General features: G+C 59.3%; 2 protein-coding genes across 2 annotated transcripts in view; one reads left to right on the forward strand and one right to left on the reverse strand.

The window, feature by feature from the left end:
• Positions 1–16,422: 16,422 nt before the first annotated feature.
• Positions 16,423–101,530, reverse strand: CACNA1I (calcium voltage-gated channel subunit alpha1 I; the record flags this gene model as incomplete). Its single annotated transcript, XM_079775494.1, has 36 exons — positions 16,423–17,019; positions 17,876–18,075; positions 19,594–19,759; positions 20,316–20,438; positions 20,825–20,968; positions 21,197–21,514; positions 21,993–22,114; positions 22,973–23,051; positions 27,125–27,195; positions 27,989–28,122; positions 28,748–28,857; positions 30,457–30,608; positions 31,195–31,387; positions 33,098–33,187; positions 34,940–35,065; positions 36,352–36,478; positions 36,815–36,999; positions 37,480–37,548; positions 37,817–37,940; positions 38,563–38,663; positions 38,936–39,421; positions 40,008–40,207; positions 41,062–41,155; positions 41,636–41,791; positions 42,559–42,676; positions 42,961–43,146; positions 43,738–43,889; positions 50,432–50,853; positions 52,271–52,583; positions 55,453–55,545; positions 56,426–56,741; positions 58,393–58,552; positions 67,301–67,398; positions 81,856–81,989; positions 83,530–83,641; positions 101,274–101,530. 36 exons carry the CDS (start codon positions 101,528–101,530, stop codon positions 16,423–16,425), a joined length of 6,528 nt encoding a protein of 2,175 aa, XP_079631620.1.
• A 39,340-nt stretch (positions 101,531–140,870) lies between these two features.
• RPS19BP1 (ribosomal protein S19 binding protein 1) overlaps positions 140,871–141,325 on the forward strand; it is a 3,992-nt gene continuing 3,537 nt past the window's right edge. Inside the window, exons 1-2 of the mRNA XM_079773690.1 lie at positions 140,871–140,992; positions 141,154–141,294. Coding sequence (XP_079629816.1) covers positions 140,941–140,992; positions 141,154–141,294 — 193 coding nt within the window. The 5' untranslated portion in view covers positions 140,871–140,940. The remainder of the gene's footprint in view (positions 140,993–141,153; positions 141,295–141,325) is intronic.

Genomic DNA, 141,325 nt, shown 5'->3' on the forward strand with positions numbered 1-141,325 from the left:
GCAGGAAGCGCGGTTGCAGGCGGACTGTGAAGTCCACGATTTCCGGCCTCATCGGCACCGAGCTGGAGGCAGGGTCAGAGGAAGAAAAATGAGACCAGCTTCCGGGTGAGGGGTCATGCGAGGCTGGAACCTGGGACAGAGCTCCGACTCGGGCTCTCTCTACGGCTGCCACGGTGGGAGGGAGGGTCTGGGGACCCCTCCCCGGAGACAGGACTCTGAAGGTCGTCCCACCCTCACGCTCTCCGGGACCACTTTCAGGTAAGAAGGGATCGACGGTCGTCCCTTCTTCCCTGAATTTAAATAAAACGTGGCCATTTCCTGAGTGCCTCTGCGAAGCCAAGTTCAAGGACACCAAGATGGAGATGACCTTGTCTGTGACCTTGAGGGGCAGACCAGAGAGAGGTCCCCCCTGTTGCCATAGAAGGGACTGTCCTAGAGGCAGCTGTGCTGTGCGGGGGTGGGGTGGGGTGACTGATCCTGTCAGGGATGGGGAAGTGACACGCAGGCCCTGGAAGGTGTCACAAAAGAGATGCCATTTGCCCTGGGTCTTCAAGGCTGAGCTCGCCAGGTGGAGAAGTGGGGGGCAGAGGGCACAGGCCGTGCATCCCTGAGCAGCCTGTCTGCAGGGCGGGGCCAGCTGTGAGTGACAGGAGCTGTCCTGCAAACAGGCAGGCGCCCCATCTGCAAGGCCCGGAGAGGTGAGCAGCATGGGCAGCTGGAGTTTCAATGAAGGCAGCGGGGAGCCCGGAAATGACCGCCTCCCCTGCCACGGGGCGTGTCCGACGCCTGATGGACAGACCCAGGGCGGGAGGAGAGGACGTTAGGGCAGCGCTGGGAAGGATGGGCGCTCGTCAACCTCTCCCCGCCCACCAGGGCAGAGGGCGGCACCGGGACGGAGGTTGTCACTGAGCCTTCTTGGGAACAGATGTGTCCCCCAAGGCCCTCAGCAGCACATGTGTGAACAGCCGACGCGGGCAGGCCTGGACTGAGGCTCGGCGCTCCTTACTGCCGGGAAGTGCCCCCCGGCGGCACCGTGGGAGCTGGGAGGCTCAGATGGAGCAGAAAGGCTGGCTGGCAGCCCGCCTCCAGGAGGCTCTCGGGGGTCACTGCAGGGCGCAGAGCGTTCTCTCCGGACCAGCCTACGGAGGAGGCGGAGATGTCATCAGAGGCTCACTCCTCTGACACCAGGGTTTCCTTCCCAAGCGCCAAGCGGTAGGAAACAGGCTCTCCCCCTGGCCCTCTGGTTACTGTGTGACCTCAGGCAAGCCCCTCCCCCTCTCTGAGCCTGGTTTCTGTAAGGAATTTGCCACTTTCCGTAATAACGATACGACCTCCATCCTCAAGGTTGGCCGCAGAGGGACACTTGGGGTGAGGGGGGAGGGGGGAGAGGGTAGCTCTCCGCAGTTCACCTGGGGGCGGCTCCCTGATCTACGTTTTTGTCTGTAACAGAGATGCCTGTATGTACATCCAAAGAGAGCTTGTTCCAGCCCCGTGGGAAAGGGGACTCCCTCCTCCCAGGAGACCACGGTGGGCACCCCAGGTGGGACCGGGCTAACGGCCTCTGTCCGGGACTCCGCAGACGCTGAGAGGCCTGAGACGTGCAGCAGCGAAGGCAAAGTCTCCGGAGAGCGGAAACCGAGCTGCCTGCACTGAGGTTGGAGCTGGCCTGCAGAGAGGGGCAGGCGCTGAGGGCAAGCGCCCCAGAGGGAGGCGGGAGGGAGGTCCCCCTGGATCCTGGCGACAAGCTCTCCTTATTTAAACCACCTCCGGAGAGGTGTGCAAACAACCAACTCCAGCCAAGCCTCTGTCCTGGGCTCTGCACCCTCAGCACCCACTGTGCACCTACAGCCACCTTCCAGGGCACCCGCCACCCCGCCTCCCCACGCGGCACCAGGGGCACCGCCAAACCTTTGAAATCAGGACACTGACCCCCCAGAGGGTCGGTTCAACTCCGTCTTCCCTGCGGGCCCACTTGTTACCACCGGCCTGTGGCTGCTTCCCACACGGACTCAAACCCTGCGTCCCCGCCCCTCAAGTTTCCTCCAAGCTCCTGTCTTGACCTCTGACCCGGGCGTGCACCTGCCCGAGATCCCTGTCGTGTCCATGGAGAGGCTTGAGCTGCAGGAGGAGCGTTTCTGAGAAATGGAAGGAGCACAGCCACAAAGATGGGCAAGAGCGCTTGACAGGCCCTCGCTGTCAGCACACGTCTCGGTGGGTCTGTGGCCCGGGGCTGTGAGCACAGCTTCCCCCCCCCCCCCCCGCCACCACCCCCAGTCCTTTTCTGGTCCCTTGAGGCTGCGGGGTAATGAGGAGAAGGCGAGGAGACCCGCCGCCTCGCTCCAGAATGCGTGAGGTTTATTGTCCATCTGCGGCTCCGTGGGGTGGGAACCGGCGTCAGCGTGTCTCGGGGGGCACATTGCGGCTAAGGCTTATATAAGTTGGGAAATAAAAGCTTTCACCCAATGTGACATTTCACAACCCCGCAAAGCCCGGGGAATCAGGGAGGGGAGGGCACTCGGGCCGAGGGACCGGCTTGGGAGGGGACGCTGGGAGAAGTGGGGTGGGAGGGGGGACTGCAGCTGCCTTGGGTTTTCGAGGCAGGAAACTGGAGAGAAGGCTGGGGGCGTGGGCAGAGGGCAGCTGACGTGAGGGGGAGGGAGGGGGAGGGAGGGAGAGGAAAGAAGGGAGGGAGAGGGAGCCTTATTTATCCTGAAAGCTCTGGGGAGCTGCCCGAGGTGAGAGGCTGGTGCATTCCGATTCATTTGCACTTAAAGTGGATCCTACGGAGGGTGGGGGAGGGGAGGCTGGGTGCCGGGGAGGGGTGAGGAGGCGAGTCCGCCCGTTGGGTGGTCAGTGGTCTGGGCGCAGAGGAAGGTTGGGAGGCCAGGCTCCGGGCTGCCCTTGGGCTCAGGGCCTGGTCACAGAGAGCTGAGCAGGTGCCAGCGCCCAGAGGCAGTGACGCGGGGGAGGCCGCAGGCTGGGGAGGGGGCGGGGGCGGCCCAGGCAGGCCATTACCCTCGGAGCCCGGGAGGAGCGGCCCCACGGTTGCTAAACCTGGTCACTAACTGAAGAGCAGTAGCACCTTCTCTAATGATGGCCAGTGCGGCCCCGGAGGCCGCGCTCTGAAGGCAGGGGGCCGCCTGGAGCTCCAGGCAACGGCAGTTCCATTAACATATGACAGTTGGAGCCAGAACCGTCTCCCCTCCCGAGGCGGAGAGAGGCCTCACCGTTTTATGCAGCTGCTACGGGAGCTGCTCCTGCCCCTTGTTTATGAGCCGCTCCAGACGTTTCTCCGGGAAAAGCGGGCATCTGGGCGGAGAGATGACTCCTGTGTAACAGGCTCAGCGTGGAGACAGGACCCACACGGAGACGCTCACGCCTCCCATTGAAATCGGGGCAAGTCTGAGCCCCGGGCACCTGGCCGGCCGGCCCCGCCCAGCTGGCAGAGGCTGGCACCCCCGAGCCCATCAGGGGCCCCAAGCAGCCAGCCTCTCTCCCCAGGCTGCCGGGCCGGTGAGAAGGGGCGCTGGGTGAGAGCGGGCCGGGGCCCCCCCAGAATCCTCAGGGTTACTGAAGGCAGGAAGATGCTTGCCGTCCAGCGGTGAGGACGCTGTGGGCCCCACACTGGCCTCAGCCCCGAGGCCGAGGCGGCCCGTCCACCAGCACCTCCTCCCCTTCCCAGAGGCTGGAGGGCCAGGGGCCTGGTCTCTGATGGGGGGTGTTGATGGGGCTCTCCAGGCCACCCCACCCAGGGCAGGGCCTCTTTGGGCTTGGGCGGGAACCTCTGTGAATGTCAGAAGTTTCAGTGCCGTTTCCAAGCTCCAGACAAGGTAACCAGGACAGACTCCACCCTCTCCCTTACAGACGTGGGTCCTGGTCCATCTCTCAGGCCAGTGCGAATCTTGTCTGGACGCGTGGGGCTTGCATGAAGAGGGCGTCCCTGTTTTATAGGCCCGCGGCCTCAGCAGGTCCCAGGCACCCGGCCCAGGCTGGCCCTCAGAAGGCAGAGCGTGTACGAGGGCCGGGCTGGGCAAGTAGCTCCTGGGCCCTGGGGGTACCAGGCCTGCCTCCTTCTGGGAGGGGCTGGGAGCGATGAAGCACTAACAGCAGAGCCAGACATGTGCCCTCAGGCGGGCGAGGTGAAAGGAAATCAGGGTTTGAACCGTATCTGCACTTCACAACCGCCTGGGACCTCCGGTGGGCAGGATGCTGCGCCTCCCCTGCCCTCCCCGCCCCCCCCCCCGCCCTCGCCTCTCATTTGCAAAGTGGGGAGAACCAGTGTCTTCCTCCCCAGGCTGCAGTGAAGCCGTGCAGGGGGGAGCCCCCCCCCGGCACCCACAGCCTGTGCCCCCCAGTTCTGGGCCCTGAGTCAGAGCGGGAGTCAGGCTGCTTCTTGCAGCCAGGGAGCCACCGGGGCCGGCGCCGTCCCATTACTCAGCGCTGGGCCCTGCCTGCCACCTGGACCCACGTTACTGTGAGGCCCGGTCATTAGTGGAGGAACGCTCCAAATGCCCGCTCGGGGTAGGGGTGCGTGCGTTGGGGTGCCGCAGTCCCCGGCGGCCCTGGAGATGCTTTCGAGAGCACCGCGGTGGCGAGGTGAGCCTTCCTGAGCTTTCCTCGCAGGGACCCGGAGCAGAAAGCTGGGCTCTGGAATTAACCGGCTTGGTATTCAAATCCCCACGCCGCTATGCACCCGCTGTGTGACCTGGGCCCCCCACAGTGGGTGCTGGTGCCTAGACACCGCCCCCCACCCCCCCCCCCCAGGAAAAGGACAGACACCAAGAACAAACGCCTGCCCCGAGGACAGCAGAGGCCCGAGCTCTGCCTCTCTCCCCTTTGGGACCCCACCCCTCCTGGGTGCTCCTGGCCTCGGGCAGCCCACAGAGGCCTGGCTGTAACTCGCCCGTGTTCAGGGAGGATGCAGGCGGTCTGGCCGCCCAGGGATTGGGGGGCCCAGGAGAGGAGGGCCATGGCGAAAGTGGCTTCAGAGAAATGGTCTCCGCTGATGCGGATTATCCCCGCAGGCCCGGGCTCTCCCAGGTGCGCCTGCCACACCCGGTGCAGCCAGAGCCCATCAATCAAGGCAGCAGGCCCGCCCCTTCCCGCCAGAGCCGGCTTCCAGCCACCACAGGCTTCCCTGACATCCCTCCTGACACTCGGCTCAGTTTCAACCCATTGCTCCTTGTTACTCCCCTGAGCTGCTCTGGATAAAGCTCGCCTCCTCCACGCCCGGCCTCAGAGGTTTGCAAGGAGACTCATTTCCTGGCTCAGGGACAGGCCATCCGTCTTCTTAATCCGTCCTCACAAGCCAGCCACCCGGGGCTCCCGGGCGCCCACTGCCCCCTCCGGCCCTGAGTGCTCTGGGCACCTCTCGGGCAGCACAGACCTGCAGCACCGCCCTCCCTCCCCCTGGCGGGGGGTAGGGTGGGGGGAGGGGGCACAGGGCTCCACAGGAGCCCCTCCTGTCAGCAGGGCCGTCTCCTGGAACGGAGCGTCTTAAGCTCGCTGGGCTCAATTGCCCGTGGTATCCCGCTTAATCCTGCCGCCAGGAGACGGACAGCTTCAAGGGAGAGGAGGAGCGAGGACTTTTTGGGACCCTACACCAATCCTGAAGGGACCTGGCCTTCAGTGTGGGGTTTGGAGGAGGAAGGGAAGCTAGAAGAAGCACCCTGGGGCTCGTTTTTTAGAAAAAGTCCCCGGGCTGCAGCCCCTGGGGAGCCCTGCTTGTCCCAAGCAAAGGGCAGCAGGATGGGCCCGCCCAGCGCCAGGCCTGACGCACAGGGGGCGCCCGAGAAGGCCTGCTGAGAGGTGGAGGAGACCTGCTGACTCCGGTGAAGAGAAAGCGTGCGTGCGTGCGTGCGTGCGTGTGTGTGTGTGTGTGTGTGTGTGTCTGTGTGTGTGTGTCTGTGTGTGTGTCTGTGTGTGTGTGTGTGTGTCTGTGTGTGTGTGCGCACGAGCACGCGCAGGGCCCAGAGGTATCTCTGACTTCCACCGCCACTCAAAGACCTACTGGACGCAATATATACCCTTGAAGGCTTAGAAAGTCAGTCATTCAACTAAAAGTGACTTAGCATCTGCTCCGCTCTGAGCAGGCGGTGGTGAGAAGGCGGAGACGATGAAAACACAGTCCCTGCTTGATGCGGTGTGCGTGCTGGAAGGCCTCCTGGAGGAGCGGTCAGCCCGCACAGACGGAGAGACGTGGGGTCCTTAGGCTAACGCGATGGTTCTCCGATGGTTCCCGTGGTGCTGGGGGGCCAGCAGCCGCTGGGGACTTGGAAATGCAGACTCTCCGGCTGCGTGGACTCAGGAGCGGGGCTCAGCGCCCGGGACTAACGAGCCCTCCCGGTGCTCTGCTGGAGAACCTCCGGGCCGGGGCCTGGGGAGACCGGCCCGAGGAACCAACATCCTGGAAATCCTCTCCTTTGGCCAAGAGTTCGGGCTTCCCAGGCTCCCGTCCAGGTGTTCGATCACCCTACAGGTGGACAGTGCGCACCTGGGCACAGGCAAAGCAGAAAACAGTTTTTCAAGGAATTTCATATTTGATGTTTTTCCAAAAAGCATCAAAATAGGCATCATGGAAAATACCAGAACCTCGCTGAACATTGTATCGTTTAGCCCCCAGATGAGACAGTATTAGAATTGCGCTATCACGTCAGCGTACGCGTAGGCTTCCCCGCACCTCGGCCGTCTTGGCCCCTGGGCCGTCCTTCCTTCTGGATCACCGCCCTTTAGAAGCGGCTCCGTGAGGGGCGCTGGCACCTGCAAGGTCCGGGCTTTGTCTGGAGACATCTCCATCTTGTTCTTGAGAAACGTTTTCACTTGGTATCGATTCTAGGTGGACAAGTCATTTATTTGTTACTACTTGATGATATTGCATCCCGGCTCCTGGCCTGGGAGTTTGCTCTCCATCGACTTGCCATTCCCGTGAGGGTCCTTCTCTCTCTTCCCTCCGGCTTCTTGTAAAATCTCCTCTTCTGTGCACTGAGATGGGTCCCCGTGTGGGTGGCTTTCTTTATCCCTTGCGAAGGATCAATTGTGTGCCCTGATCTGAAATTCATGACCCTTATCCATTCTGGGAAAGCCTCAGCCATCGCCTCTTTGAATAATGACTCTATTCTCCGTTCTCTCTTCTCCCGCTGGAACTCCAAATAGATGTGCATTTTCCTCCTCACTCCCACCTTCTCTTCTCGTCGTTTAAGCTCCGTTTCTCATTTTCTGTGTCTCCTTCCCCGGCCCTGCTGTGTGCCTTCTGCTAATCGCTTCAGCCGCATCTTCTGGGTCCGTCATTCCCTCCTGAACTGTGTGTGTCTGCGGCTGACCCCCCAGTGAGTTTCATGCTTCAGTGATTACAATTTCCACTTCCAGGGGCTCTGCTTGCTTCTTTTCCATCTCTCTCTCATATCGTCTTTCTTCCCTCATCCATGGTCTCAATTCTTCTCTCTTTAGAAACCTCTTTAACTCGTTTTTATTCCAGTGCTGCTCATGCAAACACCTGAAATCGCGGGGGCTAGTTGTGCGTGGGTGGTCTGCCGACCGACTCGCCATGGCGGCTTCCTCCTGTGTTTGGCCGTTTGAGGCTGTGGGGCTGCTGGTCTTGGAGGGACGCTGGGAGCACCCAGACCAGGGTGTGCCCCGGCCACGTGCCCCAGTGTACCAGCCCGACATCGCTTCAGGTTGATTTCTTGGCTTGGGGTTTTCTGGACCCCACATTTGGACCTCAGCTTACAAGTGTGGGTCTCAAGCACAAGCCAAGGGCAGCTTAAGCCAGTGGTCGGCAAACCGAGGCTCGTGAGCCACATGCGGCTCTGTTGACTAATGAGTTTGCCGACCACTGGCTTAAGCAAACATCCTGCACTGCAGCGGCCGGGGCCAAGGATGCCTCGCTCTCTCTTCGCTGGAGTGCTGGGATTTATAAGCCACCCCTATGCTCGGGCACCACTTTGAAGGTCCCAGCTGCCATGGGGTCTCATGTCCTACGCCCAGTCTTTTATGGGCTCAGGATAAAATGACGTCTTCCGTTCCTGCATCGTGTTAAACCCCAAGGTTCCAGGTGCCCGGGATGGGCCGCCGCTTCGGTGCAGCTGCGGTCAGCATGTGCTTCCTGGTCTGGTGGCCTTGTTTCTCGGGAATTTCCCATGATTCCCTGCAAACTTAGCTGGCCATTGAATGAAGATGTTTGTGATAACTGATCCTACATGTTTAAGTGTTTTGTAACAGGAGTGTCTCCTCCGTTACCCCCGCTGCCCCCAGAAGATCTGACTGCAGCATAATAGCTCTTGCTGGCCCCCAAACCACTTCTCCTTCCTTTGGGGTTCACATTCCCAGCCCCACTCCCCTCACCACCACCCCCCAACACACACACAGCTAAGAGTGCTCACGTGACTGCGTTCTGTCCAGTGGGACCTGTTTGAGGTCAGCCCATTGAAACCTCCCCCACGATCCACAGGATGAAGATGGAGGAGCCACTGGGTGGGTGCGCCCGGATCCCTCGTGGCTGCTGGGAGGAGAACTACCTTCGGTTTCAGACTTTCCACGAGCAGGACAAAGGCCGCTGGGATGTGGGGTTTCCCTGCTGTGGCAGCAAGCGCTGTTCGATAGTACACCACCACCACCACCACCACCACCACCCCTCCGCCCCGTGCGGCCCTAATCAGTCCGCATACAGCTGTTCCGCCGTTGGGTATCACACACAGAACCTTTGCAGGGCTCCGGCTCTCAGGAGGCGGGACCACGGGCCCAGAGCAGAGGGGCTCGCTGGCATTGCAAATGGGAAGATGGTCCGAGAGAGATCCTCCTTCCCTTCCCCGCCCGGTCAGCACCCTGGGCCAGGCCCTGGGCCGGCCGAGTCCCCAGCCCACTCGGACGTGGCCCGCTCTCAAGGAGCTCCTGGGGAGTGAGGGCAGGTGGGGCTGGGGCAGCAGCCGGAGGGGCCCCAGCACGTGGCCCAGAGCTGGCCAGGGCGCAGAGCATCACGTCAGCCCACGGCGTGCCGGCCACACTCCCCCGTTTCCTGCGGCCTGGACCGGCCCCTGAACTTGAGGGGCCTATTTTGGTCACCGCACTGCACTCTGGATTCCAGAAAACAATCGCTCCTCCTTTACACCTCCGTCGCCTGGTTACCCCGCTTATAGCAGAGGAGCACGCTCTCCACCGTCCTCTCTTCCTGTTCCTCCCGGGTCGGAACTGGGCTTCGAATGCGCGTTTCCGGGCGCGGGTGCTCTCACCCGAGGAAGCCATGCCTGGGTCCCATCGGCACGGTCAGGGGCAGGACTGGGGCCTAAACTGAGTGGCCTTTTTCCTGGCGAAGAGAAGGGCTGGGCGAGGCCCTGGGGGCCTGAGGGGCTATGATGGGTAGGCCCTCTATGCCCAGTCACTGCCGAGGGGGACCCGGCTACGTGGGAGTGAGGTCCCCAGAAACCCCCGGCCGGGCATCTGGGCAGCAGGCCTGGAGGAGAGGAGGCCGGCCTCTAAGGAAGGACAGGCCCGGAGCGACAGTGCCTCCGTGCTGCGAGGTCACCCCACCTACTGTGCCTGCTTTGGAGGGGAGCGGGGCCGCCTAGGCCTCCACAGCCTCTCCCTGCGACAGTAGCGGAGCTGCACAGACACAGCCCTGGAGAAGGGCAGCCACTGTCCCCGACTTCACCCACGGGCAGGTTGCCTCTCTGCTTCAGAGATCGGGAAACTGAGGCACAGAAGGGAACAGCACCCCCAGGCCGTCACAGCTCACCCCTCTGAGCACTCATACCTGGGAAAATCCCAACTTTGCAGCTTTCTTGATGCATGACATGGCTGGATCGACTCACGTATGCCTCAGTTTCCCCACCTGTAAATTAGGAACCCTCATCGCTCCCTTGTGTGCTGGCCTTAAGGGTGAAATGAGGTAACACGTGTGCAAAAGCCTCATCAGATGCTTAGCACATAATAAACCTTGATTACAATTATCAGGCCACAGTGCTATTATTCTAATCTTCTCCCATTAAGCACTCTGCATCTGCAAAATAGGTGATTTTGCAACACTTCATTATGAAAATTTCAAACACACGGCAAAGTTGAATTTGTAGTGAATACCCATAGACGGTAAGGGCGGACTTCTACCATTCACATTTCATAACACTTGCTTTATCAATATCCACCCATCAATCCATCTTATTTTTTGACTTCAGTCCACTTTCCCCTAAACAATTTAGTGTTTACTTTTTTGCATATAAAACTTATATATAACGAAGTGCACAAATCTTGAAAGTCAGCTGTTGAATTTTGACAAATGCTTACGCCTGTGTAACACAAGCCCCTATCAGATTAAAGGACATTGCCTTCCTTCCAGAACGTTCCCTCGGGCCTCTTTCGCTCAGTCCTGCCCCTGCTCCCAGGAGGCAAGCACTCTTCTGATGGTTTCCCATCATGCACTCGTCTCACTAATCTTGCCTGTTGTAGAATTTATCTACTACAGGACGTGATTTCATAACACGGTCCAGTCTGTACTTGTATCAGTTACCCGTGGCTGTGTAACACATCACCCCAAAATCCGGCAACTTAAAACAACAACTCTTGGGATTCCACCGTTTCTGTGGGTTGGGACCAGACGTGGCTTAACTGCATCCTCTGGCTTGAGGGGTCTCGAGTCTGCAGTTGACGTGTTGGCTGGGCCCGCAGCTCCTCTCCAGGCTCGGCCGAGGGAGACCGGCTAGTGTGGGCGGCATCAGTTGCCCTGGGCTTGTTGCCCTGAGGGCCTCCTCCCTCAGGGCAGGAGGCATCTTCAACTCCATGTGACATGGCTGCCGGTTTCCAACAGAGCAAGTGAGTGAGAGGAATTGGGGTGGCCAGGTAAACGGGCAGAGTGTGTGCCCGCCTGTGCTGCTGGTGGCCTGGGCAAGTCACCGCCCTACATAGGCTTGCCAGATTTAGCAAATAAAAATGTGAATTTCAGACGAACCATGGGTAACTTTTTAGTGCATGTCCCAAACATGACATGTGACATACTTACACTAAAAATGTGTTTGTGGTTTATCTGAAATGCACATTTAACATCGTGTCCTATTTTAGCTGGCAGCTCTACTCTGAGGGGTCGCAATGCCTTTGCATGACTGTCTCCCTCTGGTCCTTTAGGTCCCAGCTCAAATGACCCCTCCCCCCGTGAGGTCTTCCCTGAGCACCCTGTGAAAGGACCTCCCCCCTCCTCCCCTGAGTCATGCACCTGCCCCATTGCCTTCCGGGGACTCCCAGGCTCTGATGTGTCTGGAACCCACGTGTCTGTTTGCTGTTTATTACCTGTCTGCTGCTCTGAGATACAGGTTCATGAGCTGAGGCACCTGTTGCTGCTGTATCCTCAGCACCTAGCATAGGCCCAGCACATAGTAGGCGCTCAACAAATGTTTATTGAAAAGTGAAAGGGATGCCTCCCTGGGGAGCGCGGGAGGATGTGGGTGACCTGGGGGCACTGAGCACTTGCTGGTTTTGCCTACCCCACCTGCTCCCACTGGTAGCTTGCCCATCTCCTGTGAGGTTCAGGGACAGAGCTGAGCCCAGCCCCTCCCCACAGGACCAACCAGCCTCTGGTCCACAGATTCCCACGATAGCCCAGTTACCATGGCAACAGCAACCGGAGTTCACGGTGCTGGGAACAGGAGGACGCCTCTCTCCTGGAATGCCACCCCTGAGTCAGAATCTAATTTTCGTCACAGCCATAAAAGTAGTTTTGCATAATCGTACATATATTAATACCGAACACGCCAGTGTTTATTTGGTTAAAATTCATGAATTCAGGTTTAAATAAAAAGTGCTGGTGGCTCAAGTTTTTCATTTTCTTTAAATGTTCCTGGGTGGTGTTTTTTTTTTAAAGTCAGTCACTCCCGTTGGCAGCAACTTGCTTTTAATCCCATTATTAACGGGTGAGGGAGACCAGACAAAGCAGGTTGCACCCAGGGGCGGTGACTGCAGCGGGAGAGCTGGACGCTCACTCCCCCACCCTGGAGGGGCAGTGTGGGCACCCGTCACCCCAGCACCTCCTTCCTGTGTGACCTGCGAGCAGCGCCCCCTCTCTAGGCCTCCATTCTCTCGCGTAGATAAAGGGGGGAGAGGCTCCATTGGTCTTGAAAATCCCTTTGGCTTCCAAAACACAGACCCCTCGCCGACTTGTGTTGAGGCTCAGCCCTGCACTAGGCTCTGGGCTGGGACGAGGGACCCTTGGGCTCTAGGACTCAGTCAGGAGACAGGCAAAGCCATGGGGAGCTGGGAAGGCTGCCTGGAGGAAGTGGCATTTGAGCTGAGACCTGAAGGGACCATGAAGCACTAGCCAGGGGAAAGGGAGAAAGGGAGCAGGGGAGGCGAGAGTGGGCCTGGTAGACAGGACACGGGGGCCAGGCTCAGGCCTTCGGGGCCAAGGAGGTATTCAAACAGGCTTGGGACAGAGGGAGTGAACCCGGTGCCCCTACACAGGGAAGGGGCTGCCGCCGCCAGGCCTGGGCCCCCGAGGTCAGGCCGGGCCATCAGAGCGTGGCTGATTCCATGGACTTGGCCTGACCGTGAGGGGAGAAGCTCTCGTTCACGTGGGGACTGGTGTGGGGACTGGTGGGCAGGCTGAAGCCGGGGCTGCCGGTGGCACAGGGGAGGAGGGAGCGAGCACAGAAGGAAGCAGAGCTAAGAGGCAGGGAAGGGCTGTGCCCTGAGTGACAGCTGGAGCCCTGGACCCAACTGTACCTGAAGCCAGACCACCTCGGGGCCCTTTAGCTACGAAGTCACGTCCTTCTTGTTTCTTTCTTTCTTCCCTCCCTTCCTTTTCTCGCTCTGGCCCTTTCCTTTATTCTTAAGCTCCTTTGAGTTTGTTTTTTATTTTATTTTTTTTATTTTTTGTCATTTGCAGCCGAGAGTCCTGATAATATCCATAATACGAATCCAGGAAACAGTGCCAAATAGAGTAGGTTATGATTCCCGTGTGACCCATCACCCAGGTCCAGCATCTTAACTACCGAACCAGAGCGTGAGAGCCAGGCCCTGCCTCCTCCCCAGCCCAGCAGACCCTGACCCATCCCCCCGGCATGAGGGGTCCCTGCCATGGGGCACTTCTCCAGGTCCCAGACACCCCAGGCCCCAGCCCGGGCTTGATGGAGGACCCCACCTCCGGGAAACCCCCCAGCTCCACACCCACCTGCCGAAAGAGCAGCACGGACGCAGAGGCATTCTGAAATAGGCTGCTGGGTTTTATTCAGAACAACGCTGGCGGCAACTGCCACGTGGTTTCTCTGTGCCCAGGCCATCTGGGCCAGCGGGGACCAGCGCCATCAGCAACTGGGAGGGAGGTTCATTCACACCATAGAAACTGTACAGCGACTGGGAGTGCAGTAGTCACAGCAGCAGAGCCAGGCTGAGGGCTTCCCGGAGGAGGTGGCCTCTGCCTCCTCCTCAGGCCCCAGCTCCACCCGGCCCCACCGGAAACACTGATTATTGCACAAAGACAAAAAGAGTATGTGTAGCGGCTTCTAAGACCCCAAGCCCTTACACAATGCAGCAAAGGGGGCCCTGGAGACAAGGCTCCAGGGAGAGGACCTGAAGGGGAGACGGCAGACGGACGGGCACTGTGCATACTGCGTCGTTTGGGGTGCTGCCTGGTGCAGGAGGGCGGGCGACGGGAAGAGGCTTTGGCGGGGGGGGACCACCCCCCTGGCTGGTCGTGGGTCCGTCTGTGCAGACACCAGGTGCCTGCCAGCCCCCACTCTGCAGAGCCTGCACACAGACAGCGTGGGGAGCTCCACCCGCGTCTCCGCTCGCCCCAGGGCCAGGCCTGTGGGGATGAGGGTAAGTTTGTGCTTTTGTGACGGACTGGCCGTAGGATCAGGAAGGGCCCAGGGGCCACACCTAACCCTCCCCGCTGCAGCTCGTCCTGGCCAGCCCATCGCAGCTCCTGTCCCCCAGGCCTGGGAACAGCACTGGGCCGCCAGGAACCAGACCGGCTCCCAGGACTCCCCAGGCGAAGAGCCGCTCCTCTAGGCTCAGCGAGTCCCACCCCGGCGCACGCTCTGCTCTCTGGGGCCACTTCCCTGGTGTGGGCCACCGTGCCTATGAAACGGGGTGACGCCTGCGCCCAGAAAGTAGAAGCTGCTGACCAGTGTCCATGCCGTCCCCTGGAGCCCAAGCCAACTCACCCACTTCACCCAGACAGGAGCCCACTGCCCTCCTCCAGGCTCCGGCACACGGGTCCCTCGAGGAACATGCTGAGTAATGTGTGTGCTGCTCCCTCTAACTTCGACTGCTGGGACACCCCCCCTTCTCATACCCCCGCCCCCAGTGTGGGTGGGGAGGGCGCGCAGAGCCAGACAGGCCTACCTCCCCCTCTCCTGCCCCATAATGAACCGATCAGCACAGCAAGGGAGGCGGCCCCAGGTGCTCTGGAGCAGCAGCTTCCGTCTTGTGCCCGGCCTCCCCCTCCAGGGATGGGCCACCCAGGGGCAGGACAAGACCAAGAGGGAGAGCCCGGCTAGCCCCCCACCCAGGAGGCTGCCGTCCTGTACCCTCACCGAGGCCAACCATCCACACGTTGGGTAAGGAGAGAGCGCTCCGGCGGTGCAGGGCCCAATCCAGGTCTGCCTGCCTTGCCGGCCCGGCTCCACGGCACCGACAGAGCCCTCGGCCGGGCTCTGCCTTCCTTCCCACCCTCCTAGAACTCAGGCCAATTTTTCACACTCCAGGTACTCGGGTGCCGGCCCCCGGGGCGCCCCAGCGTCTTTGCTGCCAGGGCCCTGAGGGATTCGGAGCTGGCCGCTCAGCCTCCCCAGGCCTCAGTTTCCTCACCTGTAGAGTAGGCCTGGCCACCTTCCCCACCCCCACCACCAGCTACCAAGGGAAGGGCTTTGCAGGCTTCTAAGCTTACGTCGCTCATTACCTCCTTCCTTGGCTACAGTGCCCCCGCCCCTGGGGTCCCTGTGCCAGTCTGGGAGACACCCAGAGCCTGTCCAAGCAGCTACCCCCCACCCACCACCTGCCAGCCCGGCCTGAAGCCACGTTCTTCAAGGTCAGGGTTTGGGAACAAGGACAGGCCCCCTAGGCAGGGCCCAGCCACAGCATCTGAGATTTCAGAGGGGAAAGGCCCGGTTATTGCTGAAGTGCAGCGTGTCCCACCCCCGACGGCCACCACCTTCCCAATCTTCTTTAGACTGACCTGTCTACTCACTTTTATTAAAAGCTTAGCCTTGACCTAAGCAATATGTCTGTGACGTCCAGGGCTCAGCGACTGCTGTCTTCCTAATAAACACTGAACTAAATGCATAACTGTTCACAGAAAAATGCCCGTCTGCAAACCGCGCGAGAAGCACTGCTGTCGTGAAACCTGCTCTGCAGCTTTGGGAAGGCGGGAAAGTGAAACAGGGGTGTGTGTGTGTGGGGGGGGGGGGGGCGGGGGGCTGGCTCCAGGTGACAGGGTGTGAAGGGCGGGGGGGGGGGGGGGTCCCAGGGCCCAGGCAGGTTTCCACGCCTGCTCCCACCGGGAGGGTAAAAGGCCACGGCCAGCACCGGCCAGGGGCACCCTTGGACCTCGCCAGCATCTCAGGGGCTGTCCTGTCTCCTGCTGCCTCCACTCCTGCCCTCGGCTTCCCGGGGGCAAGGCCATAGCAGACCCCCACCCCGGGAAGTGCCCACTGGGGCAGGGGCCTCACCCGGGTCACAGCCCCCGGCCAGCCTCAGAGTTGTTCGCCACCCTCACCCCAGCCCTAAGAAAATACAACTATCACCCCTGATTTTTCTAAAGAAACACATCTAACTGGTTGACTAAGAGTCTGTGGACTCTGGGTGGGTGCCTACAAGACTGTTGACACAACTAGACAGTCAGGAACAACAAGACAGACACCCCACTACGTCGGGGGGGGGGGGGGGGAAGGGGCGGGATCTTAGCAGCATTTCTTCTTTAAAGGAAAAAAAACGCACCCTGAATGACATCGCTTTTTCTGAGCCTGTCTCCTGGGCTCTGGGGCCCTCAGAGGCCTGAGGGCCCTCTCCACGCTACTCCAAACCCAGGGGAGACCCCAAAAAGTAGGGGTGCTGGTGCCCCAGCAGGACCACCTGCCCAGGGCGGGTCCGGCCTGGGTCCTAAGCATCAGGCCAAAAGCTCTGTCTGGGCCCCAGCCCGCACTTCAGCACTTTCTGGAAGTCATATGCTCTCAGTAAAAAAAATAAATATATATATATGTCTGTCTCTCTATATATGTGCATATATATATATACATGTATCTGCATGGGAAGGACCGCGGCCAGGCCGCGTGCGGGCTTTGCCTGGGCCTCAGCCCACCCAGACCCGACTCCATGGCGCTGGGTGGCCGGGCGCCGGGTGGCGGCGCTGGGGGCCCCGCGGAGTCCAGGCTGTGGACCGAGTATTGCTGTCTGCCCCTGGCTCCTGAGGTAACGAGGTGACGGGAGGGCGGCTGGGCCCTGCGGCCCTCATCTCTTCCTCTTGCTGGCGGCGTCTGCGGGCTGCGGCTCTCCGGGGGGCTGGGCCGGGCCCCGCGGGTCCTTGCTGTGATCCGCGGCCCAGGAGGGGCTCCGGGCCAGGCCGAGGGGCCCGGGGGCTCGGGGGCGGCCGGGGCCGGCAGCCAGGCTGCTGGTGCTGCTGAACCTCCGCGCGGGCGGGAGCCCCGAGGGCGCGGGCGGCGGGCAGAAGAGCGAGGTGAGCGAGAGGCTGCTGAGGGTCTCCGAGTGCTCGCTGCCCCCGCCCCCGCCGCCCGCGCCCCGGCCCGCGCCCTCCTCGTCCGAGGGGTCCATGGAGTCGTGGTGGGTGCAGCCCGGGCTGGTGGAGCCCCCGCTGCTGTGGCTGCGCTGGTGCGCCCCCAGCCCGCGCCGGCTGAACAGGCCCCGGCCCCGCAGGCTCAGGCGGCGGGTGGCGGGGGACAGGCCGGCCCGCGGGCCCGGGGCGGGGGCGGGCGGCCCCAGGGCGCGCCGGGGGCTGTCGCTCAGGGTCAGGCTGTCCTCCAGCGTGGTCTGCAGGCTGCCCGCTGAGCTGCTGCGGCTGGCCTCCAGCGACGTGTCGCTCCCGGTGGCCTGCGGGAGGCACGGGGGATGGGGACCGGCCGGTGTGCCCCCACCCCGCTCCTCCAGCAGCCTGCCCACCTCAGGGACAGGCACAGCCCTTTGACCCTCAGGAACTGCCTTCCCCACCAGCTCTCCCCACCTGCTCTCTGGGCCCCAGCGGCAGCCGGAAGTGGCCTGCTCAAACCCAGTCAGACCCTGGCCTGAGGGTCCCACCACCGCCCCCCCCACCCCGCCCCCACTCTGCTCACATGCTGCCTGGAAAGCCCATCCCAGATCCCACCCCCCCACCCCCCCACCCCACCCCCCACCCCCGTGCTCCCACCTCAGGGCCCTCCCAGCCCCTCCACCTGACTCCCAGGCCCCTGCTCCCGCCATAGACCCCTCTCCTGTGCAATGTTTTCCCCAGTGCGTGTCGCTACCAAAGAGACTACGCTTTATCCACTGATCTTGGCATTCTGTCTCCCCTCCCGCACCTCCGAACACACACATTAAACCCGATGTAAGCCCAGGGCAGGGACTCCGAATCCTGTAGCTGCTACAGCCTGGAGCCTGCACGCAGCGGGGCACGTAGCTGGGCTGACAGCTACTGAGTGAACAAGTGCCTGGAGGAGCCCTGGGCCCAGCCCTGCCTCCACCACACTGTGCCGTCGGCCAGCCCCTGCCTCTCCGAGCCCTGAGCCCTGGTCCGCCCCCCACAGTGGTTTCGGGGCTGCAGGGCCCTCCGCGTGCCCGGGTGTGGCCCTGCCAATCCAATGCAGGTGGCCCCCAGGCCAAACCTCCCATCCCCCACCTGCCCCTCCACCTCCAGCCGGGAACTCAGATGTCCCCCAGGAGGGGGGCTCCCGGAGCCAGGGCGGTGCCTTACCTGCCGGAGGAGGGTGCAGTTGACACTCGGTGACCGCAGGGATGCCCAGGAGCCCTGCAGGGCGATCTTGGGGAGGGCCCCGGCCCCGGCGCCCTTCTCCGGCCCCTTCTGGCTGGAGGACACGGCGGGGTGGAAGAACTCGGCTGGCATGGGCAGGAGCGGGCTGGAGGCCTCTGGGGAGAAGGGGCTCGAAGGTGCGGCTGGGGAGGGAGGAGAGGGCGCTGGGGAGCAGGCTCAGGCGGGCGGGCCCCTGAGGGTGGGCTGGGGGGGCCGGGGCTGTGTGACTCTGGGCAAATCTCCCTCTCTGAGCCTCAGTGTCCCCACGGTGAGCGCAAGAGAGACGCAGTGAGCCTGCCCATGTGATTCCTGGGAGGACAGGCACAGGCCAGGGCACAGCTTTTGGAGCCAAGTGGACTCAAGGACCCCGCGCTCCTGCCTCTGAAAGGGGGACCCGCTGCTCCCCTGAGGGGTGGAGAGGAGGTTGTAAGAATCAAGGCAGCTGTGCGGTTCCCAGCCCAGTCCCAGGAGCACAGCAGAGGTTGTGAGCGCCACGCCCAGGCCTGGCCGGACCCCGAGGCGCGTCAGGCCCTGGGGCCCCTCTAGGACAGCAGGCAGGTGGGCACGGCACTGCATGGGCTGAGCAGACAGATGCTGCTGGGCCTGCCTGGTCTGCTCCGCTGGAGGCGGGAGAGGGGCCAGGACAGGGGGAAGGGAACATGCGGGCGGGGGCGGGGGGCTGGCCAGTGGCCTCTGCCCACAGCCCCCTCCGTCAGTGCCTTCTAGGGCGAGGGGGGGACGAATGAACTGGGGAATATGTAACCAAGGCGACCGGACAGGTTGAACATCCCCAGGTGCAGGGACTTCTATTCTACGTCATCTTATTAGTGAAGGAAAACGCAAACAAGGGGTTAACTAAAGGGGGGTGAGAATGGCTCTTGGGTGCTGTGCCCTGACTTGTGGTTCAGGAAGTCTGGGGTCTTAGCACCTAAGCCACCATGCCCAGCCCAGAAGCCACTGGTTTTAGGATGCGTCCTCGGGAACGCCACCCCACCCCCAGCTCCTGGGAGGTTTCCATGCCAGGCCTCCCGGAAGAGTACTGAGGTGAGCTCGGGGTCTTGGGGGCCCCTCTTCTGCTGAGCGGGTCTCTCTGTCCCCCTCCTCAGCTCAGGCTGTGAGCCCAGGGTCCTGTCCCCCTCCAAGACGACTCGAGGTGACAGTGGGCCCTAGTGATGGACAGGCCAGTTCCGTCCTCTGTCCTGGTGCCCACAGCTAAGCCTGGAGCCCACGGCACAAACACGGGATGCCAAGGGAGGGCCAACGGGTACATGTCAGGACCTTTTACAAAAGGGCTGCCTCCCGCCTGGGCCTCAACCAGGAACCGAACCCACAACCCAGCTAGGTACGTGCCCTGACCGGAATCGAACCCGCAACCTTTCGGCGTATGGGGTGACACTCCAACCAGCTGAGCCACCTGGTCGGGGCTTGGATATAATTTTTATCTCATCTCTAAGCAGCAGCTGGCCCTGGATCTTTTACCATTGTTGTATCAGACCTGAGGTTCCTAGCTTTTATTGTCAGTTATTTATCTAGTTCTCTCTCCACTCAATAGAATAAATAGTCTGGGGCAGGGGGTACTGAGGAAAAAACTCAACCAGCTGCCTCTGAGGCGGCCACCGAGAGCAGGGCTGCGGGGAGCTGGTGGGGCGCCGACCCCTCACCTTGGCTGCCCTCATGTTTCAGCCAGGACCGGACGGGGCTGAACGGGACCGCCTCCATCTCGCACAGGAGGTTCTCCGGACCCGCGGAGACGGCCGTGTTGGACAAAGGGAAGAAGCATTCGCCCAGGTCCCCCACGCGAATGGGCTCGGCCGGGTCTGGCTCGCCCTGCGGGAGACGGAGGCAGACGGTTAGGACGGGGAGGAGGAGCAGGGCCAGGCCCGCCGCACTGCCTTCCTGCCTTCCTGCCTCTGCCCCACGGGCTCTGCCGGGGCCGCTCTCTACGCCTGGATGGCCCTCTCCTCGCCCTGTCCACCTGGCGACAATCTGCATTTTCCAAACCCAGGGGGAAGGGCTCCACCCCCAGGAAGCCCTCTGATGTCCCAGGCAGGTCACAGTTCACTGCCCTCTTGACACTGAGGTCCCTGAGGGCAGCGGAGGGTCCATTACTTGGATAAAAAGTATCCGAGGCAACAAGGAGCAGCCGGGGCCGCTGGATGCTGTGCGTGGGGTCCTGGCTGAACTGGTTGCTGTGTGACTTCAGGTAAATCTCTCCCCCTCTCTGAGCCCCACTGCCCTCATCTGACCAACAAGAGCCGAGGGCCTGGTCCACAGCAGGCGCTGCTCAGAGCGGGCACTGGGGAGAAGCAGTGTCCTGGCGGAGCCGGCGGGGGCCAGCCGGCCAGGACAGACTCGCTGTCCGGGAGCCCGCAGGCCTGCTCACCTTGCTGTCCTTAGGGCGAAGCGGGCAGGCTGTGGGGTCCTCGAGACTGAGGTCATCGCCCAGCAGGATGGACGAGGACTTGTCTGAGTTCAGGGAGAAGGCTTCTGTCTCGGCCAGCTGCACCTGCAGGGAGAGGCGGCGGCCTCAGGTCCCTCACGGGGCGGGGACTGGCAGGGCTGGTCCCCCAGAAGGACACAGGACGGTGGTCAGAGAGGTTCAGAGGTCTGGTGAGCATGGATGGCATGCCCACCTGGGGAGGGGGCCCAGCCTAGGCGGGGGTGGGGGTGGGGGTGGGGGTGGGGATGGGGAGACACAGTGGCTCACAGCCAGTGAAGTGCCAGGCCCGGGCGGGGCCAAGGGCAGGGGAGTTGCCGGGAGCCGGGAGCTCCTAAGCTGGTCCACTGGCTGGTCCACAGACCGAGTGTCCCTGGAGGCTGGCCGTCGTGCGTCAGGGCAGCGTCTGCCCAGAGCTGGGCTCCCCCGGCCAGCCCACCGCAGGCCCGGCTCACCTCCTGCTTGTCATGGCAGCTCCGGCAGCCGGCCGGGGAGGCGTAGTGGTGGAAGACGGACCCCGACAGGTTGTCGATGATGGTCAGCTCCCCCTCCAAGGAGTCCTTGATGATTAAAGAGACGCTGTCCAGCCACAGGTTCTCCTAGGCGGACAGGACGGGTGGGGACAGGTGGGATTATCACTGGTGGGGCCTGTGGGGTGGGCGGGGCACAGCGGCCCTCCGTCCTCTGCACCTGTGGCCTGGGCCCGACCCCTCGTCACAGGGTCACTCAGAGCTGAGCAGGGGGTCCCCAAAAGACGGAAGTCTCTGCCCACGGCCACCTCTGGCAGCCCCAAGATGCCGCCCTCGGCGACCCCAGCCCCTGCCCACCTGGGCCGGAGAGTAGCAGTGTGGGCACAGGTGGCCTTCGGGGTCTCCCCCTCCGCCGGGCCCCCCTGGCCCTCCGCCGGGCGGCCGCGGGCCGGGCCCCAGGCCCTGGGCCATCTCGAGCTCCAGCTCGGCGTCCATCTCGGCGTCCTCCTGGGCCTCCTTGTTGCTGTCGTCCAGGTGCTTCATGAGTACGGCCACCACCACATTGATGAGCACGAACTGGGCCGTGAGCACGAAGCTGACGAAGTACAGCGGCGACACGAACTGCAGGCTGCTCAGGCAGCTGCGCTCGTCGTGCGTGCAGTCCCGCAGCGTGTCCTGCGGGCGGGCAGGCGGCAGTGAGGACCAGGGTCTCGGCTCAGGCCTCACCTCTGTCTTCCGGGAGCCCTCCCCGCCCACCCCAGGCTGGAGCCAGATGGTCTCTGTGGGGTGATGGACAGGGCAGCAAATGCCAGGGCCCGGGCATAAGGAGGAGCAGTGACTGCAGCCCCTGCCCCGGGCTCTGGGCCCGCAGTCCCCTCTGGCCCTGGGGGGGGGGGGGGTCATGTCCCCTAACACCTGAGCCCTGATCTGAGCATGTAGGGGCGGACGGAGAGCCCCTCTGGCCTCACCTGCACCTCACTGGGCTTCTGGGCCCCAGGCAGGGCCCCCGGATGCTCGGGGCCTTGCCCTCCCCTCCCATGTACAATGGGGCTGGGCAGGCAGGGGGGCGAGAGTCCTATCGGCCGGGACTGTCACCAGCACCCTTGCTCTCGAACGCAGCCCGAGTTCCCCCTGCCCAGCCCGCCCACAGTACCTTCATGATCCCGTTCCAGTTGTCGCCAGTGGAGACCTGGAAGAGCGTGAGGAAGGCCATGCCGAAGTTCTCGAAGGTGGCGTGCCGGCTCATGCCTTCGCACGGGTTGTCCTCGTTGCAGACTGAAAGGAAAGGCGGTCAGCTGGCCCGCTGCGGAGCCCGCCCGGCCTCCCCTCAGAATTCCCACTACAACCCTCGGAGGTGCGTGCGCACCGTGCCCTGCCCACAGATGGAGAGACTGAGGCTCAGGGAGGTGGCACACAGGCTGGGGCTCAGGCTCAGGTGAGCCTGGCTCCTCCCCCAACTCAAGTCTCAGTTCCAGAGGGAGAGGATGGGGTGGGCGCGGGCCGGCCCCCAGGGGAGCCCTGCTTTCTGGAGCTGGCCCTGTGTTGCCCTGGCTGTCCTGCTTGTAGGGGTGGCCCTGGCCCAGGATGGGCACTGGCTAGTGGGCTCGGAGGGGGCATCTCCAGAGGTCAGACAGCTTGGGGCTCGAAGTGGGCATCCGCGCATAGGCCTGGGGTGTGCACGCGGACCCAGGCCAGCGCTCTCTAAAGCTCCTACTCACACGGGAAGGGGGTGTGGATGGCCGAGGGCCTCCCATCCATCCCCCCATGGCGTGCTATTGGGGCATCGCCCCAATGCAAAGACCCTGATGTGCCCGGCTGGCGCAGCTCAGTGGTTGAGTATGGACCTATAAACCAGGAGGTCATGGTTCGATTCCTGGTCAGGGCACATGCTCAGGTTGTGGGCTCAACCCCAGTATGGGACGTGCAGGAAGCAGCCGATCCATGATTCTCTCTCATCACTGATGTTTCTCTCTCTCTCACCCTCTCCCTTCTCTATGAAATCAATAAAATTATATATTTTTAAAAGGACCCTGATGTGACAGTCTCAGGGGGCTCTCAGGCCTCCCCACAAAGGCCCTTATCCAGACCCGGTCCACCCCGCCCCCCCCCCCCCCCCGGGCCGGCTCCACTCACCCAGCTTCCCGAAGAGCTCCACTCCCAGGGCGGCGTAGATGAAGAAGAGCAGCATGAAGAGGAGGCCCAGGTTGCCCACCTGTGGAGACAGCAGGTGGACTGGACTGGGCCCAGGTCGGGGGCTGGGCGGGGGGGGGGGGGGCTGCAAGGCCAGGGAAGGGTTGGGGTGAGGGCCAGCAGGCTCCAGTTAAAGGGCCAGCCTGAGGGTCAGGCTCTGTGTCCATGGCTGCCACCCCCACATGACCTCCTGGAGGGCAGGTGCCCAGCGCAGGGCACAGATGATGATAAAATGCTTGTGAAGCCTTCACTGTCAGCAGCCGGATCCAAGCATTTCATATTCATTAGTTCACGTATCCACACGCTGGTCCATAAACTCTCTTTCACCCCCATTCTTCAGATCGAGAAGGAAACATACTGAGAGGTGAAATACCTTGCCCAGGGTCACGTCGCTAATACTAGAGTGGGCCGGAGATTCAAAGCCAGCCCACTGGCCCCAGGGTCCATGAACACAATCGCTACTCCATATACCTGTGTGTGGTTAGTGCCATCCCCTGGGTGAATACAGAGAGGAGGGGAAGGGTGTCTCAGCAATAATGCCTCCTCCTCCACGAAGCCTGCCTAGATTTCCTCCGGGCATACTGGGATGCAGTCTAACAGTGTGAGTGTAACTGATGTGTCCCTGCCAGTGTCTCCCCGCTCTGGGAAGCTCTTGAGAGCAGGAACATGACTAGATTAAGTCACATCTGCTTCCTCAGCCCAGTACGGAGCGTAGCCACGGAGAGGAGTGGACTTGGGAATCATGCAGAACTGTGGGCCCCAGAAGCGTCCTGCATGCCCAGCCACCCCTGTCCCACAGCTCCTGTGGGAAGAACATGTCCCAGATTCCAAACCTGTTTCAAATCTATCTGTATGCTAGAGACCGCTTTTAACTACGGATACGATAAGGCTCAAACACATTCTCACCCTAGAAATGAACTATCTCCTAGACCGCTCAGAAGGCCTGCATGGATAAGTCCGGAAGACGTTTGCATTAATTGCTGAAAAGTAAACCGCGTTAATCACAGCCTCCTAATGCTTTTTTGCTCCAGAGGAGGGTTCCCTTCCGAGCTGCTCTACAATCACCCCAACAGTGTCTGACTAATTAAATGATGCTCATTCATTAATGAAACGAGCACACACTGAGCACCTGTGAGGCAACGTGTGAGGCCCTGGCAGTGGGGATGGTGCGGGAGTGGCCTGGGCCCTGGGCTCAGCTCCCCGCCTCTGCAGCCCCAGTCAGGAGATTTGTGAGCCAGCGTCCACCTCAGCCTTTATCAGTCCTTCCCTCCTCCCTCAGCCTCTTCCAGCGCTTGTATGGCTGCAGCCACCTCCTCGCCCACCTCCCTGCCTCCAGCCTCTCCCTCCAGTCCATCTTCCTCGGAGTTGCCAGAGCAACCTTCTAAAAGGGTGAGGCCATGCCTGGCCAGCGTGGCTCAGTGATTGAGTGTCAACCTAAGAACCAGGAGGTCACGGTTCGATTACCGGTCAGGGCACATGCCTGGGTTGCAGGCTCCATCCACAGTGTGGGGCCTGCAGAAGGTAGCCGATCAATGATTCTCTCTCATCATTGATGTTTCTAGCTCTCTCCCTCTCCACTCCTCTCTGAAAGCCATAAAAAATATATTTTAAAAAATAAAAATAGCCAAAACCGGTTTGGCTCAGTGGATAGAGCGTCGGCCTGCGGACTGAAAGGTCCCAGGTTCGATTCCGGTCAAGGGCATGTACCTTGGTTGCGGGCACATCCCCAGTAGGGGTTGTGCAAGAGGCAGCTGATCGATGTTTCTCTATCATCGATGTTTCTAGCTCTCTATCCCTCTCTCTTCCTCTCTGTAAAAAATCAATAAAATATATTTTAAAATAAAAATAAAAACAAAAATAAATAAAAGGGCAAGGCTTCCCTTATCTAGAACCCCCTGTGGTGCCCACTGCCCGAGTTTGCTGTCCTGGCATCAAAGGCCTGACCTAGCCCTGCAGGCCCGCTCCCAGCCTGACCTGCTCGCTGACTCCAGCCTCAGGAGACAGACCCCATCTGCATATTCTGTTCCCGCTGCAGGAACGACCCTCTCTCTGTCTTTGACTGGCAAATGCTTCCTCCCCACCCCTCAGAGCCCAGGTCACCAGCCACCTCCCCTGAGGAGCCTTCCCTGATGCCTCTTCCCTCTGCGTAGGAGGCAAGGGGCTAAAGTTTCATTCTTACAGCACTTTACAGAGAACCAGGGCAATGTCCAGGGCCAGCTAATAGATTTGGAGGGTGAGCCTGCGGCCATGCCACGTGGTAGCTGGCACTTGCGTCTCTTAAAGTGCTGATATGATTGTGATTACTATTGAGCCAGGGACCACCTGGGCATCTTCATGTGCCCTGTGCCAACTCAGGGTTGGTCTGGGGAACCACCCAAGGATACCCAGGGGTCAGAACAAGGGAGTTGGGGCGGGAGGGAAGAAGGCCAATCTAGCTGGGGGCACACAGCACCCATCCCCATTCCTGGCAGACTCTCATGCAGCATTTCCTATGACCCTGGTCCCATTCCTTTCCTATAGGCAAGGAAACCAAGGCAGGAGACGTTGGGTCGCATGCCCAGGGTCTCACAGGGGACGAAGCTTTGATCCCAGGCAGGGTGATCTGAGTCTGGGCTCCACCCACTTCCTGCCCGCACACCCTGCAAGCCCAGCACTCACCCCGTCTTCCATGTGGCAAATCTTGGGAAGAGATTCAGTGTTTGGAAAAAACACATCTCTTTGCATGAATGTCCCTGCTTTCAATCCAGACCTGGTGAGAGTCATGTCGCTTTCCCTTTGCAACTGGGCTGCTGGGAAGCTCACACCAAACTGGAGAACGGGACTCGCTAACATGCTTAGCCCGGGTCACTGCGAGCATTAGCGGTGCTCCCGCCTTCCCTGAGCTGCTCATCTTCTATCCTCACTGCAGTGTGCTGTATCTGTGCCTTTTATTTTAAGACTAGAGGCCCAGCGCACGATTCAATCGTGCGGGTAGGGTCCCTAGGCCTAGCCTCCTGCGATCAGGGCCATCTTCTGCCTGTTCGCCAGTCCCCAGGCCCAATGCTGCCTCCGCCGCCGCCACTGAGCTGCCAGGCTGTTGGGATCACCAGCTCATCCCCAGCCGCTGCCGCTGTTGCTGGGGCTTGAGGCGCTGACGAAGGGGAGCACGGCAGGGGATCCGGGTGCGGACAACCGGCTCCCCGCCTCCGATGGCAGCGGAGCTGGGTGTCCAGGGTGTCCGAGGCAGCCCCCCTCAGCGGCCGCCAATCCAGCCGTTGAGAGGCGGGGGGGGGGGGGGGGCGGGAGTCCCACGCCTCTCAATGGCTGGATATGCCACCCCGAGTCCCGGCCCCCAGCCTCCCACCACCCAATCGTGGGCGTAGCGGAGTGATGGTTATTTGCATATTGCCTTTTTATTATGAAGGATGCCTGAGGTTCCTTAAGACTAGATGAGTCATAACGAATAAACGAGTGTGCACGAGGCGCACCTCAGAGCAGAGACCACCCTGGGGCGGCAGGGGAGGGAAGGGGAGCCGTAAGTAGTCAGGACAGCAGGGGAGGGAGAGACTGGAATCTCAGACTTCCCAGGAGAATGAAAGATGACCCCTCTGTGGCCCTGACCCTATCTCCCTCCCACTGACCAATGGGATCATTTCCTAGGATCAGTACCCATGTCAGGGTCTCATGCTGTCCCCTTCTAGAATCTCAAAACAGAACCTCTCTGTCCACAAGGTCAAGTCCGAAGTCCTCTGACCCCTTCCCTGATGTCCCGTCTGTGTCAGGGCCCCTTCCTCCTCCCCAGCACAGGGGAGGCCCCTTGCCACACTGCCCTGCCGCCTCTGCCTCCCTGCCAGCCTGCTGACTCCTCAGGGCAGAATGTGGGTCCCCAGGGCCCGGTAAAGAGCGGGGTTGGCGAGTGCTTGGTGACATCAGCCAGAAAGAGGCAAGACACCTGCTCCGTCTCTCACAGTCCCAGCTCAAACTGCTTCTTTGGAGACAAGGTTCTGTGCTGGCTCTGGGCAGATTCTGGGAGAAGGGAAGACAGGGCTCGCCCCCCAGGGCCCAGCATGGCACCAACAACAGGCAGGAGGGGCCGCCGGGGGACGCAGCTCTTACCTGGGGCAGAGCTTGCACCACCGTGTCCAGCAGGGCCCGCATCCCCGTGGCCATCTTCAACAGCTTCAGCACTGCGGGGAGAGCCAGCCCGCCACTCAGCCCAGGCCCGGGGTCGGGCTGTGCACGTGTGCAAATGCCGCAAGCACGTGGGTGAGTGGGGGTGTGCGAAAACTTGTGGCACCAGGTGTAGACATCGGTGTAAAAAAGACCGAAAGGAGGGCCCGCCCAGTGGGAACCAAGGGATAGAAGTGTATGAGGGGGAAAGCATGAGAGGGACTCCCTAGTTCACCGCGACGAGGAGAAATGACCACCAAGTGAGTGCCCACACGCTTCCTGCGGCTACAGAGGGCTCCGGCGTTACCCTGAGCTCTGCACAGCCACCCCCACCTCGGGACCTGGAGCCACAGCAGGTGCAGGGGCGGGTGAGAGGCACCGGGGTGAACACGGAGGAGGAGGTTTTTGAAAGAAGCGTGGGAACAGCCTTGGGCGGCAGGGGGTCTGGGAGAAGAAAGGGGAGTTTAAGGGGCGTTGAGGCCCGTGTCCCAGTTGGTGTTGGAGAAGTGAAAAGAGAACTGCGGGTGAGGAAGTTCAACCTGAGGCTGGGCCGCGTGGGTCGTGGTGTGAGGAGGGGGTGCCGTGTGCTGTACGGGACGGCCTGCGGACGTGGGCCCCTGAGCGTGTGTTGGGTGTCAGCTCCTCCTGGCTTCTGCTCTTGCTGCTCAGCAGGAAGCCCATCGTGCCCAGTCCCCTCCCCCATCGTGCCCAGTCCCCTCCCCCATCGTGCCCAGTCCCCTCCCCCATTGTGCCCAGTCCCCTCCCCCATTGTGCCCACACTCCCCTCCCCCACCGGCCCCCTGTCCTCACCCCGGGCGATACGCAGAACCCGCATGATGCGGATGATGGTGGGGTTGATGGGCAGAGCCGCGTTGATCTCGATCTCCTCCAGCGTGATGCCCATGACCGACAGCAGCACGATGGCCAGGTCCAGCTGGTTCCACCTGCTCAGGGGACACAGGAGGGCAGGAGTGGGAAGCAAAGTGAGAGTCACCTAGTTCAGACATACCTCAGTTCGGAGGAGGTCCCAGCTCTCCACCCTCCTGCCGTGGCTGGCAGGGATGTGTGGCCACCCTTCCGACTAGCCCTCCAGACCCCACCGGGTCAGCTCCCTCTCTGCCCTTAGCCTCCAAATCCTCAAGCAAGAGGCTCACCAGGCCAAATAAATACCTTTGGCCTCCTGCAGGGGAGAAGAAATGGACTCTGACTTCTGGCTGTAAATCCTGAGCCCCTGTTCCCTCGGTGTGGCCTAGGGCTAGTCTAGCAAGCCCTCTGAACCCTATTTGTTCCCTCTGAAAAAGGAGGAGGTGTGCCCTGCTCTGCCCGTGGGGTGTGGAGGACCCATGGGAGCTGTGATGAGGAGACTTGGTAGAATGCCCTGCACCCACCAGGTAGTGCTGTATCGACTTCCTGTTCAGGGCTGCAGGCAGCACCCGGGGCCCCTGGTCATCAGTGCCCAGACACTATTAGTTCCGCTCCTCTGGCTGCTCCAGGCTTCCCCGGGGATCAGGCCTGCTTCCCCATCCTGCAGCCCCTTCAGTGCTGCCATGGCCCGGCCCCGCCACTCACCGGTCCTTGAAGAAGCGCCGCAGACCAAATGCCACCAGCTTCAGCACAGCCTCCAGCACAAAGACAGTGGTGAAAAAGTAGTTGCAGTACTTGAGGGCTATCTCCAGGGACTGTGGGGGGTGGGGGGGGGAGGGCAAAGAGAAGCATGATCCAGGCCCCAGGACCTGCCCCTCCCCCATCTTCCTCTAGTCAGAAAGTCTCTGACTTTTAAGAGGAGAATTTAATCCATTCACCTTTAGTGCAATGACCTATGTGTCTACTTTTATTCCTTCCATCTTACATAATGTGCACGATTTCTTTCACTGCTTGTTTCCTTTTCCTTCTTTCTGCTGGCTTGGTCCAGGTACCCCTCTTTGGAAGCAGTGTTGGTTAATAGTTAGGGGTCATGTTTAAGAACCAGACTGCCTAGATTTGAATCCTGGCTCAGCACTTACTCCTTGTTCACTATGACTTTGGGCAGCTTACTTGACCTCTGGGAGTTAGTTTTTCAATCTGGGGATTGATAACAGTACCTTACTTCAGAAAGTTGCTGTGAAAATTAAATGAGCTAATAGCCCCATGCCAGACAGGATTATATATTTAAACTAGAGGCCCTATGCACAAAGATTCATGCAAGAATGGGCCTTCCTTCCCCTGGCTGCCTATACCACCTTGACTCTGGCCCGGAGCCGCCTTCCCGCCTTCCCATGCTACCCAGAGGCCCGGAGCTGCTGCGGCAGTGTGGAACGCCTACGTCGTTGCCATGGTGATGACACAAGTGTCCCACCTCACCCCCGGCCACTCAGTGCCTGTGTATGCAAATCAACCCGCCATCTTTGTTGGGTTAATTTGCATACTCACTCCTGATTGGCTGGTGGGCATCATGAATGTACGGTCAATTTGCATCTTTCTCTTTTATTAGTGCAGATACTTGGTAAATGTGAGCTATTATTATTCCATTTCTTTGTGTTAATTTGGAAGTTCCTTTCTGCCAATGGTTGCCTTCCTTTCCCCTGCATGCATAACATTCCTCTCCTATCATTTAAAATAAGATACTCACTCCTCACCTGGAGGCTCTGCTCCCCTCTTCTTCCCCCATCTCTGATAAGAAGCTTTTGGGATGCACTTGTCCCTACAAGCCCCTCACACGCCCCTCATGTACACTGCCTGCAACTAGCTAGGAGCTGGTCACCCTCTCCCACCTCTGTGTTTGCCCCCAACAGTCCTGCTACCTGAAATGCCCTCCCTCCCCAGGCTCCATATGCCCAGGCAGCAGTGGGGGCCACCTGGCAGTCCTTGAATACAAATCAAAGTCCTGGCTCCACTGCTTTCTGGCTGACTAATTGGGGCAACATGTTTTCTCTCTCTGAGACTCAGTTTGTTTGTCTACAAAATCTGGAGAAAGTCCCCTCCTCCACCTTAAGGTTGCTATGAGGATGAGAGAGTTAAAATTGGTAGCATGCCTTGCAGAAAGTCATATCAAACACACCCTGGCTACTGTTACCTGTATTCAAGGTGGGGCCCAATGTCACCTTCCCACCCACCAGGAATCGGAGACCTTTCCCTCTGGCCCTTCTCTCTGTCACCTGTCCTACCAGGACGAGAGCTTCCTGGGCATAGGGCCCAGCATGGGCAACTCAGATGCTGCCCCACCCTGTCCCAGGGGCAGGGTCCTGCTGAGGGCCTCTCCCCATGAAACCTCGGCCCCGGGGGGCAGGACTGGGGCTCACCATTGGCTGGTTGTAGTGTTCCAGGGACATGGTGACCACATTGAGGCAGATGACGAAGGTGATGAAGATGTCCAGGTAGTGGCTGGTGCACATGGAGTGGATGAGCAGCCGGGTGGGACAGTAGGTGGCATAGTAGGGCAGCCGCTGGGCCTCTGCCAGGGGTGGCACAGGGGTGTGGCACAGGCCACAGAGGGTGGCCAAGGCGGGCACAGAACATGTGGAGGGAGAGGCCGAGGGGAGAGAGGAAGCAAGGGGGAGAGGTGTCAGTCCACCCAGGCCCTGGGAGTCAGACTTAGGTCCCTCCACCCAGCCACGGGGCCACAGGGGAAACGGGTCAGATGTGGGGGTAAGTGGCAAAGAGAGCAGGACACCGACTCTCTCCATCCACCCCAAAAGTGCCCATGGCAGGGACTCTGGTCTGCTAGGGGAGAACAGGGGGCCCCCAGCTCAGGGTCAGGCTCTGCCTTTGCCCTCTGCCTGGACGGAGACACCTGGTTGGCACTGGTGTCACCATGTGACTCCAGGTGGACACGGATAGGGCTCAGGTCACCTGGACAGGCAGACGCTGGGCAAGGGGCAGGGCCAGGGCACAGGGCCGGACCCTCTGTCCCTTCCAGCTCCGAAGGCCAGAGGCTGGTGTCGGACTCAGGCCTCGGCCCCGCCCCCGGGAGGATCAGCGGCGAGGGCAGAGGAGGCCCGGGGCTGGGGAGTCCCCACCCTTAGGAGTCACCCACTCACTCCGGCGCTTCTTTTCCAGGCGCCGCAGCCGCTTCTCCTCGCGCCGCCGCGCCTCCTCGGCCTCCTGGTGCTGCCGGCACTTGTGGAAGTTCTCCACCACGACGCCCACGAACATGTTGAGCACGAAGAAGCTGACGATGAGCAGGAAGGAGATGAAGTAGAGCAGCATCCAGGGGTTGTGGTTGGGCACGGGCTGCAGGGAGCCAGAGGGGCTGAGGCAGGCTGACCGGGCACCCCAGGGCCTGCTGTGGGGGAGGGGGCGCCCGACCATGCTGAGCCTCAGTGCAGTTTAGATACTAACAGAGCCGGCCTCCTAGGGGGCCGTGCGGTTTGGAGGAGGAGGCAGAGGAAGTGCCCACCCTGGCCTGGCACAAGTAAGGTGCTCAGCAAAGACAGCCCCGCCCCTTCCCTGCTCCAGCTGCTGCCTCCTGGACACACGTCCACCCGTCTCCTTCCTTTCACCCACCCACCATCCACCCACTTATTAATCTGTCCACCCACCCATCCATCCATCCACCCATCATCCACCCACCCATCCATCCATCCACCCATCATCCACCCACCCATCCATTCATCCACCCACCATCCACTCATCTATTCATCCACCCATCCATCCACTTATTCATCCACCCATCCATCCACCCATCCATCTATCCACCCATCCACCCACCCATCCATCTATTCATCTACCCATCCACCCACCCACCCATCCACCCACCCATCCATTCATCCACCCATCTATTCATTCACCCATCCATCCACTTATTCATCTATCCATCCACCCATACATCCATCCACCCACCCATCCATCTACCCATCTATTTATCCATCCATCCACCCATCCACCCATCCACTTATTCATCTATTCATCCACCTATCCATCCACCCATCCATTCATCCATCCATCCATCCACCCACCCTTCATTTATTCATCCATCCAGCTAGCCATCTACCCACTTATTCATTTGTCTACCCATCATCCATCCACCTATCCATCCATCCAACCATCCATCCACCCACTTATTCATCCTTCCAGAAATAACGCAGCCAGCAGGGGGAAAACATATCCCTTGTAGAGTCCGTGTGTATGCATGTGTGTGTGTGTGTGTGTGTGTGTGTGTGTGTGTGTGTGTGATGTGTGTGTGTGTGTGTGTGTGTGTGCGCGTGCGTGTGCGTGGTTGGGGTGGTGGACAGACGAAGAAGTACAGGAAGATGCCCCCAAGTGCTCTCATTCCCTCCTCTGCCCCTGAAGGGACCCCTACTCTCGGGGGAATCTCAAGAGCAAGAGCTCAGACTTCTGATCAGGCCCAACCTCCTCCCTGATCCCTTCCACCCCCTTCATTCTCAAATCCATCCCCACCCAGCAGCCCACAAGAAGCTCCCACAGGCAAACCCGATGCTGTCACTCCCTTGCTCTAACACCTTCTCTGGCTCCCACTGCCCTCAGCTGAACGCCAGCCCTTGCCATGCCGGGACCACCCAGTCCTGCTTGCCTCCTCCACACCTCCTGCCATTCTCCTCTCACTTTCTATTCCAGAACCTCTTCTCACGACTCCCTGAATGTGTCACTCTCTTGCCTCAGGCCTGCACCTACTGTCCTCGTCAGCTGGCTCAGCCTCTCTCCACCCACAAGGCCCTGCACCCCTCCAGGCCAGAACCACCTTGAAGGGCTGCCCCTACAGAGCAAGGGGCTTTGTTGAAGCAAATGGAACAATGACTTTCACTCCCCATGGGGTGGCCCTGCTGGTGGAGGATTCAGGCCAGGCTGGTGAGGGGTGGGCCTCCCTGACAGTGGGAGACACTGGGGCTGTGGGTCTTGCTGACACCAGTTTCAGATCACTGGGCCCCAAAACCGCCGCGTCCCTTCCCTGCTGCCCCGCTGCCCCAGCCCAGCCACGCCCACCTGCTGGTCCACAGCGACAGCATCCAGCCCGTTGTACATGATGTTCACCCAGCCATCCTTGGAGGCCAGGACAAAGAGGGACATCAGGGCCTGGCAGACATGGGGAGGGGAGGGGACAGAGGTGACGGGTTCACAAAGGGTCCCGGACCAGCAGAGACTGCCCGGCAGTCACACACCTCCGGACACTCCTCTCCCCCACCCCGCCTCCCCCCTGCTCCACCCGGTGCTTCCACCACACCGTTCATCTATTGAAGCCCAGGGCCTGGGCCAGGAAATGAGGCTCTGGGATGGGTCTCCTGACGGCACTGGCCCTCCTTCCTATCCGTACAGGTGCAGGCCCGTCCTCTTCCCTTCCAGCTGGGCGTGATGCCAGGGGCTGCCCGGAAAGGGCTCCGGCACGGGGCGGGCGGGGCGGGGGACACAGAGGAAGCCTTCCTGGCCGGGGAGGCACATGAAGCTCACAGGCCGGGGCAAACATCCCTGAAGCCCTTGATCAGAGGCCCGAAGTGCAGAGAGCCCGAGACGGAGTCACAGGCCTGCTATCCCTGTCCATTTATGGGGGGGACACGGACGCACAGAGACACTGGGGCTTGCTGAGGGCACACAGCTGGGAAAGAGCCTAGAAAGGCGTCAAGGCTCTGGGCCACCCTCCCACCCCCTTGGGCTCTGCGTGCTGACAGCACCATGCTCAGGGCCCAGGGCATCGGCCTGGCATTGAGCATGCTCAGAATGGAAGGGCTGGATGCCCCATGGGGGCTGCAGCCGGGGCCTGGCGCTGGGGTCAGGGGTCAGGAGCAAGCTCAATGAAAGCCCCCACGGGCTTTCCCTCAGCTTAGTGGAACATCTTTTTTAACACACCTGTTTTTCCAACAGTGAGTTGTTAATAATTTGAAAAGGCACTGCTTCCGGGGAATCTGGAGGAGCTGGGGGAGCGACTGTGCCCCAGTTCCTAACCCCCTTCCCTGGCCACTCACTGCCCCTCCCTCTGTGGCCGCGTGGCCCATCTCCCGGGGGACATGGGGAGTGGGATCTCTGGTCATGTGGGGTGAGACTCCAGTGGGAACCCACTGGAGGATCCTAGCTGAGGGGCGGGGCCTGGGCCCTGGGCCACTTAGACCTGGATCCTGCCCCTTCCCTGTGTGACCTGGGGAAGGCACGCCCCGTCTGGTCATACCCAGCACCGGGGTTGGCCTTCAAGAAATAGAAGCATTTGGGGGTCTTTGTAGGCAGCCAGCTGGAGGCTCTCATCTGGGGCACTACACAGAAGGCCAGGCCTGGCAGGCCCCCGGGAGAGGAGACAGCAGCGAGGCCGGAAGTGGGCAGGGCCTGCCTGTGAGTGGAGAGAGCAGAGGAGATGGGCAAGGACACTCACCCCGGGCCAGGGGCTGGGTGCACTTTAATCTCCCACAGCCTGCCTGGTGCGCTGGAACATTCCCATTTTACAGGTAAGGAAACTGAGGCTCAGAGAGGCCACACCTACAGTAAGTGGCAGAGCCGGGATTCACACCCACATCTGGCTGACTTTCAAACTCCTGTCAGGGTCCCAAGGGCGGGGGTGGGAGCCAGGAACCAGTGTCCGCTGAGGCACCTCTGAAGCGCCAGGCACGTGCGGGACACTGCACTCAGAACCTCTAATCCTCACGCCACCTGGTAAGGTGGTGCTACTCCTACCCATTTTACAGAGGAGGAAACTGAGGCTTACAGGGGAGAAGTCACAGGGTCAGTCTGGTAGGGCACTGTAATCCTGGAGGCTGGTCTATAATCCCAGGCTGTTGGCATTGGAGAACCGTCACTCCCCGCCCTGGGGTGACAGGTGAGGAGGGGGTAGGCGCGGGAGCTCACCTGGCCCAGGTTGTCGAAGTTGTACTTGTGATGGACCCAGCGGTAGTTGGCGGCCATGCAGTCGGAACGGTTGGTGATGTTGCGGGTGTCCACACCGAGACAGTGGTAGAACTTGCCCTTGAAGAGCTGCGGGGAGGGACACAGGGTGAGCGACCGACCTGCCAACGCTCCCGGGGGTGGGGATGGGGGTGGGTGCCCATCAGAAGAGGGACTGCTCCTCAGGAGACACCTCCTCTGTGCACAGCCCGGGCCAAGCACTCAACCACACCATCGCCCCAAGTCCCCCCACGGGAAGGGGCGCTGCTCTCATCCCATCTCACAGATGAGGAAACGGAGGCCCAGGGGCGGCAGGGAATTTCCTCAAAGTCACTTGAGGTTTAGGAAGTAGCAGAGTCAAGGTTCACACCCTGGATTGTCTGATTCCTGGGCTTTGCACAGACCCGAGATCAGACCCCGGTTCCTGCGCTGGAGATCCGGGCAGGGACCCCACGGGAGAAGATGCCTGCATATCCCCAGGGGAGAGAGAGAGAGAGAGAGACCCTCTCTCTCACCAGGGACACAAGCCTCCTCCATGTCAACCGCCTGGAAGGGGTAGGGCCATTGTCCACTCCCAGCTCCTCCTGCCCAGGTGGCTCCACTGTGGCTCTCTCAGCAACCCCAAAGAATGCCTGTGCCCAGGGCCCCTCACCAGCTACAGCCCCAATGCAGGACCAGGTGAGGAGCCGGGCCTCGGGGCTCAGACGCTCAAGAAACAGGAAGGGTCTCAGTAGCCGCTCAGACCCCAGAGGACCCAGGTCACTCGGGCCATCCCCGTCACACACTTTATGACCCACCCCCCTCGCGCCCTGAGGCCCATCTTATTCCTGGGCGGGGCTCCACACCCAAACCCAAGCCAGCTCAAGGCCCTCCTGTGTCAGAGGCCGCCCATGGCCCCAATCCCGGAGACGCCAAGCCCCAGCTCCTTCACTGCCATCCCAAGTCCTTCCCCACTGACCCAGCCCACCATCGGCTCATCTCTACGCCAGTCAGAGCTCCCGGCTCACCTCCACATGTGCCCATCCTCCCCTGAATCACACCCCACCCCACCCCCCGACCTGTCCAAATCACCTCTCCTTCAAGGCCCAGTGCAAAGGGCACCTCCTTCAGGGTGCTTCCCCCACTGTCCCCAGCCCAGCCCCCTGTTCCTGTGTAGCTTGGACCCCTGTGATCCAATTTACCCAGCCTGCCTTGCACGCAACCATTTTGGCCCTGTCTGTCTCCCTCCTGGACTGGAAACTCGCTGCTGACAGGGACGTGCCTGCTCCACCAGGGCCCCCTGAGCCCCCAGGGTCGGAGGAGCTGAGTGGGCGTGAGGAGCCTCTATTCCCACCTTCGAGCCGACCCCACTGCCTGCCCCGCCGGGCACCCCTCACCTGTACCCCCAAGATGCCGAAGATGATGAAGAAGGCACAGCAGATGAGGACAATGTTGCCGATGGGCTTAAGGGAGGAGATGAGTGTCTCTACCACCAGCTTCAGGCCCGGGGCCCGGCTGATGACCCTGCAGGCAGGGAGGGACCGAGGGCACTGTTAGGCCTCAGCCCGGCAGGAGGCAGCCCAGTCCTCCCAGAGTCACCAGGGCGGTGGCCCCGGCTCCATCCAGATCTGTAGGCACAGCAGGGCACTGCGCAGGACTACCTTCATCCCCGGTCTTCCAGTGTGACAGTGTGTACACACACACACACACACACACACACACACACACACTCAGCCTGGTGCCTGGCCCTGCTCAGCTAGTGCTGGGCACATGCTAGCAGAGGACTAGTGGGCAGGGAGGGCAGGAGCGAGTGGTCCACGTAGAGCCCAGGCCCGTCCCCAAACACGGAGGGCTCCTCACCGCAAGGGTCGTAGGGTGCGCAAGAGCCGCAGGACCCGGAGGACCCCCAAGATCTTGGCTCCACCGGCCGAGGCCAGGGAAACCACGATGTCGATGATGGACACGAAGACCAGAAAGCCGTCCAGCACGTTCCAGCTGCTGCGCAGGTACGCCTGCTCCCCGAAGTACAGGCCCAGCGAGACCACCTGGGGCGGGGCAACGGGCCAGGTCATCTGACTCGGCCAGAGAGACGGGCTGAGGGAGAGTCAGGCAGGTGGGGTGGAGCGGCAGGGGTCACCCGCCCCAGAAGGTGGGTGGTAGGCAGGACCTGGAAGGTCTGGCCACTAAAAGCAGCCCCAGTTTGCTCTGGTCTGCTCTCCCCTCACATCTGCAAACCCAATTCCAAGCCGTGAGCTCTGGGAAGTGGCCCCCGCCTCCAGCAGGTACCCCCATTGCACTGTAGACATTTCCCTGCATTCGCCTCTCTGGCCGGTTGTGACGTCCTGGAGAGCAGGATGTGGCTGACCCCTCCCCGCCCCCCACTCGGGTCACACTAGCCCAGCGCTGGTACCAAGCGGGGTGGTGCTCTGGGCCCCTATGGAATGTTGCTGACCAGCAGGTGAGTGACAGCTGGGGGAGGGCGGGCCACGGGGGTGGGAGAGGTCCCAGGTGAAGACGGGGGCTACCTTGAGCGTCATCTCGCCCACGAAGATGGCTGTGAAGATGTAGTTGGACACGGTGAGGAATATGCGTTCCTGAAAGAGCAGGAGATACCATGGGCCTGGGGCTCCCAGGACTGCCCGGTCCCCTCTGCCTCTGGCCAGCGGGCATCCAGGGGAGGCCACTTCACAGTCCAAGGAGATGCCCCTCCCAGACAAGCTCCCTGCCACACCTTCCTCCGCAGTATCGATAGCCACCTTGCTGACGCTCCTAGCCCCCCGGCCCTGCACCCTGCCCCATAGCAGCCCCATGGCCCGCCCCTCGGCCTGGCCCCGGCCCTGCCCCAAGGCCCCGGCCACTCACGGTGCTGCCGGCCTCAATCTGGGGCCGCTCCAGGGCGATGGTGATGCAGTTGAGAAAGATGAAGGCCAGGACGACGTAGTCAAAGAGCTTGTGGGCGATGATGGTCTGGCACAGGACCCGGAACCTGAGCAGAGCGGGCGGGGGCCGTGAGTGTCGGTTTGCCCCTCACCCCAGCGGGAGGACGGCAAAGGGCTGAGGCCTAGGGATGGGGAAGCTGACGCTTCTTTTCTCCGGCCACACAACAAGTGGCCATTTACATCTGCTCAGGGCGCCCACCTGCAGCCGCCTCCCGACCACACACCCAGGGCAACTCCCTCAGCCTCAGGGTGAAGGGCACCCTCCTTGCCCTGGCACGAGAGGCTTTCCAAACACTCGCCCGAATCCCTCGCCCTGCCCTCCTCCATGCGGACACACCTTGCCTGATACCCCAAGCTTCTGCCCAGACCTTCCCTCGGTCTGCTCCCTCCACCTGGTCCAGCCTCCACCTCTCCACAACCCTGCTCCATCTACAAGTGCCACACAGGCCTCCTCCTGCAGGAAGCCCACCCTGGTGCCAGCACAGGGCTGGCCTGGACGAAAGTCCCCATCCAAACACTCCGCCTGCCCCGGGCCCCTCTACACAGGGGCAGAGGGCCCTCTGAGGAACAGGGCACCACCCTCCATGGCCCCACCTGCTCTGTAGGAATCTCTCCCTCCCAGACCTTTCACCCCCTAGTCCACCCTCCCCCAAGCCTGGCCCGGCCCACCTGTTCTCAGGGGAGAAGAGGTAGACAGACCAGTCCTCGCGGATCTCGCACCAGTCAGGTTTGTACACGTCAATCATCTTGCGCACCCGGAAACAGAGAGTCTGGCAAGGAGAGGAGGGGTGTGGACTGGTCAGCGCTGCCCAGAGCTGCCCATCTCGGCCCTCTCCAGCCATCCAGCAAACTGGGGTCTCCGGGTGACCTCTGAACTCTCCCAGCAAGATCAGAACCCACACCCTCTCCCAGGGGTGGGCCCAACTCAGCTGTGGGCACCTCCCGCTCACCCGCCTGAAGCCCTGACCCCGCCCCTCAGCCCCTCCTCTTTCTGTCCTGTGGACCTTCTCCTGGCCCTGACCCCTCAGCCCCGCCAACTCACGTAGTCGACCTCCTCTTCATCCTCCCCGTGGTCCCGGCGGTCACCCATCTGCGTGAAGACCTCCTTGGCGATGTGGGGCATCCTGCCATTGCAGTCCTCGTGCCCGGGGCCCAGGCCGGCTGCCCTCCATGCCGCCCGGGGATGGGTGCCCACAGGGGGTCCCAGCTCGGCCAGGTCCACCGAGTCTCGGGTGTCCAGGGACAGTGTCCGGCGGTGGTGGTGGTGGTGGTGGTGGAGGTGGTGGCGGTGGGTCGAGTGGGGCCCGTGATGCGCATGGTAGACGTGCGGGGTGTGCAGGGGCACGGCCCGTGGCGGCCCTTCGTCCCGGGCGCCCTCGCAGGCCCGGGCCCCGCTGCGCTCCCCGGACAGCAGGGACTCGTGCTCCGCAGACGGCGGCTTGTGCTTGAGGCTGTTCCAGCTGGAGCGGCGGCTGGCCCAGGCCCCGCTGCGGCCCCACGGCCCATAGTAGGAGCTCCTGGAGCTGGACTGGGAGAAGCCGGGGCGCTGGTCAGCCCCACGTTGTGACTGAGGCCCTAAAAGGGCCACTGGCCTGGGGCACCTGACAGAACCAGCTGGACTCCAGAAGCCCTCTCCCCACCCAGCCTCGCACTCCCCCGCACCCATGGCCGTGCGGGCGTGTCCACAGTGTGCCTTCATCTCCTCCTGCCACCTCATTTCCTTTGAGGAAGGCACAGCAGGTTAGGGCCATTTTCCTCTTTACAGGCAAGGAAACTGAGGCTCAGAGAGGGCTGCACCTTCCTGGTGGGATCTGCCTGCCCCCCCCCAAGCTCAGCTCTTTACCCTACACATTGGCGCCAAGATAAAATCCCATTCTCCACACCAGACTCACTGGCCCCACCCCATTCATTCATTCATTCATTCATTCATTCATTCCTTGCTATTTGGTCCCACTCTGGCACTGGGAACTCAGAAATGCAAGAGAGATAATCCCTGCCTGGTCTGGCTGAACACTCGGTGCCCTAGGCCTGGGTACCAGTTTGAAGGTGCTTCTCCCCAGGGTCCCTCAGCACACCCGCAGGGAGCAGCCATCAGAGACCCCCACAGGACTCACCAGGGAGCGCTGGTCGTAGCTCACCCTCCCCAGTGACATGACACTGCTCTTGCGGGAGCCCAGGGCCACCAGCATAGGGTCCGGCTGCAGCGACAGGCGGGCAGGTGCCGCAGGCCCAGCGGGGCCCAGATGTCCACACAGAGGAAGACTGAGGTCCAGGTGCCCATTGGGAGTCAGAGGAATCGGGTAAAGCTTGGGATCTGGAGGGGTGAGATGGACACAGAGGAAAGGGCAGACAGAAAGCCATGAGACACAGAAACAGACATGGACGATAAACTGAAATGGAGAGTTTTTCTGGGGAGACCTCCTCCACCAGGAAGTCTTCCAGGTTGGACCCACCACATGTGCCTCCCCTCTGCCCCGCCTACAGGGCTCTCAGCTTATTTTTGTTTGTTTGTTTTTATTTTAATTTTCTCAGCTTTATTTTGGGTAAGTGAAACCCTTGCCTTCTGTGTTCAGGGCAGCCATTGAGCTTCACCCAGCATGAGCCCTCCCTGCCACGCCCGCTGTGGAAAGCAAGGCAGAGGCCATCCAGCCCGGCTACCAAGGACATGGCGTGGGCTGGGGCGGTTTGCTCCAAGCTGCCCAGGGTGCCAAACAGGACCAAAACCCAGGCATCCTGAGGCCCAAAGCTCTTCTCAACAGGCCACTGACTTTAAAAATATATATATTTTTATTGATTTCAGAGAGGAAGGGAGGAGAGAGAGAGAGAGAAAAACATCAATGATGAGAGAGAATCATTGATTGGCTGCCTCCTGCATGCCCCCTACTGGGGATCGAGTCCGCAACCCGGGCATGTGCCCTTATCCGGAATCGAACCCAGGACCCTTCAGTTCACAGGCCAACACTCTATCCACTGAGCCAAACCGGCTAGGGCTGGCCACCGACTTTTTGAGATTTAGCATTTCTTTCCATTATGAATGTAAACAACAAACCACAGAAATTAGCAGTCACAGAGCCTGGGTTTGAGGGGAAACCTGGGCTGTGCCCCTGGCCCACCTGGATCTCTGGGGAGGGGTCCTGGCCCCCCAGGTGACAGGAGAGGCCTGTTTACCTCCGATGCTGTCCAGGCCCTCCTGCAGCTTGTCAAACTCCTCCGTGTTGGATAGACTCTGGTCCTCGTCCGAGTAGGAGCGATTGGCGTCACCCTGGGAGACCGACCCTCACACTGGAACGCATGTCAGCTCAACCCTTCCCTCCCTCGTGAACCTTTTAATGGCCCCCCCCCACCCCCGTTTTACAAATGCGGAAATTGAGGCTCAGGAAAGGGAAGTGAGAAGCTAATGAGGGCCTAGCCCACAAACCCACGTCTGCCTGACTGCAACTTCCCCAAAGCCTCCGAGGATGGAGGAGGCAGGATCCAGAACCCTGGTCCTGGAGACTTTAGAATCTCAGAGATGGAGAGGCCTATTCTTACACCCCGGGGGAGACACAGGGACCCTCGATGCTGCCTCCATTTGCATGCTTCCTGTGATGGGAGGCTCACTACCTCACTGATGACCCCCCCTCTTCTGGAGACTCGCCTGCTAGATGTTTGAATTGCAGCCCTCCCCCGTCCAGACCCCCTCCCCTCACCCAGTCTCCTGCAGGCCCCAGGGAGGTGCTTCCTCCACCAGGGTCACAGTCACCTCCGCCTGGAAGCCCTCCACCAGGATGGCCACCAGCAGGTTGAAGAGCACGTAGTTGCCGAAGGTCATGAGGGCAACAAAGTAGAGGGAGGCCCAGGGGGAGGTGGAGGCCATGCCGTTGTAGAGGACGACGTTCCAGTCCTCCTGGGTGAGGATCTGGCGGGGGGAGGAGCACGCAGCTCAGTACAAGAACATCCTCAGCCCCAGCCCAGCCCAAGGGCAGGGGGAGCCCGCTGGGTGGGGTAGCTACAGGCACACGGCAGCCCATGCACCCCTGCAACCTCCTCTCACAGGGGCTCGGGCACACCCAGGGACCTCGAGTATCACCGCTCTAGCTGGGGCGTGCCCACCTGGCAGAGCCTCAGACCCCGCCCCCCGCCCCCCGCCACACACACACACACACACACACACACACACACACTGCTCACCTGTGCTCCCAGCTTGCCCACACCCGCAAGCCTGTATCGCACACTCCTGCCCTGACATTCACTCCCCACTGAGCAGGGCTCCCTCCCAGCTGCTCCCACAACCCCCTCCTCCATCCCGCTCAGGCGACCCACCTGCCCCCCCAGCACAAGCCCACCCCCCTCCTCCCTGCTCCTCCGCCCCTGAGCTGTGTATACACACTCATTCAACCATGTCCACGTTCCAGGGAGGAACAGTCTGAGGGAAGACGCTTAACGTGCCCAAAGTCTCAGGGTGGGAGCGGAGGGGGCAGGGATGGGCACTGGGCGGGCAGCCCAGCTCCCAGAGCCTGTCCTAAGCCTGCCGGGCCACACCCCCCAAACCGGCCCACGAAGCCAGAGTGGAGGGACCTCCCTGTCAGGCCCCCCTCTTCTCTGGATTCCCCGAGGCTGGCGGCACCAACAAGAAGCGATCCTGGGTGAAACCGCGCCCCCTGTCACATATGGACACGTGCTCACCTGGAACACCGTGACGATGGCCCACAGCAGGGAGTCGAAGTTCTTCCTGTCGGGGATGGTGTCTCCCGTGTCCGTGCGGAGGCTGAATTTGCAGCCAAAGATGTGCATCCCGAGAATGCTGGGGGGGGAGGGAGGTGGCTCAGGGACTCACACACACCCAGCTCTTGCCCATCCACCTGTGTCATTCCCTAACCAGCCCAGTAAGATGGGTGGGAGCCACGTGGGTCCCATTTTACAGAAGTGAACACTGAGACTCAGAGGGGAAGTGCACGCCCAGAGCCACCAGGGATTAAGGGATGGTGGCAGGATTCACACCCAGGTCCAGGGTGTGGCCCGAGAGCTCAACCAGCCACACGCCTACCTTAGCCAGGGCAGGTGAGGGCCCCAGGGTGGCAGGCTCACCTGAAGATGAAGATGAAGAGCATGAGCAGCATGCAGAAGGTGGCCACGTTGTCCATGGTCTTCATGAGCACCACGAGCTGGCGCCGCAGCGCCGGCATGAAGCGCACCAACTTCAGCACCCGCAGCAGCCGGAAGGTCCGCAGCACCGACAGCCCGCCGTCCGCCTGCCCCACGATCTCCCAGATGCTGCACAGGGAGGCGTCACGCAGGGGCGGGGAGGCAGGAGGAGAGCAGGGCAAAGGAAGAGATGGAGAGTTCCATTCATTCATTCATTCATTCATTCGTCCAACCAACAGTATGTCAAGGTCATTGCTGCTCCAGGCACCCTAAGTTGAGGGCTGTTAACCTGGATTCCATGGACCCTCCCCCAAGATGTCTAGGGACAGAATTCAGGGGTCCACCAAGGTCGCTGAGCTGTTTTTGAGATTTAACTTTCTTTTGAGTATGAATGGAAACAACAAAATACAGAGAATTAGCAGCTCCCGTGGCCTCGCGGTTAATGGGAAAAGCTGTTGTTACATCCCATGACGGTGGGTGCGGATATTTTCGAGTAGAGTTTATGCTCCTCCCTTCTCTGGGATGATGGGAGTCCCAGAGCCGCTGCTAGATCTCACCACTCAATGCGTTAATCCGGTAGCACGTATATGGCTAAATCACACATTTTTAAATATTTCTGGTAACCGTCTTGCAGTGTAATTGGCTTCATTCACAGGCTGGGCCAACCCCTCTTCCCTCCTGTGCCCCCGGGCCCACAGCCTGGGGAGGAGGGGCGGGCACCTGATGATGACGATGATGCTGTCGAAGATGTTGTAGGGGTTGCGCAGGTAATCGAAGAGCCCGAAGGCGGCCAGCTTCAGGAGCATCTCCAGGGCGAACATGCTGGTGAAGACCACGTTGCAGATCTCCAGGACGTTGGTCAGCTCCTCGGGCTGTGGGCGTTGGGCAGGGACAGGAACCCCGTCAGGCAGAAGGCAGCCGTGGGTCCCCTATGGAAGCCCACTGGCTCTCAGACTCCCCCCACCCCACCCCTCCAGGAGCGGGCAAGGCCTGGCTCTGCCACCCGAGCTCGTGGCTTGGAAAGACAGTGTCCTCGCTGGTGCTCCATCTCCCCTTTACGCCATGGCCTTGAAGACTTGGCAGTTCTGCTGCCCGGATCCCGAGAGGCCCACGGAGCGGGTGGGACCCTCGGGGCTGACCTCCCACAGATTTGGAAATGGTGCTCTAGCCGCACATGGAGAGAGGCACTACGATGCCCACTGTACAGAGGAAGAAACGGGCTCAGAAGCTGGTCTGAGGCCACACAATGCAGAGCGGAAAACGGAAGGCAGCTCGTTTTGCAGACGAGGAAGCAGGTTGAGAGAAGGCCAGTGTCTGCTCACCACAGAGCCTGGCTGCTCCCGCCTGAATCACAGACAAGGGAAGGACCGTTTGATAGGCCTGAGCACGCCCATGCTGAGCTGCACACCCAGCACAACCACCGATGCCTCAGGCAACCTGGAGGCCACACAGGAGGCGGCCCCATGTCACAGGTGAGGAGACGGAGGCTCGGAGGCTCGGGAAGTGATGGGACTTGCTCGGCATCACCCAGCAAGGATGTGGCCGAGCCAGGCACTGCACCAAGTGGGACTCCAAACTGCTCTCCTGTTACACACAGACCCCACCTGACTCACCCATCCCCTCCTCCACGCATCCCTCCTGCACTCGCGCACGCACACATTCCACAGGTCCGAGAGCTGCCCAGGTGCTGGCCTGTGCCGCCCCGGTGGCCAGTGGAGTGAGTCGGGACACTCTTCCTGCCCTGGGAAGTGCGGGTTCTTGTGGCAAAGCCCCGACACGCAAGTTAACTAACAAACCAGCCAGCAGGGGCGAACCCAGGAGCAATGAGGGTGGTTTGGGGAACGGTGATCCTGGAATCAGGAGCCGCTTCCTGGAGGAAGGGACACTCAGCTGAGGCCTCAGAGCTGAGAGGAGCGGGTGGCAGGGACAAGAGAAGGCATCCAGGCCAAAGGACCAGCCAGGGTCAGGGCCGGGGGGTGCGGGGCTGCCAGCCACCAGCACCGCCCGCCCCAGCCCAGCCCCTCTACCTGGCAACTAGACACCTAAGAGGCCTGACTTTAATTTCATTTGGGTTAAAAAAAGGGAAAAAAGAGAAACCAACAATCTGCTTCCCGCCTGGTGCCGGGGAAATATAATAAAACCGCCAGCTCCGTTCCGGCCCCGATGAAAGGAGAAAGCCCCACTCCCGTCTGTAATTACGTGTGACTCACAAAATGGTCCCGGGAGGGGAGTGGGACCCTGCGCGGGGCCCTCGGTGGGGAGGGCGGGGGCCCGGCATCAGGGCTAAGTCGGGGCCCAGATGCTGCTCGGAGCCACCAATTTCCCCGCGGGCCAAACGACACTCGACATTCGGAGATGAAAAATGTGGACGCTGACAGCCCATAATTGCACATCACCCCGCTCTGAGCCCCACGCGCGCTCCGCCCGCAATTGATGGCAGAGCCGCCGCTCCCCGAAAGGTCACCCCCTCGCTCCCCGACTCCCTGGCAACAGCTGTTTCTCCAGTCAAGTGCACACCTGTTAATCTGTCCCTAACGCACCATCCATCACTCCTGCAAGCCTTTCTCTGGGAGAGACAGTGAGTGGGAGAGACAGACAGACCAACAGACGAACGTAGACACAGTGAGTGAGACCAGTTGGGGTGTGTGAGAGAGACGGGCAGAGAGAGATGGACAGACAGACAAACAGAGGCATGGGGAGTGAGAGGCAAAGGCAGGGTGTGGAGAGACACACAGAAAAACACAGATCACAACATAATGGACCAGGATCCTGATACAGTGGGAGTCAGCGAGAGAGCAGGCAGGACAGACAGACAGGCCGTGGAGAAGCGGCCGAGATGGCAAAGACCCGCCCAGTGGAGGAAGAGGTGCCAAGGGGAGGAAGAACCAGGTTAAGCCAGAGGCAGGAGGGGAGAGGGCAGGTGCGGAGGGACTGCAAGCTGGAGGGGAGTCCGGAAGCAGGAGAGGGGGCAGGGGCGGGGCCAGCTCATCCCGGCCGCAGAGGCAGATAAAGGACCGGCTGGGCAGGAGCCTAAACTGCCCCCAGGAGCCCTGGGGCCCAGGCCATCCCCATGACAGTAATGGCAGCTGGTATTAGCGCCTCCCACACGCCAGGCGGTGCTAAGCACTTTCCATGAATTATCTCATCTAAGCCTCAAGCGTTACCCTATGGTGCCCCCATTTTACAGACAGGAAACCTGAGGCTCAGAGAGGAGAGGTGACGGCTCAGGGCCACGGCCAGCCAGTAGTGGAATCGGATCTCAAACCCAGGTCTCCCCCCTGGGCCCACACCCTCCCTGGGCCCACACCCCTTCACCTGCCCCACTTTCCTGACTTGAGGGTCCAGCTCAGCACAGACATGTCACTGCCCTGCTTACAAGCCTTCCACGGTTCCCCACCGCCCTAAGTGTAAAGCGTCTCAAAACCCTCCAGGGCGGGCAGCTCCCCACCTCCTGGGCTGTCTGCCGCCCCGTGTGCGCATCCTCCCGAGGACTCTGGGTTCTCTGGTGGAGCCCCTGCCCCTGGTCCCTGCTCCTGCGCCTCTTCGGCCTCGCTGATAGACCCTAGTCACCCTTCAGGCTCCATCTCCAGTATCACTGACTGAGAAGCCTTCCCTGACTGCGGCCCTGTTGGTGCCGCCCTCCCCCAAGCCACCACAGAGCTGGACTGTTGGGCACTAAGCCACCCCATCCTCATCTTCCCAGGGTCACCCCAGACCTGGGTCGGCAGTGACGTGGGGGCTGCTGAAGGGAGAATAAAACCTGCTTTGACCCACCCGCTGAGCTGGAGGCCTCGCATGCAGTCCCCCGGGAGCTGGGGCCAGTGGACACCCCCAAGCTGGGTCACCCCTGCCCGGGAGGCTCCCTGTACGCCTGCCCTGCTGCCCACTCAGCCCCACCCTCTGTTTCCTGTTGTCCAGCTTGCTGACCATCCTCCAACCCCAGGACAGTCTAGCCCAGCTCAGGAGGGGTCCCTGGCCTAGACAGGTGACTGCCGGGGGAGGGAGAAGTGGGTGTCTCCCCATCCCTCCTCCTGTCTCCTTAGTGGAACCTCCAATGCAAGCTCAGAACCCCAGCACCAGCTCTAACAGTTGCTCACCGTCACCTGGGCAAGCCATCCCCCCTCTCTGAGCCTCAGTTTCCCCATCGGCCCAGTGGGGATAAGACGCCCACTCTGCCTACCGCCCAGGGCTGCCGTGAGGGTCACCCGGGGAAGAGATGTGACCAATCCTGACAGCAGGTGACGATGGAGGCTCTGGTGCCCACGCTGACCCCACCCACATGCTTGTCACCCAGCCTCCGTTATGGAGAGTCTGGGCCCACCCTCCTCCCAGGATGGTAGCGGGGAGGGAAGGGTAGACTTCGGCACCATCTGACCGCCTCGTGGGTCACAAGAGCCCCCTGCCTGGCTGACACTCCCTGTCACCTGACCCTCTCCCAGGCCGGTCCCTGAGCGGAGCAGCATCCGTGGCCACAAGGAACCTGGGATGCTCCCTGGTGACCTGGGCAGCAGTGGCCACCTGAAGGCCACGGGTACCTGTGATCGCACCTCTCATTTGAGTGCTGTGACCAGAGCGGCGGCAGCCCCCCACTTCACAGATGGGGCAGGGAAGGAGTGCCCAGGCTCTGCGCCCCCTCACCACCTGCCTCCGTGGCGGCCACACCAAGGTCCCTGCCAGCAGAGTGGGCAGCCGCAGTGTGGCGGCACCCCAAGGATGCCTCCCCTCAAGGTCAGACCCCTGCAGGAGAGGGGCTGTGCTCACCTGCCTTCTCCCCTTCCCTCCCGCCCTGCCTCCCTCAGGCCCTGGGCCACCTCTCTCTGCAGGCGCCACTCAGACAGGGCGGCTCAAAATAAACACAGGGCGGACCGCTTCCCACTGAGCGATGTCTGGGAGCCGGGGAAGAGGGAGCAAAAATACCCCGCGCGGAGCTCTGCCGAACAATGGCTGCCACTCGGAGCTGCTTTAAAAAGAGCATTTTAAGAATGTTCCCTCCCCCTCACTTTTCCTTTCATTCATTTTTGAGGTTCCAGACAGCCGATGGTAAACTCGCCCCAAAAGTGGTGGTGTGAGGCTCCGAGAAAAGATTCAGAAACGATTCCTAGCTCGCGAGCACCTACTATGTGCCGGGCTTCCTAACGCAATTCACCCTCCCAGCCACTCTGTGAGGAGGTTGTGAGGACTCTGCACCACGCAGGCTCCGGGCCTGCCACGTAGTAGGTGCTCAGTTAATGGGAGCTGATCCCCATGAGGGAAAGGGGAGAAACCGAGGCACACCCTATGGGGGGGCAGGTGACTTGCCAGTGAGGACAGCTTCTCCCGGCCTGATGGGGGCCCATGGGGTGCCTTCCGTGCCAGGAAGAAGAGGCTCCACCATATCCGAGGCCAGAAAGCTTGCTCAGGCAGGATATGGCCGAGGCGGAAGTTCGGGCAGGGACCCTGGGCCGGCCTGAGGCTGGAGCCCGACAGGTAGAGGGAGAGATTGAACCCAGAGCACAGAGCGGCCCCAGCTGCTGTGTTGCCCTGGAGGGGACCCCTGAGAAGACAGGGACCATATTATACTGGCAAGGAGGCCCCTGAAGAACAACCCTGACTGTAGCATACGCCAACTTCCACGGTGTAAACACTTCCTCCGTGGCCCATTTCAAGCTACCAGCTGTTTCTAACGATGGCCTTGCAAAATTCCTGCGTGAGAAAATTGCTCTTGCAAGTCGGTTCCAGCAAGCCACTGGTGGGACAGTGCCCAGGCTGGGTGACAGGCCCCCTGGGTGCCGCCCCACTAGCACCAGCACCCAGGGCTCCTGTTCCCTGTGGGGCCTCCCCCAGACATGCTGGCCCCCCGCAGGCCTGAGCCAGGCCAAGGCCACAAGGCTGGACCCCAGGCCAGGGGTCCGACTGCCTTCTCCCCAGCTTTCCCCTGCAGAGCCTTCTCCGGCCTCCCGAGACCTCTCTAATGAAGCCAGATCGGCTGGCAGCCCAGCAGCTCTGCACCGAGTGTCACGGCAGCCCCGGGGGCCGCATTTAAGTAAATGGAACGGGGCCTGCGCTTGGCAAACTAATGAAGAGGGAAATGGGAGTGTGGCCCACCGCAGGGTGCAGCGGGCGGGCGGGGCCTCCGCAGAAGGAGGGCAGCAGGGAAGCCACGGTGGCATCCAAGTTCTAACCCTGCGGGACTGGCAGGGGACCTGGGCCCAGTGACATTCCTCCCTGGGCCCAGCTGTCAAATGCCCTCCCAGGGCGGGGGTCACCTATGGGCTGGGGGTCACTGGGAGCCAGAAATAGATGCTTTTCCAAATGGAGCCCGGGCTGGAGTGGTCATCCGCTGGCACTATGGACCGGGGGCATCTGGGCTACCCCCCCCACCCCTCCATCCTGTGTCCCTACACAGTTTCCTCAAGCCCCCCGTGTCCCTGCCACCTCGTGGGAGCCATCTCCCTTCCAGGCGCTGTCCCCGCTTGGGGACCCCTCCTCTGAACTCCTCTCACCTCTGAACCCCAGCTGTACCCGATGGCCTGGGACACACCCTGTGGCCAAGGAGGGAGACGGGTGAGAGCCCCCACAGGGCAAGCACAGGCCACCCTCAGTGCCGGGGGCTGGGGGGCTGGGTGGTGGGGCACCAGACACAGGAGGACGCCGTCAGCTGCGCGTATGTTGTGGGCAGAGCACGAGGAGCGGTGACTGTCAGGGGACAGGTCTGTGCTTTGTGCCAAGGGCGAGGGGAGCTGCAGAAGGTGTGGGCAGGGGAGAGCCCAGCCTCAGAAACCTCACCCCAGCTGCCCCGGGAGGATGACAGGAGGGCTCACATGGAGAAGCCATGAATGGGAGTCAGATTTGCAGGGACTAATAGGGGGCGTGGCCCTAGCTGGTTTGGCTCAGTGGATAGAGCGTCAGTCTGCAGACTGAAGGGTCCCAGGTTTGAGTCCAGTCAAGGGCACATGCCTAGGTTGTGGGTTCGACCCCCAATAGGGGGTGTGCAGGAGGCAGCCGATCAATGATTCCCTCTCATCATTGATGTTTCTATCTCTCTCCCCCTCTTCCTTCCACTCTGAAATCAATAAAAAAATGTTAAAAAAAAAAACAAAAAAAACAGGGGGTGTGCTGTGAGTGTGTGCCTTGACGTCCCTGCTGAGCTGCTGAAGAGGAGAGGACCCGATCTCCCTTTCTCCCCCCAAGCAGATGAGCCCCAAAACTGCTGCAATCGGGCACTCATTCACCCACTCACACCCTGAGCTCCTGCCTCTGTGCTTGGCTCTGGGCTGGGCACCCAGGCCACATGGCTGAACTGGATCCAGCCCCGGTCAGGAGGGAGACAGACATACGTGGGTGTTCGACACACCCAGCTGCATGGGGCTGTCCTGGGTGGCCCGCCCCCCACCCCCGCAGCGCCCAGCCCGGCCCTGGCACCCGCCCCACTGGCCTGCTCGTGGTGCTCGATGCCCATGCTGACGGTGTTGACCAGGATGGCCATCATGATGCCCCGGTTGAAGTACTTGCTGTCCACGATGCCTCGCAGCTTGGCGCGCATCTCCCGCCACACGTCCCCGCAGAGCCGGGCGGCCCCATCCGCCTGCTCCTCCTCGTCCTCCTTCCCCAGCCCCGAAGAGGCCCCGTCCTCGCTGCTCCGGGCCCCGTCCCCATCGGCCTCGTCCTCTCCCTCGCCGGAGCCCCCCAAGCCCGAGCCCTCCTGGCCCGAGTCGGTACTGCCCAGGCCCGAGGCACGGTGGCCCCCTTTGTGCTGGCAGCGGGGGCAGCCGGTGGGGTCGGAGGCCAGCATGGCAGAGATGGGCTGCATCAGCATGGGGGGCGTCGGGTCCAGGGGGCTGTGTCCCGGGCACAGCTCTGAAAAGCAAACAGAGGGCAGGGTGGGTGCCTGAGGCCACACTCAAGACTATCAGAGGAGGCAGCACTGAGCTCACCAGCCCCCCCCATACCCCCCTACCCCGGGACATAGCTGCGAGTGAGCTCCAGGCTTCTGTGCCCACGGGGTCTGCCTGGAGCGTTCCTGAGGAAATGGTTTCGCCTTCTGGGCTTTGCTGGTCCCTGTGCAAAAGCATAAGCCGGGAGCACCCACCACGTGGGGCTGCGGGTTCTCGATCGGCTAGTTTGCATGATGTGCCTAGAACAGTGCCTGGGGCACACGTACGTGTTAACTGTCCTGCGGCATCACTGCCTGGCCTGTGGCTGTGCGCTGAGCAGACCCTCCCCAGACCCCAGGCCCTCCTGCCACCCTGGCTGCTGGCTTGGGGTTTGGGAAATGGCCGAAGGGCTTCTCAAAGAGGCAGCAGGGGCCGGCGGTGGGTGCCCTCGGAGGAAGCCAGGTGGCCTCGGCGTTCCTCGGCTTCCTGTCCGCACATGGGAGGGAAGGAGACAGGAGCCCTGGGCAGGGGGCAAGCCCTCGGGCCCCAGGCCCTCCCTCCACACAAGCCAAGAGTCAGGCTGGCTCCGGGGAAGGAGGCAGGACAGGCCGCTGGGCCACGGGTGAGGGTCGGAGCTGCCCAGGGAGGGGCTGGGACCTGGGTCGTGTGATCTGTAAAGCATTTCTAAGAGGAGCCGGAGAGGCTCTCTGGGTGGTTGGGTTTCTTCTTCGTGTTTGTCTATATTTTCCTAAAATAAACATGTTTTGCTTGTGTAAGGGAAAGAAAAACATGTAATGCCGACTTTCACTTCCACACTTGCCTCAAATATCTCCCAACGCCCTGGACAAGGGTCTCCCCGGGAGCCGGGCCAGGTGTCAGAAGCCCAGGGGTCAGTCCCCCCTCAGCTGGCGGACAGGGCAAAGCCCTCCTCCTCCCCCCATCTCCCCTGCCCACATGGACTCTGGGCTGGGCTCCCTGACACTGTGTCCCAGGGGAGGGGCGGGCACAGAGGCCCAGGGCAAGAGCACCTCTCTCCAGGAGTCCCCTGGGACCTCCCTCTGCGCAGGTTCCCTGGAGAGGGGGGTGGGCAGCAGCAGGAATCCCCTGGAAGTAAACACCCTGCCCCATGTCACCCAAGAATGCTGGTGCCAGCCTCGCCCAGAACCCAGCTCCTCCTCATCCGAGTGCTGGGCCCGCCCTCGGCCACCTGGAGCCCCCAAGACCACACCTGGACATGTGGTGGCCAGGCCGGTGGCTCCGAGCATGAATTCTCCGCCCGCCTCCTAAGAATCTCAGATGCCCGGAACGTGAGACCCAGTGCACATGGTCTCACCCTCACTTTTCAGGGCGACACTGAGGCCCACGTGGGGCACGGAGGCCAGGGAGGCAGGGCCACTTACTGAAGTGCCTGGGCTCCTTGGCGTGGGGCGCGGGCTTGGCGGGGGCGGGGCCCCCCGGGCCCAGGGCCTGGCGCCGGCTCCGCAGGGCCTGGTAGAAGCCCAGGGCACGGCGCCTGGCCTTGCGCAGGATGTGGCAGACGTACTGGAAGATCTCCTCGTAGCAGTCGCCCGGCTCGGCGTAGCTGGCCACCGTGCTGGAGGACAGGTAGCGCTGCCGCTGCTCCAGCATCAGCCGGTGCTCCCGCTGCTTGGTCTCCGAGAACTGGGTCGCTATGACAACGAGGCACAGGTTGATCATGAAGAAGGAGCCCACCTGTGACCAACGGGAGGAGAGGACAGGGACAGAGGGGACAGAGGGCGGGGAGAGGCAGAAGTGAGGGTGGGCGAGAGGGCGTCAGAGATGGAGACAGACAGGGACCCAGAGATGGAGGCGAGTGAGGAGGCAGGGCAAGAGCAGACAGGGAGACAGGAGGAGGGGCAGATACGGGGCAGAACCGGGAAAGGACAGAGTGGGAGGCAGACAACCAGGGACAGCAGGTGCACAGAGAGCAAGAACAAGGAGAGACACCAAGAAAGAGAAAGACAGAGAGAGAGAGAGAGAGAGAGAGAGAGAGAGAGAGAGAGAGAGAGAGGCTCAGAGAGGATGAGGATGGGGACAGAGGGCACGGGAGACGCAGACGCGGTGACGGGCAGCGGAGCGGGGAGGCAGAGGAAGGGTGGAGGGCCCGGAGAGACGGAGAGGCACAGCACAGGCAGGGACAGAAAAGAGCGCTGAGGCCTTGCTCCAAGAGGGCGTCCGGGCCGCAGGCGGCCGTGGCCCAGGCAGCTCCCCGGGCTCCATTGGGACCTGCTCCAAACCCGCTCCCCTTGGACCCCAGCTCTGGCCTCGCTGCCCTCCCACCCGGGACTCAGCACTGAGGCCCACACCAGCCCTGCCCTCTCTGACCTTGCCTTTGGCCCCAGCTGGGCACCTGGACAAGAGCAGAGCAGCATCCCTGAGGTTTCGCTGGTGTGGCTTTCTCTGGGCTTGGAGGGGTGCCGGGGGGAGCTGCCCAGTTGGTGCTAGGAATCCTTAAATCCCAGCTCCAGGGGCCCCCCCTGCTCTGGTTTCCAGAGGGTGGGCCCCTCCCTGGCATTTACTAAGCCTTTGCGTGGGCTCAGGCCCTTCCAGTGAGGGGGTGGGTGGTGGCTTTTCATCCTCCTCCAGGCCGCCCACCAGGAGTTCCTGCAGGCTGAACCCGTCACTGATTCACCCTTCCCGCCTCTCCCCTACAGCATGGCTGGGGAGCTGGGGTTCTGGGGCCGTGAGGTGAGAGCTTCCAGGCCGAGAGGACTCTGGGAAATTCCCAGGTAAGAACATTCCCCACGCGTTCACATTTCCTGGGGTCCTGCTCTGTACCAGCCTGTGTGAGGAGTTCAGATCCTGCCCTCTGGGAGCTCATACCTGCCAGCCTTCTACCCAGCCTGCCCCTGCAGTTGCTGCCCCTGGACCTCCATTTCCCCATCTGTAAAATGGGAGGCTCAGCAAGACCAGCTTAGAACTTCTGTAATCAGAGGGAGCCCTGGGGATCTGGGTCTGAGGACTCCTCACGGGCACGGAGGGCACCTCGCCTCTCCGGGGTGCCGGCTCCTCTGCGGAGCAAGCAGGCGGCACTGCATGGCCAGGGTTGAGGGGGTAAGTGACCACAAGTCCCTCAGGCTCTCCCTGGGCTGGCACTGCTCCCCACTTCACTGTGAGCTCAGGAGTGAGGGGGCCTGCTCTGGGTCACTCAGTAGTTACCGACCCCAGAATCGGCCCCTAACTCCATCAGGAGGAGCAGCCAGAGCGTCCCTCAGCCCCCCCTGGAATCCGAGGCTTCTCTGGCAATCCCAGTGGGTCACTGCCCCCCGCCCCCCGCAGGAGGGTCTGCCTGCCTCAGGGCCTCTGTGAACGCCCCTGCCCAGAAAGCTGCCCTCTGGCCGTCACACCCCCCCACCCCACCCCCACCCCCGTTTCCTGAGCCTTTAAGGCTCAATGCTGGTGTCACCGCCTCCAGGAGGCCTCCCACTCCCCCACCCTCCTCAGAGCCGGCCTGAAGCCTTCTCGGGTGCCCCACCATCATGGCTCCTTAGATGCTGTCTGCTGTGCCCATCTTCCCCATGGGACCAGGAGCTCCTCCCGGCAGGGCCTGTCTGACCCCCGGCTCAGCCCCAGCTCTCTGCCCAGGGCCGCGTGCAGTGCCGGCCTCCCTGAATGTGCTGGGGAGAGACTGAGCCAACCGGGGGATGAACGGCTCTGAACAGCGCCTGCTCCTGCCTCCTTTTCCCCTGGGGGCCTCCTGTGGTCCAAGGCCCCACCCTCCCCAGGTAGGCACGGAGCACAGCCAACAGCAGGTGTGTCTCGGGTCACCTGTCAGCTTGTCCTGAACCCCCAGGTCAAGGTCCCAGCAGCCCAGGACGGGGTGCTGCCCCAGAGGGTCAGTGTGCCCTCTCCCACCCCAGGAGGTCAGAGGAGCCAGCTCACAGCAGAGGGAGCCGGCGGCCACTCCCCCGGGACTGAATCACCTTGACATTTGGGGACGGTGTGGGGACGGTGGCTGCAGCTGCAGTCAGACACGACACGGTGGATGCGCTTCTCTGGGGAGACTATGGGGGGAGGCAGGTGGGGCTGGCCTGGAAGAGGGGTGAGGCGATGGAGTGCCTCCTCCGTCTCCAGGTCCCCCCACAAGGCAGGGCTGCCTGCGACGGGGGGACCCTCCCAGAGTCTCGGGGAGCTCCGCCAGGTCACGGCAGGCTCGGTCCCCTCACCAGAGCCTGCCTGGGAAGCAGCCCGGGACAAGAGGGATAAGCTGGAGCCGGAGAGCTTCCACCCTGGGCTGCACCGGCTCAGGTCAATGGAAAGCATGTGTTCCCAGGGACGACGAGGCAGAGAACAGGAGCGGGAGCAGGGGGTGGACTCGGTGCCAGAGTGAGAAATGAAGACAATCGGAGGTGATGGATGCTTCCAGTGCCGCCCCTGACAGCTCCCTTCAATCACCCGCTGCTGAGCTGCATTTAAAAAATGGCTCCCCCTCCCCCGTTCTCTCCCACCCAGTCTTCCTGGCTCGGAGGAGCCCCCCGGGGACTCCCAAAGACCCCCAGCCTGGCCCCTGGTCTGTGGGTCCTTGAGCTTGCCCGGAGCGCCCCGGCTCTCTGACACTTACTATGATAAGCAGGATAAAATAGATGAAGTTGTAGAAGGAGTGGGCATCCATCACGTAGTACATGATCTCCACCCAGCCTTCCAGAGTGATCACCTGCAGCCAGGACAGAGCAGAGGGGAGAGCGAGCCTGAGCCAGGCTGATTCTCAGGAAGGGCAGGCAGCAGAGGCAGCGCCCCGGACAGAGTCCCCACTGTGTGCCAGGATGCTTGACACACATTACCTCTCATCCAGGGCCGCCATCGTCATCCTCATTATACAGGTGAGAAACTGAGGTTCAGAGAGGTTAGGGCACTTGCTCAAGATCACACAGCCAAGGAGTAGAACAGAGACTGGGTCCGATCCCTGTCGCTCCAGAGCCCACCCCCTTTCCAGTCTACCACACCCTGGAAGCAGGTGCCCCTGGGCAGCCCGCCCGCCCTCTCCAGCTGGAGGGTCCCAGGATGCAGCGCTGGGCTGTGGTCACATCACACCCGGAAGCTCTGAATTCTGGGGTCCTGCCGCTCCCCTGAGCAAAGTAAGCAGAGCAGCCCCTCACCTCAGTAAGGCCCGCCTCCTCCTCAGGGGCTTCACGCCACCACTCCTGCTCCTGCCCCTTCTTCCTTCTGAGGACGGCAGGGAGGTGACCTTACTGAGCACTCCCCGCACATGGGGCTGACCACTCTGCTCACATCACCCGGCCCATTTTTCTCAGCCACTCAAGGTGGGGAGCTGTTACCCATTTTAGAGATGTGAAAACTGAGGCACAGAGACATCAAGCAATATACCCAAGGTCCCACCGCCCTTTCTTTGAACCTCAGTTGCTGTCTATAATGTGGGCATGACCGTGCCTATTGTGCCAGCAAGCCAGGCAGATTTCAATGAAACGAGTGGCTAATGCCTAGCACAGAGCCCTGGCTGCCAGGTGAAGCCGCTCAGTCCACCCACCCCACCCATCCCCAGCCCCCAGGCCCCAGCATCGGGGCTGGTGTCTCACCTGGAAGATGACGATCCAGGCATAGCCGATGTTGTCAAAGTTGATGGCCCCCTTGTGGGGGTTGGCGCTGCCCGTGCGGCACACGTTGTAGTAGCGGTTCCAGTTGACACAGAGCCCGCTGGCGTTGAGGTCCTGGCGCCCCGCCCCGAAGTCGTAGACATCGTCCTTGGACAGGCAGCACTCGCGGCCCTGCTCCCTGAGCGGAGGGATCTCGTGGCACCCCATGATGCCGTTGTCCCCCGAGAGGGAGCAGATGAAGGGCATCTCGTCGTCCTCCTCCGGCTGGTAGTAGGGGGGCAGGGCCACATCCCCTTGTCTGTCCACAGGTGATGGTGGGCAAAAGAGGAGAAGGGGAGGGGTCACTGCTATTTCCTCAGGCCTTTGCACATGCTGTTCCCTCTGCCTGGGAAACCTTTCCCCACCTGTGCCATGGCCACAAAACACCCCCTTCCCCCCAACCACTGTGGTCAGTTCCAGGGTCACCCACCCCCCAGGAGGCTTCCCTGAGGGAGCCTTCCCAGGATCAAGCAGGACTGATCCTGGGCCCCCTGTGGCCAGACTGTACCCTGCACACGCCTCCATCGTTGCTCCTGGGACACATGCACTCAACTCCCCTGGGAGGCTGGGCTCTTTTAGGACAAAGACTGGGTCTCAGTATCTCTAGTCCCCACACTATTTGCTCAGCACAGAGTAGGTGCTCAATAAACAGATGCTGAGATTTACTGACCCACCCTTCCCATTTATGGGCCTTGGACTGGCCACTTCCCCTCCCTGGATTTCCATGTCCTTATCTGTAAAACAGAGATAACACCCCTGCCCTGCCTCCTGCTGGGTTCATCTGTGGTTCATCAGAATTCCAATCAAAATCTCAACAGGATTTTGTCTGTGGAACCTGGCCAGATAGTTCTAGGATTTAACTGGATGAGAACAGTCAGAACAATTTTTTAAAACAAAAAATGTGAGTGGAGTGCAGCCCTGCAAGACAGCAATATACAAACTATGCATGCAGTGATATTGTAACCAGAACAGAAAGAACCATGGAACTTCACAGGGCACAGGGGAAAGCCCATGTTTAAAAGACAACTTAGTATGTTACAGAGATGCCTTTTCAGATCCATGGGAAATGGAAGGACAAAACAATAAATGGTGTTGGGACAATTGCTATCCATTTGGAAATTAATAAAGATAGATCCCTACCTCACACCATAAACACAATAAAGCAAGCTGGAGGAAAAAAAAAATGTTACTAAGAAAATCCTGCCCTGGCTGGTGTGGCTCCGTTGGTTGGAGTGTCACCTCGTTTACCACAGGTACATGGGCTTGATTCCCAGCCAGGGCACATACCCCAGCAGTTGTGGGCTCGATCCCAGGTCGGGGCCTATGCGGGAGGCAACCGATCAATGTTTCTCTCACACATTGACGTTTCTCTCTCTCTCCCTCTCCCTTCCTCTCTCTCTAAAATAAATTTGAAAATTTCTTTTTCAAATAAAAGAAAATCTTAAGCTTCATCTGCAAGATTTTTCAAATTGTCACAAATCTCCAAAGAATTTCCAATCTATTTCTCAAAAACCCCCTGTGTGTAAGTGGGCCCGTGCAGTTCAAACACGTGCTGTTCAAGGGTCACCTACAGTTTGCTGCTTCCCCTCTGTTGGCCCTGATGCCCAGTGACCAAGTGAAAACTGTGTATGGAGTAAGTCACCAGGAGCTGAATGAGCTTCTCGGGCCTAGTTTAGACGGGACTTGGTGATACCAGCTTTGAGAGCTCAGAGGCCTTCGCTGCTCATTTTGGCCATTCAGAGGAAGCCCACCACCAACTCACCTTGGCACATCCGTGGACCTCTCTGCACCCCTGGGAATGAGGATTGGGAACGGGTGCTCAGTGGGGAGACCTTCCTGGCCCTGAAACACTCAGCACGGCGGGCGCCCCGGTAAAGCTGCCGGGAGCCCCGGGGCGGGCCCTCACTCACATGGTGAAGTTCTCCTCCAGGAAGCAGCGGTTGCGCAGCAGGCCCGCCCAGAGCTGCACGCCGATGATGCCGAAGATGAAGAAGACGAAGAAGCAGAGCAGCAGCACGTTCCCCAGCATGGGCAGCGTGTCCAGCAGCAGGTTCACCAGGATGCGCATGCCTGCAGGGGAGGGCGGAGGGCGGTCAGACAGGGAGCGGGGGCGGGGGGGGGGGGCGGGGGGGGCCGAGGAGGAGCCGGGAGAGCAGGGTGCGAGGAACAGACCGAGGGGCAGTGGGAGGAGGGGTGGAGCCACACGGCCCAGACCTTCTCCTTGGTATCTGCCCCTCCGCCCGGGGGCCGTGGAAACGGCTCTGGGCCCCACCGCACGTCCTCTAGATTGTGGGTGAACAAGTAGGCATTTATGGAGCGCCTTCTATGTGCCAAGCACTCTTCTGGGTAGTGCACAAATATGGCCTCCTTCAGGCTTCACGGCAACCCTGGGAGGTTGGTAATTTACCCCTATTTTATAGAAGAGGCACCTAGAGATTCCAAGCCTAGCACTCCTTCCGGTACCCAGGGCCTGGGACCAGGGCTGGCTCATCTCACTATGCCCAGGACCCTCCCAGGACGGGCACAGCAGGTGCCCAATGAGTGTGGCCTGAATGCCCTTCATCTCCAGGGCAGTCAGCGGTCCCCTGCGCAGGCCAGGACACACCAGGACCAGCCAGAACCACCCTGCTGGCCCAGCCCACTGCATGATGGGACCAGGCAGAACCACCTCCAGAAGAGACATGGCCAGCGAGGGACTCAGATCGGGCCTGATGTCCTGAGAAATAGCTGCAACGAGCCAGCCAAGCCAGCAGCAAAAGGAGGAGAAAACGGGGAAATGGGAATGGAGACAGGAGTCCCCAGGGAGGGCGACCAGGTGACCTGAGGCGGGTGTCAGGCAGGCGTGGGGGAGGCAGTCAGTCACATCCTGGAGGGGCTGACGTCCTGAAACCCAAGAGGTGGGAGAGAAAGCCTGTGATTTAGAGAGAGCCTGGTTCAAATCCTGCCCTGCTGGGCTGTGGGGCCTTGAACCAATCCCGTTCCCTCAAGGAGGATAAGGACTCTCAGCAAAGGGGCCCAAGAAGACAGCCACCACCCTGCAAAGGTCTCCTGCTCAAGGGCCCCACCCAACTTTCAGCAAACCCTGGGGCTCCCACACCCGCGCCCCCCCCCCCCCAGTGAAAATGGAGAACACAGCAGCTTCCAGCCCCACCCCACACACTTACTTCTCACATCTGTCTCCCCATTCTTCCCTTCTGCCCCCTCCTTCCTGGGCTGACCCATCCATACCCTCCATGCCTTTTCTCTCTCCACAGGCTCATCTCCCCCACCCGCAGACACCCCCTACCTGTGAAACTGACCTGCTCTCCCTAGAGAGATCACATGGCCTGGGCCTGGCCAATCAGCATCTTCTGTTCCCCCACCCCAGGGGTTGGTCCAGGATGGGCATGTGACCCCAGCCAGAACCAATGAGAGTCAGCCCTGAGCCTTCTGCTGGAACTCCAGGGGGAAATGCTCTCTTTCTGCAGAGGAGGAGTGGGGCCTTGAACTGCCAAGGCCATCTAGCCTCCCGAGGGCAGTGCCCGCCGGGGTGGAAGCCAGCCCAAGGAGAACAGAGCCCGTGGCAGAGAGGGGGCGGTTCCTGACAACAGCCACTCTCTAGACCACAAATCTGGACCTGTCACCACCAGGCATGGAAATCCCAGGCCCCCATCACCCATGGAAGCTGTGGGGGAGGTCCCTGGAGGGTGGCTCATGGATCTTATGAAATCGCTGTAAAAGGTGAAGGTACGATGCCAGGAATTTTTCCGGGAGAAGGTTCACACACAAGTGTCTGTGGCCTCAAAGAGAGTCAGAAGTGGATCCTGTGAGATCCAAAACTGCCTACCTCTCTAGATTCATCTCTCTCTCTCTCTCTCTCTCTCTCTCTCTCTCTCTCTCTCTCTCCCTCTCTCTCACCAATCTGCACCCTATGCAATACCAAATTATTTGAAGTTCCCTAAACATACCATGGGATTTCACACCTCCATGCTTTCACTCATGTTTTCTCTCTCTTTCTTCCGTCTCTCCTTTGCCTGGAAAGCCCCTGTTTGGCCACCACGGCCCAGCTGAAGCTCTCCTTTCTCTCTGAGAAGCCTTCCCACAGCATTTCCCATTCCATCCCAAGTCGAGTTCCCCCCTCTCCCTCCTGCTCGGGGCAGCCCCAGCACCTCTGACCTGGCCGGGGCTGCCACGTACAGTGTGCAGGGTACATACCGCCCAGCCAGGAAGTCCCAGCAACACCCGGCCTTCTTTTAGCCCTAGGGACCTTCCCAGCCCTCCCACCGGGCTGTCAGCTCCTGGGGGCAGGGCTGTGTCTGAGTCACCTCGGTGCTCCCAGAACCCAGCAGGTCCAGGCCCAGAACAGAGGCTCAGCCAACATCTGTGGAATGACTGCTTGTGAATGCGTGAAGTGGAAGTCACGGGGAGAGTGGGAGATTGGAGAGGAAAGGAGGGAGAGAGGGTGATAAGGAGAACAGTGGCCCCGCCCGGAGGTTTATGTATTCCAGGGGTGATGCTGAGGTGGTTATTAACAACGGTAATTACTTGGGATTTGCATCATGAGCTCTACGTGGAGTGGTTTCCAATCAATAATTAACACCTAGCCCCATGCTCCCTCCCCACAAAATTCCGTCAGCCTCCTCTCGGGAAAGGCAGTGGGGGCTCAAATACCCCAACTCCCTGCATCCACCCCCGCAAAGGGCAGCCCGGGGGTGCTGGGAGGAGGGAAGCATCAAAATAGAACAAGCGCCCTACAACCCATCTGAATGTCACGTGAGCCATCACAGGCTTCCTGGTGTCCCGCCATTCATTCATCCAGCAAACACCAATATCGCTGCGTGCCAGGTGCCGCGCTGGCCACATGCGGGTCCAAGGATGAACAAGTCCCATGTCACCCCTCAGAACTTGCCGTCTAGCAGCAGGGGGACAGGGGACCACAGTGTTGGGGGGGAAGGACCATGCCCAGCTCTGGGCGCATTCCAGGAGGGGCAGACATGCGCTGGGCCCTCCACCTGGCGGGAGCTTGTGGCAAAGGCACAGAGGTGTGACCGTTCAGAGCACACAGGTTGTGCCTGGGGGGTCTCAGGAGCATGGGGCTCTGCGCCAGGTGACTGGTGGGGGAGGCCAGTCGGCAGATTCCTAAGCAGGCCGAGCTCCGGATGGGCTCTGGGGTTAAACAAGGGGCAAGCCCGGAGGCCAGGACGAGGACGAGGCCGGAGGCGAGCGCAGAGGGCCGGGCAGCGGCTGCGAGAAGGGGCCGGATCAGCAAAGCCTCTGGGAAGCAGCTCAGGACAATCCCTGCCTGGCCGCTCCCCCGGGCCCGGCCTTTTTGCTCAATTAATTACATTTCCCTTGTTCTCCAGGATATTAAAATTCTGAAAGGCTCCTGAAAACCTGCCCGGCTGACTTCCCTGAATGGCAACCGGATCCCTCCTCTCTCCCTCCTCCCTCGACTGAGCCGGGCCCCAGCTCACTGTCCTCCCTGGGGCCCAGGGAGTCCCAGGGCCATGGAGCCAAGGCATAATTAGCTAATTAGGGACCAAGAACGAATCCATCATTTCCGTGTGAGGGACAGCAAGCCATGGAATTAGGAACTCCAGGAGGACCCGTGAGACGCTGGCTAATCCTCCTTTATGCCCACAGTCAAGGAATTAGCCCAGGCACTGGGCACAGGAGATGGAGGCAGAGAGAGGAGAAACAAAAGACAGAGACAGAGAAACATGGAGACAGAACAGAGATAGAGAAAAAGAGACACAGAGACAGAAACACAGAGGCTGCCTTCAAGACCTGCCACCATCTGCTTCAGACCACTCATCTCCCTCCACATCGTCCCCTAGCCAAGTCCTCCTCCTCCAGGCAGTCTTCTGTGATTCCCACCCCCAGTTAGCCATGAAGCCCTCCTGGAGCTTACTTGTTTCTGCTCTCCTAGTGACTTTTCTGGCCTTTAGCCTAGCGTGGGAGCCAGGTGGGCCTTGATGGGGGGCAGTCTGCAGGCAACCCCATGAGTGTGGTTGAGGGCTCTGCCTCCTCCAGCCAAGAAGGGAGAGAGCATGGAGTGTCATATGGGTGGCACCAGGGCAGAGACTGTCTCTGGATGGCACTTATTTTACTTTTAAATACTTTTTATTGATTTCAGAGAGGAAGGGAGAGGGAGAAAGGAATAGAAACATCAGTGGTGAGAAAGAATCATTGATCAGCTACCTCCTGCATGCCTCACGCTGGGGATCGAGCCCGCAACCTGGGCATGTGCCCTGACCGGGAATTGAACCGTGACCTCCTCGTTCCTAGGTTGACACTCAACCGCTGAGCCACACCAGCCGGGCTGGATGGCATTTAAAGTCAGGAGCTAGGAGGATTCGGATGACAGATGGGCAAACTGCCAGAGCCACTCAACCACTTCACCCCTTTCCACCCGGGACCCCTAGACAGGCCCCTCTGTTCTAAGCGAAGCTGGGCAGCCGCCAGGCAGGGGGACCCCTTGGTGGCAGACGGGGACCTGGGAGGAGGTGGCGGGTGTGCTTCCTGGCTGGCACCGCCCCCGGAGGTCCCGGTGCTCTCCGCAGATCGGCACGGCCCCTCTGCCAGGCCCACGCAGCAGAAACAGCTGGACTCGCAACCGCCTCTGCCGGGGGCACAGCCCGCAACCAAGAGGGGGGCAGTCAGGCCGAGGGCAAGGCAGCCAAGGCTACAGCCTGGCCACGGGGCTCCCCTCTCCCTCTCTGGTGTAGCCAGGTGAGTGGAGGGTGCTGAGTGACCAGGAAAGGCCGCATGCTGCTCCTGCCGCTGCCAACGCCAACCAATGGTGGGTGCCCAGGAGGTCAGGCCAGGCAGCATACAACCCAGCCTGAGGACACAGCTGCTGTCCCGGCCCAGCTGGGGGCGACGATGAGCTGATGGGGGGCCTCAGAGCCCACACTTCACCCTTGCACCCTCATCCCAGGAGAGGCCTTGGGTTCCTCCCCAAGGTCATCACGCTCAGGCCCTAGGGTGTGGGTCTGGCCCCTGTCCCTCTGAAGGTCCCCACAGCCACTGTGGCACAAGATCTACTCATTCTTCAAACGCCCTACCCCACCCACAGTACGTGGGCCCTCCCCCTGCGCCCCCGCTGCCTCCCTTAGAACACGTGTCCCGCTGGCCCACAGCTCCTGCTCACACGTCTGCCTGCGGAGAAGGGCGGGGGCCTACATGCTAAAAGGAGAGAAAGGGGGTCATGAAGAGGAGCAACACGCTCGGGGTTGTGCGAGCACGGGTTCCAGGCCTAGCTCTGCTCCTGGCCAGCTGTGGGGCCTCCGTCTCCCCATCTGTAAAGGGGCCAATGTCCTAGGCTGTCGTGACGATGAAATAACCTCACCCACGTGAAGCACCGCGGCCGTTTCTTGTAAGCACCCGATACATTTTAGCCACTTATCGTTAGCAGTACTTTTCTGGAAGATTCAGAAAGTCACTCCCGCTCTGCCCGCCTGCAGTCCCTCTGTCAGGGCCACACTCTCCCAGGCCGCTCCTCCTCTGCCTTTGCTGTGGGGTTGTCTGCCAGGAGCAGCCTCCACCCTCTGTGCGCCTGGGGAGCGTCCTCCAGAACCCAGTTCCACAAAGACGTTCCGAGTCCGTCCGCCGCCCTCCCCGCTCAATGCTCCCAGCACCTCTTCGTAACAACAGCACTGATGAACCACTCACTGCATGCAAGGCTCCGCTAAGCTCTTTACCCACATTAGGGCCTTGCACCCTTTCAAACCCACATGGAAACTGGTATTACCACCCCATTTTATCGTAGGACATGGAGGCCCAGAGAGGAGCGCGGCTTGCTTGCAGCCAGTGGAGGGACTGTCAGTGCAGAGCAAACCTCCAGCTCCTGGGCCTGCAGCTGGGGCCGGACAGCGGCCTTCCCCCACCCCACTCCCGCCCCCCGGCTCGTCAGCTCTGCTGCCCTGCCCATGGGCCTGCCCTGGGAGCTCGCTCTCCACCTCGGCACAGCCCACCCCAGGCCCAGCCCAGAGGCCTCGGCATGGAGATGAGTTGTTGCTGATCCAGGGATTGTGGCTGGATGGGGACCCTGTGTGGGCAGTGACCCAAGCAAGCTCAGCATCCCCCCCAGCTGCCCCTGAGCTCCCCAGACCTCTGTACCCCCACCACCACCACCACCACCACAGCCTGGGCCGGGGTGTGCAGGGGCCAGGTGTACATGCGGGCCAGCAGCTCAGACTCAGCAGGCTCAGGCCTTCGTAGTGACTGCCCTACTTTCTCACTGGAGGAAAAAAAACTTTCATTTTTCAATGGCTTGGCCAGTAGCTTTGGGAGGCACTGCACACGCTTACGGGGTGTGTAGGCCAGGCAAGGCAGGAGTCACCGGGTGCCAGAAGGGGGCACTTTTATTTTTTATTTTTTTTTAATATATATTTTTTTATTTCAGAGAGGAAGGGAGAGGGAAAGATAGAAACATCAAAGATGAGAGAGAATCATAGATCAGCTGCCTGCTGCACACCCCACACTGGGGACTGAGCCCACAACTGGGGCATGTGCCCTGACCAGGAATCAAACCGTGACCTCCTGGTTCATAGGTCAAAGCTCAACCACTGAGCTACGCCGGCCGGGCAAAGGGGGCACTTTTAGAGATAATCCAGCCCCATCGTGCCAAGGCCCAGAAAGGGCTAGTGACTTATGAAAGGTCACACAGCAAAGAACCAGAACCCAGCCTCTTGACTCAAAGTCTAGTGTTCCCTTTTCTCGTCCCGTCTCCTTTCCTTCACCCATCAGTGGGTGAGTGGCCGGGACAGAGACCTGCACGGGTGGGGTGGAGGGACACACTTTGCAGAGAGCACCATGACTTCCTGGTCCCCGACCCCTCCTGGACAACGTTTAAAACCACGCATCTAATCGAACCCTTCCCCCTGCTTTGTGCAAGGGGGGAAACCGAGGCCCAGGGACACTCGGGGACGTCCCAGGCCACGCAGCACGCTCCTGGCAGAGCTGAAAACCACACCTTGCATTCCTGACAGCCCCACTGAGTCTTCCTGTGGGTCTTGTTCTTAAACCACTTTTTAAACGGCAGGCAGCCTCCCCGCTCCCCACAGCTTTGTAACTCATAACCTATCATTTGACTTTGCCCTTTCCCAGCTCTCCGGCCTGCCATCTAGTGGCGAACATGAAAGCTACGGGCTGCTGTCGAGAAGATGAGTCTGGGGTGAAAGTCGCCCTAGAGGAGGCAACCCATCATCAGGCCTCTCTAGGAAGCACTTGAGGGAGCCTGTGTCCCCGTCACACATTCCCTGGTGACTCTGCAGAGGGCGTGGCGCCGGGTACACAGCTGCCCCTCCTGCACGGGGGAGCTGGATCGGTGGACCTGCTCCAACCGCCTGAGGCTCCTGTCAATTAAGTTACTCAAGAATATGACTTTACCTCAAGTCCCCTCTCCAGGGGAGCCAGGGGAAGTTTCTAGGTCGGGGGAGGGAGTGCATTGGTTATACTGTGGGTCCCAGAGTGTGTGGGCTCCCAGCACGCCCCACGCCAGTTCTGAGAGAAGACCCATTTGTGAATCGGCTGAGGCGGAGCCGGCTCAGGGCGGACACAGGCACTCCATCTCTCCACCCGGAGCCTCCAGGGCCCCTGTTAGCAGAGGGAGGCCCCTGAGGAAGGACCCGAGCCCTCTGCCCGCCTGGTCCCTGCAGCCTCCAAAACAGGAGCCTCCAGGAAGGAGCCCACCCACTCTGCCCTTCTCGGGAGAACCAGGCAGGCTGGCGGGAGGGACTGGAAAGTGACCTCCCACCTGAGCTGGTGTGGCTCAGTGGATAGAGCGTCGGCCTGCAGACTGAAGGGTCCCAGGTTTGATTCCGGCCAAGGGCACATGACCAGGTTGCAGGCTTGATCCTCAGTAGGGGCGTGCAGGAGGCAGCCAATCAATGATTCTCTCTCATCATTGATGTTTCTATCTCTCTCTCCCTCTCCCTTCTGCTCTGAAATCAATAAAAATATATTTTAAAAAAAGAAAGTGACCTCCACAGCCAGGAGCCATCTAATGAGCTCCCACACAGAGGGAGAGGGAGGGAGGGGGACACACGTGCCCCATGTGTGTTCGTGTCACATGTGCACACACCCCTATGTGCACATCCCTCACATGTGCACACTCACATTTGCACACCCCACACACATGCACACACCTTTACCTCTATATACCCTCACATGTGCACACATACCTTTACATGTGTGTGCACACCCACATGTGCACACACCTTTACCTGTATATACCCCTCACATGTGCACACATACCTTTACATGTGTGTGCACACCCATTCACATGTGCACACCCCTCACATGTGCACACACCCTTCATATGTGCATGCACGCCCACATGTGTGCACAGCCTCACATCTATACACGCACCCACATGTGCAAACACACTCTCACATGTGCACACACCTCTCACGTGTGCACACACCCACCCACATGTGCACACCCTTCACATGTGGGTGGTAATGAAGCTTAAGTTCGAAGTCACTTAGCACAAGCGAGGGAGCCTGGGGACCCCTCCTTGGTGAAAAGCTGCAGAAGGTCCTCCCTCACACTACGCAGCTCTTTCCACACCTGGCCCGCTGTGGCCGCCAGCTCCCCCGAGGAACCTTGTTCCTGAAAGCCAGACTCCCCAGCGCACAGCAATCCAAGTTGTTTTGGGCTCAGGCACCGGGGCCACCCTCCAGCATCTTCAGGCCCAATCCTGGCCCATGAGCCCTGTGGGAGCAGGACCGACATCTGTCCGGTCACTGAGGGGTCCCCTGCCCAGCACAAGCCTGGCACTGAAAGGGTGAATGGGGTCTCTATGGGCCAGGGGTGGGGGGGGCGCCAACTCACTGGGCACACGGTTGATGGCTTTGAGGGGCCTCAGGACACGCACGGTGCGGATGGCCGACAGGTTGATGTTCTGAAGGTCCAGCGAGTACTCCACCATCCTGTGGAGAGAGGGGAAGGTGAGGATGGTGCAGGGGGGCCAGGCGGGGCCACGGGCCAGACCAGAGGCCCCTGGCCACCCACACCCACCCATGTGTGCCCACGCCTGCCTGGGAAGGGTGAGTAGGAAGAGGAGGCCAGGATCCAGGCTGTGCCCAGTCCACTGTGTGGCCCCGAGCTCTCCCCTCCTCTGAGGGGATGGGGGGCTGGTGACACCACCCTCCAGGCTGCCCTGAGGGTCAGGAGTTGTTGGGGACAGAGGGATGGAGGGGCCGAGACCTGGGTCCCCACTGGGGCCGGCAGTGGGCCGGTGGCTCCCGCCCCCACTTCCTGAGCAGCCTCTGGCGCAGGGAGGGTCAGCGCAGTCCTCAGAGGGCGGACCGGGTGCAGGGGTCCCTGGGCTGGCCGATGGCAGCTGGACGTCGGTCCTCATCTCTGTCCACCGACACCTTCTTTACACTTAGGCTCCGTGCAGCTGCCCTGACATCCACACGGAGCCAGGCCAGTGCAGGGGGACGTGAGCCCCAGAATGACTCAGACCCGGCCCTGCCCTCAGCAGCTCCCACTCGACAGGGGAGGGACTCAAACCGGAGCCCTCCCCACGGCCCTGGATTTCTTCCTCTGGGCCTCACAGACAGGCCGGCCCTCCCCCTGCAGCTCCGTGGCCGCAGAACTCGGTCCCCTCTGTGGTTCCCTGCCCTTCCACCAGATCCTACCTGCCCCCACCCCCACTGACCCAGCGCCTGCACCCCAGCCTGACCCTGAGGCCCCACTCGCCAAAGCCTTTCCCCCAAACCCCCGCCCCCACCCAGGGCTCCAGCACGGCTGCCGGCTCCACCTGTCACCACCGTCATCAGCGGGAAATGAAGGCTTTTTCCACGCACCATGCAAACCTGTCCGATTGTTGTAAAGCCGCCACCCCCTCCCGCTGCTTGAAGAGTAATTGAGTGAAAGCTTCCTTTGCCTGAAATGCCTCATCCATCCCCCAGCTTTCTAGGGCACAGGCTCTGGCTCTGCTCTCTCTCTCTCTCTCTCTCTCTCTCTCTCTCTCTCTCCCCCTCCCTCCCTCCCTCTGCCTCCCCCTTACACACACACACAATCACACACCTGCACACAACCATCTGTGCACACACACTCACCCCTTACACACCCTCATCCACACACACTCCTTTCAGAGCCCCAATTCAGATGAGGGGGCGTGACCGAAACAAGGTGCCAGCGGCCTAGAACTGGAGACAGGGACCTGAGGGATCGGAGCAGAAGGGAGGCAGGGAGGGAGGGGTGCCGGGGCAGCAGCCCTGCAGAGAGGGGGAGGGGTGGGGGGAAGGGGCAGGGAATGAGGGCAGAGGATGATCTGAGAGGGGGCATGGGGAGCGCGGAGCTGTATGAGGATTCCGCGCGTGGGTGAGGCAAACTGTCGTTTTCATATTTTGTAGAAAGAGCTCTCCAGGCAGCGAGGAGAGATGTGTGATGGAGGCGCTGCGGGGTGGCACACATGGGCACACAAACAGGCGCTCTGACACACACACACACACACACACACACACACACACACACACACAGGCTTAGGAGAGCCACCCCATCACCCCATCGCAGGCTCAGCTCCTGCCAGCCCCTCCCCCGCCCCCCCCCCCAGGAATGCAGCTCTCTGCCTCCTGCCCAGGCTCTCTCCCTCCTGCCAAGGGGGCAGCCCCAGGCCCTGGGAGAGCGAAGGGGGGCGCAGGGTGGGGGGGGGGGCAGGCTGTGATGCCTCACTGGGTGTGCTGGAGGTGGGGGTTCCCAGCCCCTGCCAGGTTGAGCCCACCTGGCTCTATGTCCCAGAAGCCCCAGAGCTCACCTGCTGAGGTCCAGCAGGTGCCAGACCAGGATCGGTTCCCATCCCCGTGAAGTCTCACAGTGGAAATGAATAGCTGCCTCACCGAGGATGGTGAGCCAGAAAAAGCAAATGGCTTTGGAAGGCCTGCTGCCTGCCAAGCCCTGCTCGCATCCTCACCCCGCGTGCACCTGTGTGAGCTCCCACACTGCCTGGATCCCACCTCCACCCTCTCCATGCTCCCCTGGACCAGGGCGGGCCACGGCCACAGCCACCAGGGCACGGCTGTGGGAGCCCTCAGGACAACGCTGCCCGGTCTGACTCCCCGTCCCTCCTCACAGAGCCCAGGTCCATGGCCACTCAAGAAGCCGCCCCCCTCTTCACCCCGACCTGATGCCCCAGATCTTCAATGTGGGAACACACCTTCTGCAAAAGCCCCAAGACCTCATCCATTGCAGCCCTCAAGGTCCCCACTGAAAAGCTCCCCAGAAAAATTTCTTGGAGAATTTAGTGTCAAGATCTTAGCTCTGTTTGAGCTTCCTGGCTGTCAAGTCAAAAAGGGACATGTGATGAGTTACTGAGTTCTGAGCAGCATGAAAGATCTTATGGATTCATCCAGGGAATCCATTAGCCTAAACATGCCTCCCAGGTCCTAATTCTCTCCTTCCTCTTCCATGAACCTTATGGGGGTGTTTGCTGCAGCTGCCTCTCCTTCCTGGGGAAATGAGTCTAGGTGTAAACGCATTCAGTGATAAAGGGCACATAGTAGGTGCACAATGAAAACTCCAGAAATTCCATTCTTCTCTGAGAGGAAGAGGATACACTGGACAGGGTGGGGAGGGAGGGGGGGAACATGCCGCTGGGAGGCGAGGCCTGTGGGTTTTACTCTCTGCCCTGGGAAGCACAGTGTCCTGATGAGACTCCATGCACCAACGTGGGACAGTCTGCCCACAGCTCCACCACCCCTGCCCGAGTCCGGCAGCCCTCCCTCTCCTGCCGGCCGCAGCAGCCTCCCGGCTAGCCTCCTGCCTCCTCCCCAACAGCCCGCCTTCCGCAGGAGAAAACCTCCTAAAACTAAAATCTGGCTGTGTCACTCCCCAAGTTAAACCTTCAATGTCTCCCCACTGCTCTCAGATCAAAGACCCAGCCCCTGGCCTCGGCCTTCAAGGCCCTCTAGTCTGCCTCAGCCCCCTTCCCCAACCCTGCTCCTACCCCAGGCACCCCAGGCACCATGCCAGGCCCAGGAGCTCCCAGACACACCCTTCTCTCCCCGTCCTCTGCACAATGCCCTTTCTCCTCACTCATCCTTCCTTCCAGACCGCCTCCTCCACGAAGCCCTGCGTGCGCCCTCCCTGCACCCCAGGCTGAACTCGCCCCTCTCTGCTCCGGCTCCTTCCACCCTGGCCAGTCTGGGTTCCCCAAGCAGCCCTGAGCCAAGGACTTGGGAGCAGCAGTTTCCCTGGGAGGGGATCCCAGGAAGCACAGTGAGGGAGGGGGAGGGGGGAGAGCCGGTTAGGGGCTGTTCACCAGCAGGGGACCGCTGAGGGCAATGAGGGTGCCATCCCAGTGACACCCCCTCCCCCGCCCCCCGAGAGACCATGTGGTCCCCGTGAGGGCAGGGGCTGCAGATTATCCAAAAACTGGCCGAGTCCTGGCCACGCCCTCTGTCCTCCTCAGACACGGCACCCGCACCAGCCCCGCTGATACGGTAGGCACCCGGGGAACCTAGGAGCGTGAGCCACACCTGTGACAGGTGCTCTCCTACCCTCCTCTACCGCCGTCCTCCTCCCACCCTGAATGACAGCTGTAGGAGTGCCCAACCCCAACAGGAGCAGGTGAAGGGGGCCGCTGTGGGTGAAGAAGCACCGGGCTGGCTCCCCTCAGCCCCCCGTGAAGGCATCACTTGCAGGAGTGAGAAATTAGTTCCTAATTGCACAGTTTCATTATCACACGGCTTCAGTGCTAAAAGTCTAAAAAAATCAACAAACCCCCCCACTCCACCGTGCCAGCTCCGAGCGCCTAATTAGGTGAGTAATTTTGCTGTAAAGTGAGCACTTCTGTCCTGACATCGCCCCAGGGGGAGAGTGGCTCCCCCACCACCACCACCACCAGTTCCCAGGTGTCATCTGGGGAGAGGGACTCGGTGCAGCCAGGCTGGGTGGGGCTGCAGGGCGGACAGTCACTCTTGGGGCACAGTGAGCCCCACTTAGTCCCGCTGAGGAGCCTCCTTCCCCCACTCCCCGTTCCCCTGGATCCCAGGAGAGGCCCAGAGACCCCGGCGAGCCAACCCGGGACGCCATCCCCCGGCCACCAGGACTGACTTGGGATGGGCATATGACCCCAGGTAGGCCCAGCCCTGGAGCCAGCACTGCAGGGAAGAGGTGCCCGCCCTGGCTAAGCCACCGCCTGGACACCCGGAGGCGCTAATGGCCATCTTGCCTCTGCGGTGGCCTGAGAATCTTGCCAACACAAAGGAAGGCCGAGGCCAGAGCGGCAGAGCGGCAGGATCCTGACCATATGGTCCGACCACTCCCTGCAGCTGTACCCGAATCCCGGATCCGCCCTCTGTACTTCCCGTCCTGTGAGCCAGTCCATTCCCTCTGGGACGTGGGGCCCGTGTGCCCCGGCTTTCTGTCACAGCAACCCGGAGTCCTGGCTGACTCCCAGGTCTCTGAGCACTCGCTCTGTGCACCGCTTCCCGAGGTGGGACCAGGAGCCACTGCGGGTGAGGACGCCGAGGCTCAGAAAGCACCCAGGTCACATGCCAGGGAGTGGGAGATCCAGGGGCTCTGTGTGACACCCCCCAACACACACCTCATCAGCCATCAGGCCAGGCCGCCTTCTGGCTCCTGAGCACCCCCCCAGATGGCCAGTAAGCACAGCACAGATGGCAGCACACGGGATGGGGCCGGCATGGGGCAGTGTGTCCCAGTGGTTAGAGCCTGGGTTCCCATCCCAGCTCTGCTGCTAGTGCACCGCGTGACCTCGGGCAAGTCACCAAACTGACCTCATGGGGGGTGTGGGGAGGACGAACGTGTTCCTTCATGGATTCAGCGCTTAGAACCGAGCCTGACACAAGTCAGAGCCAAACAGTGTCAGCTGGTGTAAGTCACAGCCTCGTCTGCGGCCTTGGGTCCCGCCTGCCCACGAATCACAGGATGCCTGCCTCAACCCTTCCCTGGACCCACCTCCTGCCAGAGAGAGCCAGAGCCAGGCAGCAGGCCTCTGGGAGCTCCCTGGCACAACCCCAGCACTGCCCACCACTCGCCCTGCATCCAAGGGACACCCAGACATCTCCATCTCCCGGAGTGTGCCATGCTGTTTCCAGCCTATACACCTTGGCATCTGCCAGGCCTTCTCCCTGGAGTGCCCTTCCCATATTTCCAGATCCCACCCATCTGGAAAGTGTTCCTTTCCAGCTCTACCCCGGGTAGAGCTGGGCTCTCCTGACTGTGCCCCCGCCCCCCCCCCCCCCGTGTCTCTATTGGGGCACCCCTGGCTCTGAGGCCTGCTCTGTCACCGCCCTGAGCTCACTGTCCCCGCTGGGTCCCCAGTGCCCAGCCCAGGGCTCCGCACACCAGCTTGTCAAACAAATGACTTGAAGGCCTGGGTTGGGGAAGAAAATGCTTGGAGCTAACAAGAAACATCAATGACTGAGATTTAACGTCTTTCCAGGAAACACCCCTCCCTGGAGATGATCTCTGTGTGTTGCTGATAAAAATAGGGTGTTTCCTCAATCTTTCCAAGGGGCCCACGGGGGCTTTCCTAAAATGTAGTTTAAGATGGAGCTCAGGGAAAGGAAGCTGAGACGCTGGAAAGAGCGGATCGTCTGTCAGGAGGCAGCCCTGTGCTGACTCAGGCGTGTAACTAGACCACCAGCCCACGCCACCCTCGCCGTACCTAGCACTCAGCAGGTGTTCAGTGGAGGGAGGACAAAATGGAGAGTGAAAATCAGAGGGCAATGACATTAACTTTGGCCAGTACTTATTTATGGATCCATTTCACCCATCTATCCTCACACGAATCCTACGAGACCAGAGAAGAGGGGTTAGTGACTGATTAAAAAAAAATGATGCTGAAACCAACTCAGGTCAAGTTCAGAGTAAAGGGGGGATTAGGGGTTACAAAGTGGAAGGAAGGGCTGCATAGACAAACCCGAGCTGGCGGGAACCTCAGCAGCAGGAGACCCTGGACCCTCTCACGAGGCTCCCCTCAGGTGACCATGCTCCCGTGCCTGTACCTCTGGGTAGAGTTGCCAGATAAAACATGGCTGATCAGTTAGGTTTGAACTTCAGATAAATGACAAGCTGTGATTTTTTAGACTATGTCCCCAGTATGTCCCCAATACTGGTGTACCCCCTATCTACCGCCCATACCATTTAGCTTCATTTTGTCGGAGGAGTCTTGGCACCACCACAAGGTAGAGAGCGTCTGAGCTCTATCTACCAAAGCTTGGGGGAAATGTCCCTCTCCGGGGACCCTCCTCCCTCGGGGCTGGCGAGGCCGCCCAGGTCCTCCAGGGCAGATCTAGGAGAATGTTTTGGCCTCTGAACTCGTCAAACCCCACATCGGAGATCGGCCTCCTGCAGGCGCTGTGACCTGGGGCAGGCTGCTCACCTCTCGGAGGCTCCAATTCCTCTCCACAAAATGGGATTACCCACCCCAAATCCTCAGGACGGAGAGGACGTAAGAGCGCCCGCCCCGTTAGCAAACACCAGTTAAAGGATGTGGTTTCTGCCTGCCGGGGGTCCTTTCTCTGCTCTCAGGGTAAGAGCCCTGGATTTGCCAAGACGACCCTCCCCAGTCCAGGCCACGTGGAGTGGATGCGCCTGACCTCCGACCCACTGACCCACTGTTGTGGGGGGGGATCAAGGTCTGACCAAAGTGCTGCCTCCAGGCTGCGGTGATTGGCTCAGAGATGAGCACATGACCCACACCAGCCACTCCAAGCCAAGCAGAGTCAATTCCACACTCGCTGGGAGCGGCTGGGGAAGGAGAGAGGGTTTTGTGTTGAACCTGAGGGAGTGGGCTGTGAACCCCACGACTGCCCACCGCTTCCCACGGAGAAAAGCTGCCAGAGATGGAGATCGGCGCGGAGGAATGAGCAGTCGTGGGAGGGGAGGACACACTGTCTGGTGATGCATTTCAGGATCCTGGATCAAGCAGGCCCTGAAGTCAGAGACCCCTCGGCGTTGGGTTTGGCGGACTCCCATCCCGTATAACCGAGAGAGCCCTGCCTGATTCGTGAGTGACTGGTGGCTGGCGTGTCAACCTGTGGCCTGAGAATGTCTGGTGACTAACCCCCCTCCCTCAAGGCATCTAGCATCCTGTTCCCATAGAAACGGACCTGAGCAGTGATCACCACTCTCTCTCCCACTCAACTCCATATGCAAAGGAAGAATCATCTGCACCAAGGTTCCCACTGGAACCTTCCCAATGGTCAGTTCAGCTCAAACACAGTGGCCCCAGATACCCTCCCCCCAGCTCTGCGATGCCTGGACACGACAGATAGGAAACAAACATGTCATGGAGCCTCCTTCTCCAGGCTGGCCAGGGGGAGGCTGTGGGGACTCCAGGAGGATGCCTCAGCCTCGGCCCTGCCCTCGGAGCACCCGGTCCCTGGGGCAGACAAACCTGTAGAACCCAGGATAAATAAGTGTGTGAAGTCAGTGTCATGAACTGAAGGGTGCCGGGACCTGCTGACACACAGAATGTTCCCTGACCCACAGGGTAATGCACGGAGGGAGGCTGGCTACAGCGGCTTCTGGAAACAGCCCCAGGGACGACCCTCCGATGCCCATAACCACAGCCAGGTCTGCTGGCAGACACAGCCCTCTGTGGAGCTTGCACCGGTCGGTATTTGACTTGAGATTTTTCAACACACCCTGCTTAGTCAGAGCGCTGAAGGTTCGGACCAGAGCTTGGAGACAGGGGAGGGCCACAGCTTTGGTCTAAAGCAGACAAAGAAACGAAGGCCCTGGGAGAGGAATGTAGCAGACTCTGAGAGTTGCCCACCCAATGTGCATTCTCTTCTTCTAATCTTGCCTGGCCCCAGAGAACAGTTCTTGGTTGATTTGGCCAAATTCAATGGTTTTTCCTAGCTTCCCTTGCAGCTAAGGATGGCCACAAGAACCAGTTCTGGCCACGTGTGCTGGGATGGGGGAAAGACCTAGGAAAGAAAACGTCATTTTCCTGATCCAACCGGACAGGTGTGGCTGGCAGGTCCCTATCTCCCTGTCTCCCTGCCTTCGATGCAGACATGATGCCCACGGCTTCAGCAGCCACCTTGTGACCATGAAGAAAGACCTAAAAAAATCACAAGAACATCCCAGAGCCATCACCAGTAACCACTGACCTCAAAACTTCATGTTATATCAGAGAAAACACTCCAGAATTTGCTCGAGCCACTGTTGGTTGGATGTTATGGTTACTTGCAGCCAAATGTATCCCTGACACATGCACCCTGGGAGTTACACAGAACCAGGACTCGATGCCAGCCCATGGAGCCAAGCTCTCTGCATTCAACTCCTGCTGTGCCCCTTACCAGCCCGTGGCCTTGAGCAAGTCACTCCGTGTCCCTGTGCCTCTGTGAAATGGAACTTCCCAGAGTCCCTCCCACACAGAGGTAGTTGAAAGATTAGGCCAGATAATGCACAGCATCAGTGCACAGTAAGTACTCGGCAATCAGTAGATGCTCTTACTTTTATCACACCCCTGAATGATGCCTAAGAGGATTCAATTCCCTTTGCTTTTTAAAGTCCCACTGATGGGGCACTTTGGACCAAAGGAACTCGCAGCAAGCAACCGCAGAGGGGTCGTGCCTGCCTAGACTAGAAAGCTCTAGTCCAGGGCCAGGGAGGAATGCTTATTGACGTTTTATTTCCCAAGGGCCTGGAAGAGTCAGGGTGGGAACCTGCACACTCAGGAGGAGATGTTTCCAGAGTGTGACAAAACCCGACCCGGCCTCCCCCTCCCCCTCCCCGGCCCGGTGCTGCGTGACTGACATGACTGCTATTTGTGCTAATATTATTAGTAATAGAAATTCTCACGAGGAGTCCCGCCGTTCTATTCACAAAGTACATGTACTCGTCAGGAAAATTAATTTAGATCCTGGATGCAGATCAGGCAAGGAGCCTTCCACACGCCTCTTCTCCTCCCTGGCGTTCCCAGAACTGGTGCTTGTGAGCTCCACCCGCCGCGCTCCCAGGGAGGGGCTCTGGACGGTCAGATGAGCTACAGCGCCTGCGCAGGGGCACCTGGGCACGTGGCTGCAATGCAGGTCCCCAGGTCCTGCCGTGCCTGCTGGGTCTGGATCCCTGGGTGAGGCTCAGGAATCTGTATTTTAGCATGTGCCCCAGGATGTCTGTTGTTCCTTGAATTTTGAGGAGCACTGAGTCGGGGTGCAAGGCTGTGCACATGTTTGAGGATTGGGGGTGCGGGTCGCCCTATCCCAGGCTGCTCACACGTGTCGCTCAGCTGATCCACTCCATGCTTTCACTGTCACAGTCGGAAGCTCTAAAAGGCTCTCACACACAGGGCAGCTCCTGGTCCCTCACTCATCTAAGGTGGGGCCTGTGCCAGCCAGCCGTGCCCTTGGCCAGGCTCCACCTCGGCCTCATTCTGGAGAGGTCCCTGCAGCCGGCCCGCCAGTCCTGGCTCACCCTAGAGACTCGGCAGTGGAATTCTTGGGCAAGTTTTTACTATGAAGGTGCCCAGGCCCCCTCCCCACAGCTGGCAATGGCCATTTCCTGCTTCGGTCAGGGGAGGAGGTGGAATTGGCAACAGGATGCACCAAAGGAGATATGCGGGTAAAGAATATCTCAAGTTCAACAAGAATGTCTCCACGCACTGCCTCCGTGTCTGCTCACATTTATAAATGGTCATTGAATGTTTCATGACCTCCTAATGGACAAAGACAGAAAGGTGTAGCTTAAAGAAGACCGTGAGGTGGGCTCAGCTATTAACTGTTATTCTGTGATTTCCAGGGCTTTGTCACACACTGGCAGTCTCCAGGGAGGTGCCCCTGGGCCTGCTGTCCTGGGCTGACCGCGCACAGGAAGTACAGGTAATGAGTCAGGTCTCCTAGTGATCATTGTAAGATGAATTTAATAGCAATAAATGCTAAGTCTGATATTTGGCTTTTTAGACAATCAACTGTATTTAGTTAGTTCCAGGGTGGGAGAGACCTGGCTTGGAGACTGACCACCACCTGGGCCACTCAACAGGTCCCCACAATCGGACCTGACACTGGGGCAAAGGCAGCCATTCCCGTGTCATCGCTGGGAGGCCGGGGTCCTGCTCCCCACCAGGACCGAGACTGCCTTGGTCACTTGAAGTGAGTCCGGCAGGTGAGGCCTCCTCACCTGTCCTGTGACGAATGGGGGGAGGTGCTGGGGACATTTCACGTGGAGAACGGGAGACTCAGGGAGGAAGGGAGCCGCCTTCCGAATGCTGAAGGACTGTCATGGGTCTGCCAGGGACACCCCTGCCCGCAGGCTCCAGGCCTCCCTGTAGGATCAGGCCCCTGCCCCCCTCTCTGGCTTCATTCCTCAGCACCCACCTACCCCTGGGAGCCCTGGGCTCCAACCCTGTGCCTCTGCTCTCCTTCCTCTTCCTCAAGCAGTCCCTCTGGCCCTCTGCGTGTTGTCCCCTCTGCCTGAGAGGCCCCGCCCCGCCCTCTGCCTGCTCAGCGCTTCCTCACCCCCAGGCCTCCCTTCCTCCATGAGAGAGGAGGTGCTGACACCCCTGCCCAAATCAGGCCCCTACTCCCTGCCCTCACAGCCTCTGTACTCCTCTGGGACGGCACTGATCCCAACTTAGAATTTATTTAGAATGTTATTATCTGTTTTACATCCGTTTTCTTTTTTTAAAAGCTTTTTTATTGATTTTTAGAGAGAAAGGAAGGGAGAGAGAGAGAGAAACATCGATGTGATAGCCAGACATCGATCAGCTGCCTCCTGCATGCCACCTACCGGGGGATCGAGCCAGCAACCCTGATATGTGCCCTGACCTGGATGAAACAGGCAGCCTTTCCGTGCACAGGAGGTGCCCAGCCCACTGAGCCGCACCCGCCAGGCTCCATGCGTTCTCTAACCCGTGAGCTCCAGGAGACCACAGCGGCCTCAGTCTTGTCCCCACTGCCCAGCACGAGGCCCAGGTCAACAAGTGCTGGTTTTGCCTTGAACGCGCGAATGAATGGTTCCGTCGGTGAGAGCTACAGGAAGACAACGCTGAGCTCAGTGAAAAACCACTTTCTAACACTCCCGCCGTCCCAGGGTGGAAGCGGCTGCGTTGAGGTAGTTCCCGCAGGGAAGCAGGGCCACCTGGATGTGGAGATGGAGGCCTGACCTCTAAGGGACCTTCTCGTGTGCCCGTTCTGTCTCCTCCACAGCTTGAAGAAGGAGCCAGTAATTTGGGGATGGGGAGGAGCAGGACGGAAGAAAACAACCTCTGGATGTCAGGCCTGTTACTCGGGGAAACAACATTTATAGCGCCAAGCCTGGCTGGGACCGCGGGGGATGGGCGGGCAGCTCCGGGGACAGGTCCTGAGTGGGAGCAGAACTGGGGGGGCTGGACTCTGGAGCCCGAGGTTGCTGGCTTCTCATCCCGCCCATTCACCCACGCACAAAGGACGGCGAGGACCTTGAGGACAGGGCTAGGATCCTTTGAATCCCCAGCATCCCACACGTGGGTCTTCGCTCTTCCTGCCCCCAGCCAGGACCACCCACGTAATTTGTGGGGCCTGGTGCTAAGTAAAAATGCAGGCCTCCTTTGCTCAAAATACACAGCGAATCTTTACATGATAGCAGCATCGCATTAAACCAAGCGCAGGACCCTCTGCAGCCCCACATGCGCCCAGCTCTCCCTCACCCCCAGGAGGGTGCTGGGCTGGGGACCCCACCCGAGGACCAAGAAAAGATATCAAACAGGGACCTCACCACAGTGCTGAAGCCGGGCCGGCTCTCACCTGCTCAGCCCGGGTCTTCATTTATAAATGTGAGCAGACACGGGGTCACTAAGCAATAGAGAAGTCAAAAGAGCGGGAGTGGGAGGCAGTGCGTGGAGCCAGCAAGACAGATGGCTTCCTTGAAACAGGAGTTAAAAAAAATTCTCCTAAACCTTGGAAATAAGGCAAAGGGAGGGCACTATTTCTCGCACGCAACGGCGTTTCGGAGCATTAACAGACTCCTCTGAGGATTCCGTTCGGGGAGCATACGTTTGATTCCCCATTTACTGTTAATTAAAGGTCTGGCGGCTGTGGATTTACATATTAACGTGTGGATGTTTAGTGGTGATTTCTTCCCAACAGAAGAGAGAACTCCAAAGGCTACGGTTTTATGACCCGGACTTGGTTATCAAGCAGCTCTGATTCTGAGCTGGCGCGCCCATCCCCGCCTTCTCTCTCCGGTGCCCGTCTGTCTTCCGAACTCTGCTGATTCCCGTCCTGCTGGCTCCCCAGTCGTGAGCTGAATGAGCCCCGAATGCATCTTCCTTCTGAGATTGGAGTGAGGGTCGTTGCTTGAAACTGTTTGGAAATTCCGCCCTGACTTTCGGGACCAGGAAAGGATTTCCAAGGAGGTTCGAGGGAACGTTGCATCCATAAAACAAGAAGAGGCCCGAGCTGCCCTGAATAATAATAAGCGCAGACGGGCAGCGGTCTCGGGAATTAGCTAGACGCAGAGGAGACGAACCGTGGACGGGGCGGTGAGGGGGGAAGAACATGGTCAGTGACGGGGAAGATCGAGCCCAGGAATTCCCTCCTCGCACAGAAGAAATCTGTGAAGGGAAGGGGGGGCCGATGTGGCGGACAGACGGAGGAGGGAAGCACCCATTTCGTGGGGATTTCAGGAGAGACCAGAAGAGAGAGGACCATAATCGAAGAAGAAATCAAAGGCTTTCCCCCTCCCCTGGAGTTCTGCAAGGTCCCACAGGGAGCCTTTTACACCAAGACCCGAACTCCGAAGGTGAGGAGAGACCCTGCGAGCCTCCAGCAAGAAAGAAGCGGCCGTCTGCCCAGAAAGAAGAGCCAGACCCGTCGGGGCGCCCCTCGCCCCGTGGAGCGTGAATGGCGCTGCCTGCCGGGTTCTGAGGGACAGAAGTCTGACTCGAGAGCCACGCAGACAAAAGCTACCCTCACTCACCAAGGTCAAAGGAGAACGCGTTTGGAGAGGCAAGACTGAAAAATGGCACTACTCAAATGCCTTTCTTTAAATAAAGAGAAAAAAAACACACACACACAACGACATAAGGGTGCCCTCGGCCACACCAGAATGGGGATGAGACGAGGAACTTGGCAAGGGGGGGGCGTGGCTCCCAGGAAACCCTGTGAAGCCAGCGGGGGTCCTAGCGAGGCCTGCATCGCTGCTGACCACGTGGCTGTGCACCGAGCCCGGCTCTCAGGAAGGGTGCTTCCAAGAGGGGTGACATTTCTCTGAACACCAGTGGACACGTCATTTCGCTTCAGAACTCACCTGTGGAATTTCACACAGACTGAGAGGTACCGACTCCCTCTCAGCCACATGCCTGTCTCCCTCCCTGCCCCTTCTCACCGGCATCACGCACACGCATGTGCGCACACACACGCTCTCACATGCGATGACACCCACACAGGCCTGCAGCCTTTTCCCCTCCCCCTTGCCACTTCTGCCACATGCCCCCCTTGCTGGGCATGGCTGACGCCTGCCTGTCCTTCAGCTCCCGGCCACTTCCCTGGGCAAGTCCTTGAGCCCCGAGCCTGGCTCAGAGATGCTCTCCGAAAACCACAGCACCTGCCCGGCTGGTGTGGCTCCGTGGATTGAGCATCGTCCCATAGACCAGGAGGTCCTGGGTTCGATTCCTGATCAGGGCATATGCTCGGGTTGTGGGCTCAATCCCCAGTAGGGGGAATGCAGGAGGCAGTCAATCCATGTGAGTCTCTCATTGATGTTTCTCTCTCCCTCTCCCTCTCCCTAACTCTCTCTGTAAAAATCAATAAAAACTTTTTTTTTTTAAAGAAAGCCACAACACTTTGCCCAGAGCCTCATCTGTGTGCGGGATACGTTCCCCCACGTAGCGTTGGCTGCCTCTCCCCAGACGGGAGCCGGGAAGGACGAGGCCTGTGTCCGGGTTTGCTGTCCTCCGTGCCCCGCTGCCCTCCACGGTCCCGCAGCGCGGACACTGGGCGCTCACCCTCCCTGGGGGTTGGAGGAATGCCCGGCTGGGCCCAGGGAAGCAGGAGCGAGGCACAGAGTGGAGTCAGAACCTGGCCTCTGACCCCAGCTTCTGTCTTGGTAGAAACAGCCACAGTTTGGAGTCAGACAGTGCGTGACTCTGTGCTGATCTCTGACTTGCTGCGTGACCTGAGGGCAATAATACTAAAGCCGCTAACATTCACGGGGTGTTCATTCTGACGTAGCTACTATTACTATCCCCATTTTACAGATGAGGAAACTGGGGTTCAAGGAGGGTCACTGGCTTCCTCAAGGTCAGGCAGTTCGTGTGAAACAGACCCCGTGTCCGCTGGCAGCGCAGGCGGACGCACGGCTTCCCAGAGAGGGAGGAAGCGATGTCTGTCGGCCCCACATTACCACGCAGCTTCGCCATTGTCAGCAGGATGCCCCACGGATTATGGGGATTCCGTCTGGCAGGCACCAGAGGCACTACCTACCCAGCCATGACGATGAAGAAGTCCAGGCGGTTCCACGTGTCCCCAAGGTAGCACTTCTTGCCAAAAATGCCCAGGGCCACCATCTTGAGCACCATCTCCATGGCAAAGAAGATGAAGATGAAGTCGTCGAAGACCTGCAGGGCGGGAGGGAGGCGAGAAGCGAGGGGCAGAGTGAGGGTCCGCAGCGGGACCCAGAGGTTGCAGCCACGGTGTGAGCTGGGGACACAGTCGTGGACACAAGGGGACGGGAAAGACCTGGAAACCCCTTCCCCTGGGCAGAAAGAGAACCTCAGAGATCCTGTCCCATGCACTCATTTCACAGATGAGGAGACCGAGCCCAGAGAGAGGAATGAACTTGCCCAAGATAATACGGCCCATTCTATTTTTCCCCTAAAACCAGGTATAATGACAAGGGACCAGACGGGGCTAGAACAAAGAGGCTCTTCTGAATAACTGCCAAGCTCTGGGCTACATACCTGACTTCAATTCTCTCTTCTACTAAGTCTCACAGTGACCCCATGGATAGTCCCATTTGACAGGTGAGGAAACTAAGACTCAGAGACGTTAAGCAACTTGCCTCAGGTCACACAGCAGGTGAGTGGCAGAACCAGAACTGGCTCTCAGGTCTCTGACTCCAGAGCCCACATGGAAGGAGCTCTCTCAGAACAGGCCTGACACCCACCCGAGGCACAGGCCTCAGCGCTGCCTTCCTCTGCCCAGAAAGGAGGCCCAGGTGTGTCTTAGTCATGGGCTCAGGTGAGAGGACATTTCCTGAGGACGGGACCTGGGCGGGACTCCTCCTTCCAGGACAGTGAGGGCTGCAGTAAATGCAGCTCAACAAACGAGCACTGAGCACCTACTGTGTGCGGGACAGAGGCCGGTGCTGCGGACTCAGAGACCAGTCCTCAGTGAACTCGCCCACTGGTGGGGGAGCCAGCCCAGTACCCACTGAGGCTAGTCAGCAGTAACTGCTCGGAGGCCTGGGGCTGGCTGAGGGGCTGTTACCCCCTTGGACACCAGACCCACCCCTCCCGTGTCCCTCCTGTGCCCTTCTGCTCCCGTCTCCTCAGGCCCAGGGGGGCTAACCCGCGGCACGCCCATGACACATGCGGAGTGTGAGCACCGCGGAGCAGGGCTTGGGGTTCCACCCACGTTACAAATGTGGAGGCGCTCAGTGTGGCGTCCCTGGGGAAGGAATCCTCCGGGCGGGACTGCCCTCTGCCTCCTGTGTGGCCACAGGGCTCAGCGGTTCCCAGGGCCTCAGAGCCCCCTGGGGCCCTTGGTAAAGGGGGGCATCATGGGTAGATGGGTGCAGGGTGGCGAGGGGTGGCGCATCATGGGTAGGTGGGTGCAGGGTGGGGAGGGGTGGGGCATCATGGGTAGTTGAGTGCAGGGTGGGGAGGGGTGGGGCATCATGGGTAGGTGGGTGCAGGGTGGGGAGGGGTGGGGCATCATGGGTAGGTGGGTGCAGGGTGGGGAGGGGTGGGGCATCGTGGGTAGGTGGGTGCAGGGTGGGGAGGGGTGGGGCATCGTGGGTAGGTGAGTGCAGGGTGGGGAGGGGTGGGGCATCGTGGGTAGGTGGGTGCAGGGTGGGGAGGGGTGGGGCATCATGGGTAGGTGAGTGCAGAGTGGGGAGGGGCACGGTGGTGGGCAGGGCGGGGCAGGACGCCTCACCTGCAGGATCTTGCAGCGCTCGGACAGGCAGTCCATGTCGTCGCACGGCTGGTACATGCCGAGCGTCACGCAGTTCAGCAGGATGACCAGCATGCTGACACATTCAAACCATGTGCACAGAGTCAAGGACAAGTCAGTGGGGGCCGTGGCCATGGGGGCCGAGTGCACCCTGGAACGTAATCCCCCCACCACCTCTCACAGGCACACCCCCCATTCCTGTCATTCCCAGTTCTCAAAAGACCTTGGAGCCACCTACCCCCTCACAACAGACATGGCCACACGTGCCAAACCCGCCAGAGAACCCAAACCTCACCGAGCCACCCCTGCCGGGACCCCCACCCACTTCCTCACCCCAGCTTGAGAGTTCCCTTAGGGCCCAGGAAGGAGGGGGCCCCTAGGCCTGGCTGGCAGCCATCTCTGAACTATGAGGGCATCCCCACCTCTGACCACCTCCCTCTTACTGTCACTGCCTCTCCCCGCCACCCCCCTCCTCGCCACCTCTCCCCTCCCCTGACCCATGCCCCCTCCACCTCTGCCCAAGGCCTGATCTGGAGCCTGCAGAGGCCGGTCCAGTGTGGCTGAGACTGGCTGGATACCCCAGTCCCTCTCTCCTCACCTGTGGTCAGATTAGAGCTCATCTCCAGGCCCCGGGATATCCGTACCCAGCCCCCCCTCCCCCCCAGCCCCTGCGCCCAGCAAGGTGGGCCCAGCCCAGGGGGAAAGCCTCCTGTGGCCAAGGGAGCAGATAGCGTCTCTCCGCCAGCCCAGGGCAGGGCCTGCATCCCAGGGACAGGGGGTTGGCGTTCACAGCTGACAGTGACGGGCACCTAGTAAACGTCTGTTGCATAAATAAGTAAATCTCCCTGGGCCCTGCCCACGCGGACACCTGGGAGTCCTCGGTGTCTCCAGATGAAAACCCTCACTCCTCAATTTCACAGCCTCGCTCTAAGCTCGGATGTAGCCACACCAGCCTGACCCTCAGCCAGATCCCACCCAAGGGCCGCTGAGCACCTCTTGCCTGATGGGAAACTGACTTGGTTTCCTTGGTAACAGCCTCCCTCCCATCCCAGGGGCCCCGGCTCACCTTGGGATGCTGCCTTCCCTCCGCCTCCCGCTCAGACCCTCCTTGCCCCAGCCCTGCTCCTTCCTGCCCGCCCCGTCCCGCTGCCATTCTCCCGCCACAGCCTGTAATTAATTTCAGTCGCTGCCAGGGCCCCCTTCTAGCCTGAGAAGCGCTCCAGCAGCAGCTTCATCGTTAATTAACTTTTTTAAAGTTCAAACATTCTAATTACCCATCCCCCTAGCTTTCCCCCCTGCCTGTCATGCTCTCCCGCCTTCAGCCTCCTCCTCTGCTCCCTCTGCCCTTCCTGCCAGTTTCAAGTTCAACATGCACTTAACAGGGGTCTCCCAGGAGCCTGGTACCCCCACTTCTTCCTCAGGACCCTGAGCCCATTTTACAGATGAGAAAAACTGAGACTCAGAGAACCTAGGGGCCTCTCCTGCACCACACAGCTGGGAAGTATGAGAGCTGAGGTTCACACAGGCCCGCTGGACTCCACAGCCAGTGCCTCCTCGAGGACACATGGCCTGTCCCTGCCTGTGACCACCCTCTGTCCCCTGAGTCTTCGGCACATCCATCCTCAGCGGCTCTCACCGGGACCCTGCACAGCTCCCCTCTGCCCTCCTGATCTTCCCACACAATAAGCAGGCACACTGTGTGCCCAACACTGTCAGAGCGCTGTGCAAGTGTTGACTCCTTTAATCCTGGCAGCACTATTTTTACAAATGAGGAAATGGAGACAAAAAGGGGAATGTTATTTGCCCAAGGTCACCAGCTGGGAAAGGGCAGAGCTGGAACACCAAACCAGAGCCTGCTTTTCTTGTCCCCGCGCTATTTTGCCAGATTAATCTGCCTGAACAACTCTGAATGCCTCTCCCCTGTTCAGAAACCTGCCATGGTTCCCAGCACCCTCCTCAGCTTGACACCAAGGCCCCCTAGACTGGTCTTAGTGAATTCCTGCGACCTCACCTCCCTCTGGCCTTGGCATGCACTGGGCTATCTATACTAATAAAAGGGTAATATGCAAATTGGTCACGACACCCTCACAGTAACAACCGAACAGCAGGTGCGTGGGGCAACCAGGACGGCAGGGGGGTTAGCGAGGGATGACCAAACAACTGACCAGCAGGCTACATGGGGCGACCAAGCCAGCAGGGGGGTTAGCGAGGGACGACCAAATGACTGACCAGCAGGCTGCGTGGGGCAACCAGGCCGGCAGGGGGGTCACTAAGGGGCGACCAGGCTGGCAGAGGGGGGCAGTTGGGGTGACCAGGCCGGTAGAGGGGGATAGTTGGGGGTGACCAGGCTGGCAGGGGGGCAGTTAGGGGTGATCAGGCTGGCAGGGAGGGCAATTAGGGGCGATCAGGCAGGTAGGCAGGTGAGCAGTTAGGAGCCAGCAGTCCCAGATTGTGAGGGGGATGTCCGACTGCTGGTTTCGGCCCAGGGATCGGGCCAAAACCGGCAGTCGGACATCCCTCAAGGAGTCCCGGATTGGTGAGGGGCCAGGCTGGGCTGAGGGGAACCCCCCTCAATGCACAAATTTCATGCACCAGGCCTCTAGTATATACATATACATGTGTGTGTGTGTGTGTGTGTGTGGTTTATTGATTTCAGAGAGAGGAAGGGAGAGGGAGAGAGAGATAGAAACTCTGATGATCAGAGAAAATCATTGATTGGCTGCCTCCTGCACACCCCACACTGGGGATCGAGCCCACAACCCGGCATGTGCCCTGACTGGGAATCGAACCGTGACCTCCTGTTTCATAGGTCTACACTCAACCACTGAGCCACACTGGCTGGGCTGCACTGAACTCCTTGCTGTCCCCAAGCATACCCTGCATGCACTTTCCCTTCCCTCTACCACATCCCCCAGGCAAACTCCTACTCATCCTTCACAGCCCAGTTCACTGGTCACCTCTTCTTAAAGCTTCCCTTGAAGCATCTTTCACCACTCACCAGGCCGTGGTCCCGCCTCCTCTATGGAAATGCTCCCTACTCACCTGGGCTAGCTGGTATCATAGTCATGAACTTGGCAGTAACCCCTAGGGACATGGCCCTAGCTGTCACCACATCCCGCTGGGTGCAGGTGAGGAAACAGGCCTGGACAGCCGGAGTGACTTGCCCAAGGTCACACAGTCAGTGAGCAGCCCAAACGGTCTGACGCGGTGGTGCCCGCAGCGGCTGTGTGGTGCTGCCTCTGGCGTTCGAGCAGCTCGCCCTCGGCACCGAGTCCCTCGAGGGGCCAGATGGATCGGCTTTCACCTCTAGATTGCTCAGCGGCAGACACGCAGGGATGGACAGTCTCAGCCCGGCCCTGAGGCGCTCGGGGAAATCCCAGATGGCAGAGCCTGGGCCCTTGCCAAGAGCCCGTGCGGCTCAGAAGTCAGGCCAGAGCCGGCATCGCTGCCCGAGGTTCCCGACATGCTCCCCACTGGCCCAGGGATCAAAGGCAGCCGCCCTGGAAGCCGGACCGATCACAGGGCTGGGGAAGGAGGCTGGCAGGGAGGCGAGGTCCAGGCCCACGGGCTCCAGGGCCTGGCCCGGCGCCTGACGTTTCCACCATGAGTCACCGAGGAGCTCTGAGAGGCAGCTGGGCAGGCTCTGGTGCCCTGGGACAACCTGAGGGCACAGAGGCCCCAAGAGGGCGGTCCAGGATTTCTGGGTGACAGGGAGGCAGGGCCTTGAGGGCCAGCTCCTCATGGCCTCACACAGGAAGGCTCAAAGCCCCCCGCCTGGCATGTGAGGCCGTGCAGGTGCCACCCTGCCACCTCGCCCACTCATCGCTCAGACCTCACTTCTGCCGGGGTGACCTTGTCACGGCACAACCCCACGAGTCCTCAGAGCCTCTGGTCCGGTCGCCCATTGCACATGGGAAACCGAGGGCAGAGAGCCAGCAAGGAGACACGGTGAGCCCGAAGCGAAGGGACCTTCAGACTCCTCACCCACGGGGTCCCCGAGCCAGGCTGGATTCCAAACCCACTGACACCCCAGGTTTCCCCAGTGCCCAGGCTCCATGCCATAGGCTCAGCGTGGCCACGTTTGGGTGTTTGAAGCCAATCAGATCCCTGACGGGCAGGGTGCTTTGAGGAACCCGGATGGGGAAACATCAATGGCGATCCAATGGACAGCTCCCTTGGCAGGAAAGCCTTCCCAACACCCCCCTGGCTGGGGAGGAAACCACCAAGGCGTCCCCGGGGCTGCTCTGAACCCCCACCCCACTCCCCACACACACCCACACCCCAGCTCAGCCCCACCTCCAGCCAGCCCCCACCTGTGGCCAAAGCCCTAACCCCCCACCTCAATCCCCCAACCCACCTGCCACCTCACCCCCACTCCCCACCCACACACACACCCACACCCCCGGCTCAGCCCCACCTCCAGCCAGCCCCCACCTGTTGCCAAGGCCCTAACCCCCCCACCTCATTCCCCCGCCCCACCCCCCTGCCCCCCCTCCCTCACTGCCCCCCCCCCCCCAGCTCTGCCCAGGTCCTCAGGTCCTCGGAACTGGGGCCAAGGAGCCGGGCAGTGAATCAATGAGCAGGTATTGAGTGTCCGCTGTGTGCCAGGTGCCGGATTAACAACAGCGAAAATGGCAAACATTTCTCAAGTGTTCTTGAGCGTTTGTATGTCAAGGAGCTTTCTAATCAAACGGCATGTATTATCTCATTTAAACCTCACAGCAAACAATGAGGCCGGGAGCCCAGAGGCCCCAGACACAGGCCCCTGCAGCCACATGTGCTGTGCAGCAGAAAGAACCCCTCTCTTTGCCAGCCACGCCTATAACAGGGGCCGGGGTCTCTTGTCCTTTGGCCCTTGGGGAAAATAACAAAACAAAACTCACCAGCAGAGGACTGAACCCCGTGCTGGCCTTGTCTGCCGATTACGTGATTGGCCTTGAACAGAAATAAGAGACGCTAAGCCAGCCCCTTAGGTGGACGTCTGCCTCACAGCGTGCTGACTCCTCACGCACAGCCTTTCAAAATTCCGATCACTCAGGCCTGGCAATAAGGAAAGTCGCCCCGGAACTTAAGCAAAGTTCCCTAAAACTGGCAGGTACTACTGTTACCCCCATTTTACAGATAAGGAAACTGAGGCACCGAGAGCTGGTTCCAGGGCTCCAGTCACACATAGCCGCCCCGGTTCACACTGCGGTTATGTAGCAGGGGCAGGATTTGAACCTGCCTCTTGCGGACTCCAAATCCCACATTCTCAGCCACGTGCCCTGTGGACCCCGGGCACAGGGCCTGGACTGGCGTGCGTTTGGTGGACTACTCGTTCGCTTTTCCTTTCTCGCCCACACTGACGCCGCCCGAGTAGGCCTGGGTCAGCCGTGAGCTCAGCAGCAGCCCATCTGTCGGCGCCCAGTGGGGTCAAGAAGGGGCTATTCCACCCCTGCGTGGCGGGGAAGGAAGGGCCTGTCTGCAGGAGATGGAGGGAGGGGTGCTGGTCTCAGGGCCCCAGTAAGAAGCTGAGCTGGACCAGAACCCCAACTCCAACCCAGGTCCTGGCTGCTGAGTCTTGGGAAGGCTGGGATGTTAGTTAGGGAGACAGAGTCACCGGGAAGGCACCACGCCAGGGGTCCCCTCAAAACTCCCACTTCCCAGAGAGAAGAGTGAGACCAAATGGAGGGGCAGTGCCTGACACCCCAGCAGGCCCCTCGGGCCAGCCTCCTCTCCAGGAACCCGAGCCAGAGACCTACACGGTTACCATGGCAACCACCACCCTCCATCCTGTGGGCCCAGCTGACAGTCACGGTTTCTGTAATTGGGGGGCCTCTGGAAGGATGGGTGGGGGTGAGAGGTGGGGGGTGGATGGGTTTGGCTGGGGCGGCCATGTTTGTTTTTATTTCTGTCAAATCTGAAATCTAATCCATTTCCCAGGCTGGGCCTCCGTTGCCTACATGAATCAAGTAGAGAACGGAGGCTGGGGGTGCATCCTCCTGGACCAGGGAGGCAGGGAAGCGGGGCCAGCCGCTGTAGGGGAGTCCCTCCCCGCGGGTCCCCAGGGGCTCCGAGGATGGGCGCTCAGTCCCTGGGCCTTCCCTGGCTGGGCCTGAGGCTGGACTCGGGGTCTTGGTCCAGCTCCGTGCCCTCGGGCAGGTGCACAAGCCCTGCGTCGGTGTTCTGAGAGCGTGTCCCTGACCCAGGGCCCCGCGTGTGTGAGGCCATAGCGCTACCATTCTGAATGTGCTCCAGGCCCTGGGCTTTAAAGAGGATATCCACTCATTCATTCATTCATTCATTCATTCAATTTATCTTTATGAGCAATGACCACTGGACAGCTTCTTGGCAGCTTCTATTAAAGCAGAACAGAGGCCCTCGCTAGGATCCAGCGGGGCCACTCCTGGATCCACACCCCAGCGAAATGCCCACGTAAGTCCGCCCAAAGGCACACGTTACTCATAACAGCCCCGACCAGGGAACAACTCGAGGGCCCCCCAACAGGAGACTGAGTCAGGCAGCAGGTTTTAACTAGGGATGATTTCGACCCCAAGGGACACGTGGCCATGACTGGAGACGTTTTGATGGTCACGCCTGGGGAGGTGGAGCACTAGTATGTAATGAGCAGAAAACAGGGATGATGCTCAACCCCCTGCCATGCACAGAACAGCCCCCCACAAAGCATTCCCGGCCCCAAATGTCAACAGTGCCAAGGCTGAGAACCCGTGGGGTCCACCCATTGGATGGAATACTACGCAGCCATGAAAAAGAACCCGCTACCAGTACATGCAACAGCATGGATGGCGTCGAAGAGCAGACAGTGTGTGAACCCGAGTACATAAAGGGAGAAATCAGGCAGAGTTAACCCACATGAAGGAGGTCTTCACAGCAGTGATCTTTAGGGAGTAGCCATAAGGGGCGGGGGGTGGGGGAGGGCGCTTCCCGGGCTAGAGACATTCTTCTTGGTCTGAGTGGAGTCATAGGAGTGAGTATATATGGAAAGATGCCTTGAGCTGGACATTAAGATTTGAGAGCTCTACCGCATGCAGGTTTGACCTCAATAAAAAGTGCAACAAAAAACAATGAAGCGCAGCTGCCATAAGGAACAATAAAAATGCAACAATTAAAGAAAGCACAAGCACCTGCTGGGGCTCCAGCTGCCGGAACCTTCACCACCACCCCGCAAGGGAGGGGTGTCATCCCCGTTTCACAAACTTGTCCAAGGCCACGTGAGGGACAGGGCCGGGATTTACCCTCACCGGTCTTCCCTGTGCGTAAGGACTTGTTCTGCTCGTGCCCTCGGCGGCCCTGGGAGACAGGCCTGGCCGTCCATCGCACCCACTTCGCAGATGTGAAAATGAAGGTCCCGGGATGGTGGGACTTGCCCACGGTGACAGGGTGGCCGAGCTGGACAGAAAGTTGCTTCACAAAGTGGGCAGACCTGCTGGGCAGGTGGTCCTAAGCCCCTCTCCCCTTCCATGCCTCCAGCGACCAGGAGCAACTCCCCCCCGCCCCCCCCAGGCCACACAGCCCTGCCCAGGCTGACTGGCTCTGCTTATAAGCCACGGGCCCCCTCGGTGGGCTGAGATCCCTTAGGGGGAGGGGACCAGGGAGTGTGCTCTCCCTTCCTTCCCTGTCCCTGCGCCTCCCTCCCTCCCCCCACGTCTTTAATCGCCCATAATTTGAAAACTCATTGAATTTGGCCGAAGTGTCTGATTCCCAGATGTCCGCAGCCGCAGTGCCCAGCGCGACAGCCGGAGTGGGGGCGTGGATGACGCGGGACAAGGGCTGCCAGCAGGGAAGGAAGCCCAGGGCGGATGGTCCCGGGGAGGAAGCTCCAGCCAGGAGCCGCTCCAGACGCCACCGCTTCAGCCTCTGCTGAGAACAGCGGCCACGGTCCCACCGCCTGTGGGCGAGCCGGTCTCAGGAGCCGCCACCCACAGGAAGAGGTGCCCGCGGGGAGCCCCCCAGAGTCCTGGGCGGGGGTGGCAGGCGCCTCCCCGGGGCCCACAGCACCTTGGACGCCCCCCTTATAGCAGCTCTGAACTGAGTGTGGTCTGTCCTGGCCTCTCGCCCCCACCAGGCTGAGCTCCCCGTGGGCAGCGCGTAGCCATCCTCCTCTGGGGCAGGTCTCAGGCACTGCAGCCTCAGAGGGAGCCAGACCCCTGTCACTTGGAGGCATCAGGGAGGCTGAGGCGGGATTTCTGCGCTGGAGGGCCTTGCAGCCTCCTCCCCTCCTGGCACTTCCCCTCCTCTCCTCTTTAACGTGCTGCTCCGCATGCATTTATTCAGCACCCCCCGCTGGGCGAGGCCTACGCTGGCTCTGGGAACCCCAAAAGAAGAAGACAAGGCCCCTGCCCCCCAGAAACCACGAGTACACACTCAGCGGAGACACAGAGAGGCCCCGGGCTGGATGGAGGGTGATGACACCCTCCCTCGGCCTCCTGGGTGCCTGTCCCCACCACATGTCTCCCCTGCCTGCCCCGACCACATACGTGTACGCATGCACACGGCATCCCTTCCTGCACCCTACACACCGCCACACGTGACACCCGCCTGGACCGCCAGGCCGGCAGCAGCGGGCACGGCCCACCCTCTCCCCCACAACGGCGCCCCTCACCGCCCTGTGCCCCTGGGAAGCTCACGAGCCCCTTCTCGGAGTGATGTTTGACGTGCAGGGTTTTTAATGCTCAGGGTTACAAAGGAGGGAAGCCAGTTATGTTAAAATAGTTGTCAAAATATTTTTAAAAAAAACAAATTTGTGATAGAGAACTATACGTGCTCCATTGTCACCACAGTGAGTAGGCAGAGCGGCGGTGGGCGGGACGCGCGGCTGGGGAGCAGCGGGGACGGCCGGTGACAGTCCCGGGAGCTGCCACCATCCCTCTGTGGTTTGTGACCTCCGTTGGTCATACTCCCCCAGACCACCAAATTGTCCCCCTGCCCTTCCCACCCCTGTGAGTAAACCCCAACCACCACCAATCCCGAAAGGTGTCCAGACTAGAACCCTCCAGTCTCCCTCTCCCTCAGGCCACATCCATCTCAGAGACCTGTCCATTTCAGCACCTAAACCTCTCCTCTCCATCTACTCCTCAGCATCCCACTGCCCCAAGCGGACAGCACTCTCACTCACGAGTCTCCTCCTCCACCCATAATCTCCTATGACACATCCTCCACCGCAGCCAGAGCGCTCCTCCAAAGCCAAAAGGCTTCTGTGGCTCCCTATGACTTCCAGAGGGTTCCCAAACTCCTGGGCTTGGCATTCAAGGCCTTTGTATAAGGGTTCTTGGCTGGACCGTGGGGAAGGCGGGTGGATGAATGCATGAATGTAAGGGTGGGGTAGATGGATGGATGGGTGAATGGAGAAGAGCTAGGAAGATAGATAAATGGATGGATGGATGGATGGATGGATGGATGAATGGAGAAGAGCTAGGAAGATAGATGGATGGATGGATGGATGGATGGATGGGTGAATGGAGAAGAGCTAGGAAGATAGATAAATGGATGGATGGATGGATGGATGGATGGATGGATGGATGGATAAGTAGGTGGGTGGGTAAACGGATGGGTGTGTGGGAGCCTTCTCTGCCTCTCTCCTGGAGAAGCCAGGCACAGCCTGTGGGCACACTGCTCTGTCCACCTCCACCCCAGCCCTCTTCCCCCCAAGCCCTCACATTCACACAGCACCTCAGTCAGCCAAGCCTCCTCCTCCTGCTTTCCAATCGAGATGGAAACTGGTGCCCAGAGAGGCCAAGTTGTTTGCCTGGGGTCACACAGCAGTAAGCTGAGCAGCAGGCCTCCCTGAATGTCAGGATTTGAACTTGGGGAGAGAAGAGGGAGTCCGGAGGAGCAGAGCAGAGCTCCACAGGACAGATGGGGACAGAGTGTGGAAGGCGGCCCCACAGGAGAGCTGGAGCGAGGTTCGCAGGAAGACATTCCGGCTGATTAAAAAGACATATTGATTTCTCTCCGAGGGACACAAATGGGGCTGTTTTTCTCCCAACAGGATGGCGACGCGGTCTGAGGGCGGCCTCGGGTCAAAGCTGGCTTCTCACACAGAAGCCAGAGCCCAGGCACGATGGACGGGTGAAAATCCAATCATGTTTTAAATGCCCCAGGAGGGGCGAACTCCTCATTAGCCAGCCAGCCCTCTTCCTAATTCTCTGCTCTATATCAATTACTACAAGCCTTCCTGGCAGGCCTCCGGGGCTCTCGGGGCAGCGCCGGCCAGGGCTCTGGCCAAGCCGCGCTCCGTCATCGCCAGGCTGGGTGGCCTGGACAAGCCCCACACCTCTCTGGGCCTCACCTGCCCAGCGGACAATCTCTAGTGCCAGCATGAACTGCACCCAGCGCACAGTAGGTCCTTAATGACCGCCAGTGCCCTTCCAGACACAGTCTTCCCCTGTGCCTTCCAGAATCTGGACACCAAATGTCCTTCCGGACTCAGCCCACACTCCAGGCTGTTATCAGAGTCCCCGGTGACTTCCGCTCAGCTCAGAGCCCTTGACCAGGCTGTTCCACTCGAGTCAGGAACAGTGTCCAACACATAGCTGTCTTCAATAAACACTTGTTAAATGAATGAATGCATCAATCAATCAACCAACCAACCAACCGGTATCTGTTGCAAGAGCCTCCTGCCTGGTCTCCAGGCCTCATTCTCTGTCCCTGAAGCAGCCTTCATGTCACTCTAGGAGCAACCATTCTAGTAAATGAGTCTTCCCACGCCCCATCCCTGCTGGGCACCCATCAATGGCTTCCCAGTGCCCACACGATCAAGCAGAAGCTGTACCAGCCTGTCTCACACTGTTCCAGCCACACTAAACTCCTTTCTGTGCTCAGCACTATTCCTTCTGCCTAGAACACCATCCTTCCACTGGCCTCCTGGAAAACCCCTACTCATGCAGCAAGACCCAGGCCAAATGCCCGCAGGCCGGTCAGGGGCAGCTTCTGCACCTGCAGCTCTGTTTACACAGACATTTCCACGTGACAGTTCCCGAGAGCGCCCTGTGGGCCAGGCTCTCTCTGGCCATCCAGCCGCCCTGCAGCATCCCCTCGCCGCCATGAGCGTCCCCTGGGCCAGCTTGAGGCTGACTTTTACTTTAGAGAAAAACAACCTTCTCTACACCAGATGGAGGGAAACGGACAATTTCCCAGACATGTGTTGCTCCTTCCAGCAACACTTGTCGCCCGTCTGGGTGTTCCCATTAGGCCAGGGCTGAGGGAGGAGGGGACAGTCTCCCCGCAAAGAACACCTTCCCCAGCCACAAGCAGGCTGGGTGAGCACGGCACTGGCCGGAGAATCCGGAGTCCTCGGCTCCAGCCCACCCTGGCATTGCCCACGTCTTAACGCGGGTAAGTCATGCTTCCTTCCTGGGCCTCAGCCTCCCCAGCTGTACAATGGGGAGTTCGCACCCCCCCCCCCCCCCCGCCGGGCCTGCCACCTCTCGGGAGGTGCTGGGAGAATCTAAGAGGACAGCCAGAGGGAGCCTGGGAGGCCTCGGTCCAGGAGAGGGGAGACTAATCTGGGGGTGACCGAGAGCCCCTGAAGTCTCTGAGTGAGGAAAGAATAAACCAAGGGAAGACGGCAGGCAGGAGGGCAGGGCGGGGGACACAGCCCCTCCTGGCACACAGCCCCTCCTGGCACACAGCACTTGACAGTGTCCACACAGAGCGGGAAGGCAGGTCTGGAGGTATGAGTGAGTCCAGGGGAGAAGTGATCCCCCAAAGTGGCACAGCTTTGGGCTCCTGGCCAGGGGTTCTGTCCCCTGTGCAGGGGAAGAGCGGGAGGGTGACACCAGCCGTCACGTGGGACTGGAGGGGTGAGATCCCGGGAGCTGCCCGTTTATATGGAAGAGATGGGAGGACTCAGCCCCAGGTGCTCCCGATGGCCACACCACAGGGAGAGGGCTCAGGACAGGAGGGATGGGGGAGGGGAGGGGGAACTTCCTGAGAGTCAGGAGCCCTCAGAAAGGTCCCCGAGGCTTGATCCGGGGCCCGCGGCCCGCGCGGCGCAGCAGGACTGACAGGCAGCCCGCAGAGGTCACCGGGGCGGCCGGGCCTCCCAGACCATCAGCAAGGACATGCGGCCCAGCGGCCTTCAGGACCCCAGGTGGCTCCCCCAGCTCCCCTGTCAGCCCCCGTGCGCAGGCAGCTGCCCCTCGGCACTCAACAGTTTGCCGGATCAATACTGGCCCTGGCTTCTCACCTGACCCCTTGACGTTGCCAACCAGAGTCACTGTGACCCCCATTTCACAGATGAGCAAGCAGAGGCTAAGCAAAGGCAAGAGATTGGTCCGAGGCCCCTGGGCCACGAAGCCAGCACAGGTCTGCGCTCACGCAGCAACCGAGCCACAGACCCTGGGCCACCCTCTGAGTCCTCTGCTTCCGACACCCACCCCAAAGCAAACACACCTCCACTCGGACCCTCCTCTCGAGGCCCGGCCACCACTTGGGCCACCCTCATTGCTCCGTCCCACAGGCGCCTCCTCATGAAGGTCTCCCCGGGAGCCAGCGTGACCTTCCCCTGCACGGAACGCACTCAGTAAAGCTAGTTGAATGATCTCATGAGTGGGCGAGTGAATGATGGGTGAACGGGAGCCCTTCACCCCCTCAATAACACCACAACCCTCACAGCGAACAGCACAAGGATGAGACCATGGCCCCGCCCTCTTTCTGTCCCAGGATGGGCGAGGTCAGAGGGTCCCAGGGGCAGGGATCTAGGTCAGGTTGATTGGAAGTGAGAGTACCCACAGAGCCCGCCCTAGCAAGCAGCGGGCCGGAGCCAGGCAGGGGGCCAGAAGCAGGCGGAAGGGGGCAGAGGGGCGGACGAAAAGCAGGAGGCCAGCAGCAAAGGCACAGGCCGAGCGAGGCCCCCCCAACAAGGAACGTGGAGCCCCGGAGACACCACTGAGATGCCTCTGAGGAGCGTGGCTGGGAAGCCGATACCCCGGGCTCGCATCCTACAGACAGGGAGACTGAGGGCTAGCGAGCGGGGAGGGGGGGGGGGGACCTGTCCAAAGTCACTGGCAGCTGGCGCCTCCTGCCTCCCCACCCAGACTGGCACCCTCCCCCTGCCCAGCAGAGGCAGCCTTCACAGCCGACTGGCTTCCCGCCGTGCATGGATGATTCGTGCATGGGTGATTTGCAAGCAGCAGAAGTGCTGGCTCAGCCCTGGCAGGAGGGGGAGGCAGCCCAAGCATGCTGGGAGGGAAGGGGCTGCACACTCCTCGGGGGAGTGGCCCGGCAGGCCACAGCGCAGCGACTGCAGAATGTAGATGCTGGGAGCCAGGGAGACCACCTGGAACTGGGAAGCAAACCTCCCTGCCCCGTGGAGTGTGCAGACCCCGTGCTGGCCCAGGGTGAAAGCTGAGGCTGGGGTGCAGAGCAATGAGGACCTCCATCCCAGCTCTGCCTCTTCCTGGCTGTGCAGCCCTGGAAAAAGGGACTGCACCACTCTGCGCCTCACTTTCTGCCTGTGCAAAACAGGGCCACATCTGTCTGGGTGGTTATAAGGGTTCGAGGGGATAATGCAGGCAAAGGAGGCAGCGCAGTGCGTGCCAGCTCTCCCGGTCGCCATGCCAGAGCTCCTCCTCGGTGCTGGGCGCCACAGGAACCATCTCACCATCTCGCCCTCCCATCACAGAGATGAGAAAACCCAGGCTCGGGGTCGGGAACCAGAGCGAGGACACGCCCCGCTGGCCTTTCTCCCCCACGCCTCCGGCTACGCTAGGAAAGGCTCTCAGCGTCCGATCTAGAGGGAAAATAGGTTTCCAACTGATTAGTTCTGCGGCAGGGGCGCCCCGCTGGAGGATGCTGCGATGGATTAGCCATGTCTGCACGGATGAGGGCATGGCGACCAGCGGCATAACCGGCACAGATTTACCTCAATAACGGAGACTGAACCTGGTTTTCCCTGGAAACCATGTCCTCTGGAAGCATTATGTTCTATCGAAAGGCTTGATGCCCAATGTCTTACTGAATCTACCCCGAGCAGAGAGTGTACTCAGCCACACCAGGGCCCCGTTCACCTTTTGGGCACAGAAAATAAGAAAGAAGCCGCACTGTGGCGCTTTTTCTGGTCTGCACGGCTCCATTTTCACGTGTTCCGTAGGCGGCTGCTCTGGTCTTCATTGCAATCCTGGGACGTGGGGGTGACCACCCTTGTTTGTCAATTGGGGAAACGGGGGCTCAGAGAGGTTAAGAAACTGGCCCGTCCTGGTCAGTTTTTCTCAGTGGTTAGAGTCAGCCCTTGGCCTGCAGGGTCACGGGTTCAGTTCCGGCCAAGGGCATGTACCTCAGTTGCAGGCTGAATCCCTAGCCCCGGGTGGGGTGCATGTGGGAGGCAACCAATCGATGTGTCTCTCTCACATTGATGTTCCTCCATCTCTCTGTCTTCACCCCCCACCTTCCCTTCCACTCTCTCTAAAAATCAATGGGGGGAATTATCCTCGGGTGAGGATTAACAAAACAAAGACCAAAAGAGAAACTGGCCCACGGTCACACAGCAAATCAGAGGCAGAACCAGCCCCTGGGTCTGCCTGACTCAGGTCCACACACCAAACCGCTCCCCAGGAGTCCAACAGTGCAACCCAGCCTCCCACACCTCAGACCCAGAGACCTCCCAGCTGCCGCCCCAGCTGCCGACGCATGCGCCATGCGGGTGCGTGGACCTCTCCCCGCGCCGGCCCAGGGCTCTCCGGTGAGTCAGGTGGTGACTCAGGCCTGGCCCGGCTGGCTGAGAAGCTGAGTCAGGGAGCACCGAGCCTCCAAGGGCCGCTGGCTCCCGGCCAGGGCCCCCCAGCACCAGGGACGGAGCGCGGAGGACCGCCTGCCTGGGGCAGACCTCCCACGCTGCCCCGGGCCTGCTGGCCATGAGCGCTGCTCCCTGGGCTGGCCCTGCGCTGCCCGCCCCGCGTTCCTCGGGGCTCTCGATGGGGAGCAGACTCCTGCAGAGTCCGGGGAGGTGAAGGGTCACTTCTGGTTGTCACGATGATGGAGGAGCACTGCCTACGAATATCACCGAACGTCCTGAAACGGACAAGACAGCCAGGCCCACAGGGCACGAGCACACCCCGTATGCCAACAGTGCCCACTGGGGGGCGCCAGGTTAGCCCCGCCCCTCCCTGAGCTCCCTCGCCGGGAAGGGTCCTGGAGCCCTCAGCACCTGATCAAAGACACCCACAAACATGCCCCAGGCCCCCTAAAGCCCAGCCTGAGCGCCCCACGGCCGAGTCTCTGCTGCAGGAGCCCCTGCAGACACCAAGGTCTGCTGGTAGACACCCACCTTGGCCTCTCTCCCACGGACCCACTCGGGCTGTGAAATCTTAGCACCACGTTCACGGGGCCCAGAACCACGGGGCCTCCGACTCCCAGACAAGCACCATGGCCGTCGGACGCGTATCTGAAACAGAACCTGACAGCGTGGGGGTCACAGAAGCCTAGGATCTGAGTGTCACTGGACTTGCAATGTGAACTGTGAGCCTTAGACCAGTGTTCTCAACCTTCCTGATGCCGCGACCCTTTAATACAGTTCCTCATGTTGTGGTGACCCCCAACCATAAAATTATTTTCGTTGCTACTTCATATCTGTAATGTTGTTACTGTGATGAATCGTCATGTAAATATCTGTGTTTTCCCACGGTCTTAGGCGACCCTGCTAGCGGTTCGCGACCCACAGGTTGAGCACCGCTGCTGTAGAGCCTAAGACCATCGGAAAATACAGATATTTACATTACAATTCATAACAGTAGCAAAATTACAGATATTTACATGACGATTCATAACAGTAGCAAAATTACAGTTATGAAGTAGCAACGAAAATAATTTTATGGTTGGGGGTCACCACCACATGAGGAACTGTAGTAAAGGGTCACGGCATTAGAAAGGTTGAGAACCACTGCCTTAGACTCAGCCACAGAAGTCTGGAACCTGAGCGTCCCAGAACTCGACGCCACTGGGCTGCTCCACGCTGGCGTCGTCGGCTCCCTGGCCCAGAAGACGGCTCAGCAGTTAGGACGCCACTTCAAGCCGAGACCTCCATCCCTCGCACCAGCCTCGGCTGCCTCTGGCTGTGGGCCCTGGGGAGCCCGAAGGTGCATGAGCAGGTCCCCGTGCTGGGGTGTCCTCCTAAAGAGGGGCCCACAGCTCTGCACCCCACCCACTCCAGCAGAGACCCTCTGGTCTCCCAGATCTGGGGCGGGAGCTGGGGGAGGGGAGGTTCCAGGGACCATCATCACCCCAACACCCAACTCAGCAGGGAGGCCAGCAGACGTGGGCTCGGCATGTGCCTCCCCCAGCCTTTCTGGGGTTAGCCTCATCACCCCCGCCTGCACCCAGGCACCCCAAGCGTCGAAGACTGGGCTCAGACCCTATGCTGTGTGGCCTCAAGCACCAGTAAGGACTCGGTCCTGCTTGGTGGACCCCAAACACCATAAGGCCACCAAGCCTGGGTACCAAAGCCGCCTCCTCAGCAGCCCCTAGCCGCAGGCTCCCCTCTGCAACCCATCCCGTATCACAGCTCAGGGGTCCTTCTGAAACACAGGTCTCTCCACATCACATCCCTACTTAACCTTCGCCGGGTCCCACTGCCCGCAGGACACAGGCCAGCTCCTCACCAGCCCATGGAGCCTCAACATCTCCCACTGCCCCGCCAGCCTCATCTCGCCACTCTGCCCCTCACTCACCCACCCCAGCCTCGCCAAACTGCCCTCAGCCCCTCTCCTCTCCAGGCCTTTGCTCCCGCCGTACCCCTGTCCCCCCTGCCCTCTCCACCTGACACCGCTCATTACTGGAGGCTCAGCTCAGACACTGCCAATGTGTGCCCAGCGAACACCGAATTCGCTGGGGTCCAGCAGCGAACATGACAAGCTCAGTCCGTGTCCTGGTTACGAGGTAGCACCCCCGGAGGAGGCCAATGTTAGATTCAGGTAGTGACAACAAACAGAGTGGCCGAGGGGCAATCACAGGGGGCTGCCCTGAGGAGGTGACACGAGCTGTGATTTGAAGGATGCAACAAAGGACTTGCCCAGGTGAAGGGAGAAGGGAAGATCCTCTCAGACAAAGGGAAGAGCGTGTGCGATGGCCCCGAGGCCTAGGGCGTGGAGAGGCTGGGTGAGGGGCACACCGGGTCTGGGGGGCTGGGTCAGGACTTTGTTGAGGGCAGCAGGAAATGGTTTCGGGTCTTAAGCGGCGGGGTGACATGAGCATACTAGAGGCAACAGTGAAGGCAGGCAGATTTGTGAGGGGCTGCTTGCCGCTGCCTCAGGCCCCAAACAGATGCCCGACCAGGAGAATGGGGGGGGGGGGGGCGGGGCGGGGCAGTCCCTTCTAAAGCGCACATCAGCGACCCTTGGGCCCTCGGTGGTGGGATCAGCTGCCTGGGGCCCATGCCCATGGGTCCCCGTCTCAGCTCTCATCACCCCAGTGGTCACCATCCACCAAATGGTTCAACCACTGGGTGCTGGGCCATGGGCCAGGGTCTGACTGAACTCCGTCCTCAGTTCCAGTGCAGAGCTGGGGTTCACACCTGAGGGCTCCCGGGCCAGCCGGCCACTGGCAGTCGGCAACTTCTAGAACGTTCACATCAGCAGGTGCTCATCAGCCCGACCTCCATGCCTGATGCCTCCCCAGACCCACCGCTGAGCTCTCTCCCCACCACCCAGGCCCCGCGGCCTCAGGCCTCCCAACCAGGGCCAGGCGTGGGCAGCAGGCTCCTCAGGGAACGGGGGGCCCAGGCAGGGCCCCACAAGCCCAGGCCACGCGAAGGATATGGGTTACACACCATCTTGATACACCAGTTGCGGGGGCTGGTGGTCTGTCGCAGGCAGAAGAAGGCCACGGGCGCCAGGTCCGGGTGAGGGACGTCTGCGTTGGCTCCATCCTGGGGCTCCTCCAGGCCTGGAGGGGAGGGAGGGGGGCTCCGGGGCCCCGGCTGCTCTGTGACTCCCGGCTCAGGGGCCAGGGCCACAGCGGAGGAGGAGGGCAGCGAGCAGCTCTCAGCCATGTCAGCGCTGAGCAGGGAGCCTGGGAGAGAAACAGAAGTGACACATGGCGGGGGGAGACCGGGACACGCTCCCCAACCAGCCTCCCCGAAAGGGGACAGCCCAGCCTCAGGCTGCAGGCCCCCACCCTCGTCCCCTGGGCCTCAGTTCTTTCCTAACCCCTGGCCATGAGGGGGGAAAGGACTGTGGGCCCAGATGCCTTCGAGTTGGAATCCACTTCCAGGCTGGGTGGTCCCAGGGCCAGTCTGGCCAACCTCAGTTTGAGGAGGTGAAGAGTGGGGAGAGTAAAGCCTTAGATTGCGCCCTAGGTGGTGTGCCTCAGTGGATAGAGCGTCGGCCTGTGGACCAAAGCGTCCCGGGTTCGATTCCGGTCGAGGGCGTGTACCTCAGTTGTAGGCTCCTCCCCGGCCCGGACCGGGCTCGTGCAGGAGGCAACCAATCGATGTGTTTCTCTCCCATCAATATTACTCTCGGTCTTCCCTTCTCTCTTCCACTCTCTAAAAATCAATGGGAAAATATCCTCAGGTGAGGATTAAAACTAATAATTTTTTAAAAAACTTAGATTGTAGTTGTCATATTAGTTGTGTATTCTTTTTATGAGACTAGAGTTGAGTATTCATTGCATCATCAAACGTAAGGAAAATTCGCAAGAAAAAAGGGGAAGTTACTGTAAAGACAGACATTATTGCCAGGATGACACGTGTTACAAAGGAGAAGTTGGGGTGCTGTGGGACCAGAAACCGGGGGACCTGGGCAAGCAGAGAGGAACTCAGGGCAGGCTCCCCCGAGGACAGCTGAGCTGAGCTCTGCATTTGAGCCCAGGGACCTACCACCACTGCCTCACAGAGCTGAGAACCCAGAGACCTTATGCACCGACCTCTGGTTTACAGATGGAGAAACTGAGGCCCAGAAAAGGTACAGAACAGATGCACAGCCAGGTAACAGCAGAGACAGAACTCCCTCGGGGCCAGCTTCCAGGGCGTCTGACCTGTGCAGCCGCCCCGGCCCCACGCTCAGAGGGCCTATGCTTGCTGTAATGCCCTGCTATCACCAACCTGAAACTTAATAGCTTTTGACGTGGACCCTGCAGGTCATATAGCCGGTCCTGACTCCATCTCCGGGGTCCTCCCACACCCTGGTCCTGTCTGAAGCTCACAACAACCCCAGCAGGGTTAGTGTGCCCATGTAGCAGACAGAGAAACTGAGGCCCAAGGAAGGGAGTGCCTGCCAAGTCCACACACTGGGGCATGTGCAGAGGCCAGATTCCCCGCACCAGCCCTCCAGGCGCAGTGATGACTGACCGTGCCTCGCCTGTCCCCCTCTACCGCCGGGCAATGCCAGGGCGGGAAGAACAGTGCCTTTCAGGGCCTGCCCCTCACCACCGCCTCCAAGAGGCTACCAATCCCTGAGTCTTTATTCACGGGGTTCTCCCGAACCCCAGAACCCGGACAGTGCCGGGCTGGGCAGTGGGAGTTGGAGATGAGGCCCAAATGCCTTGCGCCCACCCGGCTGCCGCCCGTGGCTGCGGAGCTGGCTGCTGAGCTGCCCAGAGCTGATGCATTTGGACATGTCCCCGGCTCCCAGGGACAACAGGCGGGGAGTTGGCACCGCCTGTCACTTTGCCCGGTTGGTCAGGGAGGCCGTTTCCTCTCAAGCTTACGGCTTTGCTCTTGGTTCCAGAAAAACAACCACAGGCCTTACATAAGCTCCCAGGCACCTCGGCCCGCCACGTGTCAACCCCTGGGCTGAAAACTTCCTCCCTGGGGTGGCTCCCGGTCTGCCCACTCTGTGCCAGCCTGGGAGTCCACAGGTCCCTCCCTCCAGCCAAACGGCACCTCCTCGGGTCCTGGAGAGCTGGCTGCCTCCTCCGGGCGTCTCCCTGGAGCGCTCGCTCCTTCGATCCCATGCCCTGTTCTCCCAGGCCCTGGAGATTCATTCCTTTGTCCAACAGTATTTCCTGAGCACCTACTGTGCGCAGGCGCTGTGCAGGCTCTGGGGCTATGCCGGTGAGTGAGCCAGACTGGGCACCAGCCCTCATTCACCATGCCAACACTCCAGCCAGGGAAAAAGACACGAGTCAATTAATCTCTCTCCCTGGGTTTCCATAGCTCTTATCACTACCAAGCATAGCGTCTCCTTTATGTATTTCCATCTTGATGATTTAGTGTCTGTCTCCTCGCCTGAAAGAAGGCTGTAAGACAGCAGGGGCTGTGGTCTGTTTGGTTCACGGCTGTATCCCCCAGTGCCTGGAACAGTGCCTGGAACCTACTCGGTGCTCAATAAATATTTGTTGACTAAAGTAATAAAAAGTGCTGGGAAATAAACAAACAAGAGAGAAAGGTGGAAGTGGGGAGAAACCACCTTGTCCTCTCTAAAGAAAGAGGCATTTAAGATAAAAACAGGAATCAGACGCCTCACCGGTGTGGCTCAGTGGTTGAGGGCCAACCCATGATTCCTCATCAGAGCACATCCCTGGGTTGCAGGCTCGATCCCCAATAGGGGGCATGCAGGAGGCAGCCGATCAATGAGTCTCCCTCATCACTGATGTTTCTATCTCTCTCTCCCTCTCTGAAATCAATAAAAACATATTTAATGAAAAACAAGAATCATAAGGCATCATCATGGGGGATCTGTGGGAAGACGCTCCGGGTAGAAGGAATCGCATATGCAGAGTCTGGGGAGCTGGAGTAACCTCGGTGCATTTAGGGAACAGAAATGAGGCCGGGGTGGCTGAGCCTGCGGCGGGCAGCGGGGTGAGAGTGGAGAGTTCGCAGGGCCCCTTGTGAGGCCATAGAAGAAGCTTAGAGTGCAGCAGGAAGCCATGGGAGGGGTTTATGTAAGGAGGGGTGTGCTGTGGTCTGTGCCTTTAAGCCATCCCTCTGAGGGTGGAAGGAAGGTGGGTGGAGGGGCAGGGGTGGAGCCGGGAGGGCCACAGGAGGCTGGAGACATGGGCTGGCCTAGGCTGGGATCCTGGTGGAGGTGAGAAGGGAGTGAATTTGAGATAAACTGTAGAGGCCAGAGGAGCCAGGCCTTGTATTGGCCAAGGCCACCCCACCCAGTACCGCCAAAACCCTTCCTGCACCCACACAGGTGAGAGAGCTGCCCTGCCTCTGGGGTCACGTGTGATCACCCCTCTCCTCACTCCCTGTTTAAAGCTGTCGCAGTGGGTTCTGGTCCTTTGTCTCTCACCTCTCACTGTGGGGCTACGCCTGACCACGACTGCCAACCCACCCTCAGCACACACCCCAGGGACCACCCTCCTCCACCCTCTGACCTGTCCCCCAGGGACCACCCTCCTCCACCCTCTGACCTGTCCCCCAGGGACCACCCTCCTCCACCCTCTGACCTGTCCCCCAGGGACCACCCTCCTCCACCCTCTGACCTGTTCCCCAGGGACCACCCTCCTCCACCCTCTGACCTGTCCCCCAGGGACCACCCTCCTCCACCCTCTGACCTGTGCCCCAGGGACCACCCTCCTCTACCCTCTGACCTGTCCCCCAGGGACCACCCTCCTCCACCCTCTGACCTGTTCCCCAGTTACCACCCTCCTCCACCCTCTGACCTGTTCCCCAGGAACCACCCTCCTCCACCCTCTGACCTGTTCCCCAGTTACCACCCTCCTCCACCCTCTGACCTGTTCCCCAGGGACCACCCTATTCCCATTTCCCTTTGCCCTGTGCCTATAGCCCAGCGCCTGTCCCCAGCTGCCCAGGTGCCTATGGCTGGAAGCTCTCAGGGATTGGCAGCTGGGCCCACCTGGGCACCATCCTGTGGGCAGATGGAGCCACACAGAGTGGAGAGGACTTGCGCTAAGTGGCAGCACTGGTAGATTCAAACTAAGGTCCATCTGGCCCCAGAGTCACAGCCGCCTCCACATGCAGCGTCCTTCTTCTGGATGCTCCGGGGAGGGCCCACCAGGCAGTGGTGTGGTAACTGGGCTGGCGCCATCAGCAGGGGCTGGGCAGAGCAGCACCCCACTGTGTCTGGGGCATACACCCACCCCTGACTCCATCAGCTTCTTGGAGTCTCAGCTGTCCTCTCTGTAAAGCTCAGCGCCCTTCCTGCCAGTCTCACGGGCCCCTGTGAATACATGATGTGGATAGAAAGGCTCTCTAGGACCCATGAAGGTGGATGTCCAAGCATGCATGGAGCCAGCTAAGCCACCCCCAGGGGCTGCCACCCCAGCCCTCTCTCTACCATCACTACCATCTCTACCACCATCATCACCACCACAATCACCATCACCATCACTACCATCACCATCACCACCACTATTACCATCATCTCCATTACCACTATCACCATCACCACCCTCATCTCCATCACCATCACCTCCATTGACACCATCACCATAACCTCCATTGACACCACACCACCATCATCATCACCTCCATCACCATCATCACCACCATCACAATCACCACCATCACCACCATCACCATCACCTCCATCACCACCATCATCATCACCTCCATCACTATCACCACCATCATCACCACCATCACAATCACCACCATCACCACCACCACCATCATTTCCATCACATCACCTCTATCACCACCATCACCACCACTATTACCATCATCTCTATTACCACTATCACCATCACCACCCTCATCTCCATCACCATCACCTCCATTGACACCATCACCATAACCTCCATTGACACCACACCACCATCATCATCACCTCCATCACCATCATCACCACCATCACAATCACCACCATCACCACCATCACCATCACCTCCATCACCACCATCACCATCACCTCCATCACTATCACCACCATCATCACCACCATCACAATCACCACCATCACCACCACCACCATCATTTCCATCACATCACCTCTATCACCACCATCACCACCACTATTACCATCACCTCCATTACCACTATCACCATCACCACCATCATCTCCATCACCATCACCTCCATCAACACCATCACCACCATCACCACCACCTCCATCACCATCACCTCTATCACCATCGTCACCACCACTATTACCATCACCTTTATTACCACTATCACCATCACCACCATCATCTCCATCACCATCACCTCCATCAACACCATCACCACCATCACCACCACCTCCATCACCATCACCACCATCATCACCACCATCACAATCACCACCACCACCATCACCACCATCACCATCACCTCCATCACTATCACCACCATCACCACCACCATCATTTCCATCACCATCACCTCTATCACCACTGTCACCACCACTATTACCATCACCTCCATTACCACTATCACCATCACCACCATCATCTCCATCACCATCACCTCCATCAACACCATCACCACCATCACCACCACCCCCATCACCATCACCACCATTATCACCACCATCACCATCACCTCCATCACCATCACCACCACCACCATCACCTCCATCACCATCACCTCTATCACCACCGTCACCACCACTATTACCATCACCATCACCTCTATCACCACCGTCACCACCACTATTACCATCATCTCTATTACCACTATCACCATCAGCCACCATCATCTCCATCACCATCACCTCCATCAACACCATCACCTCCATCAACACCATCACCACCACTATCATCACCATCACCACCATCACCATCACCACCATCACCACCATCTCCATCACCACCACCATCACTTCCATTACCATCACCACCATCACCACCACCATCACAGCATCATGGAGGCTCTATGTCTGACTGTGCCAGGCAACGGGCAAAGGGCTTTCTCTGCACCGTCTATGTCGGTTCCCACACAGCCGCCGGATGTACAGGCCATGGCTATTCCTACTTACGGGGAAGTGACCATGGAAGCCCATCAGTGCCCAAAGTCACCCCTGTGGTGCAGGGCAGAGTCTGGTTCCCAGCTCAGGTCACTGAGCCCGAGCACGGAACCATTGCAGGCCCCACCTGGGACAGGGACAGGTGCCCTGAAACCAGCCTTTCCTCCCAGCTGAGTCCCCAGGCAGTGGAGTTATAGCTGCTCATCCAGCTAAGGCCCCCAGTGTGGGCAGAGAGACCCTCCAGTGTCCCAGCTGTGGGGAACCTCCTGGAATCCTCCAGCTGGTACTGTGAAGGCCTTGGAATGAGGTGTGGGGAGGCCTGAGCCTGCACAGCTTGGGGTCTTGGTGGAGAAAGGCCTGAGGCCTGGCCTGGTCACCCCAGACTCTGTGTGTGTGTGTGTGTGTGTGTGTGTGTGTGTGTGTGTGTGTGTGTTCACAGGCACACACAGGCAGGCAACTTGCTTATTCCTTTGTCAACAGCCACACATCAGCTAATGTCACAGCTAGAAAAACAAGCAACAAATTCATTCTGAGAACATGAGAATCCAGGACTCTCAAAATCATAATATCTTAGAATCTTCCAGAACCTCAGAGGCCCCAGATATTAATGACAATAACCTTAGACTCTATAGTGTGGCGTTTCAGAGCCTGGGCGGCGGAAGCCGAGACCTGGGCTGGAGGCCCAGCTGACACCAATCCACCTGGCACACCACTCAGCCCGGCAGGGTCCTCGGTGGCCCTGTCTGTACACTGAGGGTGACAACTGCTCTGGAGCAGGGCTGCTGTGAGGATGAGCCGGGGTTACACTCAGGAAGCCCTGGCCACACACCAGACACTGGGCCAGCCACCGTGAGCCCATGCGGTTGCCCTGCGTGTTGGCGCCATCAGCCATGGAATTCCAGAATCCTGGAGCGCAGGAGCCCAGAACACAGTGTCTGCTGTCAGACTCTATGTGCTCCTGACCTTCACACAGGGAATCTCTGAAAAGATGGACCCCAAAGTGGCCGGATCTGTCAGCACACAGTCACACACACAACACACAGATGCACACTATCACGCAGACACACGTATGCTCTTACACACATAGACACACATCTCACACACTCACTATCATACACAATCAGATATACACTCACACACAGATACACACACTCTCACACTGACCCAGTCACACACACGACAGACACATACATAACACCTACTCACACACATGCGCACACCTCACTCCCTCACACACACACCAGTGCAGAGGCTGCATCTGGGGCCCACAGGAAAGTCTCTGTGAGGCTGCAGGAACCTGCCTCCTGGAATCTTCCAGCTGCAGTCCCAGAGCCCCTGGAATCCGCTGTCTGCTCCCTCTTCCACATGACAGCGCTGCAGATGCTTGACGACAGCCCGCCCGCCCCCAGCCTCCTCTGCACAGGCCCCGTGTCACCAGCTTCCTCATCCATTCCTTGGGTGACAATTTCCAGACCGTCTGCTCGTGGGGACCCCCTCCCCAGTCACACTGTCCTTTGCCTATCTTCCTCCACAAAGGCTGGACCAGGTTTGCACCAAGTCGCCCAGAGCAGAGCAGAAACATGACCTGCCTGGTTCTGCAGGGGGCCCTCTCCTGATGCAGCCTGGGAGCCCCAGAGCCTGGCTGGCAACCCGGTCAGACTGCCGCCCCGTGGGGCTGTGGTCCACTGGTCTCCTCAGATCTTCCTCGGAGGAACTGTAGCAAAGACAAGGCTCCTCGAGAGTACAGACGAATGCCTGCAGTTTGGCCCCTGAGTGCGTGACCTGACGCAAGACGTGCTCTGGCCTGGCCAGCTGAGCCTGCCCACGCATTGCAGCCACTTTGGTCCTGTCACCGCAATCCACAGCGAGCCCTCCCAGCGTTTCAGTGTTCAGTGAGGTGGGTGAGCAGCCCCTCCTAGGATGGCCAACAAGAGTGTAGACAACATTCTCTGTCCAGCACTTACTATGTGCCAGGCACCTCATGACAACCCAGTGAAGAAGCGATTTTACTCCCTCCACTTTACGGATGAGGAGACGGAGGCACAGAGAGGTTAAGGAGTTTTCCCAAGGTCAAGGAGTACTTGGCGAAAGAGCTGGGCTTTGGATCTGGGAGCCCCAAACCCAGGTCACCAGTTCAAGGGCAGGCCATGGACAGGAAGCTGCAGCCCCCCACCCAGGGCTCGGGCCCAAGAACCCGGCTGCGTTTGACACCTGGGGGTAAGGCTGTGGAGGCACTAGGTGGTCGGATGCCCTTGAGCAAGTGCTGGGTGCCTGTGGGGCTCTGAACACACGGCTCCCTGGCCATGTGTCTGTCACCAGGCGCTGTCATTTGTTTGTCAGCGCTCAGCCTTATGACAAGTGCCAGCAAGTGCGACTGTTTTAATCTCCACCAGAGTGTTTGAACACTTCCCAGCAGGTGACTCTGCTGATCAGCTTTTACTCAGTCTGCAGTAATTAGGGCCTTGGGTCTGACTTCAGCCACAAATCGGGGTGAGCATGGTCCCTGATGGGAGGAAGGGTGTCCTAGCAGAAAGAGCACTGGGTCTGGAGTCCCAGGGCCCAGGTTCGAGTCCCAGCTCCGCCCTCACTGCATCATATAGTCTCATCAAGCTTTGTTTGCTCTTGAATAAAATGCAAACCTGCTTCTCTATCTCACAAAAAGGATAGCAAGCTAGAAAAGAGATTTGGAAAGTACCTTCATGAAAGAAAAGCCGTTTCACCGCACCAGGCCCGTGCTGGGCACTGTAGAGACATTTGCAGGCCTTACAAAAATCCTCTAAGGTAGAAGGTGCTGTCCCAATTTTACAAGAAGCGGATGCTTCGCGATGCTAAGTGCCTTGGCCCTCTGGGTCGTGCCCGCCATCGTGGACTTGCTCATGCCTCTCCGGCCAGGACGAGGGCTGAGTGATCCAGGGAGGAGGCCTAAGTCCCTGGACCACCTGAGAGTGGCCTGTGGCCCTCACTGCCCATCAAGGCCAGTGGTCAACGGTGGGGAGAGGGAAAACCCTGATGCTCTTCACATAACGCACCATGAGCGAGAGCCCCGGCCAGAGTGCCGGGGAAGGGGATGCTGGCAGAGGCCGGGCCTCCGAGACGAAGGCGGAAGGTTTGTGAGGCAGGGCCAGGCCCGCGCTGACCTCCAGCCCCAAAACACTGGGGCTTCCACCCTGGGGAAACCACTTCCTGTTCATCCTCTCCTGCTCGAGGCCGGCCAAACACCTGTGCTTTCACAGCCTTCCCTGGTCTGCACCCCCATGTGTCAAACACAGCCTCGGTCTCCCCTCTGAGAGCACAAGAGGAACCCAGGCCCTGTGCCCACATGGCACCTGGCACAGGGGTGGCCCCAGGCCCCTCCCAGGGGCACAGAAGCTCCAAGAGGCAGATTTTGTCTGTTCCCTTCTGTTCACTGTAATGCCCACCAGTGACCAGAACAGGGCTTGGCACATAGTAGGTGCTTAATAAATACAAGAGAGGAAGGGAGACACGGAAATCGGGGAATCAGATTGGTTTTTTCCCTTACACTGGCAGCCATGGGGGGCGGGAGGAGGGGACTCAGCCCACATCTTCCTGAACATCAGCATCCACAGGCCGACAGACCTATGGACCCACAGACCCACGAAACCACCCTCCACAGGTTCGCAGACACCCACAGACCTGCAGACCCACGGACCCTGGACCTTAAGGTCCCCAGACCCTGCATGCTCACACATTCACAGAGACCCACAGACCACAGAACCGGGAGCATGTGCCCCCAGGCCACGCGCCCCCAGGTCACACACCCACAGCTCCCTGGGCTGTCTCTGACCCCTCAGCCCCGCCCAGGACTCCTGGGGGCACAAGGCAAGAGCTCATCCTGTGAATGTGTGGGAAGAAAACATTCCGCAGGAGAAAACAGGAGGGAGGGAAGGGGTCAGAAGGGAGCGGAGGCTGGGACGGAGGACGAGAAGGAAAAGGAGCGGGGACAGAGGCAGAAGGAGGACCCTGCAGCCTGGGGGGGGGGGGTCTCCCTGGAGCCTGCACGCAGCCCAGCACCCCCTCTTCCCAGACGTAGTGTTTGAGCACCTGGGGTGGAGGGTGGGCGCTCAGAGAACTAGCCAGCCGAGGGAGAGACAGAGGGATCAAGAAGCCCCTAAGAGCCTGTCTCTTACCTTGGACAGCGCTGGAAGATGTTGGGGGGGGGGGGCAGCTCCTGGGGGGGGGGGAGGGGGACAGAGTGGTGCCTAGAAACAGACTCTCCTAGGAGGGCTGAGGCCCAGGGGAGCCCCACTGGGGGCTCAGGGTGAGGGTGGAGGAGATGGCACTGGAGGGGGACTAGGGGAGGGGAGCCCTATAGGTTCGGGTGTGGATCTGGTTCAGAAGCACAGAGAGGCTGCAGTCACACTGGCCGCTGAAACTGCCTCCAGCTGGGCTGTAGGCTCACGAGGGACAGGCCGTCTGGAGCCAGTGGCAGAAGGTGGGAGAGGAGGGGTTCTCCCAGCAACCTCAGCCTCTACCGCCCCATCCAAGGTCAAGGGGAGTCGGGGAGCAGGGACAGGGAAACTGCGGCTTGGGGCCCCCTGGGGGGTCTAGGCGATGCCCTCTCAGAGGCAGCTGGAAAGGGGCCTGAGGAGAAGGGTGCAGAGTCCCTCCTCCACGCTGGCCATCATGGTCCCCGGGGGCGAGCCCGGACAGCTCTGAGCCGCCAGGAAGGGAGCCGGAGGCGGCTGGTGCCCAGGCCCCGCCGTGGTTTGTGTTTGTGCTCGTTCAGCCCCATTCCCACCAGCCCATGTGACCTCCCCTTTCCCCCCCTCCCCCCACTGCAGCCCCACAACTGTCCCCACTCAGGTCGCCCTGCCTGCCACCCACTGGCATCCGCCCCTCTGCTCCGAGTGGATGGTGGAGGTGGGAAGGGGCCAGGGGGGCTCTAGACTCCCCTCCATCCCCATCCCAGCACCTTCCTGGAGCCTGAACAGAAAGTTTGTCCTGCAGGGTGGACAAGGGGATGGGTTTTAAAGCCAGCCGGTGGAGCTGAGGGAAGACACTGATCCCAGCGGTGGCCCGCGGTGTCGTGTGGGCAGGGCCTCCTCCGGAGCCCTTTCCCACAGGCCAAGCCATGGACCCTCACCCTGTCTCCACAGCCTTCACCCTGCACGCCAGTGCCTGCCCGTGAGTCTCCCAGTGGTTAGAGACAGGACAGGCTGGCTCCCTACTCACTCCAGCCCCTAGGACACTCCTCACATGGCGTGTCAGACCCCATCACACCACGCCGGCACAGACGCAAGCTCTCTCTCTCTCTCTCTCTCTCTCTCTCTCTCTCTCTCTCTCTCTGTCACACACACACACACACACACACACACACACACCTGGCCCAGAACACAGACTCGAAGAATCAGAATACATATATATATAGCTCAGCGGTCTCCCCACAGCCAATCTCATCCACAGTTCAGGCCCCCCGGGACCCTGAGAGGGAGAAAGACACAGCAGAGCCATGACGGGTGCCTCGGCATGGCCCATCCCGGAGCCCCCGCCTCCAGGTCGCATGAGCACCCCCAGCCTTCGCAGCCCTGGGCCAAGGCTTCTTGCCCCGCCCCCCCCCCCAAACCCCCCTACATACCACCCAGCAGACAATTAAAACCCAATCATCATAAACACTCATTATATAACCACCCCAACCTGCTGAGGATTCTTTTACCCCCTAAAGTCTCGGCTTTGACGGGGGCCTGGCTTCCTGCAGCGAGGCCTTGGGCACCCCCTGGTGCTGACCAGGGAAGGGTCGCACCGCCTGGGCCTCGGGAAAGTTAAACGTCGCCCGGGATTCCCCCACTCAATCCGGGCCGCCGCTCCCTTCCCCAGCGCCCCGGCTCGGCCCCTGGACGCCGGCCCAGCCAGGTCCCGCCGGCCGCAGAGCCGCAGCGGCGCGGGGCAGCGGGACAGACAGACAGACAGCCGGGCCGCCGGCGCCCTGACTTGTTGAATAAATTTCTGCAGCGCCGGCTCAGCGGGCTTCAGCCTTGGCACGGAGAGAACTTTCGTGGCCTTGGAGAGGGGACCGGTCAAAGTTTCCGGTCCTCCCTCCCCAGGCACCTGCCCCAAAGGCACGGCTGGGGGGCGGCCTGACGGGCACGCGCGGGTGGGGGTACCCGTCCCCAGAAACAAACGAACGCCTCCATCGAGAAAGAACCGACGCGCCAAGAAATTGGCCTCGGGCTCTGCGCCCTCCCTCTCCCCCTCTCCCCCACCCCCACCCCCACCTACCGGGCATGGACTTGGCGGGGCGGCGGGGGGTGGTCCAGGTTGGAGACGCGGGGGCGATGCGGTCCCCCCAAGCCTGGAATCCAGGGGGACCTCCAGCCCTGCCGCTCGCCCCGCGTCAATTCAGGATCAGCTGCGCCCCCGGGGCGCCAGGGGCGACGGGCGGTGGGTGGCGGGCCCGGGGGCGCCGGCCATGGCGCGAGGAGCCGGCGGCGGCGGGCGCACCAGCCGCGGACGGAGCGGAGTTGGAGCGCGCGGCGGGCGGCGGGCGGCGGGCGGGCGGCGGGCGGGCGCGCCGGGCCGGGGACGGGGGCGCTGCGGGGCTGAGCGGCGGGCAAGTGCCCGGAGCGGACCCGCGCAGCGGCGGGCGGGCGGCCGGCGGGCGGGGCGGGGCGGGCGCACGGGCAGGGGCCGGTCCCCAGCCTGGATGGGCTCGTGCCTCCGGCCGCGGGCTTGAGGCGCGGGGGCCGCGCGGCGGGGGCTGCGGAGGAGCGGAGCGCCCGGCGGTGCGGGGACGTGCGGCGGCGGCGAGACCCAGCCGCGCCGCGTGCGAGGCAAAGCCGTCCTTATACTGACACCAAATGTCTTCGGGGAAAGCTGCAGGCGCGGGACGCCGGAGGGGGAGGCGCGGAGGCGACAGACAGACGCGGCGGCCGGTGAGCCCCCACCCTCTCCGGAGGGCAAGAAGCCCCCAGCCTGGGGCCACCCCCTCAAAATTCAGGGTCGTGCCCGGGGAGTGTGCCGCCCCCTCAGCCAGGGGCTGCATCCTGTGTAAAGAGGGAAGGGGCCCATTACCGACCACCCCCATGTCTAGGTGCCTGCTGGCCACCTTACACTCTGGATCCTCGTGGAGATGCTGTGAGATGCCAGGGTGGGCCCCCCACTGCTCCGGTGAGGGGCTGCCCGCCCAAGGCCACCGGCTCTTCCGAGGTGGAGCCGGGATAACTGGACTCCAATGGTTTCTCGAGGGCCCAGGCAGCCTCCCCGCTTCTCACGCACACTCGTGTTTCTTCTCAACCTTCAAGGCCTGGCTGAAAGACCACCTCCTCCGAGAAGGCTTCCAAGAGGGCTCCCAAGTGGAACAGACGCCTTTTACGCCAACTGCGAAGTCCCCAGCCTCACTTTTTCCCTGGGCAGGCAGTCTGGGCCACAGGAGCCTGAGGGACCAGGGACCTCAGCCCAGCCCTCCCCCTCCTCACCCCCACCCCTGCTTCACCTCATCCCCTTGGAGCGTGTACAGCAGAGGCAGGAACGGGGCTGGAGTGCGGGGGGGATGCTGAGGCCTGCTCTGGGGCCCCTCGGTCAGGCAGATGGGCCGCGTTTGGGAGGAAGGTGCACTGGGGTTTGACCCCAGCTCTCCCGACTCCCACTGAGTGCCTTGGGCCAGCCCCTGAAGGTCTCTGAGCCTCCAGTTTCCCATCGGTGCAATGAAGATAAAAGCTCACACTTTGCAGAATGAAACCAGCCTAAGAAATGCTTAGCACCAAGCCCGGCACATAGTAGGTGCTCAACAAAAATTTATCCTGTCCTACTTTTATCATCTGTCCAGGGAGACCAGGGAGACCTTTGTCACCAGCCCACCGTGCCAGGTCCTGTAAGCACGCTGGAGGCTGGGAGGGATCGCACAGGTGTGGACTGAGCAGGCCGGAGGCGTCCACAGGTGGGATGGGTTTATTCCAATCAGAGTGGGCTTCAGACCCGGAGAATTCAGGGAAGACCTCGTCACAGGCCAGAGGCCTACACTGTGCCTTTAAGGCTTGTGTAGGGTTGAGAAAAGAGGGGGGCCAGGGGTGGGGGGTTTTGCTTCCACTCGGAGGGAGAAAGGACATCAGCAAAGGCATGGAAGTAGGAATAAGGTGACATGGGCAGGCACTCCATATCCTGACCGGCTGCGGGCCCGGCTAGATAGCCCAGGCCTGGGCGCATGAAGGCATCCTGGCAGCGGGGCAGAGAGAAGATGGAAACCATGGCTCTCTCTCCACTCTCCTCAGGCGACATTTTCATGAAGTTCAAAAGGCTGGACAAGACTTTGGGAAGCCACCAGATGGTGAATTCTCAGGACGGGAGGGGTCCGTCCAGCTACAGCCTCCCCGAGTGGCCACCCAGCCGCCTGCTTGCAGACCTGGGGTGACGCAGATCTCACTACTTATTGGGGCAGCTCCTTTGTTCTCTGGGCATCTCTGATCACTCAACGTTCTATTATTATTATTATTATTATTATTATTATTATTTAAGGAGAAATCCGCCCCCCTCCATGATCCTAGTCCCTTCCCTGTCCCGGCAGGACTAACACCCCCTCCCCAGCCTTCTTCGAGCATCCGCACTGGCAGGAAGCCTGCTACGTGTCCAACCTAAGTGCTTTGTGCTTCAATTAAAGCCTTCATTGTCTACCACTTCACTCTTATGCCCACCACACCCCTCGGCCAGGAGTGGGCTCTGTGGACATGGAGGGTACAGACAGGTTAGAGGTCATGAGAGAAGTGGGGTGAGAGATGATCCTCACACTCGCAGGGGGATGGGAGGCAACTCGAGGTCTCAGCAAGAAGCGAGGCTGCAGCAGTGCCTCCCCGAGGCCCCTGCAGGCGGCAGGAGCTTCATTTATTCATTATTGCTATTTATATTGGGCCTGGTATTTGCAGAGGGCTGCAGCCGCCACACACACTCATTAGGCTCCGTCACGCCCTGGGAGCGGGGGCCTGCCAGGCGGTGGGCGATGGGCCCTGTCCTGGAATCCCCTACTGCACCCACCTGGCACCTGAGCCAGGCTCCTGATCCCCTCCCCCAGAGAAAAGGCCCAACCAGGCAGGCCCTCAGTCACTCCTTCAGCAGCGGCTGGGCAGAGCAGCCCAGGCCCACCTCAGTCTGGAGAACTTTCTAGCAATTGTAGTGTCAAGAGGGATAAGCAGGCTGGGACCAATGAAAGCTGGGGCAGGATTCCTGCCCCGGGACATGAGATGGGGGCCCTCTTAGGCCTGAAGACCCTAAGATCGCAGAGACAAAGATTCCAGCACCCTCAACACCCACACTGATTGCTTTCCCAAACACTTACAAGGTGTTTATCTGCACCAGGCCCCGGTCTAAGCCCTTGACAAATATTAACACATTTCATTGTTTTCACGATCTTGTAAATCTCTTTCCCAGATGAGGAGCCGTTGGCCCAGAGAAGTTAGGTAAGCTGCTCAAAGTCACACAGCTAATAAATGGCAGAGCTGGGATTTGAATTCAGGGGGGCCTAGCTTCAGAATCTGTGCTCTTTAATAGAATTCTGGGTTTTAAGATTCAAAACTCTAAGAGTCACTTTTTCCGGGATTCCAAACTGGCAGAGTGGCCCCCACTACTAGAGGAAGGAGGGGGCTGGCCCGAGATACCCTCACATGGGCCACCCCTACCCGTTTAGAGCATGTTCCCCCCACGGCACGGAGAAGGACTACTCTCAGCCCCGAGCAGCACCCTGGATGCCTAAGAGCCAGGCCCTGGGAGCAGCCCATTGAGACAGGAAGTAAGGAGAGGAGAAAATGAATGGCAGAAAACGGACTCCAGCATTCCGAAAGCTTTCATTAAGCATCTACCAGGTACCAGGCATGTGCCAGAGCGGGGAACATCGCCAGATGGAAAGGTACAGAAGTGCTGACTGTGGGTGAAGCAGGGAGGGATCTAGAGTCCGATCAGAGGGAGGGCGGGCCAGATACTGGGCAAGCCAGCCAGTCCATCCCCAACTGGATTAAGCCGGCAGAAGCAAAGGGCAGGGCCAGAGGGGCCCCTGGGGACACTGGCATGCCTCCAGAGTGCCTGTGGTGACAGGAATCCGGCCCAGGCAGGAGAGTGGGGGTGCAGCGTCTCACCTAGCTACGCAGCAGGGAGCACCCCTCCCCCCTGCCAGGTGCCCTATTACTCCATTAGCCCACTTAACCCTGGCAGAGTCCTAGGTGAGAGGTAGCATGAAGCTCATTTCACAGATGGGAGAGCCAGAATCCCGAGAAATTAAGTAAATTGCCCAGGGTCACACAGCTAATGAGGGGAGAAACAGGATTCTATGCCAGAGAGAGAGAGAGAGAGAGAGAGAGAGAGAGAGAGAGAGAGACCGACCAAGAAAGGAAGCTGGACATGGACAGAGGGAGAAGGGACAGATCTCAGGACCCCCAGGTGCCTGCCAGGTGGGAGGCCCAGATTCCCAGCCGAAAGAGGCAGTTGATGCCCTAGAAGCTTCCTTAGATGGAGGTTAGACCATCCAGTCTGGGGGCATCTGGACAGGGCTGCGAGGTGGCCAACAGTCTGCCAGTGGCAAGGGTGGCATGGAGCGGCAGCGGGTTTATTCCAGCGTGAACGTCAGCGAGGGGACCGACCGGCAGGGGAACTGCCCGGACGCCCACCCAGACAGAAACTGGCGCTTGACCGTTGGCCCGTCGCCGCCTTTGTGCCTCACAACATGCAGCGTGCATAGACTGGTATGCAGCAGGCACTCAGTATTTGCTGAGTGCATTTCTCTTTTTTTAATATATTTTTTATTGATTTCAGAAAGGAAGGGAGAGGAAGAGAAACAGAAACGTCAGCGATGAGAATCGTTGATTGGCTGCCTCCTGCACGCCCCCTACTGGAGATCAAGCCCACAACTTGGGCATGTGCCCTGACGGGTTATGGAATCACGACCTCCTGGTTCATAAGTTGATGCTCAACCACTGAGCCACACTGGCCGGGCCTGAGTGTATTTCTTAACGTCAGGGCTCCAAGTAATCATTTCCAGGTCCCTTTTACTGATGAGGAAATTGAGGCCAGGAGAGGTGATATGACATGCCAGCAGTCACCCTAGGTGGTCACTCAGGGACACACATGGACCACCTACTATGTGCCAGGCGTTGAATACACAGAGATGAAGGGAACTCCGTCCAGCTGGGACACAGCCATGTTTAGACAGCCTGGTTAAGCACAGCAGAAGAGAAGTGAGAGCCCCAGGCAGGGGCCAGACAAGGAAGGCTTCACACACAGTGACCGAGTGCAGGCTTGGAGGGCACTGGGCCGGTGACACCTCTCCTGCCAGACCACTGACGGGAGGTCATCCCCGGAGAGGCCACAGCAGGCAAAGGCCCGGGGTGTGAAGGAGCAAGGCTTGTTGTGGGAACAACAGGAAGTCCCGTGTGGCTTTGAAGGCCAAGCTCAGGGAAGTGTGCATGGGGGGCGGCAAGGTCCGGTCTGCTGAAGAGGCCCTACTGGGTGCAGCCTGAGAGCCAACTGCAGAGGGCAGGGTGCTGCCCGGAGGCCTGAACTAGCCTGGGCTGCACTGCCGACGGGAGGGACTGGTCGGGATGGATTTGAGGGATGTTTAGGAGGCAGAGGGACAGGACTTGGAAACTTAAGGAGGGAGGGGAGCAGGAAAGACACAGGTCTCTAACCTCCCCTGGGTGGATGGTGGTGCCTGCTTCTTACCCAGCGGAGCCCCCAGGCTCCTCCCAGCCGGGCTCCGGGAACTCCCAAGCCTGGGAAGGCTGGAGGCCTGATGGGAGGAGAGACCAGCACAGGGAGGGAGAGAGATGGGAAATGTGAGATAAAGCAGGGCATGGGAACAGAGAGGTAAAGGGAGACAAGTTCAGGCGCAATGGAGCGGGAGGGGGCAAGAAGGGAGGAAAGAAGAGAAATGAACACGGCTGAGGGGCGCCCTCTGCCCTCCACTTTCTTCTCTCTGCGGATCTTTCCCCTTTCTCCTGTTCCTCTTGCCTGTCTCCCTTCCTCCTAGGCTGTTTCTGTCTTCTGCTCTCTCTCTCTCTCCATCTTTGTTCCTCCACCCTGCTGCGTCCCCACCTCGCGGTCCCCCCAGCTCGCGTGTCGGGCTTCCTCTGTCTGCCTCACGCTCCTGTCATGCCCTGTGTGTGTGGAAGTCTCTCGCGCCCTTTTCTCTATGCCATTCCTGCGGCTGGAGAAAGAATAATGGAGCAGGCAACTCTTTCTTTTATCCTCTGCCAGGCAAAGGCGGGCGCCCCGGTGCCCGGCAGTCAGGCACCCAGGGAGCCACCTTCAGTGTCACCATCAAGGAGAGATGAGTGGGGTGTGCGGGTGGGAGCAGGGCCCTGAGCTGGAGAGGCTGGCCCAGGCTGGCCTTGACCCCTGCCCTGCAACCCTTCGCCCCCAGGTAGTTCAGGATGGGCATTTGAGAGAGCTTTGCCAGAGGCAGGTGGGCAGCTCCTCAGCCCCCCAGAGTGCCCGGAACCCCGCCATCGGGCCGCAGTCCTGTCTGTTATGGCTTTGATCTTCTTTAAACTGGAATGGCCCCGGGGAGGGTCACGGAGCCAGAGCGCCAGCCCTGAGGCCAGCTCCATGCCTGCCCCACTCTGCGTTTGGAGCAAGATCCCCCGCCTGCCCTCTGCGTGGCCATGGCCTCGGGTGGGGTGGACAAGGCTGTCATCAAATGTCACCCCCTAGACAGTCTTCCCATCCACAAGCCCAGCTCAGACGTCTCCTCCTCTGGAATCACACCCGGCCAAGTCAGGGGTTCCTCGTCCACACGCCCTCCTGTCCCAATGTCCTCCCTCTCGGCCTGCCCCACCAGACGGGGAACCCTGCAAAGGAGGGCAGAGCTGGGCACAGGGGGGTGCTGGTGGTTTGCTGAATGGATGGATGGATGGATGGATGGATGGATGGATGGATGGATGGATGGCTCACAGGAGGGAGGGGCGGCAGCTGTTTCTTTAGCAGCTCCTCTCTGAGCCCTGTGTGCCTGCACAGCCCAGGCCCTGGGGGTAGAGCAGTGAACAACAGCAAGTCCTTGCCCTCGTGGAGCTTATGTTGTAGTGAATCCGAAAAATACGTAAGGGAAGCACGTGCGCTACAGAGTGCGTCCGCTGACACCAGCCCACGGAGAAAGTAAAGCAGCAGTTCCCGCTGAGGGGCTCCGTCGGTTGAGGGTCGTCCCATACACCGAAAGTCACCGGTTTGACTCCTAGTCAGGGCACATACCAGGTTGCCAGTTTTGATCCCCAGCCAGGGTACAGGAGGCAACCTATCGATGTCTCTCTCTCTCTCTCTCTCTCTCTCTCTCTCTCTCTCTCTCTCTCCCCCTCTAAATAAATAAAGCAGGAGAGAGAGTTGGGGAGAGGATGGTGAGGGTTTTTTCAGTGAGGTTGTCAGGGGCATGAGCGGACTCAAATCCTAAAAGACCACCCTGGCTGCTGTGCAGAGAACGGACTGGGGGGCGGTGCTGTCATCAGCGGACACGCACCCTCGGCGGGAAGACTGTGCTCTCTCAGCAGGCTCCTGGTCTCTGAAGGAAATGGCCCTGACATCGGGCCCAGCTACCCAACTGAGGGCCCAGACGCTCCTCCTTCCTGGTGACCAGAATCTGAGCCTCAAGCTGCGCCCCCACCCCCACAGCCTCTGCCGTCCATCTCTCATTCTCTTACACCATCCCCAGGGCACACGCATGGCCTCCTGGAAGACCTTCCCAGGAATCCCTTGGTCGGGGCAGGGACACAGGAACAGCGGGGTGTTAGAGAGGTCTCCGCAGGGAGGCAGGAGGGGGCAGGTGCACCCCCTCAGCAGACATCTGGGGAGGCTTCATGCAAAGAGGGGCTGTTAAGATATGCCTCGAGCCCAGCCAGTGTGGCTCAGTGGTTGAGCATCAACCTATGAACCAGGAGGTCACGGTTCAATTCCCGGTCAGGGCACATGCCCAGATTGCAGGCTCGATCCCCAGTGGGGGGCGTGCAGGAGGTAGCCAGTCGATGATTCTCTCTCATCATGGAAGTTTCTATCTCTCCCTCTCCCTTCCTCTCTGAAATCAATAAAGATAGGTATGCCTCGAAGGTGGCAGTGGCTGAAGATGGGGGAGCACTTCCAGTGGGGTGTGTCCGGCCTCCAGTTCTGTTTGAACATCGGTATAAATTACAAATACACAGTTCAGGGTCCGGTCTGTGCCAACCCACTGCGGCAGAGAAGCACACCCCTGACAGAGAGGCCTCGGGTCCCAGTGACCAGCCTGTCCTCGCCATCCTGTGTACCTGCACCTCCACACCCATGCGTTCCCTTGCGCCCAGTCCCCCAGCCTCCTGAGGTGAGCAGCAGCATCACGTTCCTCTGGCAGATGCAGAAGCAAGGACCAGAGAAGCCAAGAGACTGCCCCAGGTCACACAGCAGGAAGTGGCAGAGCCCAAAGCCAAGCCTGGTCCCCCCTCTAAAAAGCCGGGAGCCTGTGGCCACCGGATCCCAGGCTATAGGGACCTGGGGAGCCCCCTGCACCACCGGCCTCCATGGGGAACTGGGGAGGGACGCTGCACAGGCTAACCCAGCGCCTGCACTTCTGGGGCACAGGGTTGCCCGCCCCCGAAGAAGAAATACATGTGACACCCCCACTCCCAGGTGTGCACACACGCAGACCCACAAACTGGCACATTCACACAGACTCACAAACACCAGACACCCTCCCACGTACACCCAAACAGGTATCATTTGTATTAAATACGCCCGCACACCAAAACACAAACTCACACAAATATATTCACACTCCTCTCAAGCACACACAGCAGGTTATTATTATTGAGTCCACACCAACACAAAGACAAGCGCAAATGTTCCCTTTTTCAAATGCTCTCAGGAAGCGGGAGGACATTAACGTGTGAGAGAGGAGGGAAAGGAGAGACAGAAGAAGGAAGACAGGAAAAGTCAAGGGGGCAAGAATAGGGAGGGGACGGCTGACCAGGGAACGAGCTTAGAGCGCCCAGAAGGAGAGAGATGTGGGGAGAAAGGTAGGCAAGGAGAGGGGAGAGAGAAGGAGGCAGTAGGGGCAGGGAATGAAGTGGGGGAGACGGGCGAGGGAGCTGTGATTGGAGCCTAACTTTAGCTGCAGCAGCACTGGTGACTCACACTTCGGGGGGAGCGTGGAGTCGGCTCCAGGTTTCTGTTTATATACCTCGGTGAGCTAAATATACAGGCTAAGGGTTCTGTTCTGGCCCAGCAGCTCCTCTGAGTCCCTCCTCCCACCTCGCTCCCCTCCTCAGTGTGCGAGCGCGCGCACACACACACACACACTCACACAGGCACACTCACACACGCTCACACAGGCACACTCACACAGGCACACACACTCACACAGTCACACACACACACACACACGCTCACACAGGCACACTCACACAGGCACACACACACTCACAGGCACACTCACACAGGTGCACGCATGCACACTCACACAGGCACACTCACACAGGTGCATGCACACACATATACAAGCGCACTCACACAGGCGCACGCACACACACAGGCGCACTCACACAGTCACACACACACTCACAGGCACACTCACACAGGTGCGCACACACAGGCACACTCACACACACTCACACAGGTGCACGCACACACACACAGGTGCACACACAGGCACACTCACACAGTCACACACACACTCACAGGCACACTCACACAGGTGCGCACACACAGGCACACTCACACACACTCACACAGGTGCACGCACACACACTCACGCAGGCACACACACACAGGCAGACACACACACAGGCAGCCACACTCACACAGGTAGGCACACACTCACGCAGGCAGCCACACTCACGCAGGCAGGCACACACTCACACAGGCACACATTCACACACACAGGCACTCACACACACGCCCTTGGTGCTGGCCTGCCTCTCCCCCTCCCAAGCCCACGGGGCTCTGCCTGTGCCCCCCACACTAGCGCACATCCAGCCCTTGCCTGCCGCTCTCCCCACCAGGAGCTGACCATGGGACTCGCTCATCAGCTCAGAAGTAACATGGTCCAAACTGCCCCTTTCTGATGCCCGGCTGTCAGATGGGAGGGGTGACGCTTGCCCGAGGTCACACAGCATGCCAGTAGCTGAGCCACACCAGAGCCTCCTGTGACTGTCCGGCCAGAAACTCCCCCAGGAGCTGGGGAGGGGACGGGAGGGGAGGGCCTGGGGTAGGCAGGCTGGGGGCTGGAGAAGAGTGAAGCATGAAGGGGGAGAGAGAGAGCACTAACCAAGGCCCCCAAAGCAAAACACAAATGGAATTGAGGGGAAGGGGGCAGGGGAAGGTGACCAAGGGATTTAGGAGCAAAAGGAAAAGAAAATTCCATTGGCAAAATCATCTCTGGACCCACAGGGGGCTCCTCCCTCATCATCAGCCCCTCCTCCCACAGGGGGCTCCTCCCTCATCATCAGCCCCTCCTCCCACAGGGGGCTCCTCCCTCATCATCAGCCCCTCCTCCCACAGGGGGCTCCTCCCTCATCATCAGCCCCTCCTCCCACAGGGGGCTCCTCCCACATCATCAGCCCCTCCTCCCACAGGGGGCTCCTCCCTCATCATCAGCCCCTCCTCCCACAGGGGGCTCCTCCCTCATCATCAGCCCCTCCTCCCACAGGGGCTCCTCCCTCATCAGCCCCTCCTCCCACAGGGGCTCCTCCCACATCATCAGCCCCTCCTCCCACAGGGGCTCCTCCCTCATCAGCCCCTCCTCCCACAGGGGGCTCCTCCCTCATCATCAGCCCCTCCTCCCACAGGGGGCTCCTCCCTCATCACCAGCCCCTCCTCCCACAGGGGGCTCCTCCCTCATCATCAGCCCCTCCTCCCACAGGGGGCTCCTCCCTCATCACCAGCCCCTCCTCCCACAGGGGCTCCCCCCTCATCATCAGCCCCTCCTCCCACAGGGGCTCCTCCCTCATCATCAGCCCCTCCTCCCACAGGGGCTCCCCCCTCATCATCAGCCCCTCCTCCCACAGGGGGCTCCTCCCTCATCATCAGCCCCTCCTCCCACAGGGGGCTCCTCCCACATCATCAGCCCCTCCTCCCACAGGGGGCTCCTCCCTCATCAGCCCCTCCTCCCACAGGGGGCTCCTCCGAGGTCATCATCATCTCCTGCACCGCACCTCCCAAGTACCACCCAACCAGCCCCATTGGCGTCCTGAGGAGCTGGAGGGCTGTCGCTGTCCGTGGTTCTGAATCTCCCCATGCCTCTCCCAGTCTGGACAGCGTCCATTCCCACCCAGAGGTCTCCCTGGAGTCAGAGGGTTGAAGGAAGAAGTGGGGGCGGTGGGGAGGGGCGAAGGGAGGAAGGAAACAAAGAACAGGGATGGTGGGGGAGGTGGCCCCCGCCAGAAATTTCCAGGGAGAGCGAGCGATTTCTTCTTGAATACTGTTTTCAAATCGCCACAGTGACCGAGAACCACACGCGAAGATGCTGGCAAACCGAGGGAGCGAGGCCGAGTGATGTCTGCGACGCTGGGTGAGTGTTGACAGGCCCAGGGAGCCAGGCCGGAGGCGGACACGGGGGGGGAGGGGCTGAGAGTGACCGCCTGAGCAGAGGGAACCGAAGAGTGTCTAGCTTTCCTGTTTCATTTCCCGTCCTGATGAAAGGTGGTGCGTTTTCACACTGTCAGAGGGCAATCAGAGCTGCGACTTCTCTTTCCCGGGGCCCACGCGGCTTCATGGACTCCTGACAGCTCCATCACACCTCTCTCAGTTTCAGCATTTTGTTTCCCTCTGGAAACGTGGCAGAGTATAACCCCGTTTCCCTGGCACAGGTCAGGCTCAGCAGCCTCATTCCTGGCATACACATGCCCCCCACCCCCATGTTCCAGGTACACTTGCCCCATCCCCACACTGTCTTACGCCTCTGGGCCTTTGCACATGCTGCCCCCCCACCTGAAGTACCTTCTCCCCTCCCCCCCCCCTTCTCCTTCTAGGCCCAGCTCCTCTGTCTCCCCCACAGGACATGGCAGGGCAGGAAGGACCATGCTCATCGCAGTATCCCCAGCAGCTGGCTCAGAGCCTGTCAATCCATTCACTTTGGTCCCTTCCCTTCCATATGAATGAGCTGAGCCAAACAATGCATGCCCGGCAGCCCTGTCCGGGTGGCTCAGTTGATTAGAGCGTCATCCCAATATGCAAGGTTGTGGATTTGACCTCCGGTCAGGCCATGTACAAGAAGCAACCAATAAATGCATCAATGAGTGAAAGAAAAATCTCTCTCTCTCTCTCTCTCTCTCTCTCTCTTTTTCCCTCCCTCCCTCCCTCCCTCCCTTCCTCTGTCTCTCTAAATATCAATTATAAAATATTTAAATGCATGGCTAAATATCCTAGGATTCGGGGAGGGGTGCATACAGACACCTTGGAGGTGTTCAGAGGGAGAAGTCTCCAAGTTCTTAGAAAGGTGCTGCCTAAAGCAGCCTTAAAGACCGTTTTGTATACTCTTCCCTCCCTGCTTGGTCTCATTTTGCAGATGAGAAAACTGAGGCTGAGAGAGAAAGGGCCTTGGACATGGTTGGCCAGGGAGATAGTGGACATCCTGGAGCTGCCCGAGACTGTGGGGATGTCCTTCTGAGTGGGAGCAGGTGGGGCGGGGCCGGCTCCCTCTCCCAGACCCCTGGGCCCCATTGTGGCCACACACACACCCCTCAGGAGAAAATATTTGGGCCTCTGGCAGAAAGATGGCCCTGCCTCCCCTCCTCCACTACCTCACCTGCTAGAGGATCCTAGCCTTTAAATAATGAACCATTCCTAATTTAATTACATCTTTAATTAATCCAGCTCTCCCAGGAGCTCTGAGCTGGAGTCTGAGGAACTGCTCAATAGTCCCCGAGAGGGAGGGGGAATTCTTTCCTGTTTCCGGGAAGGGAGGAGAGCAGGGTCGTACTGTCCTCCGGGACCGTGTGTGCCCTCTGCTTTCCCCGCAGGGTGTCCCTCCATCACACTTCGGCTTTGGGACAGCGGTGCTGGGCTGAGGGTGAGGAGGCAGCTGGGGAGGAAGCAAGGGGCAGAGGGAAGCCCTGCTGGGGTGTCCAAGGCCCGGCTCACACACGCAGCCAGAGTCGGGCGCCGGAGCATCATAAGCATGTGATCATGTCTTGGGGGTCTTCTCGTGTCGAGCACTTTATCCCACTCAACTCTAACCTCACAGTATTTCCATCTGCACCTTGCAAAATAAGAAACTGAGGCTCAAAGGACAGGAAGTGAGTGCTATTATTCTTTTTATTTTGCAAATGGGGAAACTGAGGCACAGGCAGAGGCTCTGGCCCTGGTCCCAGCTGGGGCTGCACCAGGCCATCTGGCTCCAGTCGGTGCTAGAAGCCACCATGTTAACTGGGTGGGGTGGAAGGTGGCTTGGGAAATGCCCAAGCTGAGAACCCTTCCCATGCCCTGGCGACAGTCACACGGGGCTCTCCCGACCCCCACCCACACTCCGAGGGCGTCATGCTTGCTTTATGCTCTGCTCTCGCCATGGTAATAATTTTTGAAACAAGGGGCCCCGCATTTTTATTGTGCATTGGGCTCCACAAATACATAGTCAGCCCTCCCTCAGGGTCTGAGGCCTCCCCTTCTGGCCTGCCAGCCCTGTCGCACCAAATCAAGGGGCACTGCTGGCTGGCTGTCCCCCTCACCAGACTCCTCCATGGCGGTGCGGAGAGATGGTTCTGCCCTGTGTCTCTTTGCAAAGCCCCGCACAGGGCCAGGCACAGTGTAGGACCAGGGAGTACAGGCTGGGTCAGACCAGCTGGGGCGGGATGGAGTGAACCAGCCCTCTTGGGGGTCCTTGGTGGAACTGTGGGTGCAGTTCCTAACTCTGCTTTCCACTTGGAGACCCTGCGATCCCCCTCTGGCCACATCCTGACTCCTGTCCTGGCCTCCTCACCCAGACACAGCCTCTCAGGATAAACCGTTAGGGGCTCTGGGGCCCAGAGAATGTCCCCTGCACCTCAGCTCTGCCTGTTTGGAGTGAAGAGATTCAGACATTTTATCCTTCTTTGCCCAGATTGGCAGAGGAGGCCCCAAAGGAGCTGACTCTCTGCCAACAAGGACAGGTAGGGGCAAGATGAGAACCCCAGCCTCTGACCCTGTTCCTCTCTAGGTCCCCCTCCAAGCCATCTCAGGAGCCTCAGATTTTCTCCTCTGTGGTCAGGGGAGCACCAGGGGCCAGGTCCAAAGCTCAGCACACCCCACAGGCCTCAAGCCCCAGCTCCTGGCCAGGGAAGCAGAGGGGCAGAGGCCCAGGCTTCTTAAGCATTCTTTTTTATTTTTTTTATTTTTATTTTTTAATATATTTTATTGATTTTTTACAGAGAGGAAGGGGGAGGGATAGAGAGCCAGAAACATCGATGAGAGAGAAACATCGATCAGCTGCCTCCTGCACACCCCCTACTGGGGATGTGCCCGCAACCAAGGTACATGCCCTTGACCGGAATCGAACCTGGGACCTTTCAGTCCGCAGGCTGACGCTCTATCCACTGAGCCAAACCGGTTTTGGCAAGCATTCTTTATTATTATTATTATTATTATTATTATTGATTTTTAGAGACAGAGAAAGGGAGAGGGATAAAGAGATAGAAACATCAATGAGAGAGAAATATCATTGATCAGCTGCCTCCTGCATGCCCCCTACTGGGGATCAAGCCCAAAACCCGGGCATGTGCCCTGACAAGAATTGCACTGTGACCTCTTAGTTCCTGAGTTGACGCTCAACCACTGAGCCACACTGGTCAGGTGAGCCTCTGAACCTCAGAACCCTTCAGGGGGCTGGGGTTCTCACAACTGAGCAGACTCAAGGCCCTGAAGCCACAGCAAAGCCTGCTCCTCCTTGGTCTTCCTCTGATTCTGCCCCTCGCATGACACAGGTCATCCCAGAGCCCCAGCCTGACATCCTGGGGGGTCGGGGGGACTGTCAGAAGGGGAACTGGGAGGTGTATTAGTCAGGATATGATATGTTATGCTACGGTAATGAACAGAACTCAGAACTCTCAGAGCTCTGACACCACAATAGGTTATTGCTCACTTGTGTCACAGTCCTAATGGACAACCCCCTGCCTTCCGAGGTACCAAGGTCACGGTAGCAGGGAAAATGAGCTGGAGATTGCAAGGGATGCTTTCAAGAGCCAGGCCAGACTCAGAGCTCAATTCCTGGCCCCACCTAATTGCCAAGAAAATGCAAACACCAAGCTCTGTCCTCTCCTGATGGGTAAGGGAGTTCATGAGCAGCCTCTTCTGGGAACTGAGCCCCATCTTGTTCTCGAACAGTCCCCTCCAAAACCAGCTCTTCAGCCCTGCCCTTGTTCTTGCTGAGATGCAGTCTTACCAGCTTAGCATTAAGAACTCAAAATCAATCATCAGACAAAATGCCATCACTCCCTCCCCACCCCACCCTTCCCCTCCTGCAGGCACTGCGCCAGAGGCCACAATCACCCAGCCGCGTGGAAGCTGAAAGGTTTGCACAGAACGGCCCATCCTCATTCTTTGTCTCTCTGTCACAATTGTTCATTTATAATTTATACTCTCAGCTATTTCGAAAGAGGATTTCCTAAAAAGTGAAATAAAAGATCAGAAATCATTTAGGGAAAGAGGAGTGAGCTAGGTGTACTAGACAATTATTATATGCAACTCACAGATGTACTAGAAAGTTGAAATGAATATTTATTACAGTTGAATAATATAGTAATGCAATACAATAATATGATAAATTACATGTTTTCCTGGAATACAGTAATAATAATACTATTCCATCTGAGCTTCCTAGAAGCACAGACAAAACTTCCTCCATGGATTCATCCCTTCCTGCCTCTTCGGCCAGCTCTCTTTTCCCCTCCTGAAGTCCCTTCTCTTTAACCTCCCTTGTGTTCATATTCACTGAGGGCGTTCCCACTCCTTTCTTAGACACCCATACCCCCCTGGCAAGGGAAGAATAGCAGGAAGTCAAATGGCTATAGGATGAGTGTAAGGGAAGCCTCAGACTGAAGAACTGAGCCTGCACAGGACTGCAAGGTCACTCCCACACCACCTTCCGGCTCCTTCTCCTGGGATGGAGCAGAGGCTAGACGTCCAGGGCATAAGACACCGTGGCTCCACATGGGAAGGGGTCCAGGCCTTGACGTCACAAGTACCTGGAACTACATTTGGAGGGCAGACCCCCTTCCCTAACGCCCGATACATTAATTCACTGAATCCGCAGGATAGGATGACCCTGCAAGAGAGGCCTATAAAGTTATCCCTGACTCACAGATGGGGAAACTGAGGCCAAGAAAGGAAAGTGACTTTTGCAAGCTTACCCAGCTCCCTTCCCCTGCAGACCCAGCCTCAGGGCAGGGGACCCCCGCTGCGGGTGAGGTGCTCAGAGTTCTGAGAGAGGGAGGGAGCATCCAGGCAGCCTTCAGTTTGGTCAGAAAGGATGAGGGGATGGAGGTGGCTCCCCTCTCCCCACTCCCAGGCTTTAGTTGCCATGACAACATGGCCTACATTCTGGGTGTTTATTGGAACATTGTATTTTTTTTATTTTTTTTTTATTTTTTTTGAGATGAGCAATAATATTTATGATGACAGGCAAATGAATCAGTCTGTAGTGAGTTTCTTTCTGGACCAACAGTTCTTTTGAGACCCAATATCAATGTCCACCAGTTCCTTATGTGTACATGTCGGCACTGCCCCCTCAGCTCTGGATGGTGGACAAATGGTGGTAATGCAGGTTCGATTCCCTCTGGTTGGGTCTCGGCCGGACCCAGGGGCATGTGGCCTCACCCGGACCCAGGGGGTGCGTGGCCTCACCTGGACCCAGGTGCGTGCGGTTTCACCCGGACCCGGGACCCAGCCGCACCCGGATCCAGGGACACACGGCCTCACCCGGACCCGGGATCCAGCTTCACCCAGACCCAGGGGCACGTGGCCTCTCCCAGACCCAGGGGCGCATGGCCTCACCCGGGCCCGGGACCCAGCCTCACCCGGATCCAGGGGCACATGGCCTCACCCGGACCCGGGATCCAGCTTCACCCAGACCCAGGGGCGCGTGGCCTCTCCCAGACCCAGGGGCACGTGGCCTCTCCCAGACCCAGGGGCGCGTGGCCTCACCCGGATCCAGGGGCACATGGCCTCACCCAGACCCAGGATTCAGCTTCACCCGGACCCAGGGGCGTGTGGCCTTACCCGGACCCAGGGGCGCATGGCCTCACCCGGAACTTTGTATTTTAATGGAGATGTAATTAGAATTAAAAGGCTGAGGCTAAAAAGGGCAGAACCCATGCCATCCCCTAGGGAGCCAGAACCCCCCTCCGCCTCCCCACCTGACACTTTTTCTACCACCACACTCCTGGTGTCTGTCCCCACTGCCCAGGCGGGAACCCTGAGCTGTGTCTTTGGCTGGTCGGGGTGGAACCATTAAGAAGGTCCCACCTATAACCCACAACCAGAGTCACAGTCTGACCCCAGATCTCCACGGAGAATTGCCAGTAGCTTCTTCCCATGTCTTTTTTAAAGATTTTCTAATTGATTTTTAGAGAGAGGGGAAGGGAGAGGAGGAGAGAGAGAGAAACATCCATGTGAGAGCAAGACATCGATGGATTGGCTGCCTCCTATACACACCCCACCAGGGATTCAGCCGAAACCTGGGCATGTGACCTGACCTAAATCAAACCAGCAACCTTTCCGTGGGCACACAACCAACTGAGCCACACAGGCCAGGTCTTTAATGACTTCTTAAAGTCCGTCATGCCAATCATTTTACCTTTCATCCTCGAATCATTGAAAAGAAGCCACTCTGTCTCCGCCTGGACCCCCGTCAGAGGGGGCCACAGTCCCTGGGTGCCACCCTGAACCCTGCAAACCCTGGGGTCACAGACAAGCCTTCGAAGGGAGCAGAGGCCCACACTCGCTGAGAGGGTGGCGTGAATCTGTGCGCACCGCCAGGCACACAAGCAGCCCTGTGTTCACCCAGAGTCCCCCTCCCTGCACGGAGCATGCTCAGCAGATGTGTGTTGAGTAAATCCATGACTAAGTGCAGGCCCCGCTGCTGAGCACCTTCCGTGCAGCCTCTCAGTGCGCCTCGCAGCAGACCTGTGAGGGCGGCACCGCCGGCTCCCACCCAGCCCCCCAGGAAGCTCAGAGAGGGGACATGACCTCCCCGGGTCACACGGCTGGTAAGTGGCAAAGGCCGCATTTGAACACAGACCTGCTGACACCACGCTCTTGAGCCTCACTGTGGGGCGCAGCGCCGGCCCAGGTGGCCATCACTCTGTACAAACAGACAGCACACTCTCTGTGCCCGGTGCTAGTTCGAGTGCTTTGTACTCAGTCCTCACAGCAACCCTACAAGGAGGGACAATTATTAAACACAACTCAGATGAGAGAACCGAGGCACGAAAGGGTATGTGACTCACCCAAGGCCACACAGCTAGGGAGTGGGAAAGCCAGGATGTAAACCTGCACGGGCTGGCTCTAGAATCCATGCTCCCCCCAGACCTCAGGGCCCCTCCCCCCTCAGCCCTGGGAAGAGGGCTGGACAATACTGCTCAAAGCCCAGGGAACAAAAAGGCCGCTTGCTTTTCGACACACGGCTCTGTGAGCACAGTCTGTCAGCCCTGAGGATCCCCCTGCCCACAGCCCTGCCACTCTGCCAACATCTCCCACCCAGACGGACACTGAGCCGAGACACTGAGGAGGAGCGTGGTTAGGAGAAGACAAGATGTGAGACACACGCAGGAAAGCCCAAGACTGAGCCAGAGCCAGAGAGACCCGGAGAGGGAAGAATGAGACCAGACCAGAGGCCAAAGGGAGCCCACAGCACCGACAACCGAGAACCAGGCCGCGCAGAAATGGATCTTCTCTCCTGTAGACACACTTCAGAGCCACGGATGGGAGGAGGAGGAGGTGAGAGGGAGGCAGGGGGTGCACTCGGCAGTAATGCAGAGCAAAGCGGCGGAGAGGGCAGTAATGCAGAGCAAGGCGGCGAGAGAAGGGGGCGCGGACACCGGAGACTGGAAACCACCTGTCCAAAGAGGCAACTGGAAATTCCATTTGGGTTTTCAATTGAAGGTGGAGAGAAGCCAGGAGTTTGGGGGCGGGGATGACTGAGCAAAGATGGAAAGAGAGAGGACTCAGACAGAGAAAGGAGCGGACAGACACACGAGAGACTAGAGTCAGAGATAAAGACAAGGCGACAAAGGACACACAGAGACGGAAGAAAGGTGGGGAGAAAAGCAAAGGCGAGTTATAAGACCCCAGGTGCCCCCATAGAGACCATCAAAAAGACCGCACATACACACACAGGCACTCTCACACACATACACACACAGGCACTCTCACACACATACACACACAGGCACTCTCACACACATACACACACAGGCACTCTCACACACATACACACACAGGCACTCTCACACACATACACACACAGGCACTCTCACACACATACACACAGGCACTCTCACACACACAGGCACTCTCACACACATACACAAGCACTCTCACACACATACACACACAGGCACTCTCACACACATACACACACAAGCACTCTCACACACATACACATACACACATAAGCACTCTCACACACACACACAGGCACTCTCACACACACACACACACAAGCACTCTCACACACACACACACAGGCACTCTCTCTCACACACACACACACACAAGCACTCACACACATGCTCTCACACATGCTCATCACACTCCTGATCAGGACTCAAAGACCTGGGTTCTAGGATTGATGCTGCTCTTTTTTCTTGTTTTAATACGTGTGTGTGTGTGTGTGTGTGTGTGTGTGTGTGTGTGTGTTGATTTCAGAGAGAGAAAGGGAGAGGGAGAGAGGGAGAGAAAATATCAATGATGAGAGAGTACCATTGATTGGCTGCCTCCTGCAAGCCACCCCCTGGGGATGGAGCCTGCAACCAGCCGGCTTGACTCTGCTCTTGAAATGCTTTTCAACCTGCAGCAGGCCCGCCTCCCTCTGAGCCTCGGGTCCCCCTGAGCCTCGGTGCCGGTTGGGCTGGTTCCCGGAAGGCCAGGGCATGTGGGCAACAGGGTCTAGGAAGGCAGCAAGCTCACCATGAGGTTTCCTCTACGTGGCGCGGGCCCCAGTGAGCAGGCACTGCGGGGGACCTGAGGCAGGGCCCTGGGAGGCGGGGGCGCTGGGGGGCAGGGGCCCAGTGCTTCCCCCACAGATGAGGAGACAGGCTCAAAGCAGCGAAACCGCTCCCTCAGCGAACACAGCCAGGACAGGACCCCCTGTGAAGTCCCATGATGCCCCTCTGCCAGGGACAAGGGCAGAGCAGGAGGGGGCTGCCTTTCCTGAGCCCTCCCATCAGGGGTCTGGGACCCTGGCACTTCTTTTTTTTTTTTTAATATATTTTATTGATTTTTTACAGAGAGGAAGGGAGAGGGCTAGAGAGTTAGAAACATGGATGAGAGAGAAACATGGATCAGCTGCCTCCTGCACACCCCCTACTGGGGATGTGCCCGCAACCAAGGTACATGCCCTTGACCGGAATCGAACCTGGGACCTTTCAGTCCGCAGGCCGACGCTCTATCCACTGAGCCAAACCGGTCAGGGCCCTGGCCCTTCTTAGGTGCCCCAATGTGGGCACCTGGTTCTTGTCCAGAGTGGGGTGGACAGGTCTGTAAGACCCGCGCACACGGTCGCTGGGCACTGGCTCCCTCTGTTCGAGGTGCTTCACGGTATTAATGTACGGGCTCCTCACACGCACCTTGTTAGGGAGCTGAGCCCATTAAACAGAGGAGGAGACTGAGGCCCTCTGTGAAGGGATTGCCGAGGGCCACAGCGCCCCCCGCAGCCGCCCCAGCTGCCCACTCGCACCCCTTCCCAGAAGGAGGCCCCTCTCCTGAGCAGCCCAGCCTGACGCTCTGCCTCCACTTCCCACCCACTGCCCCAGGCCGCGGGGCCAGGACACCAGGACGCCGGGGCCACGCGGGGCTGGCTGCAAAGAGCCCGTTGAGACCCAGGGGTGTCCCAGTCCCACACTCCTATCCGGACACCCCAACCGGGTCCTGGACACCCCAACCAGGACGGCAGCACAACCGGTCTGAGTCTCGTGGCGCGAGAAAGCTATCCTGCGGCGCCATCTAGTGGCGGCCTCTGCGAGGCCGGCTGAGCGGGGGATGCTTCAGGATTGGGGGGCCCCAGGCGCGTGCGTGTACACACACACACACACACACACACACACACACACACACTCGCTGGAACATGGGATGCAAAGAATTCCTCCAGCCCGGGCACTGCGGCGGACCCTCCCAGGTCGGGAGCTGACTCACACATCCCACAAGCACTTGGACATCACCCGCCGCCCTCAGACGCCCCAAACCCAGCCTTCGTCTATCTGATTCGCGCACTTATGAAGCACTTATGCATGCCGAGCTGTTCCAGGCGCTGGAGATATAACGATGCACAAAATAAAGACCCCTGCCCTGCGGCGCTTACGGTGGGGCGCGATGGGGAAGCACAATAAGCAACGAACATAAAAAATAGGAAAACAGTCTGGTTATTTGAGAAGCAGGGAAAGGGAGCATGTCTGACAAGGCACGGGGCTAATTATGCTCAATTAATATTTGACAGAGGAGGCAAGAGCATACAATGAGTCAAGACAGTCTCTTCAATAAATGGTGTTGGGAAAATTGGACAGGTACATGCAAAAAAATGCAACTAGACCACCAACTTACACCCTACACAAGAATAAACTCAAAATGGATAAAAGACTTCAATGTAAGTCGTGAAACCATAAAAATCCTAGAAGAAACCATAGGCAGCAAAATCTCAGACATCTCTCATAGCAATATGTTTATGGATACATCTCCTAGGACAAAGGAAACGAAGGAGAAAATAAACACATGGGGCTACACCAAAATAAAAAACTTCTGCAGGACAAAAGAAGCCATCAACAAAACGAAAAGGGAGCCCACTGTAAGGGAGAACGTATTTGGTAATGATACATCTGATAAAGGGTTAATATCCAAAATATGTAAGAAACTTATACAACTTAAAAAAAGAAAGACAAACAAGCCAATTAAAAAAATGGACAAAGGACCTAAATAGATAATTTTCCAAAGTGGACATACAGATGGCCAAGAGACATATGAAAAATGCTCAAAGTCACTGATCATCAGAGAGATGCAAATTAAAATGACAATGAGGCATCACCTCACACCTGTCAGAATAGCTACCATCAACAAATCAACAAATGACAAGTGCTGGCGAGGACGTGGTAAAAAGGGAACGCTCGTGCACTGCTGGTGGGAATGCAGACTGGTGCAGCCACTGTGGAGAACAGTATGGAATCTCCTCAAAAAATTAAATATGGAACTCCCATTTGACCCAGTAATCCCACCTCTAGGAATATATCCCAAGAAATCAGAAACACCCATCAGAAAGGATATATGCACCCCTATGTTCATAGCAGCACAATTTACCATAGTTAAGATTTGGAAACTGCCTAAGTGCCCATCAGCAGATGAGTGGATAAAAAAGCTGTGATACATCTACACAATGGAATACTGTGCTGCTGTAAGAAAGAAGAATCTCTTACCCTTTGAGACAGCATGGAGGGACCGGGAGAGTATCATGCTAAGTGAAATAAGTCAGTCAGAGAAAGACAAGTTTCACATGATCTCACTCATATGTGGAATCTAAGTAACAAAATAAACTGATGAAGAGAGTGGATCTAGAGACATGGAACAGAGTACGGAATCTCGGAGGGAAGGCGGGGGAGGGTGCACGGGTGGGAGGTAATCAACCAAAGAACCTGTATGCATATATGCATAACCCACGGACCCAGACAATAGGATGCTGAAGGCCTGGGGTTGGGGGGCGCAGCGAGGGGGAGGAGGTGCCGGCTGGAGGGGGTCAATGAGGGGGGAAAAGAGACATATGTAATACTTTCAACAATAAAGATTTAGGAGACAGCAAGGGGCCCCAGCCCCATACCAGACCCCCAGCCCAGAGTCCCAGAACTGGGAAAAGAAGTCCTTACGGGCAGTAAGAACTACGGGCTGTAAAAACCATGCGGATTGGGGCTCAGTGAGAACAGAGGCTGCTAGAGACCCAGCTGTTCCTCTTAAAAGGCCGGCACCGCGAACTGAACTTACAAGGTCCCACTTCCTCTGAGGTTCAGCACCAAGGCAAGTCTCTAGGGAACACAGACACATACGAGGAGGAACTGGACTGTCTGGCATCGGGGCAAGAACTCAGAGGTGGCTTGCTCCCAGACGGAGGTGGGAGGTGCTGGCAGGGATCATTGTTCCTGTGCTGGGACCTCCCAAGTCGCAGGGCTGAGTGGCAGCTATTTCTGTTTGCTCAGCCCTGGTGATTCCCTAAGACCCCGCCTCATTCAATTTACAACCCCACCCAAGCTTCGAGCAGCAGCTTTTGCTTACGAATGGCCTTTCTTTGCTCAGGCTAAAATCTCTCAAACGAGCTGTAGCTGGGTCAGAGAGCCCAAAACCTATCAATAAAAGGCCCAAGACCTGGTTACCAGCACCAGCCTGCCTGGCTTCATAGCTGGGCCTCATCTGGACACTTCCAAACCCAATACAAAGAGGAGGAATCTGCAGATCTCTCTGTAGCTCCTACTGTAAGGCCCTAGGCAGTGGCTGACTTTGCAGCTCTCTGGAGACCCAAGAGCCAGTGTACCCAGTGGTCAGAGTCAGACCATACCAGATTATAACTCTACACACCCATAAGCAACACACTCAAGGGGAAGACTCAGTGAGCACCAAAGCCCCATGGGAGCAAGTCCTGCTCCATAGGGGTGTTTCCTGCACAGCAGCTCTCCCACTGTAGTCACAATTGGTTCTCACAGCCAATTGGCCTGGAGGTCAATTCCTCCCAGTGACACTAACAGCACTCAAGGCTCAACTACAACAAGTCTGTGCTCACAGCCCACAAAGGCATGCACCTAGAGCTCCCAGCTCAGGTGTCTGGGGAGGCTGAGCCACTGGACCCTATAGAACACTCTACCAACTCAAGGAGACATAGCAGCTCTACCCAATATATAGAAACAAACACAGGGAAGCAGCCAAAATGTGGATACAAATAAACATGTCACAAATGAAAGAAATGGAAGAAAGCAAACTACTGGGTATAGAGTTCAAAACCATGGTTATAAGGTTACTCAAGAATCTTCTAGAAACCGCCAAAAAACTGGAAAAGGACCAGTCAGAAATTAAGCATACACTGACTGAAATAAAGAATAATATACAGTGATTCAACACTAGAGTAGAGGATTCTGAGACTCAAGTCAACAATTTGAAATATGAGGAAGCAAAAAACACCCAACCAGAAGAACAAAAAGAATCCAAAAATATGAAGAAAGTGTAAGGAGCCTCTGGAACAACTTCAAGGGTACCAATATTTGCATGATGGGAGTGCCAAAAGAAGAGAGAGAGCAAGATATTGAAAACCTATTTAAAGAAATAATGACAGAGAACTTCCCCTACCTGGTGAAAGAAATAGACTTACTAGTCCAGGAAGCACAGAGTCCCAAATAAGAGGAACCCAAAGAGGACCACACCAAGACACATCATAATTAAAATGCCAAGGGCTAAAGACTAAGAGAGAATCTTAAAAGCAGCAAGAGAAAAGCAGATAGTTACCTATAAGGGAGTATCCATACAACTGTCAGCTGATTTCTCAACAGAAACTATGCAGGCCAGAAGGGAGTGGCAAGAAATATTCAAAGTGATGAATAGCAAGGACCTACAACCAAGATTATTCTACCCAGCAAAGCTATCATTCAGAATTGAAGGTCAGATAAAGAGCTTCACAGACAAGAAAAAGCTAAACGAGTTCATCACCACCAAACCAGTATTACATGAAATGTTGAAGGGTATTCTTTAAGAAGAGGAAGAAGAAGAAAAAGAAAAAGATAAAAAATATGAACAATAGCCCTAACCAGTTTGGCTCAGTGGATAGAGCATCGGCCTGTGGACTGAAGGATCCCAGGTTCAATTCTGGTCAAGGGCATGTACATTTGGTTGCAGGCACATTCCCAGTAGGGAGTGTGCAGGAGGTAGCTGAATCAATGTTTCTAACTCTCTATCCCTCTCCCTTTCCCTTCCTCACTGTAAAAAGTCAATAAAAAATATTTTTTAAAATATGAACAACAAAATGGCAACAAATACATACCTATCAACAATTGAATCTAAAAATCAAAATAAACAAATAAGAAATCTAATGAACAGAATAAACTGAATAAAATAGAATCAGAGGCATGGAAATGGAACAGACTGAAGATTCTCCAAGAGAAGGGGAGTGGGGGGCAGGGAGAGATTAAACAAAGATTTTATATGCATATATGCGTTACCTATGGACACAGACAATAGGGTGGCAAAGGCCTGGGGTGAGGCAGGAACTGGGTGAAAGGGGCAACGGGGGGGGGGGGGGGAGAAGAGGGACATCTTTAACAATCTCAACAATGAAGTTTTGTGTGTTTTTTTAAAGAAAAAAAACAATAAAGATTTATTTTTAAAAAGCTAGAGGCCTGATGCATGAAATTTGTGCAAGGGCTCGGCCCTCACAGGCGCAGTGGCTTGCCTTGGCCCTCGCAGCCCCCGTTTCATCCAGAAAGTTGCCTGGAAGGTCTTTCGGCTGTTTGGTCTAATTGGCATATTATGCTTTTATTATTATAGAAGTCACTGGGCTAGACACGCATGCACATACACATACACACACACACAGAGACGCCTGTGCACATGCGTGCACTTAGGGCAAACTCATGGAGTCTGACGCCAATTAGACCACCCTCCCTCTTGGCTCCTCTGGGGCCACCCCTGTCCCAGGGGATGTAACCTCACCACGGGGTCCTCCTGCTGGGACTCTCCCCTTTCACAAAGCTCCTCTTCTCCTCCGGAGGTCTGTGACCCTCAGGCTTGGCCGGCCCCACCCAGTGCACAAAAGCTCAGGCCAGGCTGTCTTGATTCCTGGCTCTATATCACCTGTAACCTTGGCTTCTCTGTTTCCTCATCTGTAAAATGGGGAAAACAGTTGTTCCTACTTCACAATCATGGGGAAGAGGGAGTGAGTTAACAAAGGTAAAACACTTAAAACAGCATCTTGACATAGTTTTGTCATTATCAATGTCTACTTAGGTGCTTCTCTCCTTCCTAGCATTGCTGATGGCCGTTAGACAGTGAGGTCATGCAGGAAGGACCCGCTGAGTCATCTCCACGTCCCATGCACAGTGTCAGGTATACAAAAGGCCTTCAGAACATGTTTGCTCAGTGAACTCAGTGGTTCCTCCTCTCGCCATTCATTTATTGAGTGCGTCTGCATGCCAGGGAGCACTGGAGTAGGAGCTGCAATGGAGTAGTGAAGGCCAGGCTCCCTTCCACTGCCAGAAGAGTCATTGCCCCTAACCGCTCCCCTGCTGGCCTGATCGCCCCCAACTGCCCTCCCCTGCAGGCCTGGTCACCCCCAACTGCCCTCCTGCAGGCCTGGTCGCCCCCATCTTGTAATCCTCACAGCAGCCCTGTGAGATGGTGCAGGTGGCAGCCAGGCAGTGCCTCCAGAGCCCTGAGCTTGCCCACCCCGTTCAAGTGAGAGGCGCTGTGGCCTGGCAGTGGTGAGGGTGCAGAGATGAGAGACGTGTGTGTGGGGGGGAGCACTGATGGGCTTCAGTGGTGAACTGGAGGGAGAGGGAGACATGGAGAAGGGAGCCCAGTTTCTAGAAGGGAGCCCAGAAGTTCTCACATTTTTTGGCCTAACAACTTCTTTACACTCTTTTAAAAGTTTCAGGATCCCAAAGAGCTTTTGTGTATGTTAATATCTATTGCTATTTGCCATATTAGAAACTAAAACTGCCTTAACTGGTTTGGCTCAGTGGATAGAGCATAGGCCTACAGACTGAAGGGTCCCAGGTTCAATTCCGGTCACGGGCATGTACCTTGGTTGCAGGCACATCCCCAGTAGGGAGTGTGCAGGAGGCAGCTGATGGATGTTTCTCTCCCATGGATGTTTCTGACTCTCTATCCCTCTCCCTTCCTCTCTGTAGAAAATCAATAAAATATACTTTTAAAAAAACTAAAACTAAGAAAACTTTTAAATGTTTACCAATTCATTTAAAATAACAAACTCATTGCATGTTGACATAAATAACATATTTTTATGAAAATGTTTTTTCCCCAAACAAAACTGTGAAAACAATATTGTTTTGCATTTTTGCATATGTCTTTAAAGGAAGACAGCTGAATTCTCATGCCGCACTCAATCTGTGCGATATGTTGCTTTGGTTGAAATATATTTTAAAATCCAACTCAACAGTCTCCTTTTTTGTAAAAATTGAGAATACTCACACTGCGCTCGACCACGCCCCCTCAGAGTTTGGATCTACTTGGTTAGGCTGTAAACGGTTTCCGGAAGGGGGCGTGGCCTGGCGCCCAAAGGGGTAGTTGGCTGGGATTGGACAAGTAATGCGTCTGTCTGCACGCTGTCCCCGCCTCCGACCCCGCCCCTGTTCCCTCTCAGTAGTAAACCATGACGCATGCGTCCTAAGGAAGGTGAGCACTTCCGCCCGCTCACCCCGACATTCGGATTTCCGCTGGGACAACTAGGGCGGCCAGGACGGAAGTAGCGTGGGGCGTGGGGGCGGGGCCAAGTGCAACAATGTCCGCGGCCTTGCTGCGCAGAGGCCTGGAGCTGCTGGGGGCGCCCGAGGGTGAGGAGAGCCTGCCCGGAGACTTCCCGCGCGGGCCGGGGCGGCGGGGCCCGGGGGCGGGAGCCCGGAGGGTGCGGAACGGTTCTGTCCGGCCTTATCCCCGGTGGGATGGGAGCCCTGCGCGCTCTCCGACCCGGGTCCGTTCCTCTCTTTCCCTACAGCCCCCCAGGCCGCGCCAGGCCAGGCCAAGCCGAGCGGGGCTCCGGGGAAGCAGGCCGCGAAGGCGAAGGCGAAGGCAAAGGCGACCCAGGCCGGGAAACTGCGGAACTCGGCCAAAGGAAAAGTGCCCAAGTCGGCGCTGGGTAAGATCGGGAAGGGGCCGGGCTGTGCCCT

The sequence above is a fragment of the Cnephaeus nilssonii genome (genome assembly GCF_951640355.1).
Source record: "Cnephaeus nilssonii genome assembly, chromosome: 6".
In the NCBI taxonomy this organism is placed as follows: Eukaryota; Metazoa; Chordata; class Mammalia; order Chiroptera; family Vespertilionidae; genus Cnephaeus; species Cnephaeus nilssonii.